A 144,179-nucleotide genomic window follows, 5' to 3' on the forward strand; every position below is an offset into this window, starting at 1 on the left:
CTGGCACGTATACACACCAACACAAACACACACCACTAGTGACACGTATACACACCAACAGAAAACACACACCACTACTGACACGTATACACACCAACAGAAAACACACCACTACTGACACGTATACACACCAACAGAAAACACACACCACTACTGACACATATACACACCAACAGAAAACACACACCACTACTGACACGTGTACACACCAACACAAACACACACCACTACTGACACGTATACACACCAACAGAAAACACACCACTACTGACACGTATACACACCAACAGAAAACACACACCACTACTGACACATATACACACCAACAGAAAACACACACCACTACTGACACATATACACACCAACAAAAAACACACACCACTACTGACACGTATACACACCAACACAAACACACACCACTACTGACACGTATACCCACCAACAGAAAACACACACCACTACTGACACGTATACACACCAACAGAAAACACACACCACTACTTACACGTATACACACCAACAGAAAACACACACCACTACTGACACGTATACACACCAACAGAAAACACACACCACTACTGACACGTATACACACCAACACAAACACACACCACTACTGACACGTATACCCACCAACAGAAAATACACACCACTACTGACACGTATACACACCAACAGAAAACACACACCACTACTGACACGTATACACATCAACAGAAAACACACACCACTACTGACACGTATACACACCAACAGAAAACACACACCACTACTGACACATATACACACCAACAGAAAACACACACCACTACTGACACGTATACACACCAACAGAAAACACACACCACTACTGACACGTATACACACCAACACAAACAAACACCACTACTGACACGTATACACACCAACACACACCACTACTGACACGTAAACACACCAACAGAAAACACACACCACTACTGACACGTATACACACCAACACAAACACACACCACTACTGACACGTATACACACCAACACAAACACACACCACTACTGACACGTATACACACCAACACAAACACACACCACTACTGACACGTATACACACCAACACAAACACACACCACTACTGACACGTATACACACCAACACAAACACACACCACTACTGACACGTATACACACCAACACACACCACTACTGACACGTATACACACCAACACAAACACACACCACTACTGACACGTATACACACCAACACAAACACACACCACTACTGACACGTATACACCCCAACACAAACACACACCACTACTGACACGTATACACACCAACACAAACACACACCACTACTGACACGTATACACACCACTACTGACACGTAAACACACCAACAGAAAACACACACCACTACTGACACGTATACACACCAACAGAAAACACACACCACTACTGACACGTATACACACCAACAGAAAACACACACCACTACTGGCACGTATACACACCAACACAAACACACACCACTACTGACACGTATACACACCAACAGAAAACACACACCACTACTGACACGTATACACACCAACAGAAAACACACCACTACTGACACGTATACACACCAACAGAAAACACAAACCACTACTGACACATATACACACCAACAGAAAACACACACCACTACTGACACGTGTACACACCAACACAAACACACACCACTACTGACACGTATACACACCAACAGAAAACACACCACTACTGACACGTATACACACCAACAGAAAACACACACCACTACTGACACATATACACACCAACAGAAAACACACACCACTACTGACACATATACACACCAACAGAAAACACACACCACTACTGACACGTATACACACCAACACAAACACACACCACTACTGACACGTATACCCACCAACAGAAAACACACACCACTACTGACACGTATACACACCAACAGAAAACACACACCACTACTTACACGTATACACACCAACAGAAAACACACACCACTACTGACACGTATACACACCAACAGAAAACACACACCACTACTGACACGTATACACACCAACACAAACACACACCACTACTGACACGTATACCCACCAACAGAAAATACACACCACTACTGACACGTATACACACCAACAGAAAACACACACCACTACTGACACGTATACACATCAACAGAAAACACACACCACTACTGACACGTATACACACCAACAGAAAACACACACCACTACTGACACATATACACACCAACAGAAAACACACACCACTACTGACACGTATACACACCAACAGAAAACACACACCACTACTGACACGTATACACACCAACACAAACAAACACCACTACTGACACGTATACACACCAACACACACCACTACTGACACGTAAACACACCAACAGAAAACACACACCACTACTGACACGTATACACACCAACACAAACACACACCACTACTGACACGTATACACACCAACACAAACACACACCACTACTGACACGTATACACACCAACACAAACACACACCACTACTGACACGTATACACACCAACACAAACACACACCACTACTGACACGTATACACACCAACACAAACACACACCACTACTGACACGTATACACACCAACACAAACACACACCACTACTGACACGTATACACACCAACACAAACACACACCACTACTGACACGTATACACACCAACAGAAAACACACACCACTACTGACACGTATACACACCAACAGAAAACACACACCACTACTGACACGTATACACACCAACACACACCACTACTGACACGAATACACACCAACACAAACACACACCATTACTGACACATATACACACCAACACAAACACACACCACTACTGACACGTATACACACCAACACAAACACACACCACTACAGACGCGTATACACACCAACACAAACACACACCACTACTGACACGTATACACACCAACACACACCACTACTGACACGTATACACACCAACACAAACACACACCACTACTGACACGTATACACACCAACACACACCACTACAGACACGTATACACACCAACACAAATACACACCACTACTGACACGTATACACACCAACACAAACACACACCACTACTAACACGTATACACACCAACAGAAAACACACACCACTACTGACACGTATACACACCAACACAAACACACACCACTACTGACTACGTATACACACCAACAGAAAACACACACCACTACTGACACGTATACACACCAACAGAAAACCCACACCACTACTGACACGTATACACACCAACAGAAAACCCACACCACTACTGACACGTATACACACCAACAGAAAACACACACCACTACTGACACGTATACACACCAACAGAAAACACACACACTCAAAATCAGGTCACACAGGATATGAAACCTTGGAGGTGAAGGAGATACGAGAAAATTTACTGCCCTTCATTTCATTATTTTTATTTGTTTCTCCCTTCCCTTCCTCCTCTTCTCCCTCCCTCCCTCTCACTTTATTTATTGAATTCAGCTGATTGCAACAGAGTAGACAGCAGACTCAATGCTAATTTATGACATCCTTAAACAAGACAGCTTCTTTATCCATTGGATGGCCAATCACTCTTCTCCTTCATTTCCTCTCATGACAGTTCCTGATTCTTCTGTCAATTTCCATAACTTCTCCCGCCCTCATCCATAACCTTCTCTGTCCCGTTCTCTCTCTCCTCCATCCCCTTCACCCTCCTTCTGTCTCTCTATCATTCTATATATCCCTAATCATCTCCGTTTCTAGTTTGCTCTGGCGGTGGTGTCCCAGCACAGTGTGTATGTGTGTGTGTGTGTGTGTGAGTGTATGTGTGGACTGGCCGTTAGCCAACCGATACTGAGAGGCTGTAGCGGCTAGGCTATGAGCTAGGGACAGTGGCTGTTATTTCTCAATAGGCTGATGGTAAATGGCTAAATCAGATTAGCGCCACTGTAGCTAAACTCAGACAGTATTAGAGCCTTAGGGCCAGGGTAGGCATGGTTACACAGATCATACACAATAACATTGGTGACAATACTGAAGCAAAAAGCACTAGATGTGGACACACACACTGTAAACCACAGTAAATATATAAAAAGCTAATTCAATTTGATTGATTGGCTCTCTCTCTCTCACACACACACACACACACACACACACACACACACACACACACACACACACACACACACACACACACACACACACACACACACACACACACACACACACACACACACACACACACACACACATTTTAGAGCCTCATCTCAGTCCTTCCTCCATCATTCTCTCTCTTAATGTTCTGAACACGAATCCTTCCCTTTCTGCAGGTCAGTGTAATTTCCTAATGGATGCTTGGCAGATGGAATTAGAGACAACATCCCTGCTGATAGAACCAGAGAGCCAGAAGCCCACAGTACAACGGCAACCTGCCAGAGCTCACAGAATCCAGCCGAGGTGGCCTATACCTCTACACTAACAGTCAACACACATAGACACACACAGAAATGAAACGCACACAGAGATTGTGGGAGTGTGGTTGTTTTTTCTTGGGTTTTCAGTTGTTATAAATTCTACACAGTTCAATAAGAAGACACAAGAACACAGTACAGAGCTCACAACAGAACAGCGTACCACCAAATATACAGTATAGCAGGAAGAGAAAAAAGCACTCACATATGTATAGCAAGACAAGAATCCTAATTCAAACCTTTCTCTCTTCTCTTAGAACCAGTGGACAAACCACAACACAAGTCACAACTCACAAGAATCACCCTTTTCTTTAAAGAAAAGAAAACACTTTTTTTTATATATATCACTTTATATTTTTTGGGACAAATAAAACCAAGCATTCCAAAGTTGAAGGTATGCACCTGTTGGTCTCCCCCTAACTTCACAGGAGTCAGAACAGTCATTAAGTTATGGAAATATAGATTTCTTAAATCACTAGACATATAAACATCATTGGAAAAAACAAATGATTCCCAGAAACAGCAATAGTGGTTATAGTGGCCTGTTCACAAGGCAATTTTTTCCAGTGTATACCAATGATAGAGGACACTGCAACCAGCTATCATATATCTTTGTGCTGCCAATACAGGTAGTATCAAAAAGCGTGTGAGGCAGAGAGAGACAGACACCAAATGCGCACCAAAACATTGGAACACCCCACTAAGACACTCAATTACTCAACTTATTTTGGTAAAAAAAATTAACATCACATATACCCTCTCCCCTCCTACCTCACCCCCACTCTACCCCCTCTTGCCTCCCACCTCACCCCTATACTCTATCCCCTCCCACCTCATCCCCACACTCTACACCCTCCCACCTCATCCCCACACTCTACACCCTCCCACCTCACCCCCACACTCTACACCTTCTCCCCTCCCACCTCACCCCCACACTCTACCCCCTCTCGCCTCCCCTGCTCCCCTCCTTCTCTCCCTTATCAAGCTGTGACTAACCTGTGTCTGTGACGTTCGTAGGTGAATCTGTGCTCACTGTGTTGCTAACCCATCCAGCCTGCAAAGCCAATCTGTGCTGAAGGAAATGGTAGTGCAGCTGGCAGAGATTTCAGATTGTCAACGGAGGACAAAAACGTTCCCCATTTTGCCAGATTACTCCAATTTTCCAGAGCTAGGGGATGATAATTGGGTGAGCTGAGCGTAACAGGGAGTGTTGTGTTTCTGAAAATGGCTTTGCTCAGAGAAGGACAGTAGGCTATGAAATACGGCGAGAGCTGTAGCAGGGTCAGGACTCTAACGACACAGTAAACACACATAGATTCATTCAGATTCACCTCACGTATACAGTAAGCCTCCATTTGATTGACAGGTTATACAGTATTCCGTTTGCAGAGACAGAGCAACAAAAAGAAGAAAACAAATGACCAGATACATAATATACATTTCGTCAACATTTTGGAACTAATTTGTACACCGAATAGCTTGTCATTTTTGTTGCTTTTTGGTTTGAGAAAAAATACATTTACACAGGAAGGGATCAGGAAGTTAGAAATTGTCTCGGCTGTTGCTAAGGTAACAGCTGAAAGGAATTTGAATAAATGAATAAACATTCTAGATTTGAAATGAAAAACTAAACAATGAATTGATACACAGGGACTAGAGTCTTCTATTTCCTGTCATCCTGTAAAGAGAGGACTCTGGCCAGGACCAAAGCAAACAGGGAGATAGGGGTATGTTCCCCCAGCTTAGAACAGTCTAGAATTATATACAGTACTATAGGCTCTTATCAGAAGGCCGGAGTGGATTTAGGCTGGAATGACTTTTGACTTGTATAAGTGGGCCTGGCTTGCCTTGTTTGACTGAAAAGGTTTGTCAGAAAGTACATCTGCAGTATCGTGCCTAATATGCTGCTGGTCATCGTCTTGGGCAAAGAATATGATCATTAAGTTTGATGTAACAGTAGGCACGGTCAATCTCTATGTTACGGGATAGAATTCAGAGTGACACAATAATCAGCGTAGGGATAAATAGAGTAGGATGACAGTTTGTGTTATCCCATGTCCACCAGAATGGGCTAGATGCAGACTCCACACAGAACAGACACATCCACTACACTGACTGAACAAAGAACAACCCACAGCTCAGATACACAATGCAATACAGCACACACAAACACACACTCACACGCACACACACTCCTGCAACACACAGTGACTTAATGGCATTTTGTGTTTGGATTGGGGTAGAAAAGAGTTACTGTGGCTAGAGTCATGTTGGACACGTTTACTGTGCAGCTCTATTCTACACGGTCAACCAAGAGTTGTAATTGGTGGACAGGGATTACGCTCTGATAATGTCATGATGAAGTCAGTTGATGTCCAGTGATGTATTAGGTCTCATGTTTAAATACCCCCCCCCCATGGTTACCCCACATCCCTACAAAAACACCCTCCCATTACACCGTCTTTTCTCCCTCAGTCCGATTCCTCCCTCTATCAAAAATAAAACAAGCCCTGCTGTCGTTTTTTATCCATCCCTTCATCCCTCTCTTTCTGTCTTCTTGCGTCAAATTCTCCTCTGTTCCTCACTGTGGAAGACAACACAAAGCACTAGTAAATCCTTTGAGTCAATACAACATCATGAGATATTATATAAGTCAGGGATCATCAACTAGATTCAACCAACTGGCTGATTTTTTATTGAGCGGATGGTCGGGGGGCCGGAACGTAATTACAAATCATTTGTAGACTGCATATTGACCTCCAGAAGCCCAAACAGATATAATGTTTGACTAAAACATAATTATTTCAAACCTTCCATACATTTGTATACGATCACGTGTCTCTCTATTATGCATGGGAATATTTGGGAAGACTTCTTCAATAAAAATTACTTGGAGCTGATTTCCTGGTGTTTTTCCAGTCTTTTTATATATAATATAATATTTAAATATATATATACAGTTGAAGTCAGAAGTTTACATACACCTCAGCCAAATACATTTAAACTCAGTTTTTCACAATTCCTGAGATTTAATCCTAGTAAAAATTCCCTGTCTTAGGTCAGTTAGGATCACCACTTTATTTTAAGGATGTGAAATGTCAGAATAATAGTAGAGAGAATGATTTATTTCAGCTTTTATTTCTTTCATCACATTCCCAGTGGGTCAGAAGTTTACATACACTCAATTAGTATTTGGTAGCATTGCCTTTAAAATTGTTTAACTTGGGTCAAACGTTTCAGGTAGCCTTCCACAAGCTTCCCACAATAAGTTGGGTGAATTTTGGCCCATTCCTCCTGACAGAGCTGGTGTAACTGAGTCAGGTTTGTAGGCCTCCTTGCTCGCACACGCTTTTTCAGTTCTGCTCACAAATTTTCTATAGGACTGAGGTCAGGGCTTTGTGATGGCCACTCTAATACCTTGACTTTGTTGTCCTTAAGCCATTTTGCCACAACTTTGGAAGTATGCTTGGGGTCATTGTCCATTTGGAAGACCCATTTGCAACCAAGCTTTAACTTCCTGACTGATGCCTTGAGATGTTGCTTCAATATATCCACATAGTTTTCCATCTTCATGATGCCATATATTTTGTGAAGTGGACCAGTCCCTCCTGCAGCAAAGCACCCCCACAACATGATGCTGCCACCCCCGTGCTTCACGGTTGGGATGGTGTGCTTCACGGTTGGGATGGTGTTCTTCGGCTTGCAAGCCTCCCCCTTTTTCCTCCAAACATAACAATGGTCATTATGGCCAAACAGTTCTATTTTTGTTTCATCAGACCAGAGGACATTTCTCCAAAAAGTACGATCTTTGTCCCCATGTGCAGTTGCAAACCGTAGTCTGGCTTTTTTTATGGCAGTTTTGGAGCAATGGCTTCCTCCTTGCTGAGCGTCCTTTCAGGTTATGTCGATATAGGACTAGTTTTACTGTGGATATAGATACTTTTGTACCGGTTTCCTCCAGCGTCTTCACAAGGTCCTTTGCTGTTGTTCTGGGATTGATTTGCACTTTTCGCACCAAAGTACGTTCATCTCTAGGAAACAGAACACGTCTCCTTCCTGAGCGGTATGACGGCTGCGTGGTCCCATGGTGTTTATACTTGCGTACTATTGTTTGTACAGATGAACGTGGTACCTTCAGGCGTTTGGAAATTGCTCCCAAGGATGAACCACACTTGTGGAGGTCTACAATTGTTTTCTGAGGTCTGGCTGAGTTCTTTTGATTTTCCCATGATGTCAAGCAAAGAGGCACTGAGTTTGAAGGTAGGCCTTGAAGTACATCCACAGGTACACCTCCAAATGACTCAAATTATGTCAAATAGCCTATCAGAAGCTTCTAAAGCCATGACATCATTTTCTGGAATTTTCCAAGCTGTTTATAGGCACAGTCAACATAGTGTATGTAAACGTCTGACCCACTGGAATTGTGATACAGTAAATTATAAGTTAAATAATCTGTCTGTAAACAATTGTTGGAAAAATTACTTGTGTCATGTCCAAAGTAGATGTCCTAACCGACTTGCCAAAACTATAGTTTGTTGACAAGAAATTTGTGGAGTGGTTGAAAAACAAGTTTTAATGACTCCAACCTAAGTGTATGTAAACTTCCGACTTCAACAGTATATACACACACACATATATATATATATATATATGTGTGTGTATATACAGTTATATATATATAGTTATATATATATATATATATATAACTATATATATATAACTGTATATACACACACATATATATATATATATGTGTGTATATACAGTGGGGAGAACAAGTATTTGATACACTGCCAATTTTGCAGGTTTTCCTACTTACAAAGCATGTAGAGGTCTGTAATTTTTATCATAGGTACACTTCAACTGTGAGAGACGGAATCTAAAACAAAAATCCAGAAAATCACATTGTATGATTTTTAAGTAATTAATTTGCATTTTATTGCATGACATAAGTATTTGATCACCTACCAACCAGTAAGAATTCCGGCTCTCACAGACCTGTTAGTTTTTCTTTAAGAAGCCCTCCTGTTCTCCACTCATTACCTGTATTAACTGCACCTGTTTGAACTCGTTACCTGTATAAAAGACACCTGTCCACACACTCAATCAAACAGACTCCAACCTCTCCACAATGGCCAAGACCAGAGAGCTGTGTAAGGACATCAGGGATAAAATTGTAGACCTGCACAAGGCTGGGATGGGCTACAGGACAATAGGCAAGCAGCTTGGTGAGAAGGCAACAACTGTTGGCGCAATTATTAGAAAATAGAAGAAAATAGAAGAAGTTCAAGATGATGGTCAATCACCCTCGGTCTGGGGCTCCATGCAAGATCTCACCTCGTGGGGCATCAATGATCATGAGGAAGGTGAGGGATCAGCCCAGAACTACACGGCAGGACCTGGTCAATGACCTGAAGAGAGCTGGGACCACAGTCTCAAAGAAAACCATTAGTAACACACTACGCCGTCATGGATTAAAATCCTGCAGCGCACACAAGGTCCCCCTGCTCAAGCAGGCGCATGTCCAGGCCCGTCTGAAGTTTGCCAATGACCATCTGGATGATCCAGAGGAGGAATGGGAGAAGGTCATGTGGTCTGATGATTCAAAAATAGAGCTTTTTGGTCTAAACTCCACTCGCCGTGTTTGGAGGAAGAAGAAGGATGAGTACAACCCCAAGAACACCATCCCAACCGTGAAGCGTGGAGGTGGAAACATCATTCTTTGGGGATGCTTTTCTGCAAAGGGGACAGGACGACTGCACCGTATTGAGGGGAGGATGGATGGGGCCATGTATTGCGAGATCTTAGCCAACAACCTCCTTCCCTCAGTAAGAGCATTGATGATGGGTCGTGGCTGGGTCTTCCAGCATGACAACGACCCGAAACACACAGCCAGGGCAACTAAGGAGTGGCTCCGTAAGAAGTATCTCAAGGTCCTGGAGTGGCCTAGCCAGTCTCCAGACCTGAACCCAATAGAAAATCTTTGGAGGAAGCTGAAAGTCCGTATTGCCCAGCGACAGCCCCGAAACCTGAAGGATCTGGAGAAGGTCTGTATGGAGGAGTGGGCCAAAATCCCTGCTGCAGTGTGTGCAAACCTGGTCAAGAACTACAGGAAACGTATGATCTCTGTAATTGCAAACAAAGAATTCTGTACCAAATATTAAGTTCTGCTTTTCTGATGTATCAAATACTTATGTCATGCAATAAAATGCTAATTAATTACTTAAAAATCATACAATGTGATTTTCGGGATTTTTGTTTTAGATTCCGTCTCTCACAGTTGAAGTGTACCTATGATAAAAATTACAGACCTCTACATGCTTTGTAAGTAGGAAAATCTGCAAAATCGGCAGTGTATCAAATACTTGTTCTCCCCACTGTATATACTGTTGAAGTCGGAAGTTTACATACACTTAGGTTGGAGTCATTAAAACTTGTTTTTCAACCACTCCACAAATTTCTTGTCAACAAACTATAGTTTTGGCAAGTCGGTTAGGATAGAGAGAGAGAGGTTATAGAGAGAGAGAGAGAGAGAGAGAGAGAGAGAGAGAGAGAGAGAGAGAGAGAGAGAGAGAGAGAGAGAGAGAGAGAGAGAGAGAGAGAGAGAGAGAGAGGGAGAGAGAGAGAGAGAGAGAGAGAGAGAGAGAGAGAGAGAGAGAGAGAGAGAGAGAGAGAGAGAGAGAGAGAGAGAGAGAGAGTACCAGTCAAAAGTTTGGACACAACTACTCATTCAAGGGTTTTTCTTTATTTGTACTATTTTCTACATTGTAGGTCATATTCATGATGACACTGTAGCTGTAACGATTCCAGCCAAACCCAGATGTTATTCTAGGCCAATGCTTTCGTTTCCTGATCTTCTCTCCTCATGAATAGCTATTGGGTGATTACTCATGAAACTAGAACTAAACAAAACTTTTCACAACATTTAATCCATAGAAAGGTCATTTGGAAGAATGATTGTTGACATATATTTGACATTTGTATCTGAAAGTGTAACAGTACAGCTTCCGTCCCTCTCCTCTCCTACCTGTGCTCGAACCAGGGACCCTCTGCACACATCGACAACAGCCACCCTCAAAGCATCGTTACCCATTGCGCCACAAAAGCCGCGGCCCTTGCTGAGCAAGGGGAACAATTACTTCAAGGTCTCAGGGCGAGTGACGTCACCGATTGAAATGCTATTAGCGCGCACCACCGCTAGCCATTTCACATCAGTTACAAAAGCATAATTGAGAAATAACTCATTAATGTATAATATTTGCAACATTTTGACCTCACCCAGGCCTCCTTTAAGACTCCATGATGTTTCATCTGTAGGATCTACAAATCTAAAGTTGGTGTTATATAAAGCTTTACTACTTGCCCTGTATTATGAGTAGTATTTTGATTTTAATAACACATTTCTTACATAAGTGTATGAATATTGAAAAATACAAACATGACTATGGAAAATATATACATTGCTCAAAAAAATAAAGGGAACACTTAAACAGCACAATGTAACTCCAAGTCAATCACACTTCTGTGAAATCAAACTGTCCACTTAGGAAGCAACACTGATTGACAATAAATTTCACATGCTGTTGGGCAAATGGAATAGACAAAAGGTGGAAATTATTGGCAATTAGCAAGACACCCCTAATAAAGAAGTGGTTCTGCAGGTGGTGACCACAGACCACTTCTCAGTTCCTATGCTTCCTGGCTGATGTTTTGGTCACTTTTGAATGCTGGCGGTGCTTTCACTCTAGTGGTAGCATGAGACGGAGTCTACAACCCACACAATTGGCTCAGGTAGTGCAGCTCATCCAGGATGGCACATCAATGCGAGCTGTGGCAAGAAGGTTTGCTGTGTCTGTCAGCGTAGTGTCCAGAGCATGGAGGCGCTACCAGGAGACAGGCCAGTACATCAGGAGACGTGGAGGAGGCCGTAGGAGGGCAATAACCCAGCAGCAGAACCGCTACCTCCGCCTTTGTGCAAGGAGGAGCACTGCCAGAGCCCTGCAAAATGACCTCCAGCAGGCCACAAATGTGCATGTGTCTGCTCAAACGGTCAGAAACAGACTCCATGAGGGTGCTATGAGGGCCCGATGTCCACAGGTGGGGGTTGTGCTTACAGCCCAACACCGTGCAGGACGTTTGGCATTTGCCAGAGAACACCAAGATTGGCAAATTCGCCACTGGCGCCCTGTGCTCTTCACAGATGAAAGCAGGTTCACACGCACATGTGACAGACGTGACAGAGTCTGGAGACGCCGTGGAGAACGTTCTGCTGCCTACAACATCCTCCAGCATGACCGGTTTGGCGGTGGGTCAGTCATGGTGTGGGGTGGCATTTCTTTGGGGGGCCGCACAGCCCTCCATGTGCTCGCCAGAGGTAGCCTGACTGCCATTAGGTACCGAGATGAGATCCTCAGACCCCTTGTGAGACCATATGCTGGTGCGGTTGGCCCTGGGTTCCTCCTAATGCAAGACAATGCTAGACCTCATGTGGCTGGAGTGTGTCAGCAGTTCCTGCAAGAGGAAGGCATTGATGCTATGGACTGGCCCGCCCGTTCCTCAGACCTGAATCCAATTGAGCACATCTGGGACATCATGTCTCGCTCCATCCACCAATGCCACGTTGCACCACAGACTGTCCAGGAGTTGGCGGATGCTTTAGTCCAGGTCTGGGAGGAGATCCCTCAGGAGACCATCCGCCACCTCATCAGGAGCATGCCCAGGCATTATAGGGAGGTCATACAGGCACGTGGAGGCCACACACACTACTGAGCCTCATTTTGACTTGTTCTAAGGACATTACATCAAAGTTGGATCAGCCTGTAGTGTGGTTTTCCACTTTCATTTTGAGTGTGACTCCAAATCCAGACCTCCATGGGTTGATAAATTTGATTTCCATTGATCATTTCTGTGTGATTTTGTTGTCATCACATTCAACTATGTAAATAAAAAAGTATTTAATAAGAATATTTCATTCATTCAGATCTAGGATGGGTTATTTTAGTGTTCCCTTTATTTTTTTGAGCAGTGTATATTAGATTTGGCACATTGTTCAATATATCGTTGAACATAATATAATCTACGGCATATCAAAGTTCTAGAGTGGGATCTCTGTTACTTTTAGAGTTGTGATATTTCCATATTTCTACATTCATGTTTATATTTTTGTATATGAATAAATTAATGTAAGAAAATTGTTATTGAAATCAAAATACTACTCATATTACAGAGCAAGCGGTAAAACTTTATATAACACCAACTTTAGATTTGTAGATCCTACAGATGAAACATCATGGAGTCTTAAATGAGGCCTGTGTGAGGTCAAAATGTCACAAGTATTCCAACTTCAATTAATTATGTCTCAATTATGCATTAACTTCTTATGGCTGGGTGGCAGTATTGAGTAGCTTGGATGAAAAGGTGCCCAGAGTAAACTGCCTGCTACTCAGGCTTAGAGGCTAAGATATGCATATTATTAGTGGATTTGGATAGAAAACACTCTGAAGTTTCTAAAACTGTTTGAATGATGTCTGTGAGTATAACAGAACTCATATGGCAGGCAAAAATCTGATAAAAAATCCAACCAGGAAGTGGGAAATCTGAGGTTTGTAGGTTTGGCTATCCAATATACAGTGGGATATTGGTCATTTTGCACTTCCTAAGGCTTCCATTAGATGTCAACTGTCTTTAAAACCTTGTTTGATGCTTCTACTGTGAGGAATGAGGGAAGGAGAGCTCTTTGAGTCAGGTGTCTGGCACGAGCTGAACATGCGCGGTCACGTGAGAGCGACCTGCTTTCCATCGCATTTCTGAAGACAAAGGAATTCTCCGGTTGAAACATTATTGAAGATTTATGTTAAAAACATCCTAAAGATTGATTCTATACATCGTTTGACATGTTTCTACGGACTGTAACAGGACTTTTTGGACTTTTCGTCCGTACTTTCCGCTGGACTTGCACGCGCGTCGTGAGTTTAGATTGTGTACTGAACGCGCGAACAACAAGGAGGAATTTGGACATAAATGATGGACATGATCGAACAAAACAAACATTTATTGTGGAACTGGGATTCCTGGGAGTGCATTCTGATGAAGATCATCAAAGGTAAGTGAATATTTATAATACTATTTCTGACTTCTGTTGACTCCAAAAAATGGCGGATATCTTTATGGCTTTTTGGGCTCTGAGCGCTGTACTCAGATTATAGCATGGTGTGCTTTTTCCGTAAAGTTTTTTTGAAATCTGACACAGCGGTTGCATTAAGGAAAGGTTTATCTAAAGTTCCATGTTTAATACTTATATATCGATATCGATCCCGTTAACGGGATCTCAGCCGTAAGAAGTTTTAAGATACAAATGTCAAATATACAGTATGACAGCAATCCTTCCTCCAAAGGACACTTCTATGGATTTCATTCCGTGAAAATTGTTTTGTTCTAGTTTAGTAGTTTAGTGAGGAATCACCCTATTCTGATGTAAGAACTGTGCATATAAACATATAAACCAATCCCCCCTTCTCCTACCACTACTGTCCCGCCAGTGACCCCTGCCCTCTGACCTCTGCTGTGCTGCTGGCTTGTTCAAGAGGCCAGCTTCTTCATTGGCCTTTTCTGTCTTCATCTCCACCACAATGTCATTATTCACATCCCCACTTGCCCTGCAGGAGAGACACATAGAGGAGGCAGAGAGAGAGAGGGATAACATAGAGAGAGAGAGGGAGAGGTAGCATAGCGAGAGAGAGAGATAGGTTGATAGAAGGAGAGAACATGAACAGACAGACGGCGAGAGAAAAGGTAGAAGGTTAGCAGAGGGAGGTAAAATACAGTAAAGAGAACAGGGAGTCTGTACTCCAATGATCACAATGCCTTTCTTTAGAAACAGTTTCAAAACCCCTCCTCCTATCCCCTCAGCTCTCCCCCTCCCTCCCTCCCTCCCTCCTGTTACTCACACTTCCTTATTGTCCTTCTTGCTGCAGGGCAGCTTGCCCTTCTTGTTGAGGAAGTAGAGGAGTGCCACCAGCAGCAGCAGCATTAGGACACACACCACCACGGCTATCACCACGCCACTGGAGCCACCCTGCTGCTTATCAGCTAGGGGCATGGAGAGATGGAGGGAGAGATGAAGGCATGGGGGGAGAGGTGGAGAAGGGAGAGGTTGGATGGAAAGTGAAGTTAGAGGGGATGGATGGGGTGAGGTGAGAGGAGAGGAGAAAGAGGTAGGGAGGAGGGATGGGAGAAGGAGTTGGTGGGAGGTGAGGAGGGATAAGGGGGAGAAGGGTTGAAGAAGGAGGGACAGCGATGGAGGCAAGAGAGGGGATGGAGTGGAGGGGTAGGGGTGGGTAATGGAAGAGGGGAGGTGAGGGGGTGTAGGGGCGGAAATGGGATGGGTGAGGTTGGGAGGAGAACAATGGATGGGTGGAGGGGAGAGGAGGAGAGGAGAGGGGGAAACGGGGAAAGGGGGGGAGGTTTGTTCAGCTTTGATTGAGATGACAATAGTGTGGTGGGGCTAAGAGGGGGGCCTACACACACACACACACACACACACACACACACACACACACACACACACACACACACACACACACACACACACACACACACACACACACAGGCAGACACAGACATACACACACCACACTACAGTCTCCTACATACACACATTTTCACAAACACACCTTTTCTCTCTGTATCACATACACATAGTGTAACACACATACACACAGAGGTATTTGTACAGACCTGTTTTAAGCACATGGTTCCCTTTGAGCAGCATTTTGAAAGAAAGACAGTTCCTCAGACCCACTGCATAGCAAAGCAACACACACCGCACCACTATGTGCACCCACTAACAACCAACAACACACATACTAGTGTACAAACACAGCCACCACAACATACACGCACACACACTAGTGTAGAAACACACACACATTCTAGAGTTACAACTACTCACAAGCCCACAGCAACTGAAAAGCACAGCACAGGGAGGAAAAAGAGTGAAAGAGAAGAACGCAGTGGGAAAAAGAAGTGACAAAGACACGCCGAGAAAAGAAAAGAGTGGAAGAGGATAGAATAGAATATCATCCTTTATTACCCCCCAAGGGGAGAGAAAAGTCGCAGCATCCACAAAATATAGGAGAGACATCATACAAAGATGACAAACAAAACACAATATACAATATCCACAGTGTTCAGTAGTAGTTCAGTAGAGAAATATACAATGTACAGTACAGTAGAGTGCTGGGAGGAAGGGTGAAGTACTACAGGCTATATACAACACAGAGTCCTGACAGCAGGGCGGAAAGGAGGAGGGAGAAGACGGATAAGTGTCTACCTCTGCCTGCATCATTGGCTGCGTTGGGATCGACGGCTGCAGGGAGAGGAGAGGAACCGGGTTAGACTACAGTTTACTGTTACACCACAATGGAGGAGAGAGAGAGAGAGAGAGAGAGAGAGAGAGAGAGAGAGAGAGAGAGAGAGAGAGAGAGAGAGAGAGAGAGAGAGAGAGAGAGAGAGAGAGAGAGAGAGAGAGAGAGAGAGAGAGAGAGAGAGAGAGAGAGAGAGAGAGAAACTGAGTGATAAGAAAGTTAAGAGAAGTGGAGGGCCATACTGACCTTGTTTGATGGTGACTTTGAAGGCCTGAGAGGCTTCTCCGTGGTCGTTACTGGCCTCGCAGGTGACCCCGTCCTTCACGACCGCAGCACTGGCCTTCAGCATGACCATACTGACCACCTTGTTACCTTTCACCGACACCGACTGGGAGAGGAGGGGTGAGAGAGGGGGGGAGGGAGGGGGGGAGAGAGAGAGATGGGTTTAAATTAGAGGAGTTGTTCTGAGAGCTCATAACATAACTCCACGAAACTTTGTCAACGCACACAATGCACACGTGCACACACACACACACACACACACACACTTGTGCACACACACACACACCCGCGCGCACACACACACACACACAAGCACACTCACCTCCTTTCCTGAGGGTGTCCAGGTGAACTGTGGGGCAGGATGTCCGTGAGCAGAGCAGGACAGAGTCACCATGTCTCCCTCCTTCTCCACCATTCCATCAACAGCTGCATCTATCTCAGGTTTACCTAGAGAGAGGGAGGGAGAGAGGAGAGAGAGGGGGGAGAGGTAAAGAGACAGGGACGGAGAGTGGTAGAGGAAGAGGGGGAGGAGAGAGGGAGAAGGGAGAGAGGTAGAGAGAGAGGGAGGGGGTGGGAGAAAGGTAGAGGTAAAGGGAGAGAAGAGAGAGGGAGGAGGGCAAGAGGTGGAGAGAAAGGGAGGGAGAGAGAGGGGGAGGGGGAGGGTGAAAGAGGTAAAGAGACAGGGAGGGAGAGTGGTAGAGGTAGAGGGGGAGGAGAGAGGGAGGAGGGAGAGGGGTAGAGAGAGAGGGAGGGGGTGGGAGAAAGGTAGAGGTAACGGGAGAGAAGAGAGAGGGAGGAGGGAGAGAGGTAGAGAGAAGGGGGTGGAGGAGGGTAGGGAGGTGCAGAGAGATATAGATTGGGAAGAAAGTGGGAGAGAGGAAAAAGAGAGGGATGGATACAGAGAGAAAGAGGAGGGAGAGAATGGCAGGAAATAAAATAACAATTAAAGTCCACCACAGGAAGAGATATACTGTTCCATCACCACTTCCTTTACTCCATCTGAGTCTTATGATATACTGTTCCATCACCACTTCCTTTACGCCATCTGAGTCTTATGATATACTGTTCCATCACCACTTCCTTTACTCCATCTGAGTCTTATGATATACTGTTCCATCACCACTTCCTTTACTCCATCTGAGTCTTATGATATACTGTTCCATCACCACTTCCTTTACGCCATCTGAGTCTTATGATATACTGTTCCATCACCACTTCCTTTACTCCATCTGAGTCTTATGATATACTGTTCCATCACCACTTCCTTTACTCCATCTGAGTCTTATGAAATACTGTTCCATCACCACTTCCTTTACTCCATCTGAGTCTTATGATATACTGTTCCATCACCACTTCCTTTACGCCATCTGAGTCTTATGATATACTGTTCCATCACCACTTCCTTTACGCCATCTGAGTCTTATGATATACTGTTCCATCACCACTTCCTTTACTCCATCTGAGTCTTATGATATACTGTTCCATCACCACTTCCTTTACTCCATCTGAGTCTTATGATATACTGTTCCATCACCACTTCCTTTACTCCATCTGAGTCTTAAGATATACTGTTCCATCACCACTTCCTTTACGCCATCTGAGTCTTATGATATACTGTTCCATCACCACTTCCTTTACGCCATCTGAGTCTTATGATATACTGTTCCATCACCACTTCCTTTACGCCATCTGAGTCTTATGATATACTGTTCCATCACCACTTCCTTTACGCCATCTGAGTCTTATGATATACTGTTCCATCACCACTTCCTTTACGCCATCTGAGTCTTATGATATACTGTTCCATCACCACTTCCTTTACGCCATCTGAGTCTTATGATATACTGTTCCATCACCACTTCCTTTACGCCATCTGAGTCTTATGATATACTGTTCCATCACCACTTCCTTTACGCCATCTGAGTCTTATGATATACTGTTCCATCACCACTTCCTTTACGCCATCTGAGTCTAATGATATACTGTTCCATCACCACTTCCTTTACTCCATCTGAGTCTTATGATATACTGTACCATCACCACTTCCTTTACTCCATCTGAGTCTTATGATATACTGTTCCATCACCACTTCCTTTACTCCATCTGAGTCTTATGATATACTGTTCCATCACCACTTCCTTTACTCCATCTGAGTCTTATGATATACTGTTCCATCACCACTTCCTTTACTCCATCTGAGTCTTATGAAATACTGTTCCATCACCACTTCCTTTACTCCATCTGAGTCTTATGAAATACTGTTCCATCACCACTTCCTTTACTCCATCTGAGTCTTATGATATACTGTTCCATCACCACTTCCTTTACTCCATCTGAGTCTTATGAAATACTGTTCCATCACCACTTCCTTTACGCCATCTGAGTCTTATGATATACTGTTCCATCACCACTTCCTTTACTCCATCTGAGTCTTATGATATACTGTTCCATCACCACTTCCTTTACTCCATCTGAGTCTTATGATATACTGTTCCATCACCACTTCCTTTACTCCATCTGAGTCTTATGATATACTGTTCCATCACCACTTCCTTTACTCCATCTGAGTCTTATGATATACTGTTCCATCACCACTTCCTTTACTCCATCTGAGTCTTATCTATCTATACATTAAGAAGCCCTGTAGTCCTGTCTGAACAATCTCAGAACCACCACAGGGTCACTAACTCACAGTCATGTGTGTAGGTGTGTGTGTGTGTTTGTGTGTGGCTGTGCTTCTGTGTACCTGAGACGGTGAGATTGACGCTGGCCTTGGAGGTGAGCCCAAGCACAGAGGGCACTGCGCCCACACAGGAGTACTCGCCAGCTTCAGCGAATGTCACTGACTTCAGAGACAAGACACCAGTCTGAGACAGCACCGTGGAGCCCTGTTGAACACACACAGGTATGAGGTTAGGGGACAGTTGGACACACACTCAATTTCTTTATCTCTTGTTCTTCCACGCCCTCTCCGGTTTCTCACAAAAACTCAGTCCTGCTCAGTACAACCACATTCCTTACCCAGTAACACGTTCACAACAAACAACAGCCAGATCAGAGGTGGACTGGTAGTAACACAGGGAGGAAGCAGGGAGAGGTGGACTGGTAGTAACACAGGGAGGAAGCAGAGAGAGGTGGACTGGTAGTAACACAGGGGGGAAGCAGGGAGAGGTGGACTAGTAGTAACACAGGGGGGAAGCAGGGAGAGGTGGACTGGTAGTAACACGTTCACAACAGGGAGAGGTGGACTGGTAGTAACACAGGGGGGAAGCAGGGAGAGGTGGACTGGTAGTAACACGTTCACAACAGGGAGAGGTGGACTGGTAGTAACACAGGGGGGAAGCAGGGAGAGGTGGACTGGTAGTAACACGTTCACAACAGGGAGAGGTGGACTGGTAGTAACACAGGGAGGAAGCAGGGAGTGGTGGACTGGTAGTAACACAGGGGGGAAGCAGGGAGTGGTGGACTGGTAGTAACACAGGGGGGAAGCAGGGAGTGATGGACTGGTAGTAACACGGGGAGGAAGCAGAGAGAGGTGGACTGGTAGTAACACAGGGGGGAAGCAGGGAGAGGTGGACTGGTAGTAACACGTTCACAACAGGGAGAGGTGGACTGGTAGTAACACAGGGAGGAAGCAGGGAGTGGTGGACTGGTAGTAACACAGGGGGGAAGCAGGGAGTGGTGGACTGGTAGTAACACAGGGGGGAAGCAGGGAGTGATGAACTGGTAGTAACACAGGGAGGAAGCAGGGAGTGGTGGACTGGTAGTAACACAGGGGGGAAGCAGGGAGAGGTGGACTGGTAGTAACACAGGGAGGAAGCAGGGAGAGGTGGACTGGTAGTAACACAGGGAGGAAGCAGAGAGAGGTGGACTGGTAGTAACACAGGGAGGAAGCAGGGAGAGGTGGACTGGTAGTAACACAGGGAGGAAGCAGAGAGAGGTGGACTGGTAGTAACACAGGGAGGAAGCAGGGAGAGGTGGACTGGTAGTAACACAGGGAGGAAGCAGAGAGAGGTGGACTGGTAGTAACACAGGGAGGAAGCAGAGAGAGGTGGACTGGTAGTAACACAGGGAGGAAGCAGGGAGAGGTGGACTGGTAGTAACACAGGGAGGAAGCAGGGAGCGGTGGACTGGTAGTAACACAGGGAGGAAGCAGGGAGAGGTGGACTGGTAGTAACACAGGGAGGAAGCAGGGAGAGGTGGACTGGTAGTAACACAGGGAGGAAGCAGAGAGAGGTGGACTGGTAGTAAAACAGGGAGGAAGCAGGGAGAGGTGGACTGGTAGTAACACAGGGAGGAAGCAGAGAGAGGTGGACTGGTAGTAACACAGGGAGGAAGCAGGGAGCAGTGGACTAGTAGTAACACAGGGAGGAAGCAGAGAGAGATGAACTGGTAGTAACACAGGGAGGAAGCAGAGAGAGGTGGACTGGTAGTAACACAGAGGGGAAGCAGAGAGTGATGAACTGGTAGTAACACAGGGAGGAAGCAGGGAGAGGTGGACTGGTAGTAACACAGGGAGGAAGCAGGGAGAGGTGGACTGGTAGTAACACAGGGAGGAAGCAGAGAGAGGTGGACTGGTAGTAACACAGGGAGGAAGCAGGGAGCGGTGGACTGGTAGTAACACAGGGAGGAAGCAGGGAGAGGTGGACTGGTAGTAACACAGGGAGGAAGCAGAGAGAGGTGGACTGGTAGTAACACAGGGAGGAAGCAGAGAGAGGTGGACTGGTAGTAACACAGGGAGGAAGCAGAGAGAGGTGGACTGGTAGTAACACAGGGAGGAAGCAGGGAGAGGTGGACTGGTAGTAACACAGGGAGGAAGCAGGGAGAGGTGGACTGGTAGTAACACAGGGAGGAAGCAGAGAGAGGTGGACTGGTAGTAACACAGGGAGGAAGCAGAGCGAGGTGGACTGGTAGTAACACAGGGAGGAAGCAGGGAGAGGTGGACTGGTAGTAACACAGGGAGGAAGCAGAGAGAGGTGGACTGGTAGTAACACAGGGAGGAAGCAGAGAGAGGTGGACTGGTAGTAACACAGGGAGGAAGCAGGGAGAGGTGGACTGGTAGTAACACAGAGAGGAGGCAGAGAGAGGTGGACTGGTAGTAACAAAAGGAGGAAGCAGGGAGAGGTGGACTGGTAGTAACACAGGGAGGAAGCAGGGAGAGGTGGACTGGTAGTAACACAGGGAGGAAGCAGGGAGAGATGGACTGGTAGTAACACAGGGAGGAAGCAGGGAGAGGTGGACTGGTAGTAACACAGGGAGGAAGCAGAGAGAGGTGGACTGGTAGTAACACAGGGAGGAAGCAGGGAGAGGTGGACTGGTAGTAACACAGGGAGGAAGCAGAGAGAGGTGGACTGGTAGTAACACAGGGAGGAAGCAGGGAGAGGTGGACTGGTAGTAACACAGGGAGGAAGCAGGGAGCGGTGGACTGGTAGTAACACAGGGAGGAAGCAGGGAGAGGTGGACTGGTAGTAACACAGGGAGGAAGCAGGGAGCGGTGGACTGGTAGTAACACAGGGAGGAAGCAGGGAGAGGTGGACTGGTAGTAACACAGGGAGGAAGCAGGGAGAGATGGACTGGTAGTAACACAGGAAGGAAGCAGGGAGAGGTGGACTGGTAGTAACACAGGGAGGAAGCAGAGAGAGGTGGACTGGTAGTAACACAGAGGGGAAGCAGAGAGTGATGAACTGGTAGTCACACAGGGAGGAAGCAGGGAGGGATGGACTGGTAGTAACACAGCGAGGAAGCAGGGAGTGATGGACTGGTAGTAACACAGGGAGGAAGCAGAGAGAGGTGGACTGGTAGTAACACAGGGAGGAAGCAGGGAGAGGTGGACTGGTAGTAACACAGGGTGGAAGCAGGGAGAGGTGGACTGGTAGTAACACAGGGAGGAAGCAGGGAGAGGTGGACTGCTTGTAAAACAGGGAGGAAGCAGGGAGAGGTGGACTGGTAGTTACACAGGGAGGAAGCAGGGAGAGGTAGACTGGTAGTAACACAGGGAGGAAGCAGGGAGAGGTGGACTGGTAGTTACACAGGGAGGAAGCAGGGAGAGGTGGACTGGTAGTTACACAGGGAGGAAGCAGGGAGAGGTGGACTGGACTTGCCTTCTTCCACTGGACGGTGTGTGTGTCTGAGGCCTTGGTCTTACACTGCAGCTCCACCATGTCTCCCGTCATTGTCGACAATGGACCAGCAGGCCTCACATTCATTGGGTCAATGTCTGAGAGGCAGAGAAAAGAGGGATACAAAGAAAGAGGGGGAGGAGGGAGAGAGAAAGAGGGTGGTGAAGAGAGAGAGGATCTTTTAAAATGGATTATGTTCTAGGATCAAAAGTGTACCACCTCAGGGGAGACAGGAGGATGGATAGATACTCACAGTGGACAGAGAGAGTGACTTCTCCATTAAGATCAGCATCCAGGTTATCAAAGTCGATGGCCGTACACTTGTACACCCCAGCATCCGAACGCTTGACGGACTTCAGAGTCAAAAGTCCCCCTGCAACTCCTTCCTTAATGTTTATCCCCTGAGCATGAGAGAGAGCAAGAAAGAGGGAGCGAGAGAGGGGTGGAGAGAGGGGGGATTGAAAGAGAGAGAGATTATTCAATGATTTATGAGATGAACAGGGTGGACTATGGCAGTACTGTAGGGTTTGTGTATAGCTGCACTGCTGTATAGTCTGAAATGCAGTAAATGTGTGCTGGTCCTTACATCCTTCAAGAACTCAATCTCAGGCTGAGGGTTTCCGTCTGTCTCACACATCATCTTCACCTCGTCACCCTCTCTGATTGGCTCAGTGTTCACCAGGACAAAGGTCGCTGTCTCAGAGGGATCTGGATAAGAGAGGGGGAGAGGGAGGGAGAGAGAGAGAGAGAGGGGGAGGCAGAGGGAGAGAGAGAGAGAGAGAGAGAGAGAGAGAGAGAGAGAGAGAGAGAGAGAGAGAGAGAGAGAGAGAAAGAAAGAGAGGGAGGCAGAGGGAGAGGGAGGGAGAGAGAGAGAGAGAAAGAGAGGGCGGGAGGCAGAGGGAGAGAGAGAGCGAGCGGGAGGGAGGGAGGGAGGCAGAGGGAGAGAGAGAGAGAGGGAGGAAGGCAGAGGGAGAGGGCGAGTTCAAAAGGGTGATGAATGACAGGCTGGTCTCAGGACGGCAGTTTCTGACAACAATAATAGGATGATGGACAGAGAGCACAGGGAGAAAAACAAAGAGTAGGGCAGACAGACAGAGAGACAGAAAACGAGAGAGTAGGAGGGAGAAAGAATGAGAGAGAGTGAGGAGACAGATACAGACAGACAGACAGCCACTCACAGTTGAGGGTGAGGGAGAAGGTGTCAGAGTCGATCTGTTTGATCATGTCGTTGGGCATGCTGTACTCCACGGTGCAGTGGTACACGCTGTCCTTGTCAGCCTTCTGGGGCTGCATCATCAGGGTGCTGGTGATGGTGAACAGACCTGATGCTTCCTTTACCACTGACGGCACCATGTACACCTCTGGAGGGGGAGAGAGAGAGGTAGAACAGAAGGGGTTGACTGGAATGAGACAGAATTAATTCCCGGGATATGCAGTTGTCAGGAATTGACTTGATTTTATGCTTGATGCTTCTGACTGTACAATGTAGTAGTAAATCAAATCAGAAATCTAATCAGATGTTATTGGTCAGATAAACGTGTTTAGCAGATGTTTTCGCGGGTGTAGCGAGATGCTTGTGTTCCTAGCTCCAACAGCGCAGTAGTATCTAACAATACACACAAATGTAAAAAGTAGAAGAATAGAATATACGACGGTATGTATAGACATTATGGACAGTATATGGACAGAATATGTAATATGTCTGTAGAATACTAGAATAAAGTACATACACATGAAGTGGGTAAAATAGTATGTAAACATTATTATGAAGTGGGTAAAATAGTATGTAAACATTACTATGAAGTGGGTAAAATAGTATGTAAACATTATTATGAAGTAGGTAAAATAGTATGTAAACATTATTATGAAGTGGGTAAAATAGTATGTAAACATTATTATGAAGTAGGTAAAATAGTATGTAAACATTACTATGAAGTGGGTAAAATAGTATGTAAACATTATTATGAAGTAGGTAAAATAGTATGTAAACATTACTATGAAGTGGGTAAAATAGTATGTAAACATTATGAAGTGGGTAAAATAGTATGTTAACATTATTTTGAAGTAGGTAAAATAGTATGTAAACATTATTATGAAGTGGGTAAAATAGTATGTAAACATTATTATGAAGTGGGTAAAATAGTATGTAAACATTACTATGAAGTGGGTAAAATAGTATGTAAACATTATTATGAAGTGGGTAAAATAGTATGTAAACATTATTATGAAGTGGGTAAAATAGTATGTAAACATTATTATGAAGTGGGTAAAATAGTATGTAAATATTACTATGAAGTGGGTAAAATAGTATGTAAACATTATTATGAAGTGGGTAAAATAGTATGTAAACATTATTATGAAGTGGGTAAAATAGTATGTAAACATTATTATGAAGTGGGTAAAATAGTATGTAAACATTATTATGAAGTGGGAAAAATAGTATGTAAACATTATTATGAAGTGGGAAAAATAGTATGTAAACATTATTATGAAGTGGGTAAAATAGTATGTAAACATTATTATGAAGTGGGTAAAATAGTATGTAAACATTATTATGAAGTGGGTAAAATAGTATGTAAACATTATTATGAAGTGGGTAAAATAGTATGTAAACATTATTATGAAGTGGGAAAAATAGTATGTAAACATTATTATGAAGTGGGAAAAATAGTATGTAAACATTATTATGAAGTGGGTAAAATAGTATGTAAACATTATTATGAAGTGGGAAAATAGTATGTAAACATTATTATGAAGTGGGTAAAATAGCATGTAAACATTATTATGAAGTGGGTAAAATAGTATGTTAACATTATTATAGTGACCAGTGTTCCATTATTAAAAGGACCAGTGGTTCCATGTCTATGTACATAGCGCAGCAGCCTCTAAGGTGCAGGGTAGAGTAACCAGGAGGTAGCCGGCTAGTGACAGTAACTATGTACATAGCGCAGCAGCCTCTAAGGTGCAGGGTAGAGTAACCAGGAGGTAGCCAGCTAGTGACAGTAACTATGTACATAGCGCAGCAGCCTCTAAGGTGCAGGGTAGAGTAACCAGGAGGTAGCCAGCTAGTGACAGTAACTATGTACATAGCGCAGCAGCCTCTAAGGTGCAGGGTAGAGTAACCAGGAGGTAGCCAGCTAGTGACAGTAACTAAAGTTCAGCCCAGGGTGCTGGGCGGAGGCCGACTGTAGTAATACTGTAGTGGCAGGTGGTTGTAGGACACTGTAAAAAAAAATCTAGCTGTTTCAACTAATTATTAATAAGTAACAGGTCCCATAGCTGGGTTTTGTTTTACATGGTGGCGCAGCAGGAAGATCGGAATGCCCTGAACCAAGAGGTTGTGAGGTCAAATCCCAGGTAAGGAAATTGAATAATAATTACTGTATACATGAACATGCATAATGTAATCATGTCAACATGTGTCACATATGTAAATTGAAAACATGTTAAAAGCACGGTGTGTGTAACTGGTACTTTTTAGGTAAGATGAACAGAGAACCAGTTCTAGTTGAATCAACACACCAGACAAGTTGAGAAAACACATCATTTTAAGTTGACAAAGTTTTTGTCTACGTTTTCTCACATTGGTGCTAAGTTTGGGTCAACAATTATATTTTAGACTGAAAAGTTGAGTAAACAAAAAAAAAGTCTGTGGAATCAGTTACTTAATAATAATTAGTTGAAACAACTAGCATATTTTTGTTTACAGTGTAGTAGTAGTAGTAGTAGTAGTAGTAGTAGTAAGTAGAGGTAGTGTATACTCACTCTCTTTGTTGTCCTTGACCTCAGGCAGAGGCTTGGAGTCCTGGAACCAGATGATCCTGGGCTGGGGGTGACCGTTATGGCTCACACACTGGCCCACCTGACACACACACACACACACACACACACACACACACACACACACACACACACACACACACACACACACACACACACACACACACACACACACACACACACACACAGACAGACAGACAGAGGGGAAAGATACTCAGCAACTGGAGGACAATGGGAGAACATTAGAGGACAATGGAAGAACATTAGAGGACAATGGAAGAACATTAGAGGACAATGGCAGAACATTAGAGGACAATGGAAGAACATTAGAGGACAACGGAAGAACATTGGAGGACAATGGCAGAACATTAGAGGACAATGGAAGAACATTAGAGGACAACGGAAGAACATTGGAGGACAATGGAAGAACATTGGAGGACAACGGAAGAACATTGGAGGACAACGGAAGAACATTAGAGGACAACGGAAGAACATTGGAGGACAATGGAAGAACATTGGAGGACAACGGAAGAACATTGGAGGACAACGGAAGAACATTGGAGGACAATGGAAGAACATTGGAGGACAACGGAAGAACATTGGAGGACAACGGAAGAACATTGGAGGACAACGGAAGAACATTAGAGGACAACGGAAGAACATTGGAGGACAACGGAAGTTTACAGGACAAATAGTTGAAACCAACCTGTGTGGAGGAGTCACCAACAGATAGGGCCTGGTTGGATCCAGTGACCTCTGGCATCTCTGGAGCGACTGAGGAAGAGGGAGTTATATTCTCAGATCAGAGCTTTACAAAATGCAAGTCCACTATTTTCACATTTTCTGATACAGTATATTACGGTATCTGAATTCAAATAAGCATAGCTGTTCCCATGAATATATGCACAGTATATATACAGTATATATATAGTTCCAGTGCAGTCAGACAGGCATTTCTAGGAATACACATGTATTTGGTTGACTGGAAATACTTTGCTATCCCCTTCCTGAACCAATCACAGGACGGAAACACGCAGGGCCTTGACACAGACAGGGTGAGCTCGAGGTGCCAAGCTCACGTCACCCTGAGAGAGACAAGTGCCATTTATTTACTGTAACAGACACACACACATATGCAGTGCATGCACATAAATGCACGTACACACACACACACACACACACACACACACACACACACACACACACACACACACACACACACACACACACACACACACACACACACACACACACACACACACACACACACACAACCACACACACCTCCGATTAGGGCAATGGTAAACATCCCTGTGTGTATTATTCCACTGTGACCTCGGTTGCTGTGGGCTGATACAGGTCACAGACAAGAGACACACTCCTCATTCTCTCTCTCACACAGTGCTGTGTGTTCCCTCTGTTTCTATCTCTCTGTCATCTATGTATCTCTCACTCCCTCGCTCATTCACATGCAAGGTCATGGTATCGCAGCGAGACCACAGCTGCCGTCTGACTATAAAAATAAACAGCAGACATTTAATAACATTGGTGTGATCTTCCTATCTCTATCTCACCTCCCTTTATCTTTCTCTCTATATTTCTCTCTCTCTTCTCCCTCTTTCTCTCTCTCTCTCCTCCCTCTATATTTCTCTCTCTCACCTCCCTTTATCTTTCTCTCTATATTTCTCTCTCTCTTATCCCTCTATCTCTCTCTATCGCTCTCTCTCCCCTCCCTCTATCTATCTCTCTCTCTCCTCCCTCTATCTATCTCTCTCTCTCTATCTCTCTCTCTCCTCCCTCTATCTCTCTCTCTCTATCTCTCTCTCTCTCCTCCCTCTATCTTTCTCTCTCTCTCTATCTCTATCTCTCTCACTCTCCTCCCTCTATCTTTCTCTCTCTCTCATCCGTCTATCTTTCTCTCTATATTTCTCTCTCTCTTCTCCTTCTATCTCTATCTCTCTCTCTCTCCTCCCTCTATCTTTCTCTCTCTCTCCTCCCTCTATATATTTATATCTCTTCTCCCTCTCTCTCTCTCCTCCCTCTATCTCTCTCTCTCTCCTCCCTCTATCTTTCTCTCTCTCTCCTCCCTCTATCCTTCTCTCTATATTTCTATCTCTTCTCCCTCTCTCTCTCACCTCCCTCTATATTTCTCTCTCTCTCTCCTCCCTCTATCTTTCTCTCTCTCTCCTCCCTCTATCTTTCTCTCCCTCATCTCCCTCTATCTCACCTCCCTCTATTTTTCTCACCTCCCTCTATATTTCTTTCTCTTTCTCTCTCATCCCTCTCGCCCTCCTCCCTCTATCTTTCTCTCTCCTCCCTCTATCTTTCTCTCTCTCTCCTCCCTCTATCTTTCTCTCCCTCATCTCCCTCTATCTCACCTCCCTCTATTTTTCTCACCTCCCTCTATATTTCTTTCTCTCTCTCTCTCATCCCTCTCGCCCTCCTCCCTCTATCTTTCTCTCTCTCTCCTCCCTCTATCTTTCTCTCCCTCATCTCCCTCTCTCACCTCCCTGTATTTTTCTCACCTCCCTCTATATTTCTTTCTCTCTCTCTCTCATCCATCTCGCTCTCCTCCCTCTATCTTTCTCTCTCTCACCTCCCTTCATATTTCTCTCTCTTCTCCCTCTCTCTCTCCTCCCTCTTTCTCTCTCTCTCCTCCCTCTATCGTTCTCTCTCTCTTTCCTCCCTCCATCTTTCTCTCTCTCACCTCCCTAACTCTCCCTAATTCCTCTCCCTTCACTCCTCTCTTTCTATATTACTCTCTCTACTCTGTCTTGCTCCTCATTGTTCTTCCAGGTGTCTGTTTGCTGACTAGAACTGGCAGAAATGTAACACATTGTTTAACATGGGTGTCAGTTTCCACATGGAAATGAAAGACGCCATAGAGAGGGAAGTAGCATGCATGGATGCACGTACAGACACATACACACATGTGCACACACACACACACACACACACACACAGCTGAGGGAAATGGAGGCAGGATGTATGGTGTCAGTGAGTGTATCACTGTTTCCCTTTCTGCTCAGACCATTATACCTGCTACTGTAGTGTAAACCTCCCCTGGGAAGCCCATTGTTTCAGAACACTCAGGCTATCCCTCAGCCCTTGTAGGGAGTCATTAAAAACTGCTCCTATTCAGTTGGGAGAGGAAGGCAGACAAATAGGAGATACAGTACTTTAGGGAGCAGTCCTGAGTGGCCTGTTAAAGTCTATAGTCAGGTATTTGACTTGTCTTAATTAATTGTATCAGTGCTCCATTAAGGTACTCTTTATAATCCAGGCTGTATCACAACCGGCCGTGATTGGGAGTCCCATAGGGCGGCACACAACTGGCCCAGCGTCGTCCAGGTTTGGCCGGTGGTAGGCCGTCATTGTAAATAAGAATTTGTTCTTAACTGACTTGCCTAGTTAAATAAAGGTTAAAAAATAATAATAATAATAATGGCACATATGACATCTACTTTACAATGTGTGAACTAATAGCCATTTACATCCTAAGTAATTCCTTCAGACTTGAATGTCTATAGGGCACATGCATGTTAATGAATGACTTACAGAGCCTTTTAAACAGCACTTAAATGGTTATTGAAGTGTCACTCAATTCTCTAACCAACACCATTCACCCTCTACCCCCATTGGCCCAACCCAAAATAATGATATTTATTGATATTGGGCCAACCCCAAACATTTTACTTCCTGGTGTATTTTAACACTAGGAATAGGATTGCTAATATGTTGGGGTTGCAGAGGGTGACAAGGACACAACGACCTGGTCTGGGGTCAGCTCTCATCGCCATGGTGATAAATCAGGAGAATTCTGGACGGTCATTAAGATGACATCTATTAGACATGACAGATGCAATTGAACTATTAACAAATTGTGTCAAGTGTGATGTTCATAGGACTAATTGACCTCTGGGCAGCTTATTAGACATAGCTTTCTTACAAAGATGATGTTAAGGTGCAAGAAAGAGTCTTACTTTCACTACCATTTATTATCTCAATCATTTTACGTTGTTCTACTCACTATTTAGTTCATGTATAATGCTTATTATTGACTACACTCTGCAATGCAAAAATAATATTGTTCATTAACTAAGTTTGTACGTTAATCGTTGATTTAGATGCTCACACTCACAATCACACACACACTCTCCTCCAGCACACACAACACACACACTCTCATCCCGACAGTCAAAATCCAGCCGGCATCCCATACAGCGAAGACCGCATCAGTTACTAAAGGTCACAGTAGGATCACTCTAAAGGTCACAGTAGGGTCACTCTAAAGGTCAGTGGTCAGTAACTCACAGAAGACTTTGAGCTGTGTGATGGCCTCTCCGACTCCAGCAGGGCCAGCAGTGACCTGGCAGTAGAAGGGCAGCTGGTCCTCCACCGCCACGGGGGAGATGGTCAGAGAAAAGTCCCTTCCCATGGTCACTCTGTCGGACAGACGTGTCCCCTCATCAGTCTTCCCCTCGCCGCCCGACACGGAGCGGAACGCAACACGCTTCCTGGTGCCACCCTCCTCCTGGTGAGGGGAAGAGGAGAGAGGGGGAGAGGGGGAGAGGAAGGAGAGGGAAAGAGAGAGGGGAGGGATAGAGAGGAGGGAGATTAGAGAGAGAGTGAAGTAGAGAAATAAGATGAAAGACAATCAGGGTGGAGAGAGGGGAAGAGGAGAGAGGGGAAGAGGAGAGAGGGGAAGAGGAGAGAGGGGGAAGAGGAGAGAGGGGGAAGAGGAGAGAGGGGAAGAGGAGAGAGGGGAAGAGGAGAGAGGGGAAGAGGAGAGAGGGGAAGAGGAGAGAGGGGAAGAGGAGAGAGGGGAAGTGGAGAGAGGGGAAGTGGAGAGAGGGGAAGAGGAGAGAGGGGAAGTGGAGAGAGGGGAAGAGGAGAGAGGGGAAGAGGAGAGAGGGGAAGTGGTAGATGGCCAGAGAGGAAATGTTTTTCACAAGTTCAATAAACAACAGAGACACTTCACAGAGATATGTACAGCGCCTTCAGAAAGTATTCAGACCACTTGACCCTTTTCCGCATTTTGTTACATGACAGCCTTATTCTAAAATTGATTTAATAGTTTTCCCCCAACATCAATCTACACACAATAACCCATGACGAAAAAGCAAAAACAGATTTTTTGAATTTTTTGCAAATGTATTAACAAAAAAAACTGAAATATCACATTTACAAGTATTCAGACCGTTTACTCAGTACTTTGTTGAAGCACCTTTGGCAGCGATTACATGGGGAGTTTCTCCCATTCTTCTCTGCAGATCCTCTCAAGTTCTGTCAGGTTGGATGGGGAGCGTCGCTGCACAGCTATATTCAGGTCTCTCCAGAGATGTTTGATCGGGTTCAAGTCCGGGCTCTGGCTGGGCCACTCAAAGACATTCAGAGACTTGACTCGAAATGTCAGAAGGTGAGTGTAGCTGGTGCATAAAGTCAGGCGCAGGAGAGCAGAATGAGTGAGCAACGTACTTTACTCAACAAGGCACAAGGTAACAATTACACTTGACCAAAACAAGACGGTAAAGATAACGCACGGGTGAACACAGCACCCGCCAAAAAACCAGCCATCAAAATAAACCTAACTGAACATGTAATAATCCCGCACAACACCATGGGGGAAACAGAGGGTTTAAATACAGGAACAAATAATTGTGAAATGGAAAACAGGTGTGTGAAAACAAAGACAAAACCAAAGGAAAAAGAAAAGCGGATCGGCGATGGCTAGTAGACCGGCAACGCCGACCGCCGCCCGAACAAGGAGAGGCACCGACTTCGGCGGAAGTTGTGACACGAAACCACTCCTGCAATGTCTTGACTGTGGGCTTAGGGTCATTGTCCTGTTGGAAGGTGAACCTTCGCCCCAGTCTGAGGTTTTAATCAAGGATATCTTTGTACTTTGCTCCGTTCGTCTTTCCCTTGATCCTGACTAGTCTCTCAGTCCCAAAAGCATGATGCTGCCACCACCACACTTCACCTACAGACGTGACGCTTGGCATTCAGGCCAAAGAGTTCAGTCTTGGTTTCATCAGACCAGAGAATCTTGTTTCTCATGGTCTGAGAGTTCTTTAGGTGCCCTTTGGCAAACTCAAAGCAGAGTGGCTTCCATCTGGCCACTCTACCATAAAGTCCTGATTGGTGGAGTGCTGCAGAGATGGTTGTTCTTCTGGAAGGTTCACCCATCTCCACAGAGAAACGCTGGAGCTCTGTCAGAGTGATCATCGGGTTCTTCGTCACCTCCCTGACCAAGGCCCTTCTCCCCCGATTGCTCAGTTTGGCTGGGCGGCCAGCTGTAGGAAGAGTCTTGGTGGTTCCAAAATTCTTCCATTTAAGAATGATGGAGGCCACTGTGTTCTTGGGGACCTTCAATGCTGCAGAACATTTTTGGTACCCTTCCCCAGGTCTATGACTTTACAAAATCCTGCCTCGGAGCTCTACGGATAATTCCTTCGACCTCATGGCTTGGTTTTTGCTCTGATATGCACTGTCAACTGTGGAACCTTATATAGACAGGTGTGTGTCTTTCCAAATCATGTCCAATCACTTGAATTTACCACACGTGGACTCCAATCAAGTTGTAGAAACATCTCAAGGATTATCAATGGAAACAGAATGCACCTGAGCAAAATTTGGAGTCTCATAGCAAAGAGTCTGAATACTTAGGTAAATAAGTTATTTTCGTTTTTTAGCAAATTAGCAAAAATGTCTAAAAAACAGTTTTCGCTTTGTCATTATGGGTTATTGTGTGTAGATTGATGAGGGAAACGTTTTTCAGTGGTTCTGCTGAATACAGGGAGTCAAAAGATATTAGCCCGAAGTGCACCAACACCACATGAAAAAATACAACAAAAAATACTGTATAAATACTATAGTATTCACTGCAGTGTTTTTGCGGTATTTACTGTAGCATTCCCTACAGTATAGTGTTTTTGCTATAGTATAAATACTGTAGTAAAATAAAACTGTAGTATATACTATAGTAATTAATGTAGTGTTTTGCAGATTGTAGTATACTGTAGTATTTACTGTAGTGTTTTTACGGACATTACTGTGGTGTTTATTATAGCGTTTTAGTTTTATTATCTTTGACATAGAAGTGGAGGCTTTCTCTTTGCATGGAACACAAAACTACGGTCCATACTTGGCATGTAGGTTTCTCAATTAAGGGTGGCACAAATTGGGATATGTGGAGGGGAATGGGCAGGGTATATGGAAATTAAATACTGTAGTATTTACTGTAGTGTTTTTGTGGATATTACTGTAGTATTTACTACAGTGTTTCTTTTGCAGATAATACTGTAGTATTTACTATAGTATTCTACAGTATAGTACAACATCTATAGTAAGTACTATAAATTATCGAGGGATACTACAGTGTATCACATTACCCCTACCTACATGTACAAATGACCTCGACTAACCTGTACTAACCCTGCACATTGACTCGGTACAGGTACCCCCTGTATATAGCCTCGTTATTGTTATGTAATTTTATTGTGTTACTTTTTATTTTATTTTATTTGTTACTTTAGTTTATTTAGTCAATATTTTCTTAACTTTATTTATTGAACTGCATATAACTACCTGTTGGCGCATGTGACAAATACAATTTGATTTGATTTGGGTATTTAGTATTCTACAGTATACTACAGTTTACTACTGAATTCTATAGTAAGCACTGTAGTATTATCTGGTAAACTGTAGTGTTTTTTAAATGTGGGAAGCCAGGAGTAAATAGTAGGAGACTTACAATGAACCACTCTACGATGTTGTTCGGGGAGCGAGGGATTTTGAAGGTGCAGGGCAGACTGGCTGACTCTCCCTTGATCACCTCCACCTTGGGAGTCACTGTCACTGTCACGACGGCCCAGCACACTGCAGAGAGAGAGATAGAGAGAGAGAGAAGGAGAGAGCGGGAGGGAGGGAGAGGGAGAGGGAAAGAGAGGGGGAGAGGGAGGTGATGATTAGTTATTGAGCCACTTTCACATTATTATGTTGAGTTTAAATACACACGTTTTTATGTCAAACACCTATTATTATATAAAAACGAGTCTAAAACAAAATTGGAAAGTTCAAATAACAGCATAAGTTAAGATCAGAGAATGTTTGCTGATGGAAAAGGCAAGGGTGTAACGTTACACACACATGCCACACACTGTTCAACGCTCCATACCAAAGATGTGTGTGTGGCATGTTACGTAATAAACATAAACACACACACACACACACACACACACACACACACACACACACACACACACACACACACACACACACACACACACACACACACACACACACACACACACACACACACACACACACACACACACACACACACACACACACACACACACACACACACAAACACAAGGATGGAGGGAGGTAAATAGATGGGTGTGGATTCCAGCTGTGGAGTTGAGTCCAGATTGTCCATCCTTTAACTGAACCTACCAGCTCCTGTAATTAAATGAAGCCTACAGATGTGTGTGTATGCGTGTGTGTGTACATGTGTCTGTGTTTGCATAAAGCCCCGAGCTTCTGATTGTTTCAAAAGAAAGGTAAAAAAACTAAGACAGCTGAGTGGCGCCTAGGCAGGTCTTTATCAGTGCTGGAGCACACCTTTTCCTGTGATGCCCCAGACAGATAACACACACAGATAAACAAATAGACAGACAACAGCAAGAGGCAGCAGTCTGTGACTAACCCCAAACACACTTTATACTCACTGAGACACAAAATCACTCACTGAGAGACACAAAATCACTCACTGAGACACAAAATCACACACTGAGAGAAAATGTATGAAAACCACTGTACTGTCGTGTATGAAATGAAGATTGGCCATTTTCATAGTAATGAACAAACAGCCTGACAGACGGTTTATTGAGGACAGAGTAGAACACAATGGGTAGAATATAGAAGGACACTCGGTCAGAAAGAACAGAGTGTCCTTTCTGGCAGGCAGCTCAGTGGAGACTACATTCAACTGGAACATTAGGATGCACACAGTGTCTTAGATATCAATGAGAGGAGAGAGAGAGAGAGAGAGAGAGAGAGAGAGAGAGAGAGAGAGAGAGAGAGAGAGAGAGAGAGAGAGAGAGAGAGAGAGAGAGAGAGAGAGAGAGAGAGAGAGAGAGAGAGAGAGAGAGAGAGAGAGAGAGAGAGAGAGAGAGAGAGAGAGAGAGAGAGAGAGAGAGAGAGAGAGAGAGGTGGACAGAGAATGGTTCCTGGGGGGATAGTGACAGTGGGGAGGTCTCACCCCTTTCCCTGCTACCATTCTCCACTCTGCTCCCCAGCAGGCAGTAACAGTGGGGTGGTCTCTCACTGCTACCATTCTCCACTCTGCTCCACAGCAGGCAGTAACAGTGGGGAGATCTCTCACTGCTACCATTCTCCACTCTGCTCCACAGCAGGCAGTAACAGTGGGGAGGTCTCTCCCTGCTACCATTCTCCACTCTGCTCCACAGCAGGCAGTAACAGTGGGGAGGTCTCTCCCTGCTACCATTCTCCACTCTGCTCCCCAGCAGGCAGTAACAGTGGGGAGGTCTCTCCCTGCTACCATTCTCCACTCTGCTCCCCAGCAGGCAGTAACAGTGGGGAGATCTCTCACTGCTACCATTCTCCACTCTGCTCCCCAGCAGGCAGTAACAGTAGTGTGGGAGATCAGGCTACAATAGAAGAGGCTACATTCATATCCATTTTGCAATTCATTCAGTGCCGTTTGTGTCTAATAAAAATCTCCATATACAATTAGGCCTTGGCCTTCATAGCTGTGTATGATGTTGTGGTCACTAGCTAAAGTGGCAAGTATCACTACAATGAATCTGCTACTATTTCTAATGACATGTAGACTGTGTGTTAACAGGATCAGGCCTGTTCAGTATGGTACAGTTGACCCTACGCTGTAGTATTCCATACTATGTAGAAGACATACACACACTGACAGCCTTACATAATAGGCCAGGGGAGATCTTTACTGGATACACTTACACACATGACTGCAAAATATCACGTCATCAAATCAAATCAAATTGTATTTGTCACATGCGCCGAATACAACAGACAACAGACCTTACAGTAAAATGCTTACTTACAAGCCCTTAACCAACAATGCATTTTTAAGAAAAGTAAGTGTTAAAGTATTTACTAAATAAACCGGTACAGAGTCAACGTGCGGGGTTACAGGTTAGTCAAGGTAATTGAGGTAATATGTACATGTACACACTTAGATGAGGTACGATCACGAATATCCTACCAACAGGACATCAAAAACTGTTATATCCTATGTTTCACGGAATCGTGATTGAATGACGACATGGATATTCAGCTAGCGGGATATACGCTGCACCGGCAAGATAGAACAGCACACTCCGGTAAGACGAGGGGGGGCGGTCTGTGCATATTTGTAAACAACAGCTGGTGCACGAAATCTAAGGAAGTCTCTAGATTTTGCTAACCTGAAGTAGAGTATATTGTGATAAATTGCAGGCCACACTACTTGCCTAGAGAGTTTTCAGCTATACTTTTCGTGGCTGTTTATTTACCACCACAGACAGATGCTGGCACTAAGACCGCACTCAGTCAACTGTATAAGGAAATAAGCAAACAGGAAACCACTCACCCAGAGGCGGCGCTCCTAGTGGCCGGAGACTTTAATGCAGGGAAACTTAAATCAGTTCTACCAAATTTCTATCAACATGTTACATGTGCAACCAGAGGGGGAAAAATTATCCGATTTACAGAAAACAAAGAGAAAGTGTGTGTGTGGTGTGTGTGTGGGGGGGTGGACAGATGGGAACTAGACGCTCCGACTGTGGCCCACAGACACACTGACTGACATGGAGCACACACACACACACACACACACACACACACACACACACACACACACACACACACACACACACACACACACACACACAAAGCATGCAGTATTGATGAGCAACATAAGCTACACGAGTGGCGCTAGAACAACTAGAGTAGAGCTTCCACAAAGACATAGGCCCATACTGGAAGTCACATTGATAACACAAATCCCCTAGTTAAATACTGCACAATGGTACAGGAGCTCAATTGAGCTTAGTGTTTTAAGCTTTCCATGGTACAGTCCCTCATACATACTGTGTTAAACAGTTAATGGGAGTACATCTGACTAAATCCTTCTAACATAGCACTGGCTTACGCACACACATGCACACACACACGCACACACACACCAACACACACGCACAAACACCGCACACACACAGCAGGAGCGGGAGCCCCTCATTATGAAAGGAACCAGCAGGATCCCCTCCTCAACCCTTTCTTTTCTTCTCTTGTTTCTTTTTATTTCTCTCTCTCTCTTTCCCTTGTTGTCTCCATACCTACTGTCGTATTCTGGACATCAAACTGAGTTTTTCATTCCTCTGCCTGCCTACTGCTCGGACTTTCCTGCTTTCATCCCTCTCTCTCAAACAGCATGTGAACACCCACAGGGCATCCTGTCTCTACTATCTCTCCCTATGTGTGAACGTGTGTATGAGTGTGCCTGCATGTGTTTCTCAGTCACTATTCATAAGGCCTCTCTCTCTCATTGGCTCTAAAATGGACCTACTCACTGATAACTGTTAATGTGGCATTACTGTCTGTCCCACTTCATCCAAACAGTGTCTTCACTTTACTTTTTTGCAATTTTGTTGTGTTACATCCTGAATTTAAAATTCATTCAATTGAGATTTTGTGTCACTGATCTACACACAATAACTCATAATGGCAAAATATAATTTTGTTTCGAGAACATTTCAGAAACCAATAAAAAAATTGGAGCTGAAATGTCTTGAGTCAATAAGTACTCAACCCCTTTGTTATGGCAAACCTAAATAAGTTCAGAGGTAAACGTGTGCTTAACAAATCGCATAATAAGTTGCATGTACTCATTCCTCGTTCAATAATAGTGGATAATAAGATTTTTGAATGACTACCCCATATCTGTAACCCACATATACAATTATCTGTAAGGTCCTTCAATCGAGTAATGCATTTCAAACACAGATTCAACCACAAAGACCAGGGAGGTTTTCAATGCCTCGCAAAGAAGGGCACCGATTGGTAGACGTGTACAAATAATAAAAGCAGATGCTGAATATCCCTTTGAGCATGGTGAAGTTATTAATTACACTTCGGAAGGTGAATCAATGCAACCCGTCACTCAGTTGCCAGAGAGGAAGGAAACTGCTCAGGGATTTCACCATGAGGCCAATGTGGATTTTAAAACAGTTACAGAGATATGATAAAACTGAGGATGGATCAACGACATTGTAGTTAATCCACAATACTAACCTAAATGACAGAGTGAGAAGAAGGAAGCCTGTACAGAATAAAAATATTCTAAAACATGCATCCTGTTTGTAATACTGCAAAACATGTGGCAAAGAAATTAACTTTTTGTCCTGAATACAAAGCACTATGTTTGGGGCAAATCCAACACAACACATCACTGAGTACCACTCTTCATATTTTCAAGTGTGGTGTAGGCTGCATCATATTATGGGTATGCTTGTCATCAGCAAGGACCAGGGAGTTTTTTAAGATAAAAAGAAACAGAATAGAGCTAAGCACAGGCAAAATCCTAGAGGAAAATCTGGTTCAGTCTGCTTTCCACCAGACACGGGAAGACAAATTCACCTTTCAGCAGGACAATAACCTAAAACACAAGGCCAAATCTACACTGGAGTTGCTTACCAAGACAACAGCGAATGTTCCTGAGTGACCTAGTTATGTTTTGACTTGAATCGGCTTGAAGATCTACGGCAAGACTTGAAAATGGCTGTCTAGCAATGATCAACAACCAACTTGACAGCGTGTGAATAATTCTAAAAAGTATAATGTACAAATATTGTACATTCCAGGTGTGCAAAGCTCTTAGAGACTTACCTCAAAAGACACAGCTGTAATCGCTGCCAAAGGTTCTTCTACAAAGTATTGACTCAGGGGTGTGAATACTTATGGAAACTAGATATTTCTGTATTTCATTTTCAATGAGTTTTTACTGTCATTATGGGGTATTGTGTGTAGATGGTGAGATTTTGTTTTATTGAATCCATTTTTTAATTCAGGCTGTAACAACAAAATGTGGAATAAGCCAAGGGGCACTGTAGCATATACGATACAGCAGGATGATTAATGATGTGTGTAACAATTATTTGTGGCTATCTGGCTAGCTAACAATAGTAGCATTTATTTATTAACATATCAAGAAAAAATATTGTAGTCAGGCAACATATGAGATGTAAAAAGGGAACATTTCATTCCGAGTGTATTTTCTCTCGATTCAGTTGAAATAATGGCCACCATTGATTGCACACATTTTTTAATGGTTGCGTCATATTTCATTGCATACTTTCCATTGAAGCTTGCATCGATGCATGCTTCAAAATTTGTACAAACGGAATACGCATTAGAGAAGTGCCCTCTGTGCGCCGTTTCGCATACTTTGATTTGAACTCATACTCCGACCCTCCCTTGCTCCAATTTGCGTGCTCAGAGCACAGTAGTATGCATTTTGAGAAACACACATAGAATCACGTTATAGCAACATTCTGACTGGCTGTGTATGAAAACCCCTGATAAAGTGGACACAGGTAGACAACCAAAGAGCAATGCGAAATGGAGAAGAGAGGAAGGTCAATGTGTGTGTGTGAGTGTGTGTGTGTTTGTGGTGTATGTGTGTGTGTGTTTGTGGTGTATGTGTGTGTGTGTTTGTGGTGTATGTGTGTGTGTGTGTGTGTACGTGTGTACATGTGTACGTGTGTGTACGTGTGTGTGTGTGTGTGTGTGTGTGTGTGTGTGTGTGTGTGTGTGTGTGTGTGTGTGTGTGTGTGTGTGTGTGTGTGTGTGTGTGTGTGTGTGTGTGTGTGTGTGTGTTTGTGTGTGTGCGTGTCAGTCAATCCTTGACACTAACAGGATTAGTTGTGTTGTGCTTTGCCGTTGGGTAGGCAAAACAAACACTGTCTCAGAGCCTCAATGACACACACACACACATCATTGAGACACACACTCACACACACACACACTTGCGCACACACACATCATTGAGACACACGCACACACACACACACACACACACACACATAATTGAGACACACACTCACACACGTGTACACACACACATGCACACACACAAATCACATTGAAATGTCAGCACCTCAACCTCAGGCAGTATATATTCTAGTGCAGGAGAAATGATTTCACAAGGCAGCAGGACCATTACTGCAATGATCGCCACGCTCTGTTGTTGTGATGGAAACTATCGCCATGGTGATGGTGTTACTGACCCATGGGGGTCATCATTATGGGATGTCTATGACAGGGGTGTGGCAGTGTTCCCCGTGACATTTACACTGACACAGTAAACAGTCAAACCTCCATAGAGACCAGAGAGATACTCACTGTGATGGGGATTCACTCTGAAAAGAACTCAACTATTTATCTATCATTATTCTACTATTTGCAGAAAATGTACCACAACAATGCCTGTGGAACAATATTAGTAGCACTAGTGTCAACTGTAGTATCCTGTACTGCATATCAACCAGCCGGCTCTTTTCACTGGGCACGCTCATATTTGGAATAGCTGAGTGCATAAGAAGCCTGGTGGGCTATGTGGGCTCCCAGTGTGTGTGTGTGTGTGTGTGTGTGTGTGTGTGTGTGTGTGTGTGTGTGTGTGTGTGTGTGTGTGTGTGTGTGTGTGTGTGTGTGTGTGTGTGTGTGTGTGTGTGTGTGTGTGTGTGTGTGTGTGGTGGAGTGGGTCAGGCTGCCAGTGTCAGGGTGGGTCTTTGTAAGATCTGGCGTCCGTCAACACTACCGTGATGAGACAAGAACAGGTGCAGCTCAGGAACAACAGCTGTTGGCACACACACACAAACACACACGCAGACACACACAAACACGCTAGCTTACAAAGAGAGCCACAGACAGACAGACAGACAGAGAGAGAGATAGAATAGAGGAAAGAGGGGGATGTGGAAAAAGAAGTGAAACTACATGGTTACAAGCTTAATATAACAGAGACAGGAAACTAGCCACTGATACAGGCAGAGACGAACAAAGAACAACATGGAAAAGTGGAAATATGTTCGTTGGGCAGACTACATTCTCATTCAAAGATCCTGAATATTGAGCAGATATCAGCCTCAGGGACTTTATTGCTGTGATGTCAAGCTAAGTGGGGACCTTTGGGGGAACACATTGATATGTATCAGATGCTAATGAAGAGATCTGACATTTACCCATGAACTAAGATGAAAGAGAGGAGAGCCAAAGAGATGGAGGGATGAGATGTGATGGATGGAGAGGGGGAGAGAGATGGAGGGTTTTAGGGAGGGAGAAAGAGGGAGAGAGGGGTGGGTAGGAGGGTGGGGGATAAAGCCGCCCAACATTGGGGTCCAGTGGGAGGGAAGAGGTAGATGGGATATGGGAGGGAGGTGGGATATGGGAGGGAGGTGGGATATGGGAGGGAGGTGGGATATGGGAGGGAGGTGGGATATGGGAGGGAGGTGGGATATGCTGTCTAAATTTGAAGGAGCAGAGGAAGACGGATAAAAGGCAGATATACAGGCCAGGTCAGCTTTGGGAGTGAGGGTAGGAGGAGGAGTTGGGGAGGAGGAGGGGCTGGGGAGGAGGAGTTAGAGAGGAGGAGGGGCTGGGAGGGGTAAGCATATAGGATGATAAATCTCCTGTGCCATCAGGGAGGTCTGTGTTGTTTTAATGTCTCAATGGAGAGGGTGTCTGACCGACTGTCACTCCTAAACTATGTGGGACGTCTAAACACCAAAAGTATGTCTGTCTAGATTCTAGACCTCCTGGTGCTGAGCTGTGGTGAGAGATACAGGAACAGCACATAGTCAACTAGAAGTTCATCTTAAATCAACTGAGGCACTTCCATCCAGCATACTGTTGTCACAAGACACTTAACGCTAGTGGGAACAAATCAGTTTAAACTTAAACATAAGAGATTCTGTTTCTCACTGATTTCACTAGTAGTCATTACTGTCCTCAGTGTATTCTAAACTAGGCTCTTTAATGGACATAATAACAGAAGACTATTCCCTCGCAAGAGACAATGATACTGGCAGGAACCAATTAAAGTAACCTTAGAACAGGCCAGCAGACTAAAAGAGGCTTCTGTCTCCAGTCTCTATCATAAGTACCTTCAGTCATGACTTGTGGTTGATTCTGATGATCTATTGTTGAAAGAGATGATATCTAGCAGCCATCCATTTTGATTCAAACATCCTCTGACCTTATCAAGGGTCACATTACAGCTGTTGTTGTAATGGTGTGTGTGTGTGTGTGTGTGTGTGTGTGTGTGTGTGTGTGTGTGTGTGTGTGTGTGTGTGTGTGTGTGTGTGTGTGTGTGTGTGTGTGTGTGTGTGTGTGTGCGTGCGTGGGTGGGTGTGTGTGTGGCCTGTCCCGGATGGAGATGCCACAGGGCACCCCTACACACCCCTACACCACAGCTTCCGGAGGTGGTACAGACTGGCTGTCTGGTACAATAGAACCTGAAGAGTGGCAGAATACCAGCTCACACCTGTGCCACCTCACCCTCACACATACTGTCTTTGTGCAAACTGGAAACCGCATATCCTGAGGCTGCATTTACTGGAAATCTTAGGAAAACGCTACCGAAGTTTTATCAACACATCTCCTGTGCTACTCATTCATCAAGCACTCTGACCATCGCTACTCCCCCTTCCGGGATGGCTACAAGGCCCTCCCCCGCCATCCCTTCGGCAAATCAGATCACGCCTCCATTCTGCTCCTTCCCTCCTATAAGCAGAAACTTAAACAGGAAGCACCCGTGATAAGGACTGTTCAACATTGGTCTGACCAATGGGAATCTACGCTTCAAGATTGTTTTCATCACGCAGACTAGGATATGTATTGAAGTATACACTGACTCGGTGACTGAGTTCATCAGGAAGTGCAATTGTTCCCACTGTGACAATTACAACTTATCCAAACCAAAAACCATGGATAGATGGCAGAATTCGCACAAAACATCCTAAGCCGCGTGCGTCTTCAGAGCATGTGCAGACCAGCTGGCTGGAGTGTTTACAGGCATATTCAATCTCTCCCTATCCCAGTCTGTTGTCCCCACTTGCTTCAAGATGACCACCATTGTTCCTGTACCCAAGAAAGTGAGGGTTTCTGAACTAAATTACTATCACCCCGTAGCACTGACTTCTGTCATAATGAAGTGTTTTGAGAGGCTTGTTAAGGATCATATCACCTCTACCTTACCCAACACCCACAAAAATTGGCATACCGCCCTAACAGATCCGCAGATGATGCAATCGCCATCGCACTGCACACTGCCCTATCCCATCTGGACAAGAGTAATACCTATGTAAGAATGCTGTTCATCGACGACAGCTCAGCATTCAACACCATAGTGCCCTCCAAGCCCATCACTAAGCTTGGGGTCCTGGGTCTGAACCCCGCCTTGTGCAACTGGGTCCTAGACTTCCTGACAGGCCAACCCCAGGCTAAGAAGGTAGGCAACAACAACTCCACTGATCCTCAACACGGGGGCCCCACATGGTTGCATGCTCAGCCCTCTCCTGTACTCCCTGTTCACCATGATTACGAGGCCATGTACGTCTCCAAATCAATCATCAAATTTGCAGACGACACAACAGCCACTAGAGCCACGGCCTGTTCACTCTGCTACCATCTAAAATCAATCAAATCAAATGTTATTTGTCACATGCGCCGAACACAACTTTACCGTGAAATGCTTACTTACGAGCCCTTTCCAACAATGCAGTTAAAAAGTAAGAAAATTAACAAATAGATAAAAGAAAATAGTAACACAATAAAATAACAATAACAAGGCTATATACAGGCTATATATAAGATACAGAGTCCGTATACTGGGGTACGAGGTCGTTGGGGAGATTGATTGAGTTAATATGTGCATGCAGGTTTGGTTAGGTGATTGATTGATTTAGTTAATATGTACATGCAGGTTTGGTTAGGTGATTGATTGATTGATTGAGTTAATATGTACATGTAGGTTTGGTTAGGTGATTGATTGATTGAGGTAATATGTACATGAGATACGGGATGAAAAGCAGAAAGTCCGGGTAGCCGTTTAATTAACTCTAGAAGGTGGAGACAGTACAGACTGAAAAGCAGCTTCTATCTCCAGGCCATCCAACTGTTAAATAGTCACCACTAGCCGGCCTCTGCCCAGTATCCTGCCCTGAACTTAGTCACTGTTACTAGCCGGCTACCACCCGGTACTCTACCCTGCACCTTAGAGGCTGCTGCCCCATGTACATAGTCACTGTTACTAGCCGGCTACCACCCGGTACTCTACCCTGCACCTTAGAGGCTGCTGCCCCATGTACATAGTCACTGTTACTAGCCGGCTACCACCCGGTACTCTACCCTGCACCTTAGAGGCTGCTGCCCTATGTACATAGTCACTGTTACTAGCCGGCTACCACCCGGTACTCTACCCTGCACCTTAGAGGCTGCTGCCCTATGTACATAGTCACTGTTACTAGCCGGCTACCACCCGGTACTCTACCCTGCACCTTAGAGGCTGCTGCCCTATGTACATAGTCACTGTTACTAGCCGGCTACCACCCGGTACTCTACCCTGCACCTTAGAGGCTGCTGCCCCATGTACATAGTCACTGTTACTAGCCGGCTACCACCCGGTACTCTACCCTGCACCTTAGAGGCTGCTGCCCCATGTACATAGTCACTGTTACTAGCCGGCTACCACCCGGTACTCTACCCTGCACCTTATAGGCTGCTGTCCCATGGACATAGTCACTGTTACTAGCCGGCTACCACCCGGTACTCTACCCTGCACCTTAGAGGCTGCTGCCCCATGTACATAGTCACTGTTACTAGCCGGCTACCACCCGGTACTCTACCCTGCACCTTAGAGGCTGCTGCCCTATGTACATAGTCACTGTTACTAGCCGGCTACCACCCGGTACTCTACCCTGCACCTTAGAGGCTGCTGCCCTATGTACATAGTCACTGTTACTAGCCGGCTACCACCCGGTACTCTACCCTGCACCTTAGAGGCTGCTGCCCTATGTACATAGTCACTGTTACTAGCCGGCTACCACCCGGTACTCTACCCTGCACCTTAGAGGCTGCTGCCCCATGTACATAGTCACTGTTACTAGCCGGCTACCACCCGGTACTCTACCCTGCACCTTAGAGGCTGCTGCCCCATGTACATAGTCACTGTTACTAGCCGGCTACCACCCGGTACTCTACCCTGCACCTTAGAGGCTGCTGCCCCATGTACATAGTCACTGTTACTAGCCGGCTACCACCCGGTACTCTACCCTGCACCTTAGAGGCTGCTGCCCCATGTACATAGTCACTGTTACTAGCCGGCTACCACCCGGTACTCTACCCTGCACCTTAGAGGCTGCTGCCCCATGTACATAGTCACTGTTACTAGCCGGCTACCACCCGGTACTCTACCCTGCACCTTAGAGGCTGCTGCCCTATGTACATAGTCACTGTTACTAGCTGGCTACCACCCGGTACTCTACCCTGCACCTTAGAGGCTGCTGCCCTATGTACATAGTCACTGTTACTAGCCGGCTACCACCCGGTACTCTACCCTGCACCTTAGAGGCTGCTGCCCCATGTACATAGTCACTGTTACTAGCTGGCTACCACCCGGTACTCTACCCTGCACCTTAGAGGCTGCTGCCCTATGTACATAGTCACTGTTACTAGCCGGCTACCACCCGGTACTCTACCCTGCACCTTAGAGGCTGCTGCCCCATGTACATAGTCACTGTTACTAGCCGGCTACCACCCGGTACTCTACCCTGCACCTTAGAGGCTGCTGCCCTATGTACATAGTCACTGTTACTAGCCGGCTACCACCCGGTACTCTACCCTGCACCTTAGAGGCTGCTGCCCCATGTACATAGTCACTGTTACTAGCTGGCTACCACCCGGTACTCTACCCTGCACCTTAGAGGCTGCTGCCCCATGTACATAGTCACTGTTACTAGCTGGCTACCACCCGGTACTCTACCCTGCACCTTAGAGGCTGCTGCCCTATGTACATAGTCACTGTTACTAGCCGGCTACCACCCGGTACTCTACCCTGCACCTTAGAGGCTGCTGCCCCATGTACATAGTCATGGAACACTGGTCACGTTAATCATGTTTACATTCTGTTTCAGCCACTTCATATGTATATTCTGTATTCTAGTCAAGGCTCATCCTATATAACTACTGCTGTACACACCTTTTCTATTCATATACTGTCCATACTGCCTATACACACCATCATATATATTTATATTCCGGACTCTGACATTGCTCGTTCTGTTATTTCTTAATTCCTTTCGTTTTATTTGGGGGATTTGTGTGTATTGTTTTGTATTGTTAGATATTACTGCACTGTTGGAGCTAGAAACATAAGCATTTCGCTGCACCTGCGATAACATTTGATTTGACTTGACCCACACACTCTCTGTCATGTAGTCAGATTTCATGTTCTAGTTTCAGTCTAAGCAGTCCTCCTAAGAGAGGGGATCGTAGCTCACTGGTATAAACAAGGTTGTGAAAGGCTGAGTTTCTACACTACATGTTGGCCACAGCTGCTGAAGGTCAGGTGGGTTTAACAGACTTGTGTCTAAGAGGAACCAGAAGCCCGGTGTTTTATTTGACCATTCAGCTTATTTACCGTCAAGGGCTTGTTCACCTAGCACGCACGCACGCACACACCCACGCACACACACAACTTCTGTTTGAGCACATGTCTGGATGGTCAGGGAATTGAGTGTGTGTGTGATGATTCAGAGGATGTGAGCTGACGTTCTCCACTGAATCAAACAGGACAGGTTGTTAAGCGTATGGACGCATCCACAATCTACTGGGCTATAAATGCACTACTTATCCTACTCCTCAATGACACAGATATCAGTATGAGAATCCATATATCCTCCTCTGTTATGCCATAAAACACTACTCTCAGAGTCCCCCTCCAAAGCTCAATGACTCGGCAACAATTTCTGTATGTTTATCTGTGTCAAGGGGTCTGCTTTGAGGGTACTTTACCCTGTGTGTACAGCCTTAGATACATCACAGCCTATGGTGTGTGTGTACATTCTCTGTCTCTCTCTCTAGGGTTCTGGGTCAAAGTTTAGGGCCCTTGGACAAACAGTGTGAAGTGGGATACAATGTCAGCTCAGCTCGGCACTTTTGTCTCACAAGACATTCCGCCTCGCCACTCCAGTTGTCTTGGCGACGGGGTCAGGAGTCAAACCCATTCAGTGGGAGGCTTGGTTAGGCCTGTCTGGCTGTACTTTGGAACAGGGGTAGGAGAGGGGGAGACAGGGAGGGAGCAGAGAGGGAGGAAACTTGAGATGGAGGGGGAGATTATGAGGATATTGGGACAGAGTTAACTTCTACTTACTAAATAAACTAACTTTTAAATCTAAGAGTCAAGAGTTGCCCCTGCTTCCCCACAGTGGCAAGAAAAAAAATGTATAGAATAAAGTTTTAGAGAGAGGAAGTGTTCTCTCTAACCAGATTAAGGGGTAAAGAAATAAGGCAATAGGCTTAGCTGCAGTAGGAAAACGGGTTTGAAATGTCTGGGATTTACTACCAATGTATTTAGCTGGTACTCTCATCTATTAAGCGTTACAGTGTAAAATGTAACACATCTTTCAGAGAGAATATCAGGAAGGTCATTAATAAAGCTAAATTATTTGACAGACTCTGGATCCAGTATATATCAGTCTATTAAAAGAGGGTTATTGAGGAAATGGCCATCCATCGCCCAGCCTGGATATGAGACCTTGAATGTCTGTGCTGCTGTATATAACAAAGGAAAACTGTGAGTGAGACAGTCTAAACAGTAAATTACATTTGGAATTGGCTGAAAATATAAAGTAGAATTTCATTACTGTCCCCATTAAAGAGATACAAAGCAGAGGAGAGACAACCAATTACTGGAAGCTCTCTGTCTCCTAGCGCCCAGCACACATTTTCAGAGAAACTCAATTTGAGCCTGCTTGTGTGTGTATGCCTAAAAAATGTCATTAAAAAATGAAAGAGTGAGAGGGGAACCCAATCACTGGGTGTCACTAAAGAGACAGAGACGAGAAAAGGTGTTAATATTTAATGTTTGGGGCCCAAATCTGCCCCTCTCTCCCTCCTCCTCCCATCCCTCTCTCCCCCCTCCTCCCATCCCTCTCTCCCTCCTCCTCCCATCCCTCTCTCCCCCCTCCTCCCATCCCTTTCTCCCCCTCCTCCCATCCCTCTCTCCCCCCAGGCACTCCAATTATGAATCCTGTCTTCTTTCCCCCGACTTTACCAATTTCTCTTTCCCCATGAAAGGCAGCCCAGGGCCAAAATAAAATTTGGAAGAGAGGGACCAAGAGAGGAGAGGGGTGGGGAGGAGGGGGTTTCATTTGAAAGCTAAATAAGGGAAGGAGCTCTATAGGAGTAGCAGTAGGTGGTACAGTACAGAGAAAGGGACAAGAAGAAGATGAACACGCTAGAGTGCAAAGTGAGTAGGGAGGGGTGAAAGAGAGGGGGGTGAGGACGGACAGATGAGTTCATGAACGAGAGGAGGGGGAGAGAGGAAAGACCCTCACAGAGGGGGAGGTGAAGAGAGGGAGAGAGGAAAGACCCTCACAGAGGGGGAGGTAACGAGAGGGAGAGAGGAAAGACCCTCACAGAGGGGGAGGTGAAGAGAGGGAGAGAGGGGGAGAGAGGAAAGACGCTCACAAAGGGGGAGGTGAAGAGACGGAGAGAGGAAAGACCCTCACAGAGGGGGAGGTAAAGAGAGGGAGAGAGGAAAGACCCTCACAGAGGGGGAGGTAAAGAGAGGGAGAGAGGAAAGACCCTCACAGAGGGGGAGGTGAAGAGAGGGAGAGAGGAAAGACCCTCACAGAGGGGGAGGTGAAGAGAGGGAGAGAGAGGGAGAGAGGAAAGACCCTCACAAAGGGGGAGGTAAAGAGAGGGAGAAAGGGGGAGAGAGGAAAGACCCTCACAGAGGGGGAGGTGAAGAGAGGGAGAGAGAGGGAGAGAGGAAAGACCCTCACAGAGGGGGAGGTGAAGAGAGGGAGAAAGGGGGAGAGAGGAAAGACCCTCACAGAGGGGGAGGTGAAGAGAGGGAGAGAGGGGGAGAGAGGAAAGACCCTCACAGAGGGGGAAGTAAAGAGAGGGAGAGAGAGGGAGAGAGGAAAGACCCTCACAGAGGGGGAGGTAAAGAGAGGGAGAGAGAGGGAGAGAGGAAAGACCCTCACAGAGGGGGAGGTAAAGAGAGGGAGAGAGGAAAGACCCTCACAGAGGGGGAGGTAAAGAGAGGGAGAGAGAGGGAGAGAGGAAAGACCCTCACAGAGGGGGAGGTAAAGAGAGGGAGAGAGGAAAGACCCTCACAGAGGGGGAGGTAAAGACAGGGAGAGAGGGGGAGCCTCAGTGCTCCTATTGAATTCCCCTCCATTTCTCTCTATTTACTCTGGTAAATGAGTTGCCAATGACATGCATTTTTTGCCAATGATATGCACTGTTTGCAATCTGCCTGCGTATGCTGCTGCTAATGTCGTTCACACCGGTAATGGACGCTCAAAATGAACTGAATTAATTAGAGAGAGAGACAACCTCAGACAGAGATGGAGGGATTGATGAAAGATGAAGAGGGGGAAGGGGGGATGTGGTATGAGGGGAAAGGAGAGAAGAGGATGAGGTCCTCTGTATAAATCAAGCCAGGACAGCTCCCGTGGCTAGCTGCTTGGGATGTTTGGCAACACAGTGCAGGGGCACCTCTGTCATGTCATTGGAGATAATTTACAGCAGAGGAAGGATGTAAGAGAGAGAGAGGGATGAGAAGAAGGGAGAGAGAAAGGGGGATGAGAGAAGGGCTGAGTCAGAAGTTTAATATCGGAGCTTTAAGCGAGACATTAGGACTGCAGCTAATCTCACTAAAAGGGTTACGACAGAGTACTGCTCTCTCTCTCTACATCTCTACCTCTCTACCTCTCTCACACACTCTTTCATTTGCTCTCTGTCGCTCTCTCTCCCCTACCCCATTCTCTCTCCCTCTCTGTCTGTCTCCCCTTTCCTTTTCTCTCACTCTCTCTACCCTCTCTGACTCAATTGCCTTCACTTACCTCTCTCCTTCCCTTTTTCTGTGCCTTAATCTCCGTTGACTGAATTCTGTTGTCACTGTGTTTTCTCTTTATCTCCCTTATTTAGCTTTAATAGAAGGCCCCATGTGGCTCAATGGACTGATCTTTCTAGAAACACTACTGTGTCTGTAGTGTACTGTAGTGTAGTATACTGTAGTGGTCTGTAGTGTAGTGTACTGTAGTGTAGTATACTGTAGTGTAGTATACTGTAGTGGTATGTAGTGTAGTGTATTGTAGTGTAGTGTACTGTAGTATAATGTAGTGTAGTATACTATAGAGTATTGTACTGTAGTGTACTGTAGTGTACTATAGTGTCCTGTAGTGTAGTATACTGTAGAGTAGTGTACTGTAGTGTACTGTACTATAGTGTACTGTAGTGTTCTGTAGTGTAGTGTACTGTAGTATACTGTAGTGTAGTGTACTGTAGTATACTGTAGTGTAGTGTACTGTAGTGTATCGTAGTGTACTGTACTATAGAGTACTGTAGTGTAGTATACTGTAGTGTAGTGTACTGTAGTGTTCTGTAGTGTACTGTAGTGTACTGTAGTGTAGTGTACTGTAGTGTAGTATACTGTAGTGTTCTGTAGTGTACTGTAGTGTACTGTAGTGTACTGTAGTGTAGTATACTGTAGTGTTCTGTAGTGTACTGTACTATAGTGTACTGTAGTGTAGTGTACTGTAGTGTACTTTATTGTAGTGTAGTGGCCAGGGGAAACTAGGATACAGTAGCTGGCTCTACTTTGATTCAGATAAAAGGTATCAGCTATTATTGTCAGTCTGGAAATGATTTTTCACTGGACAGAAGATCCAGTAACATTATTTACAGTGCAGTGGTATAGTGGATCACAGGTCTATAATGCTGTATTACTTGTTATAAGCATTCATTAACCTTTATGATGCACAATGCATTGCAACCGTATCATAATCCATTATACCTGAACCTGTTGGCTTTAAGTAGTGTTACAGAAACATCACAGTGTCCCTTCATTTTGTCATCAGTCTCTCCTGCAGTAAGACCCCAGTCCTGCCGGAAAGCCTCTCTATGTGTACCCCCACAGTCCTGCCAGGAAGCCTCTCTATGTGTACCCCCACAGTCCTGCCAGAAAGCCTCTCTATGTGTACCCCCACAGTCCTGCCAGAAAGCCTCTCTATGTGTACCCCCACAGTCCTGCCAGAAAGCCTCTCTATGTGTACCCCCACAGTCCTGCCAGAAAGCCTCTCTATGTGTACCCCCACAGTCCTGCCAGAAAGCCTCTCTATGTGTACCCCCACAGTCCTGCCAGAAAGCCTCTCTATGTGTACCCCCACAGTCCTGCCAGAAAGCCTCTCTATGTGTACCCCCACAGTCCTGCCAGAAAGCCTCTCTATGTGTACCCCCACAGTCCTGCCAACCCACATGTACTTCATAGTACGCACACACGCGCTCCTTTTCCATGTTTCAGAGTTGTCCTCTCAACCACCACTTATGCCTCCTAGAAATATATTTCCTCCTATTTATTATTCCTTTATCTCTCCACCTCCTTTCTCCAGTTTCCACATTCTCACACTCAAGTGTTTTGTTTGTGGAACAAAGGCAGTCCCGTTGGCAACTTGGTTACCCATACTGTCAGTAGGCAGCAGGGGTAAACAAGGAAAGGGTATTGTAGTTTACTAGGGTAAACAAGGAAAGGGTATTGTAGTTTACTAGGGTAAACAGCATGGTGCTGCGACCCAGCTCTCACTTCCCGGCTCTAACAGTCACACACACTTCCTACTGTATTGTACTACTGTTGAGACCAGACAAGGGTCAGATACAGAAACAAATACTTTCAAATACTGGAAGTGCGCTTGAGTATACCTTTCTCTGTACAATGGAAAAGTCCCAATCCCCCCCCCCTCTCTCTCTCTCCCTCTACAGTGGTTGTGAGTGACACTCAGACAGTCTCATTTAGACAGGAATCCCTTCAGTTCTAATGAGGCTCTGCTTTGGCAGCAGATACAGAAAGAGAGACAAAGAGAGGAGAGAGAGAGAGCGAGAGAGAGAGACAAAGAGAGAGAGGGGGGAAGAGAGAAAGGGAGAGAGAGAGAGAGAGAGAGAAAGAAAGAAAGAAAGAAAGAAAGAAAGAAAGAAAGAAAGAAAGAAAGAAAGAAAGAAAGAAAGAAAGAAAGAAAGAAAGAAAGAAAGAAAGAAAGAAAGAAAGAAAGAGACAGAGAGAGAGATAGAGAGAGTGCTGTACTGGTTGCTGGTTCACTCTACATTACAGGTCCCTTCTACAAGTCACCTGGGACATGGTTTGGTAAAGAGGGGGAGAATAAAATGAGAGATGTAGAGAAAATGGATATTCTCTTTATTAGTCACTATTATTCACTGACATCAATTCATAATGGCCTGTTAACAAGACTGCTGCAGTATGTCAGGTGCACACAAAAGTCTGAGTCTGCAACCAGCAGAGAGACATGAATCTGGTGAGGACAGGTCTAAACGATGCTGAACTGTCCCACTTTGTCCTCTATGTGAAATATGAGTGGCCTCTCTGAATAAAGGGGTCTTAGAATAGGGTGAGTGTACTCCTTAGGGGGCCAAGTCACAGTGCATGACAAGTCAGCGTGACAATAATGAGATAACAGTTCCAACGGAGAACTCCCCCCTTTTTTATCTACATATCCCTCCTTTTAACAGGCCATGCTCAGCAGGCCGGTAAAGCCTATGGGTCTGAGAGGGAGAGATAGAGGAATAGAGAGAGAAACACAGTGGAGGAGAGATAGAGACTAACAATGAGGAGGGGAGGAGCAGCAGAAGTGTGTACGGTGGTGTATGTGCGTGATAGGGGAGAAAAACACAGAGGAAGTCAGCCAGGGCTGCTGTAGAGCACTTAGGAGATGGAGGAGAGAAAGAGAAGGGGGAGGGGAGAGAAGGAGAGGGGGAGGGGGTGCAGAGTATGGGTCAGTGCACTGCTGCCTACTCTGCTCTGTTCCACCATCACAATCACCCTCGCACCTGCCACCTCCCCCTGCCTCCCTCTCTCTCCTTCACTCCCTCTTCTCTCTCCCTCCTTTCTTTCTCTCCTTCCTTTCCCTCAGAGTTAACTCCTCCCCCCTCTTAGTCAAACAGGCTTTAACCGTGTTGACATTGCCAACAGGACGTTTGGAGAAGGAGGCCAGAGAGATACGGGACCTCCAGCCACAGGGAGATCACATTGTACTGTGTGTGTACCACCTAGCGTGTCACCAGCTAAGTGTGTATATGTATTTATTACGGCAGCAGCTACGCTTCCTGGGGTTCAAAATCATTAAGGTACAAAAAGTAAACAAAAACACTAGCTAATGTAACACACTTCCATCCACCAGATCTCACACTTCTCATTTGGTTGTTCAAACTCCTCTCTGGGTTAAAAAAAGATTGATTGATTGATTGGTCTTATCTTTCCTTATCAATCCTCATGTGAATGTGTCTTACAGATTTACCAATCCTCACTTAAACTCTCCTCTCTCTGAGACAGGTTTGTGAATCACTCATTGTTTTGGGATGTAGTTTCGTCTCTCTGCCCTTCGTCCTTAATCCATCGTTCTTATCTTATTTAGTGTAGATTTATGACTGGGACTGAGGGTGGTCAGAGACAGGACTTCACCCAAACAACATGAACTGTCTGCTGGGGTTATCAACACCCGCTGTCCCAAAACACAGAATAATCCTCCTCGGATTTAAAACTCCGTCTCTCCTTAAAGGTCCAATGCAGCCGTTTTTATCTCAAAATCAAATCATTTCTGGGTAACAATTAAGTACCTTACTGTGATTGTTTTCAATTAAAATGCTCAAAAATAATCAGCTTCTTATCAAAGAGCAATTTCTCAAGCAAGAATGTTTCTAGGTCTGTAGTCTGAGTGGGGAGGAGAAAACTGAAAATGTGCTGTTATTGACAGAGAGGTTTGGAACTCTCTTTCTTATTGGTCTATTATCTAATTTACCACCTGGTGATGTCATCAGGCAGGCCAAAACTCCATGCCATCAAAACAGGCTGAAACGTCAAGAGTTCTTACACTAAAAGGGCATTATCATACATTTCACTATTTCACAGTATTATTCCAACTTCATAGTGTGGAAATACATTAAAAAACACAGGAAAACACCTTTTTGGACTGCACTAGGCCTTTAAGTGCATTTCCTTCACCCCACCCCAAAAACGAATGCACACATGTACTCACGCTCACTCACAGCACCATTAAACTCCCCCACCTACTCCCTCCCTTCCTCTCTCCCTCCCCCACCTTCTCCCTCCCTCTCTCCCTCACCTACTCCCTCCCTCCCTCTCTCCCTCCCCCACCTTCTCCCTCCCTCCCTCCCTCCCTCTCTCCCTCCCCCACCTTCTCCCTCCCTCCCTCCAGCTCCCCTTATTGTTCCCTATTATGGCAGATTAACTTATAATGCTTGGATGAACTTCAGTAGGTGGGGGGTAAAGAGTCACACATCGATACACACAATCACTTGCAGACACACACACACACACTCACGCAGAGACACCACGCAGAGCCACCAGACAGAGACACACAGACACACTCACACACACTCACACAGACACACACACACTCACATGGACATAGATGTACACAGACACACAGTCAGTGAGACACACACAGATGTACAGATACAGTATTCTCTGTCTGGGGTACTCCGAGACAGCCTGTTAGGACTGTAAACAGGTCAGGTCCCAGGCTGAAAGACAGAGAGAGAAAGGGAGAGGTGTAGATCCCTGGAAAAGCTCTATTAATCCACCTGATCCCTGAGAGAATGGAGGAATAATACTGTTCATTATTCCCCTACATTCCTCTCTCTCCTCTCACACTCTCTCGTTCTGTTTATCTCTCTCTTTCTACCTTTCTTATTCTCGCTGATTCTCTTTCTCTCTCTAAATATCAGTCTACCACTCACTTACCCACCAAATGTAAATGATCTGTCTATCACTCAAATACACTCTCCTGTCTTCTCCCTCTTTCTCTCTCTCTTTCTCTCTCTCTCTGCCTCTGTCTCTTGCTTCCACTGTCTTCCACAATATGATTTGACTGAATATAAAAGGATATGAAATTGAAGCTGTTTTTTCTGCCTGAGTAGAGAGGGAACCACACTGACTTTAATTAGACAGTACAACACTGACCACATGGCAGTCTGACAGCGGTTACACACTCACTAGTCTGACAGTGGTTACACACTCACTAGTCTGACATTGGTTACACACTCACTAGTCTGACATTGGTTACACACTCACTAGTCTGACATTGGTTACACACTGACTAGTCTGACATTGGTTACACACTCACTAGTCTAACAGTGTTTACACACTCACTAGTCTGACAGCGGTTACACACTCACTAATCTGACATTGGTTACACACTCACTAGTCTGACAGCGGTTACACACTCACTAGTCTGACATTGGTTACACACTCACTAATCTGACAGTGGTTACATACTCACAATTCTGACAGTGGTTACACACTCACTAGTCTGACAGCGGTTACACACTCACTAATCTGACATTGGTTACACACTCACTAGTCTGACATTGGTTACACACTCACTAGTCTGACAGCGGTTACACACTCACTAGTCTGACATTGGTTACACACTCACTAGTCTGACAGCGGTTACACACTCACTAATCTGACAGTGGTTACATACTCACAATTCTGACAGTGGTTACACACTCACTAGTCTGACAGCGGTTACACACTCACTAATCTGACATTGGTTACACACTCACTAGTCTGACATTGGTTACACACTCACTAGTCTGACAGCGGTTACACACTCACTAGTCTGACATTGGTTACACACTCACTAGTCTGACATTGGTTACACACTCACTAGTCTGACATTGGTTACACACTCACTAGTCTGACAGCGGTTACACACTCACTAGTCTGACATTGGTTACACACTCACTAGTCTGACATTGGTTACACACTCACTAGTCTGACAGCGGTTACACACTCACTAGTCTGACATTGGTTACACACTCACTAATCTGACAGTGGTTACATACTCACAATTCTGACAGTGGTTACACACTCACTAGTCTGACAGCGGTTACACACTCACTAATCTGACATTGGTTACACACTCACTAGTCTGACAGCGGTTACACACTCACTAGTCTGACATTGGTTACACACTCACTAGTCTGACATTGGTTACATACTCACTAGTCTGACATTGGTTACACACTCACTAGTCTGACAGCGGTTACACACTCACTAGTCTGACATTGGTTACACACTCACTAGTCTGACAGTGGTTACATACTCACTAGTCTGACATTGGTTACACACTCACTAGTCTGACAGTGGTTACACACTCACTAGTCTGACAGTGGTTACATACTCACTGGCACTGCTAGACTGGGGACTGGGAAACCCCTCTGACAACCGCACACACTAAACTGTTACAAATAACACACACACACACACACACATACTTGTGATATACTATGTTATACAATCAAATTTCTTATCCACATCCTGTTCTCTCTGTGGCGTCACGATGTTGCTGTTGCATAGACGGTATGTCTTAACATGTCTCAATACACATACAGAAATGCCTACAGTAACACCACACTACACATTGTTACAGTAACACTACACATTGTTACAGTAACACTACATTACACATTGTTAGAGTAACACTACACTACACATTGTTACAGTAACACTACACTACACATTGTTACAGTAGCACTACATTACACATTGTTACAGTAACACTATACTACACATTGTTACAGTAGCACTACACTACAGATTGTTACAGTAGCACTACACTACACATTGTTACAGTAGCACTACACTACATATTGTTACAGTAACACTACATTACACATTGTTACAGTAGCACTACACTACACATTGTTACAGTAGCACTACACTACACATTGTTACAGTAACACTACACTACACATTGTTACAGTAGCACTACACTACACATTGTTACAGTAACACTACACTACACATTGTTACAGTAACACTACATTACACATTGTTACAGTAGCACTACACTACATATTGTTACAGTAACACTACATTACACATTGTTACAGTAGCACTACACTACACATTGTTACAGTAGCACTACACTACACATTGTTACAGTAGCACTACACTACACATTGTTACAGTAACACTACACTACACATTGTTACAGTAACACAACACATTGTTACAGTAGCACTACACTACACATTGTTACAGTAACACTACATTACACATTGTTACAGTAGCACTACACTACACATTGTTACAGTAACACTACACTACACATTGTTACAGTAGCACTACACTACACATTGTTACAGTAACACTACACTACACATTGTTACAGTAGCACTACACTACATATTGTTACAGTAACACTACACTACACATTGTTACAGTAACACTACACATTGTTACAGTAGCACTACACTACACATTGTTACAGTAACACTACACTACACATTGTTACAGTAGCACTACACATTGTTACAGTAGCACTACACTACACATTGTTACAGTAACACTACACTACACATTGTTACAGTAGCACTACACTACACATTGTTACAGTAACACTACACTACACATTGTTACAGTAACACTACACATTGTTACAGTAGCACTACACTACACATTGTTACAGTAACACTACATTACACATTGTTACAGTAGCACTACACTATACATTGTTACAGTAACACTACACTACACATTGTTACAGTAGCACTACACCACACATTGTTACAGTAACACTACACTACACATTGTTACAGTAGCACTACACTACATATTGTTACAGTAACACTACACTACACATTGTTACAGTAACACTACACATTGTTACAGTAACACTACACTACACATTGTTACAGTAACACCACACTACACATTGTTACAGTAGCACTACACTACACATTGTTACAGTAGCACTACACTACATATTGTTACAGTAACACTACACTACACATTGTTACAGTAACACTACACATTGTTACAGTAACACTACACTACACATTGTTACAGTAACACTACACATTGTTACAGTAACACTACACTACACATTGTTACAGTAACACCACACTACACATTGTTACAGTAACACTACACTACACATTGTTAGAGTAACACTACACTACACATTGTTACAGTAGCACTACACTACACATTGTTACAGTAACACTACACTACACATTGTTACAGTAGCACCACACTACACATTGTTACAGTAGCACTGCACTACACATTGTTACAGTAACACCACACTACACATTGTTACAGTAACACTATACTACATATTGTTACAGTAGCACTACACTACATATTGTTACAGTAACACTACACTACACATTGTTACAGTAACACTACACTACATAGTGTTACAGTAGCACTACACTACATATTGTTACAGTAACACTACACTACACAATGTTACAGTAACACTACACTACACATTGTCACAATAACACTACACTACACATTATTAGAGTAACACTACACTACACATTGTTAGAGTAACACTACACTACACATTGTTACAGTAACACTACACTACACATTGTTACAGTAACACTACACTACACATTGTTACAGTAACACTACACTACACATTGTCACAGTAGCACTACACTACACATTGTTACAGTAGCACTACACTACACATTGTTAGAGTAACACTACACTACACATTGTCACAGTAGCACTACACTACACATTGTTAGAGTAACACTACACTACACATTGTTACAGTAACACTACACTACACATTGTCACAGTAGCACTACACTACACATTGTTACAGTAGCACTACACTACACATTGTTAGAGTAACACTACACTACACATTGTTACAGTAGCACTACACTACACATTGTTAGAGTAACACTACACTACACATTGTTACAGTAGCACTACACTACACATTGTTAGAGAAACACTACACTACACATTGTTACAGTAACACTACACATTGTTACAGTAGCACTACACATTGTTACAGTAACACTACACTACACATTGTTACAGTAACACTACACTACACATTGTTACAGTAGCACTACACTACACATTGTTACAGTAACACTACACTACACATTGTTACAGTAACACTACACATTGTTACAGTAGCACTACACATTGTTACAGTAACACTACACTACACATTGTTACAGTAACACTACACTACACATTGTTACAGTAGCACTACACTACACATTGTTACAGTAGCACTACACTACACATTGTTACAGTAACACTACACTACACATTGTTACAGTAGCACTACACTACACATTGTTAGAGTAACACTACACTACACATTGTTACAGTAGCACTACATTACAAATTGTTGCAGTAACACTACACATTGTTACAGTAACACTACACTACACATTGTTACAGTAGCACTACACTACACATTGTTAGAGTAACACTACACTACACATTGTTACAGTAGCACTACATTACACATTGTTGCAGTAACACTACACATTGTTGCAGTAACACTACACATTGTTACAGTAACACTACACTACACATTGTTAGAGTAACACTACACTACACATTGTTAGAGTAACACTACACATTGTTACAGTAACACCACACTACACATTGTTACAGTAACACTACACTACACATTGTTACAGTAACACTATACTACATATTGTTACAGTAACACTACCTATTGTTATAGTAACACCACAATACACATTGTTGCAGTAACACTATACATTGTTACAGTAACACTACCTATTGTTACAGTAACACTACACTACACATTGTTACAGTAACACTACACTACACATTGTTACAGTAACACTACACTATACATTGTTACAGTAGCACTACACTAGACATCGTTACAGTAACACTACACTACACATTGTTACAGTAACACTACATTACACATTGTTACAGTAACACTACACTACACATTGTTATAGTAACACTACACTACACATTGTTACAGTAACACTACACATTGTTACAGTAACACCACACTACACATTGTTACAGTAACACGACACTACACATTGTTACAGTAGCACTACACTACACATTGTTACAGTAACACTACATTACACATTGTTACAGTAACACTACACATTGTTACAGTAACACCACACTACACATTGTTACAGTAACACCACACTACACATTGTTACAGTAGCACTACACTACACATTGTTACAGTAACACTACACATCGTTACAGTAACACTACACATCGTTACAGTAGCACTACACGTTGTTACAGTAACACTACATTACAATTACAGTAACACTACACTACACATGGTTACAGTAGCACTACACTACACATTGTTACAGTAACACTACACGTTGTTACAGTAACACTACATTACAATTACAATTACAGTAACACTACACTACACATTGTTACAGTAGCACTACACTACACATTGTTACAGTAACACTACATTACACGTTGTTAGAGTAACACTACATTACAATTACAGTAACACTACACTACACTACACATGGTTACAGTAACACTACACTACACATTGTTACAGTAACACTACACGTTGTTACAGTAACACTACATTACAATTACAATTACAGTAACACTACACTACACATTGTTACAGTAGCACTACACTACACATTGTTACAGTAACACTACATTACACGTTGTTACAGTAACACTACATTACAATTACAGTAACACTACACTACACATTGTTACAGTAGCACTACACATTGTTACAGTAACACTACATTACAATTACAGTAGCACTACACTACACATTGTTACAGTAGCACTACACTACACATTGTTACAGTAACACTTCACTACACATTGTTACAGTAACACTACACATTGTTACAGTAACACTACATTACACATTGTTACAGTAACACTACACTACACATTGTTACAGTAACACTACATTACACATTGTTACAGTAGCACTACACTACACATTGTTACAGTAGCACTACACATTGTTACAGTAACACTACACTACACATTGTTACAGTAACACTACACTACACATTGTTACAGTAACACTTCACTACACATTGTTACAGTAACACTACACATTGTTACAGTAGCACTACACTACACATTGTTACAGTAACACTACACTACACATTGTTACAGTAACACTACACTACACATTGTTACAGTAACACTACATTACACATTGTTACAGTAACACTACACTGCACATTGTTACAGTAACACTACATTACACATTGTTACAGTAACACTACACTACACATTGTTACAGTAACACAACATTACACGTTGTTACAGTAACACTACATTACAATTACAGTAACACTACACTACACATTGTTACAGTAGCACTATACTACACATTGTTACAGTAACACTACACATTGTTACAGTAACACTACATTACAATTACAGTAGCACTACACTACACATTGTTACAGTAGCACTACACATTGTTACAGTAACACTACATTACACATTGTTACAGTAACACTACACTACACATTGTTACAGTAGCACTACACATTGTTACAGTAACACTACACTACACATTGTTACAGTAGCACTACACATTGTTACAGTAACACTACACTACACATTGTTACAGTAACACTACATTACACGTTGTTACAGTAACACTACATTACAATTACAGTAACACTACACTACACATTGTTACAGTAGCACTACACTACACATTGTTACAGTAACACTACACATTGTTACAGTAACACTACATTACAATTACAGTAAAACTACACTACACATTGTTACAGTAGCACTACACTACACATTGTTACAGTAGCACTACACATTGTTACAGTAACACTACACTACACATTGTTACAGTAACACTACATTACACATTGTTACAGTAGCACTACACTACACATTGTTACAGTAACACTACACATTGTTACAGTAGCACTACACTACACATTGTTACAGTAACACTACACATTGTTACAGTAGCACTACACTACACATTGTTACAGTAACACTACACTACACATTGTTACAGTAACACCTCACTACACACTGTTACAGTAACACTACACTACACATTGTTACAGTAACACCTCACTACACACTGTTACAGTAACACTACACTACACATTGTTACAGTAACACTACATTACACATTGTTACAGTAACACTACACTGCACATTGTTACAGTAACACTACATTACACATTGTTACAGTAACACTACACTACACATTGTTAGAGTAACACTACACTACACATTGTTACAGTAACACTACATTACACATTGTTACAGTAACACTTCACTACACATTGTTACAGTAACACTACCTATTGTTACAGTAACACTACACTACACATTGTTACAGTACAGATAGCCCCTATTATCTCCCAGCCTAATAAAGAGAAGGCAACTATACAGTGAGGAAGTTCTGTTAAGGCCATAAATGGATAGGTCCAGTGGATATAGAAGAAAGTTCTGTTAAGGCTATAAATGGATAGGTCCAGTGGATATTGGCCATGGTATGTATGATATGTGTATCAGTAAATGGTATGTATGATATGTGTATCAGTAAATGGTATGTATAACACACATATTTCTTATATCAATCTGCATATATGGAGAGAACGGTACGCTGATAATGTATGCACAAGTGTACACACACGAACACACTTTCCACTCCCCGCTGTGTTGACCTCCCTAGCATTCCTGTCTAATCTGCCCCATAATGACACACCTGTCCTCTCTCATTCTGTACCTCCGACTGGCATTCAGGGCACAGCAACAGGGGCCTGAGGGGGGAAATCAGCTGACCCAACCCCTCCCTCACTCCCTCTGTCCCTTAGTGCGTTTCCATGGAGAATGGTTGTGGGTTACAGAAGGGGCGGGGGGGTGGGTGGAATGTTACCACGGTGACAGACTGGGAGGTAATTGTCATGGCTGGATAGAAAGATTATTGGGAAAGAGGGGAGAGAGAGGGGAGAGAGGGGAGAGAGGGGGGAGAGAGAGAGGGGAGAGAGCGAGGGGGTGAGGTCTAGGGTGAAGTCAGGTCAGTCAGTCAGGCGCAGATTGGAATACCACAGAGGCCACAGCAGCCACATTATTATTGATTGCAAGGCATTATGGGGGCTGGGGATGGACTGTGGGGAGGCTGGGGGATCCCACTGGAGACTGAGGACTTAATGGAGCCGTGACATTAAAGTCAACGTGGTGACATTGACCCTGCAGGGGACAGACACTAGAGGGTTCACACAGAACGTCCAAAACACCACAGGACAAACCCTTTTATTTTTTTTAAACAGCTGTTTTTCTTTGCCTGTACAAATACAGGCAAAGAAAGGAAAAAATGTCCACTGACTGTTTGCTTCGACCACAGGTCTTTGCCACGTTATAGAAAGCAGCAAATAGAGATGGGACATTTGCATAGTTAGACTCAACTACAATCACTGGACGGGCCTACTTCAGCCTTTTAACTAACTGGGCCTTCATAAAAAATAAGACCTTCATTACATTATTATACAGAACTGTGATTAGTATACATCTGAGATAATAGGAGGAAAATGTCTGTTAGTTTTTGTTACAGTTTTAATGTCACGTGAACACAAGTACAGTGAAATGCCTTTCTCGCAAGCTCAATATGTGTATCTAATACAAATTCATTTCAGTACGCTCCTTGTCTCTCTCTGTGTCTCCCTCTTCAAAAATGTAAAGGTGATCAAACATAATGTATAACTAAAACTAAACTAAAAAGATTGAGAGACCTTTTAATGGTGTGAATGAAATCTACCTGTAACTGCGTAGGTGGGTAAGCCTGTCATCCCTGACCCAGGCCTCAGCAGTAGGATGTCGGGGGGCGTCATCAGTCACTGTCTGTGCCGACTGACTATAAACATGTCTGTCTGTCTGCTGAACTAACCCCAGTCGACCGATGCCATCTGGAATGTGTAAAATCCCTCCAAGACAAAACAACACACGTCTCAACCTGTCCAGACCAGGCCTTTAGTAGATGGGAGATAGAAGAGGGAAGGAGGAGGGGAGAGGGGGAGGAGAGGGTGGAGAGTAGGTAAGGGCAGGGAGGACGTGATAAGCAGTGTGGTGGAAAAGATCACTAATCAAACAAAACAGATGGAGGCTGATATGCAGAATGGGTGAAAGAGGGATTGGGACAGAGGGAGGGAGTGAAAATGAAGGGGAGAGAAAGATCACACACATAGAAATAAAAAATGGGGAATGTCTACAAGGGGTTTTACACTACTCCAGCCACACCCACATTGAACCCCAGTCACTCCCTGAGACCACCAAACATTTACATGTTTGGCGACTATCCACCAAGTAAAAAAGGTGTTTTCCTATGTTTAACCCTTCCTCACCCTACTGTACCCTTCCTCACCCTATTGCAAACCATAACTAACCCCTTAGACTCCAGAGCTTCCTGAGGCTTTAAAACACAGTGCCCACTTCCTGCTTCTCACAGGACGCAGCAGAGACACCCTCCAACATGCTTCCTCCTCCTACACACTCCCACATTATATTAAAGTGTGTGTATATAGTGTAACTTAACACTATATGTTTCCTTCTGGCATGTTTCCTCTGTCTCACACACATCATTTCCTAACATAAATCCACTCAATCTCCTACTCTATAAGGTCTGTTCTGATACAGTGCCAGTACCAGAACCTCAGAGACACATCACCAATACAGCTGGGCTGAATTAGCTCTCCTCACACCCACCTCTTCCACTGACCCACCTCACACAAGGACAGAGCTAGAAAACATGGCCATGTGTGTTTAACTAGACAACCATTGTCCTCTATCAAAGGGTCAAGGAGACTGGGCTATCAGTGGCTAGAGGTGAACTGCAGTGTGAGGACCATGAGGTGTTTGATATTCTTACTGACCACACACACACACACTCGCACGCACACACACGCTCGCTCGCACGCACACCCACCCACCCACACTCACTGATAAAACCGCACAAATATGCACTCATTCTTATGCAAACACACGATGTGCTCATGGCTGCAGACTGGAGATATGGGCTGAAGGAGGACAATGGTGACTAAAAAGAGAGAATGAGAGAGAGAAGGAAATAGAACAAGAAAGAAGTGAAGGAGGTCACAGATTGACAGATTGACAAATTGACAGATTGGCAGACAGAGATTTCTAGTCTGATGTGACAGAGACACTGATAAAAAAAGGTAGGAAGACTGGCATAGGAAAACAATACAGACTGCCAGCATACTGCAATCAAAGGAGAGAGAGAGAGAGAGAGAGAGAGAGAGAGAGAGAGAGAGAGAGAGAGAGAGAGAGAGAGAGAGAGAGAGAGAGAGAGAGAGAGAGAGACAGCGAGAGAGACAGAGACAGAGAGAGAGAGAGACAGACAGAGAGACAGACAGAGAGAGTGAGAGAGAGACAGAGAGAGAGAGAGAGAGATAGAGAGAGAGAGAGAGAGAGAGAGAGAGAGAGAGAGAGAGAGAGAGAGAGAGAGAGAGAGAGAGAGAGAGAGAGAGAGAGAGCACTGTGTCAAAGTCCCCTTGTATCCCTTTAATCGTGGTTAGCACATACCAGGGAGGCAGACTGTATGAAGAGGAAGAGAGAGGGGGAGGAAGAGGGGGAGGTGGATGGAGGGAGGAGGGGAGGTAGAAGGGAGGGGGGTTTAACTTGAATGTTTTGTTTTAATTAAGGGAATGTTAAAACTATGACAGCATGGCTGGGTGGATGGATGGATCTGAACGAAGGAGACTGTTGGTGCTGGGAGTAGGAGGGGGGTTCAAGATGATGGGGTGTGTGTGTTGGGGGGGTGGACAGGGGATTTCAACGTGTGTGTGTGTGGGAGGGATGGCAAGATGTGTTTTAGAAGGTTAGATTGATGTTGTGAGGGGTGGGGCAAGATGGTGTGTGTCAGGGGTTAGGACACGGTGTTGAGTCTTAACTATCAGCAACTCTACCATCCTGGCACCGAAACACTGCTCCTCCTCAACCCTTCTGGCAGGGTGGGGAGAACCCTGTGCAAGTACAGATAGAGGGAGGGAGGGAGGGTTTGAGAGATGTCTGGAGGATGGCATGCATGGCTACCGTCCCTCTACCTCCCTCGCTCATTTCTGGAATGGAGAAGAAGGGAGAGGGGGAGAAAGGTACAAATCGGACAATAAAGAATAGCCAACAAATACCAAATAGCTGCAACAGTTAAGACGATAATGGAGAGCTGTAACAACGCTTACAGCTGCAAATGAGGAGATACGAAAGAGAACCCTTTGACATGTCAGATATCTAACTATACAAGGGACCAGAAGAGAATCTGTGTCTGTAATCTGATGATTTGACTATCAGAGTGGAGAGAGAGATGAAACGAGACGTGACACCATTGGACTTGTTTCAATTAGGCAAGTCGAAGGCAGACGGACAGGCCTCCCGCCCATTCAGAACATGTATTATTCATGACGCTGTCAGACGCAGAGACCCCATTCATAAAACAACCCTGCTTAGAGAGAACCTTTAAACCTCAGTTATTATCACACTTATTTCAAAATGATAGGATTTTCTTCTTAAACGAAAATAACACATAATCAGGTTCAAAGTTTTAATGTCACATGCACAAGTACAGTGAAATGCCTTTCTTGCAAACACAAAACCCAACAATGCAATAATCAATGTATTACTAGAAGAAAACAAACGAGAAATAAGAAGAAATATGAAGAACACAATAAGTAAGTAAATAAGCATACTGTATACAGGGTCAGTTCCAATACCATGTTAACAATGTGCAGGTATTTCTCTTAAAACGGTGTTGTTGGTTAAGGGCTTGTAAGTAAGCATTTCACTGTAAGGTCTACACCTGTTGTATTCAGCGCATGTTACAAATAACATTTGATTTGATTTGATGTATATGGGTAAGGTGACTAGGCAACAGGATTTAAGATAGAGAGAGTAGCAGCAGCCTGTATGTGAGTGGGTGTGTGTGTGTCTAGAGTCAGTATAAATGTATGTACATATTATGTGTGAGTTAGCAGATGATGGTGTGTGTGTGTGTGTGTGTGTGTGTGTGTGTGTGTGTGTGTGTGTGTGTGTGTGTGTGTGTGTGTGTGTGTGTGTGTGTGTGTGTGTGTGTGTGTGTGTGTGTGTGTGTGTGTGTGTGTGTGTGTGTGTGTGTGTGTGTGTGTGTGTATCACGTCAATGTGAGGGGGATCTCGTGGGATGGGGGTAGTTTTAGGTGCAGGCAAACACTTGTCCATACAGGTACGAGGCTGAAGAGAGGGATGAGGGGGAGGGAGGGATGATGCAGGGGAAGGAGGCCATATGTCAGATTCAAGGAGGGAAGGAAGGAGAGAGAGAGAGAGAGAGAGAGAGAGAGAGAGAGAGAGAGAGAGAGAGAGAGAGAGAGAGAGAGAGAGAGAGAGAGAGAGAGAGAGAGAGAGGTACAGCCTACTATGTTCAGGGGAGAGGCCGAAGCTGTCAGTCCATCTCGGAGGCTAAGAATCTTTCCATGACTAAACTGTGCCATTCCTAAGAATCTAGTGTTGTACCTCCGGATGATGAACACTCAGTGATGGAGGCGTGAGGGAGGTGGCAAGACCCCCTTCACCACAGTTACACTATAGCTTAGATTACAGCATTGCTCAAGCAATGGTGGCAACGGAAGAAACAGCATCTGAAGTATTTTAAGATTATTTGAATGAAGTTCTGGCTTAAGTTACGGTTGCAATGCTCTTCAACTTACACTGTTACTAAAGTTGGACTGTTGTTTACAGAACATTGTTGTCTGTGCCAGTGTTGCTAACGGAGCTCTGTACAGAGCTGTAGAATGACAAGGCTGCAGCTGAGAGACCAGACAGACAGACAGACAGACAGACAGACAGACAGACAGACAGACAGACAGACAGACAGACAGACAGACAGACAGACAGACAGACAGACAGACAGAGAGACAGAGAGACAGAGAGACAGAGAGACAGAGAGAGACAGAGAGACAGAGAGAGAGAGAGAGAGAGACAGACAGACAGACAATCATCAGGTTATTGTTTCATGTTTACAGTGTGGCTTTGGCTGCCCTCGACGAGTCAACTGACTTTTAATCCACTGCTGCTCTGTCGGCAACAACACTGAAATGTGAGAGAGAGAGGGGAGGGAGAGCAGAGAGTGAGAGCAGTGAGAGAGGGCAGAAGGAGAGCGACGAGGGGATAGAGGGAGAGAAAGAGGTATAGCCAGAAGGAAGACGAATGAGAGAGAAAGAGAGAATACCAGAGAGGTAGAGGGGGGTAAGGGAGTAGCTATGAGTAAAGAGAGACAGAGAGACAGACAGACAGACAGACAGACAGACAGAGAGACAGACAGAGAGACAGACAGACAGAGAGACAGACAGACAGACAGACAGACAGACAGACAGACAGACAGACAGACAGACAGACAGACAGACAGACAGACAGACAGACAGACAGACAGACAGACAGACAGACAGACAGACAGACAGACAGACATAGGGAAAGCGACGGGAGGGAGAGAGAAACAGACGGTCTTGTCACTGAATGTGTGTAATCTGATCTACAGCTTTCGTCAGTCCAGCTGTCACCCTCACTCTCCCTATCCCTGTCACCCTCACCCTGTCCTCCCTCTATCCCAACTGTTTCTGCAGTCACTGTCCGACCCAGAAAGAGAACGAGAGAGAAAAAGAAATGGAGATAGCGAATGGGAGAGGAGAGGAAGAGAGATGAATGAAGAGAGAGTAGAGGAAGGGAGAAAGAGAGAAAGCCAGGACCAGAGAGATGAACGGATGTGTAGCCACAGGTAGAGTGAGCCATGTGGGGTTAGGTGGTTAGTTTTGGCTGCAGCCATGTAGCCATAAGGCCGAGATCATTTCTGTTGAAAACACACAGACTCATATGACATCTCTCCTGTTGCCTTTTCTGTATGCTACAGTTGCTATGGGTTGGGGATTTGCTTCATGCTACTGATTGTTAGTTGGCTACCGGTTGCTGTGGCACACAGTATTTGGCTGGCTTGGTGTGGCCTGTCATGCCGATGTAGTGGATGGGTTTGATGCTCTCCTGAACCGTTGGACCAACTGCCCCCGTATTCACCCAGCGCCAAGCGAGAATGAATACCAGACGGAAGAAGCTGGGAGGGGTTGGGGGTGGGAGTGGCCGAGGGAACGAAAGGAAGGGGGGTAGTTTCTGGCTCCACCTATGTCCTCTACTTGCCAAAAGCAGCAGGGTTTGACTTTGACAGGGATCATACCACCAGCTGGGTGGAGGAGAGGAAATATAAACCATGGATTCATATGGTCAACAGTATGACAGGATGGATGGAGTCAGAAATCAGGAAGAGAGCTACAGGGATTGGAGAGACAGAAGGAGAAGGATGGGTACATAGATGGATATATGTAGAGATGGAATCACCATGGTTTATTTCAATCTGAAATCTACAATTATTACTGACTTTGACCTAAAATGTTGAATTTCCTGAATACCCAGTTGGGTGGAATATGGTTCACAGTCTCTTGAGCGGGGGAGAGAGAAAGAGAGAATGAGAGAGAAATAGAAAGAGAGAAAAAGTGAGTGAGAGAGCGAGAGAGAGAGAGCGAGAGAGCAAGAGAGAGAGAGAGAGAGAGAGAGATGAATGGAGGGATAGTTGTAGTTGTATCCATGGAGGCACCATCTAGCGTCTTTGGTTGGTTTACACTGATTCCCCCCTCAGGCCCCATCTCCAGCTGGTACTGCTATCACTGTGGGACCCACCCGACACCCCAGCACATACACACTCACACACACATCCGACACCCCAGCACATACACACTCACACACACACCCGACCCCCCAGCACACAAAAACTCACACACACATCCGACACCCCAGCACACACAAACTCACACACACATCCGACCCCCCAGCACACACAAACTCACACACACACCCGACACCCAGCACACACAAACTCACACACACACCCGACACCCAGCACACACAAACTCACACATACACCCGACACCCAGCACACACAAACTCACACACACATCCAACCCCCCAGCACACACAAACTCACTCACACACACTCACACACACACCCGACCTCCCAGCACACACAAACTCACACACACACCCGACCCCCAGCACACACACACTCACACACACACCCGACCTCCCAGCACACACACACTCACACACACACCCGACCTCCCAGCACACACACACAAACTCACACACACACAGCCTCCTATTTATAACCCCCATTAAATCCAGATTCCAGACCAGGTTGAACTGAAGTCATGTTCACATGCTCCCCAGGCCACTGGCTGATAGTGACAAATACCCACACACACACTGAGGGTCCACAGTACCTCCACCTCCCACACACACACACTGAGGGTCCACAGTACCTCCACCTCCCACACACACTGAGGGTCCACAGTACCTCCACCTCCCACACACACACACTGAGGGTCCACAGTACCTCCACCTCCCACACACACACACACACACTGAGGGTCCACAGTACCCCCCCCCCCCACCCCACCCCCCCACACACACACTGAGGGTCCACAGTACCTCCACCCCCCCCCCACACACACACACACACACACACACACACACACACACACACACACACACACACACACACACACACACACACACACACACACACACACACAACATTATCTCAGTTAATGAAGAATACATTCCAAGCACACACTGTTAACACACTCAGAGCCATAAACCTGGGAAATCAACAAGGACCCTCCCCTTCTCTCTCACTCACACACACATACACTCTCTCTCTCTCTCACTCACACACACATACACTCTCTCTCTCACTCACACACACATACACTCTCTCTCTCACACACACACACACACGCATACGACCCATCACATCCTGGTTAGAAATCAACAACTCCTTTTGTTCTTGAGTCTCTCCCTTTTCTGTGCCTCAGTCTACCTCCCTACACCACTCCCCTCAATCCACACTTACCTTCCATTCCATACCTTCCTTCCCTCTCTCTCTTCCTTCCCCTGTTCTCTCCTCTCCTGGCTGTGTGTTTAATCAGCCTACATTAAAACCTGCATTCCAACAGCCCGAGGAATGTCTTAACAATGTAGTCCTGTTCCCCTTTCTACAACCACAGCTACTGAGAGAGGGGGAGGGGGAGGAGGGAGGAGGGGAGGGAAAGAGTTGGAGAGGGAGACAGGGAGAGAGGTTGATAAAGAGGTGGGGAGAGAGCGTGGGTGAGAAAGGGGGAGAGATGTGGGGTAGTGCTGCAGTATACTGCCCTTCGGCAGAAAACACTTTAAATTCAGACACACAGTATTGAATAGAATACTCCTACCTCTCTCAGACAGACACTCGTGCACCATTAGATACACACTAAAACAACCAGGAGTATCCCTCACATAGTGTCACTCACTGCAGTAACACAGTCACCCACATCAGCTATGCCAGCTGTATCAGTCAGGGCAGAGGTAGTGAGAACCAGTAGCACCAACAATGGCCTGATCTACCTCCCTCCCTCCTCGTGTCCTCCTTTGTGAGAGGCCTTATTAATGAACATGTGTCCTTCTCTGGCCCTCTGATTAACCAGCCTCACCCAGACACACTGTTCAGTATGTGCAGGCACGGACACACCCACACACACCGCCCATTAACACACACACACAGCCCAACTCCCCCTGCACGCGCTCACTGATGCCTGATTGACAAGGAGGTCTGCATCGTTCATTACCATCGCTACGGAGACACCCAGTGGGGTGGGGCTTTAGGGAGGGTTATGGGGGTAATAGGATGCTGATTTAGTGGTACCTGGTGTTCTCTCTCTCTCAATCTGGGCCCTAAACCTTCCATGTCCTTTTCCTGTACCATTCCCCCTTAATTAACTTTAACATTATCACCGTGATCCATCCGCCCAGGGAGAAAGCAAGATGGACGCCCATAATGGGCATGTCAATTACTTTAGTCCTTCATAACAACAGGCATGAATCAATTAGGAGTCTCTTAAGTCCAACATCACGGGTGGTATTACCATCCATCACATAGATCAGACGGACAAGTCATTTTGAATAATTTAGCATTACGGAGTCATAACCGAAATTGGATCCTATCGATTCAATATTAAATATGATTTTGGACAACGCAAGATAGTTCTTCCTAGTGCTGGGTTGGCTCAGATTAAATCAACTATGAAATGATATGATACTCTACTTATGTAGCATCCCAGTAATATAAACTAATAAAAGAGAAATCTAGGTATTAAATTCAGTTGTGTGCTTTGAAAACCATTCACTCAGAAAGACAATAAGAGCCTAATCTGGCACAGACATGTCCAATGAAGAAGACCCCTTAGGGCTGAAACAGATCTGTACAATAACAACAAGTCCAAGGCTTTCCTCTGTGGGTGAGATGACATAGAGAGAGAGAGAGAGAGAGAGAGAGAGAGAGAGAGAGAGAGAGAGAGAGAGAGAGAGAGAGAGAGAGAGAGAGAGAGAGAGAGAGAGAGAGAGAGAGAGAGAGAGAGAGAGAGAGAGAGAGAGAGAGAGAGAGAGAGAGACAGACAGTGTGAGAGAGTGTGAGAGAGTGTGAGAGAGTCTGAGAGAGGGTGAGAGAGGTTGAGAGAGGTTGAGAGAGAGAGAGGGTGAGAGTGAGAGAGTGACCGAAAGAGAGTGAGTGAGAGAGAGAGGGTGAGAGAGAGAGTGACCGAAAGAGAGAGAGAGAGAGAGAGAGAGAGAGAGAGAGAGAGAGAGAGAGAGAGAGAGAGAGAGAGAGAGAGAAAGAGAGAAAGAGAGAGAGAGAATGCCATAGAGTGAAAGCTCAGACTGTCTGCCAACTCTTATTGAGAAATGACATGTCAGTTCACTGTGTTATCTGTGGGAATCACCGGCACCTCAAACCCTTCCGGCCTGATTACCGTTATTAGTGGGAATGTCAATCAAACTAGGAATGAAATCCCGATCTGAGACCTCCCGCAGTCACCCGGCTGCTGATCCTATTGTGATGGTGATTAGCAACAGACGGTCCAGGCACTCATCTCTGATCTGTCTCTGGCATAGAGAAGAGATGGAGAGGGACAGAGGAGGACAGGAAAGATGGAGGAGAGGATAGTGATAGACAGGGGTAAAGGAGTGTAAGAGGGACAGAGGGGTAGAGTGGTGAAAGAGAGAGAAAGAGAGGGAGGAGTGTGAGAGGTAAATGGGTGGAGATAAGGTAGGAAAGACATATAACTGAACTGGTAAATGAAGAGAAAGACAGGTAGAAGAGAGAGAAAGACAGAGGTCAGTGAGCATATGAGAGAGATGGGAATACGACTGTGAAAGAGTAGATGAAAGTAGATGAAAGTATTCATACCCCTTGACTTAGTCCACATTTTGGTGTGTTACAGCCTGAATTCAAAGTGTATTAAATATATGTTTGTCTCATCCATGTACACACAATACCCCAGAATGACAAAGTCAAAACATGTTTTTAGAAATGTGTGCACATTTATTGAAAATGAAATACAGAAATATCTCAATTACATGAGTATTCACACCCCTTAGATATGACACTCCAAACTGAGCTCAGGTGCATCCAATTTCTTTTGATCATCCTTGAACTGTCGCTACAACTTGATTGGAGTCCACCTATGGCCAAGGCAACTGTTTGGACATGATTTAGAAAGAAACACACCTGTCTATATAAGGTCCCACAGTTGATAGTGCATCTCAGAGCAGAAACTATACCATGAAGTCCAGGGAACTGTCTCCGAGATAGAATAGTGATGAGGCATACAGTGGGGAGAACAAGTATTTGATACACTGTCGATTTTGCAGGTTTTCCTACTTACAAAGCATGTAGAGGTCTGTCATTTTTATCATAGGTACACTTCAACTGTGAGAGACGGAATCTAAAACAAAAATCCAGAAAATCACATTGTATGATTTTTAAGTAATTAATTTGCATTTTATTGCATGACATAAGTATTTGATCACCTACCAACCAGTAAGAATTCCGGCTCTCACAGACCTGTTAGTTTTTCTTTAAGAAGCCCTCCTGTTCTCCACTCATTACCTGTATTAACTGCACATGTTTGAACTCGTTACCTGTATAAAAGACACCTGTCCACACACTCAATCAAACAGACTCCAACCTCTCCACAATGGCCAAGACCAGAGAGCTGTGTAAGGACATCAGGGATGAAATTGTAGACCTGCACAAGGCTGGGATGGGCTACAGGATAATAGGCAAGCAGCTTGGTGAGAAGGCAACAGCTGTTGGTGCAATTATAAAAAAAAATGGAAGAAGTTCAAGATGATGGTCAATCACCCTCGGTCTGGGGCTCCATGCAAGATCTCACCTCGTGGGGAATCAATGATCATGAGGAAGGTGAGGGATCAGCCCAGAACTACACGGCAGGACCTGGTCAATGACCTGAAGAGAGCTGGGACCACAGTCTCAAAGAAAACCATTAGTAACACACTACGCCGCCATGGATTAAAATCCTGCAGCGCACGCAAGGTCCCCCTGCTCAAGCCAGCGCATGTCCAGGTTCGTCTGAAGTTTGCCAATGACCATCTGGATGATCCAGAGGAGGAATGGGAGAAGGTCATGTGGTTTGATGTGACAAAAATAGAGCTTTTTGGTCTAAACTCCACTCGCCGTGTTTGGAGGAAGAAGAAGGATGAGTACAACCCCAAGAACACCATCCCAACCGTGAGGCATGGAGGTGGAAACATCATTCTTTGGGGATGCTTTTCTGCAAAGGGCACAGGGCGGCTGCACTGTATTGAGGGGAGGATGGATGGGGCCATGTATCGCGAGATCTTGGCCAACAACCTCCTTCCCTCAGTAAGAGCATTGAGATGGGTCGTGGCTGGGTCTTCCAGCATGACAACGACCCGAAACACACAGCCAGGGCAACTAAGGAGTGGCTCCGTAAGAAGCATCTCAAGGTCCTGGAGTGGCCTACCCAGTCTCCAGACCTGAACCCAATAGAAAATCTTTGGAGGGAGCTGAAAGTCCGTATTGCCCAGCGACAGCCCCGAAACCTGAAGGATCTGGAGAACGTCTGTATGGAGGAGTGGGCCAAAATCCCTGCTGCAGTGTGTACAAACCTGGTCAAGAACTACAGGAAACGTATGATCTCTGTAATTGCAAACAAAGGTTTCTGTACCCAATATTAAGTTCTGCTTTTCTGATGTATCAAATACTTATGTCATGCAATAAAATGCAAATGAATTACTTAAAAATCATACAATGTGATTTTCTGGATTTTTGTTTTAGATTCTGTCTCTCACAGTTGAAGTGTATCTATGATAAAAATTACAGACCTCTACATGCTTTGTAAGTAGGAAAACCTGCAAAATTGGCAGTGTATCAAATACTTGTTCTCCCCACTGTATATCTGGGGAAGGGTATAAAACAATTTCTAGTGTTGATAGTTTCCAAGAGTACACTGGTCTCCAAAAAATAGGGAACTACCCAGACTGCCTAGAGCTGGCCGTCCGACCAAACGGAGAAACCGGGGAAGAAGGACCCTGGTCAGGGAGGTGACCAAAAACCAATTGACCACTCTGACAGAACTACAGAGTTCCTTGGCTGAGATGGGAGAACCTACCAGAAGGACAACAGTCTCTACAGCACTTTACCAATCTGGGCTTTATGGGAGAGTGGCGAGACAGAAGCCACTCCTGAGAAAAAGGCACATTTCAGCACGCCCGGAGTTTGCAAAAAGGCACATGAAAGTCTCTGAGAGCGTAAGGCAAAATATTCTGTGGTCTGATGAGACAACCAGCTCATCACCCATCTAACACTATACCTCCCGTGAAACATGGTGGTGGTAGCATCATGCTATGGGTATGCTTTTCAGTGGCAGGGACTGGGAGACTGGAAGGTGTCACAGGAATGCCAAAAAGATCATCAAGGACAACAATCACCCGAGCCACTGCCTGTTCACACCACTACCATTCAGCAGGCGAGGTCAGTACAGGTGCATCAAAGCTGGGACCGAGACTGAAAAACAGCTTCTATATCAAGGCCTTCAGACTGCTAAACAGCAATCACTAACTCAGTGAGGCTGCTGCCTACATTGAGACCCAATAACTGGACACTTTAATAAATGGATCACTAGTCACTTTAAACAATGCCACTTTTTAAATAATGCCACTTTAATAATGTTTACAAATCTTACATTACTCATATCACATGTATATACTGTATTTTATTCCATCAATTGCACCTTGCCTATGCCGCTCGGCCATCGCTCATCCATAATATGTGCATATTCTCATTCACCCCTTTAGATGTGTGTATAAGGTAGTTGTTGTGTAATTGTTAGATTACTTGTTAGATATTACTGCACTGTTGGATCTAGAAGCACACGCATTTCACTACACTCACATTAACATCTGTTAACCATGTGTATCTGACCAATAAAATTGTATTTTATTTTATTTTGATTTGACAAAGTATTGACTCACGGGTGTGAATACTTATGTAAATTAGATATTTCTGTTCTTCATTTTCAATAAATTTGCAAAAATTTCTAAAAACATGTTTTCACTTTGTCATTATGGGATATTGTGTGTAGATGGAAGAGAAAAAAATCAGGCTGTAACACAACAATATGTGTAATTGGACAAGGGGTATGAATACTTTCTGAAGGTACTGTATGTAAGACAGAGAAAGGGGTTGAGGAGGTGAGAGAGGTAGAGAGGTGAGAGAGGTAGAGAGGTAGAGAGGTAGAGAGGTAGAGAGGTGAGAGAGGTAGAGAGGTAGAGAGGTAGAGAGGTAGAGAGGTGAGAGAGGTAGAGAGGTGAGAGAGGTAGAGAGGTAGAGAGGTAGAGAGGTGAGAGAGGTAGAGAGGTAGAGAGGTAGAGAGGTAGAGAGGTGAGAGAGGTAGAGAGGTAGAGAGGTAGAGAGGTAGAGAGGTAGAGAGGTGAGAGAGGTAGAGAGGTGAGAGAGGTAGAGAGGTAGAGAGGTAGAGAGGTAGAGAGGTAGAGAGGTAGAGAGGTAGAGAGGTAGAGAGGTAGAGAGGTGAGAGAGGTAGAGAGGTAGAGAGGTAGAGAGGTAGAGAGGTAGAGAGGTAGAGAGGTGAGAGAGGTAGAGAGGTAGAGAGGTAGAGAGGTAGAGAGGTAGAGAGGTGAGAACACGCTGTGACTTGAGGAGGATATTAACTGTGTTTCCTCTGTAACTTCTGTAACTCTATCCCACCACTGTCTGTCTCTGTTAAAGTCAAGTTCACACAGGCTTTATTGGCCATGGTGGAGAGAGAAGGGGGCTATGGAGCTGTGGTACTCCTGGGAGAGGAGCGGAGGTAAGCTACACCTCCAACAAAGACAGTGGGTTTCCTGCGGGCAGTCACATGACGAGCCTGGCCCTGTAGTGGACATACGATCTGTTTCCCGATGTTACACTACTGTACCTTCACTGTAGTGTACATACGATCTGTTTCCCGATGTTACACTACTGTACCTTCACTGTAATGGACATACGATCTGTTTCCCGATGTTACACTACTGTACCTTCACTGTAGTGTACATACGATCTGTTTCACGATGTTACACTACTGTACCTTCACTGTAGTGTACATACGATCTGTTTCACGATGTTACACTACTGTACCTTCACTGTAGTGTACATACGATCTGTTTCCCGATGTTACACTACTGTACCTTCACTGTAATGGACATACGATCTGTTTCCCGATGTTACACTACTGTACCTTCACTGTAGTGGACATACGATCTGTTTCCCGATGTTACACTACTGTACCTTCACTGGAGTGTACAGACGATCTGTTTCCCGATGTTACACTACTGTACCTTCACTGTAGTGGACATACGATCTGTTTCCCGATGATACACTACTGTTCTTCACTGTAATGGACATACGATCTGTTTCCCGATGATACACTACTGTACCTTCACTGTAGTGGACATACGATCTGTTTCCCGATGATACACTACTGTACCTTCACTGTAGTGGACATACGATCTGTTTCCCGATGTTACACTACTGTACCTTCACTGTAGTGGACATACGATCTGTTTCCCGATGTTACACTACTGTACCTTCACTGTAGTGGACATACGATCTGTTTCCCGATGTTACACTACTGTACCTTCACTGTAGTGGACATACGATCTGTTTCCCGATGTTACACTACTGTACCTTCACTGTAGTGGACATACGATCTGTTTCCCGATGTTACACTACTGTACCTTCACTGTAGTGGACATACGATCTGTTTCCCGATGTTACACTACTGTACCTTCACTGTAGTGGACATACGATCTGTTTCCCGATGTTACACTACTGTACCTTCACTGTAGTGGACATACGATCTGTTTCACGATGTTACACTACTGTACCTTCACTGTAGTGGACATACGATCTGTTTCCCGATGATACACTACTGTACCTTCACTGTAGTGGACATACGATCTGTTTCCCGATGTTACACTACTGTACCTTCACTGTAATGGACATACGATCTGTTTCCCGATGTTACACTACTGTACCTTCACTGTAGTGGACATACGATCTGTTTCCCGATGTTACACTACTGTACCTTCACTGTAGTGGACATATGATCTGTTTCCCGATGTTACACTACTGTACCTTCACTGTAATGGACATACGATCTGTTTCACGATGTTACACTACTGTACCTTCACTGTAATGGACATACGATCTGTTTCACGATGTTACACTACTGTACCTTCACTGTAGTGGACATACGATCTGTTTCACGATGTTACACTACTGTATCTTCACTGTAGTGGACATACGATCTGTTTCACGATGTTACACTACTGTACCTTCACTGTAGTGGACATACGATCTGTTTCACGATGTTACACTACTGTACCTTCACTGTAGTGGACATACGATCTGTTTCACGATGTTACACTACTGTACCTTCACTGTAGTGGACATACGATCTGTTTCCCGATGTTACACTACTGTACCTTCACTGTAGTGTACATACAATCTGTTTCACGATGTTACACTACTGTACCTTCACTGTAGTGGACATACGATCTGTTTCCCGATGTTACACTACTGTACCTTCACTGTAGTGTACATACGATCTGTTTCCCGATGTTACACTACTGTACCTTCACTGTAGTGGACATACGATCTGTTTCACGATGTTACACTACTGTACCTTCACTGTAGTGGACATACCATCTGTTTCCCGATGTTACACTACTGTACCTTCACTGTAGTGGACATACGATCTGTTTCACGATGTTACACTACTGTATCTTCACTGTAGTGGACATATCTGTTTCACGATGTTACACTACTGTACCTTCACTGTAGTGGACATACGATCTGTTTCATGATGTTACACTACTGTACCTTCACTGTAATGGACATACGATCTGTTTCCCGATGTTACACTACTGTACCTTCACTGTAGTGGACATACGATCTGTTTCCCGATGTTACACTACTGTACCTTCACTGTAATGGACATACGATCTGTTTCACGATGTTACACTACTGTACCTTCACTGTAATGGACATACGATCTGTTTCCCGATGTTACACTACTGTACCTTCACTGTAGTGGACATACGATCTGTTTCCCGATGTTACACTACTGTACCTTCACTGTAGTGGACATACGATCTGTTTCCCGATGTTACACTACTGTACCTTCACTGTAGTGTACATACGATCTGTTTCCCGATGTTACACTACTGTACCTTCACTGTAGTGGACATACGATCTGTTTCACGATGTTACACTACTGTACCTTCACTGTAATGTACATACGATCTGTTTCACGATGTTACACTACTGTTCTTCACTGTAATGGACATACGATCTGTTTCCCGATGTTACACTACTGTACCTTCACTGTAGTGGACATACGATCTGTTTCCCGATGATACACTACTGTACCTTCACTGTAGTGGACATACGATCTGTTTCCCGATGTTACACTACTGTACATTCACTGTAGTGGACATACGATCTGTTTCCCGATGTTACACTACTGTACCTTCACTGTAGTGTACATACGATCTGTTTCCCGATGTTACACTACTGTACCATCACTGTAGTGGACATACGATCTGTTTCACGATGTTACACTACTGTACCTTCACTGTAATGGACATACGATCTGTTTCCCGATGTTACACTACTGTACCTTCACTGTAATGGACATACGATCTGTTTCCCGATGTTACATTACTGTACCTTCACTGTAATGGACATACGATCTGTTTCACGATGTTACACTACTGTACCTTCACTGTAGTGTACATACGATCTGTTTCCCGATGTTACACTACTGTACCTTCACTGTAATGGACATACGATCTGTTTCCCGATGTTACACTACTGTACCTTCACTGTAGTGGACATACGATCTGTTTCCCGATGTTACACTACTGTATCTTCACTGTAATGGACATACGATCTGTTTCCCGATGTTACACTACTGTACCTTCACTGTAATGGACATACTATCTGTTTCACGATGTTACACTACTGTACCTTCACTGTAATGGACATACGATCTGTTTCCCGATGTTACACTACTGTACCTTCACTGTAATGGACATACGATCTGTTTCCCGATGTTATACTACTGTACCTTCACTGTAGTGGACATACGATCTGTTTCCCGATGTTACACTACTGTACCTTCACTGTAGTGTACATACGATCTGTTTCCCGATGTTACACTACTGTACCTTCACTGTAATGGACATACGATCTGTTTCCCGATGTTACACTACTGTACCTTCACTGTAGTGTACATACGATCTGTTTCACGATGTTACACTACTGTACCTTCACTGTAGTGGACATACGATCTGTTTCACGATGTTACACTACTGTACCTTCACTGTAGTGGACATACGATCTGTTTCCCGATGTTACACTACTGTACCTTCACTGTAATGGACATACGATCTGTTTCCCGATGTTACACTACTGTACCTTCACTCTCAGCTAACGCACCGGGAAGCCCCATTTCTCACAGAGAGCGACCTTAACACAGACTTAGGAAATATGGATACTAGAGGCCGACCGATTATGATTTTTCAACGCCGATACCGATACCGATTATTGGAGGACCAAAAAAGCCGATACTGATTAATCGGCTGATTTTTATATATATATTTGTAATAATGACAATTACAACAATAGTGAATGAACAATGAACACTTTTATTTTAACTTAATATAATACATCAATAAAATCTATTTAGTCTCAAATAAATAGTGAAACATGTTCAAATTGGTTTAAATAATCCAAAAACAAAGTGTTGGAGAAGAAAGTAAAAGTGCAATATGTGCCATGTAAGAAAGCTAACGTTTAAGTTCCTTGCTCAGAACATGAGAACATATGAAAGCTGGTGGTTCCTTTTAACATGAGTCTTCAATATTCCCAGGTAAGAAGTTTTAGGTTGTAGCTATTATAGGACTATTTCTCTCTATACCATTTGTATTTCATATACCTTTGACTATTGGATGTTCTAATAGGTACTATAGTATTGCCAGCCTAATCTCTGGAGTTGGTAGGCTTGAAGTCATAAACAGCGCAATGCTTGAAGCACAGCGAAGAGCTGCTGGCAAATGCAGGAAAGTGATGTTTGAATGAATGCTTACGAGCATGCTGCTGCCTACCACCACTCAGTCAGACTGCTCTATCAAATCATAGACTTAATTATAATATAATAACACACAGAAATACGAGCCTTATGTCATTAATATGGTCAAATCCGGAAACTATAATTTCGAAGAAAAAAATATGTTTATTCTTTCAGTGAGATACGGAACCGTTCCGTATTTTATTTAACGGGTGGCATCCATAAGTCTAAATATTGCTGTTACATTGCACAACCTTCAATTTTTTGTCATAATTATGTAAAATTCTGGCAAATTCGTTCGCAACAAGCCAGGCGGCCCCAAACTGTTACATATACCCTGACTCTGCGTGCAATGAACGCAAGAGAAGTGACATAATTTCCCTAGTTTAATATTGCCTGCTAACATGAATTTCTTTTAACTAAATATGCAGGTTTATACTTCTGTGTATTGATTTTAAGAAAGGCATTTATGTTTATGGTTAGGTACATTCGTGCAACGATTGTGCTTTTTTCGAAAATGCTCTTTTGTAAAATCATCGCCCGTTTGGCGAAGTTGGCTGTCTTTGTTAGGAAGAAATGGTCTTCACACAGTTTGCAACAAGCCAGGAGGCGCAAACTGCTGCATATACCCTGACTATGTTGCACAGAACGCAAGAGAAGTGACACAATTTCTCTAGTTAAAAGAAATTCATGTTAGCAGGCAATATTAACTAAATATGCAGGTTTAAAAATATCTACTTGTGTATTGACTTTAAGAAAGGCATTTATGTTTATGGTTAGGTACACATTGGTGCAACGACAGTCCTTTTATCGCGAATGCGCTTGTTAAATCACCCGTTTGGCGAAGTAGCCTGTGATTCAATGATAAATTAACAGGCACCGCATCGATTATATGCAACGCAGGACAAGCTAGATAAACTAGTAATATCATCAACCATGTGTAGTTAACTAGTGATTATGTTAAGATTGATTGTTTTTTAAAAGATAAGTTTAATACTAGCTAGCAGCTTACCTTGGCTCCTTGCTGCACTCACGTAACAGGTGGTCAGCCTGCCACGCAGTCTCCTCGTGGAATGCAATGTAATCGGCCATAATCGGTGTCCAAAAATGCAGATTACCAATTGTTATGAAAACTTGAAATCGGCCCTAATTAATCGCCCATTCCGATTAATCAGTCGACCTCTACTGGATACAAACACGCACACGCACACACACACACACACACACACACACACACACACACAGTGACTAAAATATATGTATACAGTACAGTACACTTTCATACACACACAAGCTGAAATTGGCGTGAACACACACATGATCACACACACACATTCCCTCCTGTACCATGCTTCGAGTCTGTCTCTCTCTTCCACCTCTCCTTCTGCTCCACCTCTCCTCCTGTTCCACCTCTCCTCCTGTTCCACCTCTCCTCCTGTTCCACTTGTCCTCCTGCTCAACCTGTCCTCCTGCGACCTGTCCTCATGCTCCACCTGTCCTCCTGCGACCTGTCCTCCTGCTCCACCTGTCCTCCTGTTCCACCTGTCCTCCTGTTCCACCTGTCCTCCTGTTCCACCTGTCCTCCTGCGACCTGTCCTCCTGCTCCACCTGTCCTCCTGCGACCTGTCCTCCTGCTCCATCTCTACTCCTGCTCCTCCTCTCCGTGAATAATTTATATAGCAGGGTTTGTCAAACAGTGAGGTTAACCATGTCCAGAAAACCATGAACTACATTGTAAACCAGGAGAAATGTCTCACAGTGAGGAATGTATATGTTCTCCTTTAACAGAATGAGACAACATTGAACTGGAGATGAAAGAAGAAAAAATAATAGTGATAAATCCCTGCCTCACACACACACACACACACACACACACACACACACACACACACACACACACACACACACACACACACACACACACACACACACACACACACACACACACACACACACACACACACACACACACAGGTCTTTAGCCTGGTGAACTCTCTGTCACATTCCATGGGATGGCGATAAAATTGAAAAGAACCCCTGTTACACAACAGCCATTTGTGTACCACTCCTTAAGCTTAACACGACTGCCACTGACTGACTGACTGACTGACTGACTGACTGACTGACGAGGGGGCAAACAACTCACTCAGCAAGGGGTGCGTTCAAACACAAAACATCCACTCACACTCTCTCCAAAACCTTAGTCTACCATTTAAAGACTCTAATGCGAGTCCTGAAACAACCACGTTAGTCAGGGGGGAAACACACAAGGTCCACTAACACTGTCTATGCAGCCTTCCTCTAGTTCCGTCCTCAGCCTGTAGCATGCTGCATGGTGTGAAGGGACACAGGGCGGGAGAGGAGAAGGGTTCTACAACTGCTGTTGAGGCAACTGTTGACGTCTGAGAAGCAACAGCTTGAGAAGCTCCCACAGGACCCAAGACCCAGCTCAGAACAGGCAGACAGACAGGGGAGTCAGGGGACATCCAGAGGGGTTAGGGTTTGGGTTTCTTGGCTGCCGGTAAACTGATCAGCCGCGCAGATCATGGGGTTTTCCACAGACTTCCTAATTGGTATTCCTAATTCTGACTTTTCACGTGTGTGTGTGTGTGTGTGTGTGTGTGTGTGTGTGTGTGTGTGTGTGTGTGTGTGTGTGTGTGTGTGTGTGTGTGTGTGTGTGAGCATGTGTGCATCTCCCTCTTTCAGTCTGGACAAACCAGGAACAACTGCTGACCAAGAAACACGAGTGGAGGTTGCCATGTTGTAGCATGCAATAGATGGAATATGTAGGCCATGATCCTTCCTCTCTCTCTCCCTCCGCCTGACACAGACTTATATGTAGCTCTAATAGCCAAACCCTCCTCTCTGTGTGTGCTGAATGCCTAAAAAGCACCATGGATCCTGAATGAAGGCTCTTTGGCGCAGCATGTTTCTACTGCACTCCCACTAAATGCATCGGCAGCACTTAACCTTGTCTCCCCGAATAGCTTTTGAATTTTAAATGTTCCTTGCAATACAGCCCCCCAACCCCCATTCCTTCTCCTTTCAAGGCTGCACTTGAAATGACCTACGACCCCCCCGGCCACCTCTCTTCACTATCATCATCATCTTTATCATCTTCCTCCCTTGAGACGACAAAACAATGGGGAACTGCAGTAACACAATAGTCAGCTGTAATCACACCTCTTCCCATCCCTTGATCTCATCCTCTCTCCCTCTCTGTTTGCTTCCTCCCCTCGAAACCCCATGAAGCCACTAATGACAAGACAGCCTTGAAGCAGCAACCATGGAGAAATCAAAGGCACTAGTAGTCAGCTTCCTCTCTCCGTATCTCTCCCTCCCTCCCCAATCTCTCTCTCTCCCTCCCTCCCCAATCTCTCCCTCCCTCCCCAATCTCTCTCTCTCCCTTCCTCCCCAATCTCTCTCTGTCCCTCCCTCCCCAATCTCTCTCTGTCTCTCTCCTTCTCTTTGAACCCTGTAGTGTGTTTACTGTTTAAGACTGTTGTGTTGGATGGAATAGAACACACACACACAGAGAGAGAGAGAAAGAGAGAGAGAGAGAGAGAGAGAGAGAGAGAGAGAGAGAGAGAGAGAGAGAGAGAGAGAGAGAGAGAGAGAGAGAGAGAGAGAGAGAGAGAGAGAGAGAGAGAGAGAGAGAGAGAGAGAGCGAGAGAGAGAGAGAGAGAGAGAGAGAGAGAGAGCGAGAGAGAGAGAGAGAGAGAGAGAGAGAGAGAGAGAGAGCGAGAGAGAGCGAGAGAGAGCGAGAGAGAGCGAGAGAGAGAGAGAGAGAGAGAGCGAGAGAGAGAGAGAGAGAGAGAGAGAGAGAGAGCGAGAGAGAGAGAGCGAGAGAGAGAGAGCGAGAGAGAGAGAGCGAGAGAGAGAGAGCGAGAGAGAGAGAGAGAGAGAGAGAGAGAGAGAGAGAGAGAGAGAGAGAGAGAGAGAGAGAGAGAGAGAGAGAGAGAGCGAGAGAGAGAGAGAGCGAGAGAGAGAGAGAGAGAGAGAGCGAGAGAGAGAGAGAGAGAGAGAGAGAGAGAGAGAGAGAGAGAGAGAGAGAGAGAGAGAGAGAGAGAGAGAGAGAGAGAGAAAGAAAGAAAGAAAGAAAGAGGTGAACAAACACTGGGATGTTTGCTGAGGAAACAGAGAGGGAAGGGGTGTGACTTATTTTTAAGTAATGAAAAAATAAGTCCTAAATCTGGGGTCAAACATCTCCCAGGTTGGATTTAAAAACATCCCAGGCCAGCACCCTATACAACGCACACATCACAGCAGGACCTTCCTCCCAGTATCCTCTCTGGGCTGTGCACAAAAGCAGTAGCTCCAAACAGAGTAAACACAACACAGTAAATCACCACAAACATCAATGACTCCCTCCAGTGAGCCACCATTACCCAAAACAAAAAGGTCTAGAGCGAGGGAGGAGAAGAAGGGAGGATGGAGACAGAGGGAGAGAGACAGAGACAGACAGGATATAGGGTAAGAGACAAATTAGAACAGTGACCAAGTTAATCCAAACTATTAAAGCGTGTGTTTATGGATGAGTACCTGTGTGTGCGTACCTGTGTGTGCGCGTGTGTGTGTGTGTGTGTGTGTGTGTGTGTGTGTGTGTGTGTGTGTGTGTGTGTGTGTGTGTGTGTGTGTGTGTGTGTGTGTGTGTGTGTGTGTGTGTGTGTGTGTGTGTGTGTGTGTGTGTGTGTGTATCTCAGCATTCTAACCATGGCTTTAGCTGCTCTTTTTGAAGACCTTTGATGATATTAGGATGAAAAGCTCTGAGGAGTGTTTCTGTGAACCACATCCTCCGCTAACTGACTTCAAACTAGGATTAACCACGTGAAACCTGTCATTTCATACCCAGATGCCCACCGTTGCCTGCCTGCCTGCTGCCAATTCACCAACTGGGCTGTTAGAATTTCTCCCACCATGGGGTTCCACAGAGAACAAACCACAGAGAGATAAGAAAGAGCACTAGTTTGGATTTGAAAAGGTTAGGACGACTTAAACCCCGTCCACAGTAACGCTCATCCACTATCATGAGGATTTATGCAGGAAGCTTAATTATTCCAATGTGGTCTACATGAACCCAGCAGAGAGTAACCACTACAGTGGCATATATCACATGAAAGGAAAGCTGCCCAACCACTGAAATGCGGTGGATGTATGAATGGACCACAGCTCAACCGGTGTAGTACGGTGTCTTGGTGGTGAATAGGGCCCAATAATGTAAAGACTTGTGTGTTTTTGGATTAGCACCAGTGTGTTGTGATGATGCAGCCCCTCTCTGCCAGAGAAACAATGTTTGAATGCACAGACACTCAGGACAGGGCGAGCCCCAACCTGTCCATAGGAATACCACTCATTACTATAGGACCTCAGAGTTCAGCTCCATCTATCTCCCTCTAACCCAAACCCAGTGGAGCAGCATGAATCACCCAAACTAATAGCAGTCCCAGTGCTCCTACACCTACAAAGGTAGGACCTTAATTTGAGCCAGTTTGCTACAGCAGGGAAACAATCCTGCAGCAACAGGAAATGGGAATTCTTAAGTGAATTATAATTATTGGAAATTTTTGTAGGGGTTGATACATTTTTTGTTAGGGCAAATTAAGTCTGACATTTCAGAGTAGAAATTACACACTTTAGAAGCCTTTTAAAACTCAAATACACTACAAGTTTACATTTCCTGAAAATTCTCAGCAACAAAAGAGTGATCAAATTAAGATCCTACATCTATCTGTACACCCCCAGGTTAAACGACAGAGGGGGCAAACACCAGCTCGCTCCCTCAAAACAGCCCTTATCGACCTGTCACTCAGTGTGGTGTTAGTTATCATTGTTTAGAGCTGTTGCACAGTAAGCAGTAAGAGGAATCTATATGGATCTGGTGTGTGTGTGTGCTAACTTAGAATAACATCAGTGTCCCTAACCCCTTTAAAAAGATCTTGAAGAAGCCCCCTGGCTTTTAGCTCCACTGGCTAAATGGCAGGCTTTTAATTTCTCTGCCCTAATACTATAATAATTACACATGGCTGCCGGGGGGGGGGGGGGGTTTGATGTCGATGGGGAAATGACTGGGGGAATTAAGGAGTTGATAGACAAAGGGTGGAAGCTCAGAGTTTCCTACAGCACCTTGAACTCAGCTGACGGCCTGTCTCCCCACCTCCCCCTTCCTCACCCTTCTCAGTTACCCCTCACACCCTTCCTAACTCGACCCCACCCTTCTCAGTGACCCACCTCCCCACCTCCCCCTTCCTCACCTGACCCCACCCTTCTCAGTTACCCCTCACACCCTTCCTAACTCGACCCCACCCTTCTCAGTGAGCCCCCCCTCACCCTTCCTCACCCAACCCCACCCCCTCTCACCACAAGAGAGCAAGGCAGAGACAGTACAGCCAGCGAACACGTTTAGGACGTGAAAGCAGCAAATGCACTTTTCTACCAACAAAAGCCACCAACGTTTATCTAAACCCACACAATAAATTACAATAGACAACTGCTATTTCCCCCTATGGCAAGCTTATGGAACTTCCAACACATCAAACGCCTCATTGCAAAGAACAGGTGTGATATAGTCATTTACTAGTTAAAAAGTAACTTTCCTAATCAGAAATAATCCTCAATCTGACTAATCTTTCTGATCCCTCTCTGGCATGACTTGGTTCTAGAAGTTTGGCTGTTGATGATTCTAACTCTGGGTGACATTGTATGGTATGCCGAGGGAGACATTTCCAACCTGTACAGTTCAACCGATCACAGGTCAATTGCGTTGCCGTCAGTACAGGCATGCAAAACACACTGGGATGGTCTTGATGTCATCACCGCATATTTGTGTCACACACACTATGTGTGCGGTGTTATGTGTCCTGTGGTCCTTTTTGGTGCACCGTGTTATAGTTGTGTGGTGAGTCAGGATGTGTGTGTGTGTGTGTGTGTGTGTGTGTGTGTGTGTGTGTGTGTGTGTGTGTGTGTGTGTGTGTGTGTGTGTGTGTGTGTGTGTGTGTGTGTGTGTGTGTGTGTGTGTGTGTGTGTGTGTGTGTGTGTGTGTGTGACAGTATCCCACAGGGAAACCTGCTATTATTAGACAAACGAGCCAGGGGGAGGGAAGGAGAGGGACGGGTTGGAGGTGAGAAGAAGGGAAGATAGAAGAGGTAGGAGAGGGAGCGTTCTTGTCCCCTTTTACAGTGAGAGAGAGGCGTACTGCATTAAAGTTTAGGGGAGTGCTGCAGGGGTGTCCTGGACCTGGACTGGTTGCCGTGGAGGCGGGCACTACAGTGTTTCATACTGTCCTATGTACAGACTAAAGGGCCAGGGGTGGGGACTGGATGAGCTAAGAACAGGAGCTCATTTAGCTACAATCAAGGCACCACCCACTGCTGTATCCAGCCTCCTACGTGAGGTACCAGGCCTTCCATTAGCTGGCTTTGGCTTTTAGTAGAGACACCTGTTTAGTCTCAGACACACAATCTACACAGTGGCATCATGAAAGACTGGGCTCATATACACACAGCCCGGAAAACAACTGTCTCAAAGACAAGGTGAAGAGTGGATGGAGGGAGGAGGAGCAGGGGTGGAGAGGACAGGGTAGTGGAATTGGAGATCTGAGAACGGTGTGGTAGAGGTTTAAGGGGAAAAGGGAGGGTCGCTGGAAAGAGGGAGGGATGGAGCTGGAGAGAGTGAAGCATGGTGCAGAGCGAGGGATGAATGGAGCCGGCGAGAGGGAGGGATGCAGAGAAAAGGAGGGATGGGTGTAGAGAGAGGGAGGGGTGTTGCTGAACACCAGCCAGTTAAACTCAGATAGGCAGAGATCCAGATTGGGGAGATAAAGAGGGGGAGTTTTGATGGAGAAAAAAAAGAGAAAGACAGAAAGTTGCAGATAGAGATAAAAAAAAGATGAGTGAGAGGCAGTGGTGAGGGAGAGCAATAGATAAGCAGAGAGAGAGGGGGAGAGAGAGCAATAGAGAGAGAGATGCAGTGCCTTGGCCAAATGGGCACACCCCACCCTAAAAGACCAAACAGCCTATAGAAACGCACTCGTTATTTATATAACTCAACATGTATGTAGCCTAGTAACCTTTTTATCCATACGAGACAAGAGAACAGTGGAGTGGAAAAACTCAATGATAGCGTTTGAAAGCATGAAACGTTGCTCAAATGTGGGGCAGATAAAGCAAACTATAAATAAATCATAAGTGTTATTGTTAGTGTTATCTACCGGTAAGGTTGTGAGTAGGCCGACCCTTAATTCATAAAGGCCCACATATCAATCAATGTAATAACACTCGGTATAGTCCGAGGCACATCACACCCCATCCGACGCATTCTGAACAGCTACCTCATTGATCATAGATCAAATACATAGTGGCCATTCCGGCCGAGACTACTGCAGTCCGTTGTGCGCTCAGAAGTGCACTCTACTGCAAAGCAAGGGGTTCCCACACGACTACAAAGGAAAAGTGCAGTCTGGGTTAACCCCTAAAACATCTCACGAATTTAACATGATCCGTCACTTCGTTCAAAATGTGCTGCGCATCAAAGAGTTGGCCTACATGTAAGTATTTTTTCTCTAATAATTTAAAAATAGTTCACTGACAAGTCCAGCATTTCTCCAGACAAAAATGCCGAGATTTTCAAAGTCTCGATTTACACCTGTTATTTTGGCACGGTCTGGCACTCAATAACAGGTTGTTTTCACATAAAGCGGGTGACAAGAACAAATTGCCAAAGGAAACAAAATATGCACAAGGTACAATAAAGTTGTATAACCCACTAACGCATTTAAAACACTTTCGTAATGTGATACGCAGTCCATATCCTACTATGATATAACGCACTGCGATAGTTGAAGAAGAAACAACCGTACAGGCAATGAAGAGATTCATAGCCTCCAGCCAAGAGGAACGGGCAGCAGCGGGCTGAAACAACATTTACTTTCTAATATAAACTAGACGGGGACGCGTGAAATTGAAGTCTTACCTTGCAATGAAAAGCAAAGCAGCAAGGTGCACAAGAGCGAAGTGCGTCCAAATGCGACCATCCCGTCCATGGCTCGATCTGTAACTTTTACAGATGTATTTAGCTGTTTTTCTTTAGCTGTTTCTGTCGTTATGTATTTGTGGCAGCAGCAAGTCTTCTGTCGTCCAGTGTTGTTTCTCCCTCGCCCTCTCTCTCTCTCTCTCTCTCTCTCCGTCTCTCTCAATAAAGCGAGCGCTATCTCTCTCAGCGAGAAATCTGATGCCGGTGGCAGTCTTGGTTGATGTATTTCCACAAAAGGTGACCCACGCCCCTCCCTCCCTCTCTCTCTCCCGCTACAACTCAGTTGCCCTGAAAAGACTTGCTTTACTATTCCCATATGCCTATATCGATGGCGGCGGTTTTTGAAAAGTTAAAATAGATTTTAAAAAACAACATTAACACCGAAGTGGATAAAAAACTCTTGCCCACTCCAACCACTATTTCTTGTTCCTTAGCCTTCAACATCTATTATTAGGTTATTACAGATAATACATTAACAATATAGGCTAATGACATATATTTTTTATTTTCATTCATAACCAACAATAAGAACAATAATACACAGCCTACTAACTTGTTAGTTAATATCAGCTGTGGATAAAATCAGATTCAGAATCATATAGTTGAAAATATCCAGTCCGTTCATATTCTGCATTTTTTATAGCCTACACACAATAGTCTCCCTAGCCCAGCATAGTCTACACACAATAGTCTCCCTAGCCCAGCATAGTCTACACACAATAGTCTCCCTAGCCCAGCATAGTCTACACACAATAGCCTCCCTAGCCCAGCATAGTCTACACACAATAGTCTCCCTAGCCCAGCATAGTCTACACACAATAGTCTCCCTAGCCCAGCATAGTCTACACACAAAAGCCTCCCTAGCCCAGCATAGCCTACACACAATAGTCTCCCTAGCCCAGCATAGCCTACACACAATAGTCTCCCTAGCCTAGCATAGCCTACACACAATAGTCTCCCTAGCCCAGCATAGCCTACACACAATAGTCTCCCTAGCCCAGCATAGCCTACACACAATAGTCTCCCTAGCCCAGCATAGTCTACACACAATAGTCTCCCTAGCCCAGCATAGCCTACACACAATAGTCTCCCTAGCCCAGCATAGTCTACACACAATAGTCTCCCTAGCCCAGCATAGCCTACACACAATAGTCTCCCTAGCCCAGCATAGCCTACACACAAGTCTCCCTAGCCCAGCATAGCCTACACACAATAGTCTCCCTAGCCCAGCATAGCCTACACACAATAGCCTCCCTAGCCCAGCATAGTCTACACACAATAGTCTCCCTAGCCCAGCATAGCCTACACACAATAGTCTCCCTAGCCCAGCATAGCCTACACACAATAGCCTCCCTAGCCCAGCATAGCCTACACACAATAGTCTCCCTAGCCCAGCATAGCCTACACACAATAGCCTCCCTAGCCCAGCATTTTCTTACACACAATAGCCTCCCTAGCCCAGCATAGTCTACACACAATAGCCTCCCTAGCCCAGCATAGCCTACACACAATAGTATCCCTAGCCCAGCATAGCCTACACACAATAGTCTCCCTAGCCCAGCATAGTCTACACACAATAGCCTCCCTAGCCCAGCATAGCCTACACACAATAGTCTCCCTAGCCCAGCATAGCCTACACACAATAGTCTCCCTAGCCCAGCATAGCCTACACACAATAGTCTCCCTAGCCCAGCATAGTCTACACACAATAGTCTCCCTAGCCCAGCATAGCCTACTGTGGGTAGAATCATCTCTGACCCTGCTAATAGACAATAACAACACAGCAGACTAGTTTAGTATACTCATATCATTCATTCCTAGACATGTAATCCATTCTCCTTCAGGCATTTTGCTTACTAACCCCTATAGGCAATTCATGGATATGGGAGGGATAAGTGGCTTATAACAATATAATTCCAACTTGAATTCTTTGAGTGTGTATATTGTGACCGGGAGTTGGTTTTGGTTCAATCTGCTATACACTGGGAGGTTAGGAAGTATATACAAAGTCGGTGAACTATGAGACAGAGTGATCTGTGTAGGATGTAGGCTACTGTGGAGACTTAAAAAACAGGAGTTTCTACTGGTAATACTTGTTCCATGCAGAGCAGTTGTCTTTTAACACACATTGCTGGGATGGTTGGGCCAAAACAGCTGTCTGATATTTTTTTGCCTCTGTGTAAGTGGAGATGGGATACGCCTCACTCACACACATCACTCACACGACAACAGGGAGGGGTCTGCAATCTGATGTGCACAGTAGGCTACACACACACACACACACACACATCACTCACACGACAACAGGGAGGGGTCTGCAATCTGATGTGCATAGTAGGCTCCACACACACACACAAATGCACAAACACACACAAACAAACACTAGTGTAGTTACACCAGTGATCCACTGAGAGACACTAGCAGCGGTTTATACTTACAGCATGATGGGTGATGGGACAGCTATGTCATTACCATGGTGATAAACACACATGCTATTCCCGGCCATGTCTCCAGAAGGAAAGCACCTTTCCCACACTCTGCACTCAGTAATATCAATAACACTAGTCATCTCATATATTGACCGCTCTGAGTTATCTGTGGTGTGTTGGAGAGTAGTCAGAGAGACAGAGAGACAGAGACACAGCGACACAGAGATAGGCTCAGCCTAAACCTAGAGGCTCTGATGTAAGGACTGTAGTTTCAAATCAAATCAAATGTTATTGGTCACATACACATGGTTAGCAGATGTTAATACGAGTGTAGCGAAATGCTTGTGCTGAGCTGAGCTTATGTCAGGGTGAAGGGGAGTAGTAGGTAACCTAGTGATTTACTATGTCATTACCTAATGGACTCCTGCAGGACGGGAGAGAAGAGGATAGCATTCTGGTCCACAGCCTCTCTCTGACCCCTTTCTAAGCCCCTCACTATGCAAAGATGGTCAGCTTGGGTATTTATTTTTGTATTTATATATTTATTTTATATGTATTTGTATTTATTTATTATGGATCCCCATTAGCTGCTGCCAAAGCAGCAGCTACTCTTCCTGCGGTCCAGCAAAATTGAGGCAGTTTATACAATTTTAAAAACATTACAATACATTCACAACACACTGTGTGCCCTCAGGCCCCTACTCCACCACTACTACATATCTACAGTACTAAATCCATGTGTATGTATAGTGCGTATGTTATCGTGTGTGTGTATGTATGTGTCTGTGCCAATGTTTGTGTTGCTTCACAGTCCCCACTGTTCCATAAGTTGACTGCCATACTCACTGGTGTGGTTCACCTTTGGTTTGAACTTGAGTAACACTACAGTCTATGTTGCGTCTGCTATACACCCTGTACACCCATGGGACCTGACACCTTTTATGTACAGCTTTCTATTCCGCGGGGAACTGGGAATACCAGAATACTAGGACACAGAGAGAATATTAGGTGATGGTGAAACTTCACAGTAAAGCTGGGGGATAAAGACAGGGGTATAGAGGGGGTAGTACAAAGGAAAGAAGGGATAAAAATGAAAGAATAATGAAGAGAGGATATAAGAGGTGGGGGGTTCTTTAATTCCAGAGGATAGTTAACATATAGCCTCGGGGAAAGACAGGAATATGTAGGCTAAGAGAAATGAGGAAATGAGAGAGCAGACTATGAGCTCAGGTGAATCCTTATGTCTTCCTTTAGTATTATAGGATAGATGACATCTGACAAAATCATCTCCCTTCTTATTCACTCTTTCATCTCTGGTCTTGGCACAGACCTAAGGGAGGATCACTCAGCTCCTTTCCAGGCAGTGATACTGTCTACTATGACTCACATTAACCAGAAGCCCTCTAATACTGTTAATGTGCTCAGAATTGAAACAAGAGCACTACGTGATCAGCTGTACCAACCTGTACCAACTCCCTGTCAGGTACTCTCAGAAGAAAAGAGTGCTATGTAGAACCACTTGTCCCTGTAGGAGAACCCTCTGAAAAAAGGTTCCAGATAAAAACCATTTTTGGTTACAAATAACACCCTTTCAAAGATTATATTTGGAACGAGAGGTTCTTTGTGGAACCAAAAAGTGTTCAATATGATCCAAAAAGAGTTCTATCTGGTACCTTTTTTCAGATGGTTCTCCAACAGGGACAAATGGTTCTATAGGGCACTCTGTTTTATCTGAAAGTATACATGAACGCACTTTAACCTCTACAGGATTTGGGTATGTCATTTTAGGTGAAAATTGGGGGGGGAAATGGTCCGATCCTTAAGAGGTTTTAAATCTCCAAAATATTCATTTTAATGTTATATTTACATTATTTAGTCGTTAAACAGATACTCTTATCCAAAGAGACATGGTTAGGGTTAGGCTTATGTTTAGGCTTACAATAAGTGCATTCCACTAAGGTCGGTGAGACAACCACATATCATATAGCATTGAAATCATTGAATCATTTTTCTCCCATTTATATAGAGTCAATTCTATCTCCTGAGTGCCAGTTTAAACAGTCAACCCATAGGAAGAGTGGTATGGAATGTGAAAGTTGGGAGTTGATGATGCTGGTTAACCATTGATGGCCCGGGGTCACAGTTTCAGTCTGACTATCAAATCAAATGTGTATATATAGCCCTTCTTACATCAGCTGATATCTCAAAGTGCTGTACAGAAACCCAGCCTAAAACCCCAAACAGCAAGCAATGCAGGTGTAGAAGCACAGTGGCTAGGAAAAACATCCCTAGAAAGGCCAAAACCTAGGAAGAAACCTAGAGAGGAACCAGGCTATGAGGGGTGGCCAGTCCTCTTCTGGCTGTGCCGGGTGGAGATTATAACAGAACATGGCCAAGATGTTCAAATGTTCATAAATGACCAGCATGGTCAAATAATAATAATCACAGTAGTTGTCGAGGGTGCAACAAGTCAGCACCTCAGGAGTAAATGTCAGTTGGCTTTTCATAGCAGATCATTGAGAGTATCTCTACCGCTCCTGGTGTCTCTAGAGAGTTGAAAACAGCAGGTCTGGGACAGGTAGCACGTTCGGTGAACAGGTCAGGGTTCCATAGCCGCAGGCAGAACAGTTGAAACTGGAGCAGCAGCACGGCCAGGTGGACTGGGGACAGCAAGGAGTCACCATGCCGGGTAGTCCTGAGGCATGGTCCTAGGGCTCAGGTCCTCCGAGAGAGAGAAAGAAAGAAAGAAAGAAAGAAAGAGAGAAAGAGAGAATTAGAGAGAGCATACTTAAATTCACACAGGACACCGGATAAGACAGGAGAAGTACTCCAGATATAACAGACTGACCCTAGCCCCCCGACACAAACTACTGCAGCATAAATACTGGAGGCTGAGACAGGAGGGGTCAGGAGACACTGTGGCCCCATCCGATGATATCCCCGGACAGGGCCAAACAGGCAGGATATAACCCCACCCACTTTGCCAAAGCACAGCCCCCACACCACTAGAGGGATATCTTCAACCACCAACTTACCATCCTGAGACAAGGCCGAGTATAGCCCACAAAGATCTCCGCCACGGCACAACCCAAGGGGGGGCGCCAACCCAGACAGGAAGATCACGTCAGTGACTCAACCCACTCAAGTGACGCACCCCTCCTAGTCTATCTATATGTGAGATGCCCAGCACAATGCTGCCTACTCTGACAGTAGATCCGTGGGAGGGAATCTGACATTTCCACAGCAGCTTACTGGGCTGCCAAGTAAGATGTGTTACAAGACAATAGGGCTACTTACTAGTCACAGGCTGTGGGTCTACAGTCAGACCGTGGTCCAATGGGGGTGTCATACAGTAGGTCATCTTGTATGGTCATGTTGTGGTTATACCTGTAACAGTAAAGAAAAACATGGGATCAGTAAACAGTGAGTGTGCATGACTACAGAATTCTATAGCAGGCCTACTGTTCCCACAGGGATCTAGGAACCTGGTGGTCATAAGCTTAGGTGTTTTTAGGCTGAACACTATAGGCTTTAGGTGTGTTTAGGCTGAACACTATAGGCTCTAGGTCATATGGCTCAGGTCATAATCCTTAACCTAGGATTCTGCTTTACACGGCCACCAATCAGTGCAGATTAAACCTATGAAGGCAGATCAGTTGAGATGGTGTCCATTTAATTCAGCATGCACATTGCACACTAACAATAGGCTCTGCTTTTGATGTACTGTACTAACGGTAATCTGAGCTGTGATTGGGACTGTTGAGGTATAAGATCATTTACTACAGCTCGTTATTCAGGGCGATAAAAAGATACGAAAGTTTAAAAGGGTAAAGTTCAACATCACAGTTTGAAATGTACATTTGACATCTTTCTCCCCATGATGATTCAGTCATAACGATAGCTCTGTTGTGCCCTCAAACCAGCAAAGTGAATAACTTGGCGTTAGTCCAGCTATTTTAACACTCCTTCTCCTATAAAAATGTATATTTTTTTGTGGGAAATTAATTAGAATGTATTCTCGCCTCCAAACCTTACTTTCTCTCTACATGTGTTTGACTTTCTGCCTACGTACAGTATCTTACACGCCTCTGGGACAGTTTGGACCTTTATCACGACTGCACCAATCAAATCCTGCTTCGCTTCTGCACTCTACCCTCAGGCTAAGAATATGAAATACATAAATCATGTTAAAGAATAATAACAGGCAAACTCTACAAGAATCACAGAAATAAAATGTTGGACTTACATTGGCCAGTTTCATGTCTCTCCAGGGAAAACATGAATATGTCTAAATTAAATCAGACAGGTACTGTATACATATTATTGGCAAGATAGTTATTATTAATAATGTTTACTAGTTCATGTTTACTGTAACCTGATATGACCTTAGGCAAATATTCACATTCCACTGAACAGCCATCAAACAAAGATCATGTTATTAGTTACCAGTATATAAATCTCATAGATAACAAGAATAATGTTAATAGTTGTTGATGCAAACCAGATCCTCTGGCAACGATCAGAATATTCCCTGGAATGAATGGCTAACTGTCAGCTCTGCCTGTGCAGTGTATTCCTGACTAGCTAAGTGCTGCGCTGTAGGTCTACTATGGTATCTGCCTCGTGCTCAGAGTGCCTCAACTCTATCTGATCATGTGCATTCTTTAGCTGCCTCCTTGTTTCCCTAATGTTCAGTCTGTCTAGTGTTTGTGCACCTGTGTGTGCGCGTGCATACTGTATCTTGAGTGGGGCCCATCTGTGTGTGTCTAGTGAAGCCTGCTCCGTCACATCTCTATTGAAGTAACTCCCATGAGATGGGCCCAGGCTGGGCCTCCCCTGAGACAGACTGGTGCGTGCACACACACACACACACACACACACACACACACACACACACACACACACACACACACACACACACACACACACACACACACACACACACACACACACACACACACACACACACACACACACACACACACACACACACACACACACACACACACACACACACACACACACACACACACACACACCCAACTTCTGCCTCCTAGCCCGTGCCTAAACATACCATCTGCTGTCAATTGATTATAATTGTTCGTTTTTTTTATTTAACTAGGCAAGCCAGTTAAGAACAAATTCTTATTTACAATGACAGCCTACCGGGGAACAGTGGGTTGTTCAGGGGCCAAACGACAGATTTTTACCATGTCAGCTTGGGGATTCAATCCAGCAACCTTTCGGTTACTGACCTAACGCTCTAACCACTAGGCTACCTGCCGCCCCAAATAACATGTATTGATTTGGACTGTCAACACCAGAAGTGTACGTTACCCTGTCCTGAAGAGGGGGTGACCCTGTCCTAAAGAGGGAGTGACCCTGTCCTGAAGAGGGGTGACCCTGTACTAAAGAGGGGGTGACCCTGTACTAAAGAGGGGGTGACCCTGTCCTAAAGAGGGCGTGACCATGCATCACCCTGACCAGCAAATTCTTTTCATGTCTTTTATTTTTTCATTTACATTATCTCTCTGCCCTTTTGATCCCCCTCTCTCTTTTTCCCTCTGTCATTCTCTCTCTCAAATGATGGTATTATGGCCGCAGTGACTCGGCAGTGAGGGAAGAAGAACTGTAACTCACGCACAATGACAGGAGTGTTGGAGAGTTGGCATAATACAACTCTTTGTGTTCCGGGAGGGAGGGAGGGAGGGAGGGAGGGAGGGAGGGAGGGAGGGAGGGAGGGAGGGAGGGAGGGAGGGAGGGAGGGAGGGAGGGAGGGGCGTGCGTGCGTGCGTGCGTGCGTGTGTCTGTGGCTCTCAGCTATAAGTGAAAGCCCAGCTCTAACATTGTGGGGCAGTCCGGCAGTGGGCACCCCAGTCAGTCAAGGTTAATGAGGCCGCTGGCTGGCTAGCTGACTCATTGACTGGCTGGCTGGTGTGTGCTAGGCTGCCAAGGAAAGCCAGGCGGGTAGCTAACATGCCCGTTTATCGCACCGCTGTGGCAGACCACGGGCGCCGGCCATGTTGAGAGAGCAGCTCTTAATCACATTCTCCCGGGTGGCGCAGTGGTCTAGGGCACTGCATCGCAGTGCTAGCTGCGCCACCAGAGTCTCTGGGTTCGCGCCCAGGCTCTGTCGCAGCCGGCCGCAACCGGGAGATCCGTGGGGCGACGCACAATTGGCATAGCGTCGTCCGGGTTAGGGAGGGTTTGGCCGGTAGGGAGGGTTTGGCCGGTAGGGATATCCTTGTCTCAGTATGTAAAAATGTAATAAAAAAATAAAAAATAAAAAATGTATGCACTCTACTGTAAGTCGCTTTGGATAAGAGCGTCTGCTCTTGGCCGGTAGGGATATCCTTGTCTCAGTATGTAAAAATGTAATAAAATGTATGCACTCTACTGTAAGTCGCTCTGGATAAGAGCGTCTGCTAAATGACTAAAATGTAAAAAATGTAAATGTAGCTAATTCACCCAGTTTTGTAGATTCTGTATACTAAATGTCTGCACTGTTCCTTTTCATTTAGAAACAAGAACTGTAATAGGGTAGGGTTTGGCTAAACTTTTCATTTTGAAACAAAAAGTGGGAAATAACTGTATTTTAGGAGAAGCAAAAAGTGGCAATTAGACTTTTGTGATGTATAGTCACCTCCTCTTTAGGACAGGGTCACCCCCTCTTTAGGACAGGGTCACGTACACTTCTGGTGTTAAAAGTCCAAATCAATACATGTTATTATAATCAACTGACAGCAGATGGTATGTCTAGGCACAGGCTACAACTGAAACCCGTGTGTCTGCTGTGCCGTGTGTGTGTCTGCTGTGCTGTGTGTGTGTCTGCTGTGCTGTGTGTGTGTCTGCTGTGCTGTGTGTGTGTCTGCTGTGCTGTGTGTGTGTCTGCTGTGCTGTGTGTGTGTGTGTCTGCTGTGCTGTGTGTGTGTGTGTGTCTGCTGTGCTGTGTGTGTGTCTGCTGTGCCGTGTGTGTGTCTGCTGTGCTGTGTGTGTCTGCTGTGCTGTGTGTGTGTCTGCTGTGCTGTGCCGTGCGTGTGTCTGCTGTGCTGTGCCGTGCGTGTGCGTGTGCGCGTGTGCGTGTGTGTGAATAAGTGAAGCTATAGTCTGTGGTTGGCTGTGTGTACCCTATAGATTCAGATAATAGATCCAGTAACAGTCCAACTCTCTGTGCTCCAAGTCACCTCAAACCACCCCATTCACCCCAAACACCCCTCATGTCTCACTCACTTCCTCACTGTCAGCAACAGTGGCCTGGCTGTTATGTCATGCCCTGACACATGAACCCGTGGTCATTAATCATCACTGGCAGTATCTGTGATGACGAAGCACTGATGACTGCAGCCACACTGTATAGACCTTACAGTACATCTCAATCTGTGTGGCGGGAACCATGGAACCAAATCCTCTTTGTAGAGGGAAAATACTGTAATCAATGAGCAATAATCTTCCTGTCTTTCATTGGCCCTGCCACTCACCCTCTCCTCCTCGTCTTTCTCTTCATCCTCCTCTTCATCTCGTGCACCTCCTTGTGTCTGCTTCTGCTTTCCAAGAGAGTCATCTCCTCGGCTCATCTGCATGCAAAGCGCCCTGGTTCCAGCTGTGAACGAGGGATTGAAATGGAAATGGAGGGGAGAAAGAACAGATTATGCTCTTCTAACGCACGCCATGCCTCCTGGCTGGCCCACCAGCTGAGTATAGAGAAAGAGGGAGAGAAAGAAAGAGAGAGTGGGGGCCGGTTTAGAAGAAAGAGAGAGAGGGGTCAGATTTAGTCGAGAGAGAAGGTAAAAAGTAAGTGGAGGGACAAAGACATGTCAGAATGGAGGTAGTCTTTATATACGGGCTAGAAATGAAGTGGGCCAGTCTAACAAGGGTCCTGTTAGCACAGGGGTGGGCCATTCCAGTCCTCCAGGGCCTGATTCGTGTCACAGTTTTGCTCCAGGCCCAGCTAACACACCTGACTCCAATAATCACCTAATCATGATCTTCGGTTTAGAATGCAATTTGATTAATCAGCCGTGTTTGCTAGGGATGGAGAAGAAGAGTGACACCAATCAGGCCCTGGAGGACTGGAGTTGCCCCCCCCCCCTGTGTTAGCAGCATACTGTGTCATCAATGCAAGGTGCTTAATATGTATAGAGATCGCAACTTTGCATCTGTCCTATTATGGCGTCTGTGCAGCAGGTAGCCTAGCGGTTAGAGCGTTGGGCCAGTAACTGAAAGGTCGCTGGTTCGAATCCCCAAGCCAACTAGGTGAAAAATCTATCCATGTGCTCTTGAGCAAGGCACTTAACCCTAATTGCTCCTGTAAGTCGCTCCAGATAAGAATGTCTGCTAAATGGCTAAAATGTCAAATATAGTCAAACGTTGGAAATGAACCCTGTTAGATATCTTATAGTGCCTTCGGAAAGTATTCAGACCCCTTGACAGCCTTATTCTAAAATTGATTGAATAAAAAACTCCCTCATCCATCTACACACAACACCCCATAATGACAAAGTGAAAACAGACTTTTAGATTTTTTTGCAAATGAATAAATAAAATAAAAATGAAATACCTTATTTACATAGGTATTCAGACCCTTTACTATGACACTCAAAATTGAGCTCAGGTGCATCCTGTTTCCATTGATAATCCTTGAGATGTTTCTACAACTTGGAGTCCACCTGTGGTAAATTCAATTGATTGGACATGATTTGGAAAGGCAAAAACTTGCCTATATAAGGTCCCACAGTTGACAGTGCATGTCAGAGCAAAAACCAGGCCATGAGGTCGAAGGAATTGTACATAGAGATCAGAGACAGGACTGTGTTGAGGCATAGATCTGGGGAACAAGATTCTCTGGTCTGATGAAACCAAGATTGAACTCTTTGGTCTGAATGCCAAGCGTCACGTTTGGAGGAAACCTGGCACCATCTCTACAGTGAAGCATGGTGGTGGCAGCATCATGCTGTGGGGATGTTTTTCAGCGAGACCAGTCAGGATCGAGGAAAAGATGAACGGAGAAAAGTACAGAGAGATCCTTGATGAAAACCTGCTCCAGAGCGCTCAGGAGCTTAGACTGGGGCTAAGTTTCACCTTCCAACAGGACAACGACCCTAAGCACACAGCCAAACCAACACAGGAGACACTTCTCTTTCCATCTTAAAATGGCAGTTTAATCTATTCCACAAGACCCCTCAGATCCATGGTAATGGCCTTGTATTGGGTGACATATGGGAATCATAGGAATCGTCACTGCAGGGCAGTTTTGCGCTCTTGACACCAATCATAAGCCCCTCACTGTTCCCCACATTACCAGCAAGCCAAACGACAGGCATCCATCTTAGATCTTACAGTGGAGCTTTTGGAATGGTCTGACTCTCCCAGTGGTTGGTATACCAACATTACGCTAACATTATGCGTATGCCTGCAGGCCCTGGGCCAGTGCAGTAATGAAGAGAGGGTCATGGTTGCCTGCCTCATGATGTATAAATTGTTCATGTGCCCAGCGTCTCTCTCCCCTCCATCAGACTATTACAGCTGAGACCAGTGTTCCCTGCTACTGTACTGCTACTGCTCTGCTCTGTTCTTACCAGCCTCGCTAGGACACTGGAATCTCATGAATACAAATGCTGTTAAATGGCAGCCCCCTAGACATTACCTGTGTGTGTGTGTGTGTGTGTGTGTGTGTGTGTGTGTGTGTGTGTGTGTGTGTGTGTGTGTGTGTGTGTGTGTGTGTGTGTGTGTGTGTGTGTGTGTGTGTGTGTGTGTGTGTGTGTGTGTAATCCCTCACCACTGCAAGCAGACACTTCTCTTTTCATTCTAACAATAGAAAGAAACACATTGCCAAAGTGCATAATATAATAATCATGTATAATTTCACAATAGTTTGGACAGACATGTAGGACTAGATGCAGAAATATCTGCTTATCCTTGTGATTCCATTTCTCTACATTGTCTTGTGTCAGCATCCTTTCTGGCCCTGTGAGTGTCAGTCACTTCTCCATCTATGTGTCAGTCAATGTCTGCCTCCAGTCCTGTCGCTCTCTGTGGTTCAAGGCCAACGGCTGGGGAACGGCTGGGGAACGGCTGGGGTTTAATCAGGTAAAACGTGTAAGGGCAATTAGGAGCACACTGTGTCAATGTCTGCTTCTGTGTGTTGCAGGGAGTGTGTGTGTGTGTGTGTGTGTGTGTGTGTGTGTGTGTGTGTGTGTGTGTGTGTGTGTGTGTGTGTGTGTGTGTGTGTGTGTGTGTGTGTGTGTGTGTGTTTGGGATATCCTACCACAGACAACAGATAAACATGTTCTGCATCATTGCAACCACACACTTCTCCTTTAATCATAACAATAATATCAAATAGAACCAGATGCAGCTCATTCCACCTCTCCCTTTAAATCATCTAGCAGTGTCAGACTGTATCTGCCTATATGTGTGTGTGTGTGTGTGTGTGTGTGTGTGTGTGTGTGTGTGTGTGTGTGCTTTACAATATCACAACATAAATATAAATGAAATAAATAAATATTCACACTCCTGCTCTGCTTTTGCCCCATGGGTAAGGCCTATCTATATACAGTGCATTCGGAAAGTATTCAGACCCCTTGACTTTTTCCACATTTTGTTACGTTACAGCCTTATTCTAAAATTGATTAAATCGTCGTCGTCCCCCCCCCTCATCAATCCACACACAATACCCCATAATGACAAAGCAAAAAACTGTTTTTTAGAAATGTTTGCAAATTTAAAAAAAATTAAAGAAGGAAATATTACATTTACATAAGTATTCAGACCCTGTTAAAGCACCTTTGTCAGCGATTACAGCCTTGAGTCTTCTTGGGTATGACGCTACAAGCTTGGCACACATGTATTTGGAGAGTTTCTCCCATTATTCTCTGCAGATCCTCTCACGCTCTGTTAGGTTGGATGGGGAGCGTTGCTGCACAGCTATTTTCAAGTCTCTCCAGAGATGTTTGATCTCCAAGCTCTGGCTGGGCCACTCAAGGACATTTAGAGACTTGTCCCGAAGCCACTCCTATGTTGTCTTGGCTGTGTCCTTAGGCTCATTGTTCTGTTTGAAGGTGTACCTTTGCCCTAGTCTGAGGTCCTGAGCGCTCTGGAGCAGGTTTTCATCAAGGATCTCTCTGTACTTTGCTCCGTTCATCTTTCTCTCGATCCTGACTAGTCTCCCAGTCCCTGCCACTGAAAAACAACCCCACAGCATGATGCTGTCACCACCATGCTTCACTATAGGGGTGGTGCCAGGTTTCCTCCAGACGTGACACTTGGCATTCAGGCCAAAGTGTTCAATCTTGGTTTCACCAGACCAGAGAATCTTGTTTCTCATGATCTGAGTCCTTTAGGTACCTTTTGACAAAGTCAAAGCGTGCTGTCATGTGCATTTTACTGAGGATTGGTTTCTGTCTGGCCACTCTACCATAAAGGCCTGATTGGTGGAGTGCTGCAGAGATGGTTGTTCTTCTGGAAGGTTCTCCCATCTCCACAGAGGAACTCTGGAGCTCTGTCAGAGTGACCATCGGGTTCTTGGTCACCTCCCTGACCAAAGCCCTTCTCCCCCGATTACTCAGTTTGGCTGGGCGGCCAGCTCTAGGAAGAGTCTTGGTGGTTTCAAACTTCTCCATTTAAGAATGATGGAGGCCACTGTGTTCTTGTGTTGGAGCTCTATGGACAATTCCTTCAGCCTCGTGGTTTGGTTTTTGCTCTGACATGCACTGCTAACTGTGGGACCTTATATAGACAGGTGTGTGCCTTTCCAAATCATGTCCAATCAATTGAATCTACCACAGGTGGACTCCAATCAAGTTGTAGAAACATCTCAAGGACGATCAATGGAAACAGGATGCACCAGAGCTCAATTTGGAGTCTCATAGTAAAGGATCTGAATACTTATTTTAAATAAATTTGCAAACATTTAAAAAGATATATGTTTTCGCATTGTCATTATGGGGTATTGTGTGTAGATTGATAAGGAAAACATTTATTTAATCCATTTTAGAATAATGCGGTAACGTAACAAAATGTGGAAAAGGTCAAGGGGTCTGAATACTTTCTGAATGCACTGTTTATGGCCTCTACTGATGCTATGTACATACACAGTGATTTGAATGATGGGAAATGCATTAGAATGGCTTAGGAAATGAATGGCTGCATTACCATTTGCAGAGATTGTGCAGAGTAGAATACTAATAAGGTGGTCTTAGTGAGTTCTAGTATATTAGAGGCAGAGATAAAAATGGGAAAGAAAGGATTTGAAAGCAGACGAAGTTTGGACTGAATTCAAGCTCTTCCTCGACCTTCTTCACCTGACAGACAGGCGCGCGTGCTCGCACACACACACACACACACACACACACACACACACACACACACACACACACACACACACACACACACACACACACACACACACACACACACACACACACACACACACACACACACACACACACACACACACACACACACACACACACACACACACAGGAACAGTGGGGCAATGACTTCGAAGGACAGACATGTTTATCTAGCCATTCAGGGGATAAGATACACTAACAGTGGTTCCTGGTTACAAGGACAAAGACAGAACCCCTTTCTGTAAGACGGAACGAGAGAGTGAAAGGGAGGCTGTAGAAAGACAGACGGAGGAAAGGAGAGAAAGAGAGACAGATACATACTGTATATATATTTTTATAGGTATAGGGAGGGAGAGAGGGAGATATATGGAGGGAGAGAGAGGAGGAAACAGGGTGGGTCAAGTAGGGATCTAGGCTAAAGAGGGGGCATTGGAATTTGCCTGGGGGGAGGGGAGAGAGGAGAGAGGCTGGGGTCAGAGGTCACTGTGTAGAAGAGAGAAGTGAGGGACCAGGGGACAAACACACAATCGCCTCACAGGGACCCTAAATGAGCTCTCTAACCTTATAAACCCCCACCACACACACATACACACACACACACACACACACGCACGCGCAAACACACACGCGAACAGCATATCAGAGCAAAGGGTCATCTAAAAAGGGGGGCTGCAGAGTGTGTGTTTAAGCCCAAAGGGACACTCACAGAACTCAGCACAAAGACATCTCACTAAGGCTGGCCATTCAATTGGCTTATCAAAGTTTCACACCCTCTCGGTCATAAATACTAATTCTCTATGATAAGCCATCTTTATCTTTAATTTTCTAGTTGTCAGAGATTATACTAATTAATTCAGGCCATTGTAATCATAATGACTTTTATAGTCATTTGGCCATTGTGTTTCTCAACCTCCTGAATATGTACATAAATCTGCATGTCTAAAAATGTGATTAAAAATGATTTCTATAATGGATAATGAATGTATCAAGGGAATTAACTTTGGAGAGTAGCAGAAAGCCAAGACGGAATATGGTGGCAAGGATTTTCAGAAGACAGGGCCGGACAGGAGAGGAATGGCAAGGGTAGAAGGCAGACAGTTCAGAGAGAGGGTGGGTGGGTGGGGGGGGGGGGGGGGGGTTAAGGGGGTAATAATGGGAGAGATAGGAGAGGGGAGAATGGGGAAGTAGCCAAGAGGGTGAAGTGGAAGAAGGATCGACAGAGATATATATATATACATAATGTGACATTTGAAATGTCTCTATTCTTTTGGAACTTCTGTGAGTGTAATGTTTACTGTTAATTTGTGTTGTTTATTTCACATTTGTTTATTATCTACTTCACATGCTTTAGCAATGTTAACATATGTTTCCCATGCCAATAAAGCCCTTGAATTTAATTGAAATGAGAGACCTGAGGAGAAAAAGGAGGGGATGTTTATGTTAGAGGAAGAACAGAGTGAGAGAGGAGGGGATGTTTATGTTAGAGGAAGGACAGAGTGAGAGAGGAGGGGGTGTTTATGTTAGAGGAAGGACAGAGTGAGAGAGGAGGGGGTGTTTATGTTAGAGGAAGGACAGAGTGAGAGAGGAGGGGGTGTTTATGTTAGAGGAAGGACAGAGTGAGAGAGGAGGGGGTGTTTATGTTAGAGGAAGGACAGAGTGAGAGAGGAGGGGGTGTTTATGTTAGAGGAAGGACAGAGTGAGAGAGGAGGGGGTGTTTATGTTAGAGGAAGGACAGAGTGAGAGAGGAGGGGGTGTTTATGTTAGAGGAAGGACAGAGTGAGAGAGGAGGGGATGTTTATGTTAGAGGAAGGACAGAGTGAGAGAGGAGGGGGTGTTTATGTTAGAGGAAGGACAGAGTGAGAGAGGAGGGGGTGTTTATGTTAGAGGAAGGACAGAGTGAGAGAGGAGGGGGTGTTTATGTTAGAGGAAGGACAGAGTGAGAGAGGAGGGGGTGTTTATGTTAGAGGAAGGACAGAGTGAGAGAGGAGGGGGTGTTTATGTTAGAGGAAGGACAGAGTGAGAGAGGAGGGGGTGTTTATGTTAGAGGAAGGACAGAGTGAGAGAGGAGGGGGTGTTTATGTTAGAGGAAGGACAGAGTGAGAGAGGAGGGGGTGTTTATGTTAGAGGAAGGACAGAATGAGAGAGGAGGGGGTGTTTATGTTAGAGGAAGGACAGAGTGAGAGAGGAGGGGGTGTTTATGTTAGAGGAAGGACAGAATGAGAGAGGAGGGGTGGAGGGATGAGGATATTTTTATTTATTTACCTAGGCAAGTCAGTTAAGAACAAATTCTTATTTACAATGACGGCCTACCAAAAGGCAAAAGGCCTCCTGCAGGGACGGAGGCCTGGGATTAAAATAAATAAATACAATATAAATATAGGACAAAACACACATCACAACAAGAGAGACAACACAACAATGCATAAAGAGAGACCTAAGACAACAACATAGCAAGGCAGCAACACATTTGAAGACAAGCTAAAGGTGGGAAGGAAGGTAGGGGGTTAGAATAGCCCAGTAGCCAGTATTTAGATTTCTAGATAGGTAGGGAAGTGTTTTCTGTCAGCAAACAGGCACACAGCTTAATCACCTTTGACAAGTTTGTTGTTTTACCCCCACTCTTATTCTACTACCACCCTCTCTCTCTCCAGAGTCCCTCTCTCTCTCCAGGGTCCCCCCTCTCTCTCTCTCCAGGGTCCCCTCTCTCTCTCCAGAGTCCCTCTCTCTCTCCAGGGTCCCTCTCTCTCTCCAGGGTCCCCTCTCTCTCTCCAGGGTCCCCTCTCTCTCTCCAGGGTCCCTCTCTCTCTCCAGAGTCCCTCTCTCTCTCCAGGGTCCCCTCTCTCTCTCTAGGGTCCCTCTCTCTCTCCAGGGTCCCCTCTCTCTCTCCAGGGTCCCCTCTCTCTCTCCAGAGTCCCTCTCTCTCTCCAGGGTCCCCTCTCTCTCTCCAGGGTCCCCTCTCTCTCTCCAGGGTCCCCTCTCTCTCTCCAGGGTCCCCTCTCTCTCTCCAGGGTCCCCTCTCTCTCTCTCCAGGGTCCCCTCTCTCTCTCTCCAGGGTCCCCTCTCTCTCTCTCCAGGGTCCCTCTCTCTCTCCAGGGTCCCCTCTCTCTCTCCAGGGTCCCCTCTCTCTCTCCAGGGTCCCGTCTCTCTCTCCAGGGTCCCGTCTCTCTCTCCAGGGTCCCCTCTCTCTCTCCAGGGTCCCGCTCTCTCTCCAGGGTCCCCGCTCTCTCTCCAGGGTCCCCGCTCTCTCTCCAGGGTCCCTCTCTCTCTCCCCATATATTCTTTGAGAAAGAGAGAGAGAGACTCATTGTCCCAGTGCCAAGTCATCGCCTGTGTTTGTCTGTGTAAAAAGCATCTGCTCTGTGCCTTCCCTCTCAGCCAACCCCCACCCCACCAACCCCACCCTCTGTGACAGGTGGGGGGGGTTGGGGCAGCAATCTACCAATCGAGCAAAGGAAAGACACACACACACCGGCTGGGAGCAGTACCACACACACACACGGTGCCGGGCTGGCTGGGCGGTACACTGCCAGTTAACACCACCTGCCCCAAACACAAGATGACAGATCAGTTGTGCCTGCATACAGAAACCAAGTAGCAAGACACACACACACACACACACACACACACACACACACACACACACACACACACACACACACACACACACACACACACACACACACACACGCACCCAGACCCAGTTTTGTGCCGCTCACCAAAGTCTACAGACAGACAAGGGGCTAACCTCAAACTTGTGCCACACACACACCAATTTGTCACTTAACTACTACAGACCTACTGAGGCACACAAGGGACCAACTACAACTGAAGGCACTCCTGTGGATTAACTCTAAGTACTTACAGTATACATACTACAATGAAGGCACTGAGAATTGGGTGGTTGGGACTGGGGGGTTGCTACCCAAGCTGTTTAGAGACTTACTCCAGCTCATAGAAGAGTTTAACCTCAGCCCTTTTCCCTAGGACTAAAACTATAAACACACACATGCAGCAAGCCCAGAGCCCAACCCTTCTACCAGCCCTTCAGCTCTCTCTGTTCGTTTAGCTAATGAGCTTTACTATGGGTTTCCCTCAGTGGGGTCTGCTGAAGGGAGGACGGCTCATAATAATGACTGGAATGGAGTGAATGGAATGGTATCAAACATATGAAAACCATGTTTTTATACCATTCCATTTACTCCATTCCAGCCATTATTATGAGCCGTCCTCCCCTCACCAGACTCCACTGGTTTCCCTCTGTACGTTGACTTCACTCCTCTCATGGCATCAACTCACACGATAACAATGTGTTGTTGGGAATTGAGTAGACCGCCAGTATTTAGATCATTTACTAGACTGACATTGTGTTGGGTCCCTGGGATGTTGGTGTGGACAGGAAACACAGCGGATTCATCTGGTGAAAGAGGAGATAATATCATCCACCATAACACAACAGTGTTTCTAAAAACCCATTGGGATGTGGAACAGGAGAAACAGTAAGCTGCTCAGTGGCAATGGACTCGGAGGAAAGTCTCAGCCTTGATCTGGCCACATTATGAATTGTGGGTAGTCTTCGTCTTTCCTCTGAAGGAGGCACTGCCAGGGGGGATAAGGAGGGGGGCAGGGGTGGGTGTGAGGGAGAGAGAGACAGGTTGGGAGTTGGAAGAACCTCATGATAGTGGTGCTATTTGTACTGTTTTTGAGAGTAGTACCGCAGAGAGATGTTCCAGTTATCAGCTGGTAGCAGCCTGAGGATGTAGGATCCTAGACTACATCCATTTTGTCAGCGTATTCTAGTCAGGCTAAGAGTAGGTGCAGCTGCCTCCAATCTACACTATGATGTGCATTAAGTTCATTTGATAATTGTTTCACAGTGGTAATTGCTGTTGTTGGGGACCACACCGGTAATTATCTCTCTGCCCCCCCACACACTCCCCCCCCACCGCCTCACACACACATATACACAAATAAAAGGCCAGAATAAAAGGCTAACATTAAAAGCAAGCTCTTTCTCCCTCCATACTGAGAACAATGGGAGTTGGGAGTAAAGCCTAGCAGAGCAGCTTGGTGATAGACCGAGCCTCTGTCTAACAGTAGCAAGTGAACAAACAACACTCATCTCCTCTGGTGCATTCCACACATTTCTCCCTATCACTCAAGGACATGTTTATCCTTCTCCTATCTCCTCAAAATTACAGAGTAGAGAAAGAGAGGGAGCCAAGGGAGGGAGTGAGGAGGGGTTCAGGTGTTCCAGAACAGCTGTTATTCAAAAACAGGGAGGGAGAGAAAGAAACAGAGAGAGAGGGGGGATGAGACAGAGGTATAAAAAGTCTACTGATTAATATGTCCTGAGAGACGGGGGAAAACTTGATGGAGCGGCGTTATGATAATTGACGAAAAATAGATGAGACAGTCTTGTATACATTTGACAAGGGAATACACCGGCACCGAGCTGGCCAGTGTACCTACACAGATGCACGCACACCAGAGGTGGAAAAAGTATTCAGTAATCATACTTGAGTAAAAGTAAATGCAATACATCAAAATCCTTAGGTTAAGCAAACTAGATGGCACGATCAACTTATTATAATTATATGATTTATTTTTTGACAGCCAGGGGCACACTCCAACACTCAGACATCATTTACAAACTAACTGAGTCTGCCAGATCAAAGGCAGTAGGGATGACCAGGGATGTTCTCTTGATAAGTGAGTGAATTGGACCATTTTCCTGTTCTGTTAAGCATTCAAATTGTAACAAGTACTTTTGGGTGCCAGGGAAAATGTATGGAGGATAAAGTACATTATTTTCTTTAGGAATGTAGTGAAGTAAATGTTGTCAGAAATATAAATAGTAACGTAAAGTACAGATACCCCAAAAAACTACTTAAGTAGTACTTTAAAGTATTTTTACTTAAGAACTTTACACCACTGACACACACACACACACAAAGCCCCAGTAGTCAGTGGATGAGAGATTGGCAAACACAGCAGGCTTAGTGTTCAGAAATCAACACTACACACATGGTATCACGCAAACACAGAAACAACACACACTGTCTATCTGACACCCAAACACAAACACACAAGCCAGTACAAACAGCCACACTTGTTAGTAACAGTCTCAGAGCAAATATGGCAATCTGTTTCATTTCAGCTTTGCTGTGTGTGGCCATGCAATAGATGAGTACAACTGAAAGGTTTGAGTAGGCCAGTGGTGGCTGGTGGCACTTTTAATGGGGAGGACGGGCTCATAGTAATGGCTGAAATGGAATAAATGGAATGGTATCAAACACATCAAACACCTGGTTTCCATGTGTTTGAGACCGTTACATTCACTCCATTCATTATTATGAGCCTTCCTCCCCTCACCAGCCTCCTCTGGAGTAGGCCTATGACACATCTCTAAATCCTAAAAAGGGAATTCATTAAACAGAATGAAATGATCATATGGCTGTTTTAACTTTTACATCATGGTGGTAGCCTAATCATTTGAACTCACCACTGACCGTTTGTATTGAAAACAAGCATTGCCACGCCACAAAACGCTGAACCTAGATTCAATCTGGACCACGGAAGATCCGCGTTATAGCACGATTGACATTTAAAAGATTGCGCCGACATATTCAACATTTACCATTAATGTGTTCTCCGCGAACGTGGGAACGTTGCCTTTAAAACGTGCATCGCCATCTGATTGAATCTGGCCCCTTTCTCACTAATCTGGAAAACCCAGCACTAAAATTTGGCGTAATTGCACCAGAGATTATAGTCTCATAAATGTCCAAAAACAAAAATTCCTAGTTACATGACTGTGAAAATGCGCTGAAAACCATTGGTCTCAGTGCATCCAGGCTGCATCACATCCGGCTGTGATTGGGAGTGTCATAGGGTGGCGCACAATTGGCCCAGCATCGTCCGGGTTTGGCCGGGGTAGGCCGTCATTGTAAATAAGAATTTGTTCTTAACTGACTTGCCTAGTTAAATAAAAGTTAAATAAATAAAAATAAATGATGTCTTGTTCCACCTCTAGCATGAGAGACCATAAAGACTAGTCATCTCTTTGGATGGCAACCCAATAGGTGAAAACATTCCCTGTACTATGTCGTTCTCTGGTGGATGTCTGAGGTACAACAGCAGCAGTCTCATCATAAAGCATTAGGTTAAGTATTTCTTTGTTGTAGTAACAGTAAATACACCAAAAAAATCTACACTTAAGAAAAATATAAACGCAATATGCCACAATTTCCAAGATTTTACTGAGTTACAGTTCATATAAGGATATCAGTCAATTTAAATAAATTCATTAGGCCCTAATCTATGGATTTCACATTACTGGAAATACGAAAGCATCTGTTGGTCACATATACCATAAAAAAAAGGTAGTGGCGTGGATCAGAAAACCAGCCAGTATCTGGTGTGACCACCATTTGCCTTATGCATCTCCTTCGCATGTGGGTTGATCAGTCTGTTGATTGTGGAATGTGGAATGTTGTCCCCCTCTTCTTCAATAATGGCTGTGCAAAGTTGCTGGATATTGGCGTGAACAGGAACACGCTGTCCTACACTTCGATCCAAAGCATCACAAACAAGCTCAATGGGTGACCTGTCTGGTGAGTATGCAGGCCATGGAAGAACTGTGACATTTTCAGCTTCCAGGAATTGTGTACAGATCCTCGTAGCATGGGGCCATGCATTATCATGCTAAAACATGAGGTGATGGCGGCGGATGAATGGTGCAACAATGGGCCTCAGGATCTCGTCACAGTATCTCTGTGCATTCAAATTACCATCAATAAAATGCAATTGTGTTCATTGTCTGTAGCTTATGCCTGCTCATACCATAACCCCACCATGGGGCACTCTGTTCACAACGTTGACATCAGCAAACCGCTCACCCACATGATGCCATACACGCTGTCTGCCATCTGCCCGGTACAGTAGAAACCGGCTTCATCCATGAAGAGCACACTTCTCCAGTGGTCATCGGTGAGCATTTGCCCACTGAAGTCAGTTACGACGCCGAACAGCAGTCAGGTCAAGACCCTGGAGAGGACGAGCATGCAGATGAGCTTCTCTGAGACAGTTTCTGACAGTGCAGAAATTATTCAGTTGTGCAAACCCAGTTTTATCAGCTGTCCAGGTGGCTGGTCTCAGACAATCCAGCAGGTGAAGAAACCGGATGTGGAAGTCCTAGGTTGGCGTGGTTACACGTGATCTGCGGTTGTGAGGCCGGTTGGACGTACTGCCTAATTCTATAAAATGGCATTGGAAGTGGCTTATGGTAGAGAAATTAACATTCAATTCTCTGGCAACAGCTCTGGTTCACATTACTGCAGTCAGCATGCCAATTGCACACTCCCTCAAAAATATCTTACATGTTGCGTTTATATTGGTTCAGTATACTTTAAGAAACTTTTGTATTAAGGCATCTAACTGATTTTTATTTTTACGTGATCAGAGAGTGAACAAACAAAAATCTTTGTTGGAAGCAGTAGTCACAGCTCTGTATAATTAAGAGATGCTCATGTCTCTGCCCTAATGGCAGAAAGACAGGCGACAAGCTTAGGTCCAAAATAAGCCCATAGGAACATATTCTTCCATTCCTCTCAAAAAAAATTGGAAAAGCTGTTGCGCAGCAACTCACTGCCTTCCTGAAGACAAACAATGTATACGAAATGCTTCAATCTGGTTTTGGTTTTAGACCCCATCATAGCACTGAGACTGCACTTGTGAAGGTGGTAAATTACCTTTTAATGGCGTCAGACCGAGGCTCTGCATCTGTCCTCGTGCTCCTAGACCTTAGTGCTGCTTTTGATACCATCGATCACCACATTCTTTTGGAGAGATTGGAAACCCAAATTGGTCTACACGGACAAGTTCTGGCCTGGTTTAGGTCTTATCTGTCGGAAAGATATCAGTTTGTCTCTGTGAATAGTTTGTCCTCTGACAAATCAACTGTAAATTTTGGTGTTCCTCAAGGTTCCGTTTTAGGACCACTATTGTTTTCACTATATATTTTACCTCTTGGGGATGTCATTCGAAAACATAATGTTAACTTTCACTGCTATGCGGATGACACACAGCTGTACATTTCAATGAAACATGGTGAAGCCCCAAAATTGCCCTCGCTAGAAGCCTGTGTTTCAGACATAAGGAAGTGGATGGCTGAAAACGTTCTACTTTTAAATTTGGACAAAACAGAGATGCTTGTTCTAGGTCCCAAGAAACAAAGATATCTTCTGTTGAATCTGACAATTAATCTTGATGGTTGTACAGTCGTCTCAAATAAATCTGTGAAGGACCTCAGCGTTACTCTGGACCCTGATCTCTCTTTTGATGAACATATCAAGACTGTTTCAAGGACAGCTTTTTTCCATCTATGTAACATTGCAAAAATCAGAAACATTCTGTCCAAAAATGATGCAGAAAAATGTATCCATGCTTTTGTTACTTCTAGGTTAGACTACTGCAATGCTCTATTTTCCGGCTACCCAGATAAAGCACTAAATAAACTTCAGTTAGTGCTAAATACGGCTGCTAGAATCAAAAGAAAATATCATATTACTCTAGTGCTAGCCTCCCTACACTGGCTTCTTGTTAAGGCAAGGGCTGATTTCAAGGTTTTACTGTTAACCTACAAAGCATTACATGGGCTTGCTCCTACCTATCTTTCCAATTTGGTCCTGCCGTACATACCTACACGTACGCTACGGTCACAAGACGCAGGCCTCCTAATTGTCCCTAGAATTTCTAAGCAAACAGCTGGAGTCAGGGCTTTCTCCTATAGAGCTCCATTTTATGGAATGGTCTGCCTACCCATGTGAGAGACGCAGACTCGGTCTCAACATTTAAGTCTTTACTGAAGACTCATCTCTTCAGTACGTCATATGATTGAGTGGTCTGGCCCAAAAGTGTGAAGGTGAACGGAAAGGCTCTGGAGCAACGAACCGCTGTCTCTGCCCGGCCGGTTCCCCTCCACTGGGATTCTCTGCCTCTAACCCTATTACAGGGGCTGAGTCACTGGCTTACTGGTGCTCCTCCATGCCGTCCCTAGGAGGGGTGCGTCACTTGAGTGGGTTGAGTCACTGACGTGATCTTCCTGTCTGGGTTGGCACCCCCCCTTGGGTTGTGCTCTGGCGGAGATCTTTGTGGGCTATACTCGGCCTTGTCTCAGGATGGTAAGTTGAAGATATCCCTCTAGTGGTGTGGGGACTGTGCTTTGGCAAAGTGGGTGGGGTTATATCCTGCCTGTTTGGCCCTGTCTGGGGGTATCATCGGATGGGGCCAGTGTCTCCTGACCCCTCCTGTCTCAGCCTCCAGTATTTATGTTGCAGTAGTTTATGTGTCGGGGGGCTAGGGTCAGTCTGTTATATTTGGAGTACTTCTCCTGTCTTATCTGGTGTCCTGTGTGAATTTAAGTATGCTCTCTCTAATTCTCTCTTTCTTTCTCTCTCTCGGAGGACCTGAGCCCTAGGACCATGCCTCAGGACTACCTGGCATGACTTCTTGCTGTTCCCAGTCCACCTGGCCGTGCTGCTGCTCCAGTTTCAACTGTTCTGCCTGCGGCTATGGAACCCTGACCTGTTCACCGGACGTGCTACCTGTCCCAGACCTGCTGTTTTCAACTCTCTAGAGACCGCAGGAGCGGTAGAGATACTCTGAATGATCAGCTATGAAAAGCCAACTGACATTTACTCCTGAGGTGCTGACTTGCTGCACCCTCGACAACTACTGTGATTACTATTATTTGACCATGCTGGTCATTTATGAACATTTGAACATCTTGGCCATGTTCTGTTATAATCTCCACCCGGCACAACCAGAAGAGGACTGGCCACCCCTCATAGCCTGGTTCCTCTCTAGGTTTCAGCCTTTCTAGGGAGTTTTTCCTAGCCACCGTGCTTCTACACCTGCATTGCTTGCTGTTTGGGGTTTTAGGCTGGGTTTCTGTACAGCACTTTGAGATATCAGCTGATGTAAGGGCTATATAACTACATTTGATTTTGGGCTTATTTGACAGATTTTGGAGCTCGAAACAGCCCACGTCACCTCTTCCTCTGGTAGAGTTGGAGAACATCACTGTGCATTTGAGGACGTGCACATTTAACTTGACAGGTAACACCAAAGACTTCCAGCTGCACTGAACCCCCTCCTTGTGAGACATTTCTGCTGGGTGAGCTGTAGTCGAGATCCGTCTCTAGATGGCACTGTCGCATCAAGCCATATTTCTCATACGCGTAAGAATCTTCCCATGGCCGGTATCAAGACAACTAGCAGCCCAAAGATCAATATGATGGTTTAACATTTTGAAGCTATGCATAGCTAAGACTCAAATGACCAATAGTTTGTGTTACTGGTATGACAGGGTAAGAATTTAACTAAGCTCATGAGGTGAATAATATTTTGGAAGTTTATTGGAATTCAACAAAAACCACATCGTGTAGACTAAACAGACCACCATACCCAAAACTCCTACACTTCATCAATCCAGTCCCCCAATGACATCAAGACCAGAGGTTACATATCTAACATTGGTATGCAAAACCATAAACCCATGGAAGCAACCAGAGTTTCCATCTATTGTTGGTAAATTCCAACTTGCTCAGGTTAGAAAAAAGAAGACAAGATTTCACCTTCTCCAAAAAATATTTATTAAACTGTGGGGGCAGCCTTCGGGGGCAACTTTGCAGCTGCAACCTGGGGAAACATCAAAACAAGACATTAAGTGCTGCAGATTTGTTCAGAGGTAATTCCAGTGAGGAAGTGGGCTCTCGATCTAACAAAGTAATGAGGCCCACATCACACTGGAATAAAACAGCTTGAGGACAATGACTTCACTAGAACCCCTCAGAAATGCCAGTCATGTCATGACAGCACATACCTAGCTCCTTGGGATAGAAACCATTTCTAAGCCATCAAAAACACCACAGGGGGAAGCGAAGCGAGCCGATCGATGACGCCACCATGTAGCAGCCAGGGAGGGCCAGGTTAGCGCATCTAAATTCAGCTCATTACAAAGGATCAAGAGGGAGAAGCTGTACCATACGATGGATTCAGTCAGCATGAAATTCCCACTGCTTGTTTACCCTTGGATTGTCACTGCTGTTCCTCTTAGGCAGACAGATTGCTGCCGACAGTGGCTGAGCTGCTGTTTCTTTTTTACCACAGTAAAAAAATAAGCCTGACATTCATTATGCAGGCTGTGAGGCTCAGGAGCAAAGTTAGAAAATAAATCTAGACAAGGACAGCTGGCTGAATTCAAAAGGCAGGCTGAATGCTTGGGCAACACTGTGCTAATGCTCTCATTACATGCACTGTGGGATGTTCTATCATCAAAGTGCAGGGTGACATGTTTCAGTGATGAAACAAACTTATTTCTGCAACAAAACATTTTAGACAAGGGCCCACCGGCCTGATATGGTGAGGTACAAGGAGGCAGTACCCTGGTCCTGGTGAGCCTTGGGGCTATAAAGCCTTTATTTCAGCCAAGCAAGGCAGCAGATGGCCCAGCGCTCTAACCGTTAGGCTAATAACTGAAAGGTTACTGGTTTCGATTCCCCAAGCAGACTAAATGAAAAATCTGCCAATGTGCCCTTGAGCAAGGCACTTAACCCCATCTGCTCCAGGGTCTCCGTCAATAACAGCTGATGCCTGGCCGTGACCACACTGAGGGCGTCTCAGTGGAAGTGGGATATGCAAAAAAACACATTACCATTTAACACCAAACAGGTTCCACTTGAGCGTGTGAAAGGACAAATAAGCCCCCCCCCACATTTGACCAAATTATCTCACGGTCCCGATTTAACTTATTAGTTCAACTTTTTAGTTTTGCCGTTTGTCTGGAACAGGCCTGCACAACCCAATGACTCCCCAGAAGGTAGGTAACCAAAAACTGCAGGTGGGGTAAAGAGAAGGGCTTCACCTGGCCAGCAATCCTGTCCAGATCTCTGGTTCCCTGGGCGGTTAGTCTGCGACCACTGTGAGAGAAGAGGTTCAGTCAGCAACAGAACAAATTAATCAAACCGTGTCACATGCGCAGAATACAACAGGTAGACTTTACAGTGAAATGTTTACTAGCCCTTAATGTGTGAAAGTTACATATTTCAAAAAAAATTCCCACGCTGCCTTTTCAGCGGAATGTTGTCAAGGGGTTCCACTAGCGGAACGCCTGCGCTAGAAAGGTGAACCAACAATGCAGTTAAGAAAAATAAGTGTTAGGTAAAAAACAAATAATTAGAGCAGCAGTAAAATAACAGTAGCGAGGTTATATACAGGGGGTACCAGTACAGAGTCAATGTGCCGGGGCACCGGTTAGTCGAGGTAATATGTACATGTGGGTAGAGTTATTAAAGTGGCTATGCAGACAGAGTAGCAGCAGCATAAGGGGGGAGGAAATGCAAATAGCCTGGGTAGCCATTTGATTAGCTGTTCAGGAGTCTTGTGGCTTGGGGGTAGAAGCTGTTAAGAAGTCTTTTGGACCTAGACTTGGCACTCCGGTACCCCTTGCCGTGCGGTAACAGAAAACAGTCTATGACGAGGGTGGCCGGAGTCTGAATTTTTAGGGCCTTCCTCCGACTCCTCCTTACTAACGGATCAACTCCATTCTGTACAGTAACACAGCAAAGACTACATCAACATCCCTTACACAGGTCGACTGACAACACCAGAGAAGGCAGTGACACCCCTACACAACCGCCATAGGATAAAATGTGCCCAACCATTTGCAGAAATTGCTACAAAACTACTAAATCAATTAAATCTGAACGAGCCTGGTAAGATGACAATAGTACATTTATCCAGATTTCATGCAAATAATATAATCAACACTATTGAAGTTGCTTTGTCTGTATACGGTTTTGTTCAGTGGGCACAAAATGTTTTGGGGGGTTCTCACTCTTTCTTAAGCGTTGCATCAAAAGTGAATTTAAAATGTCAACCCGGTGGTGCTCTGGGACCTGGACTAGGTGACGTAACAGTTCATATCCGGTGTTTCCCTCTGTTCTCAGTAGAGATGTAGGATCTGCTTGCTTTCCTTAAACCTAACCATAAGGACCAATGAGAACGCCGACATTGGCTTAAGTGTCTAGGGACAACGTTCTAACCAGCATGGTTCTACTCACCCGTTGGGGTTCTTCTCCACCATCTTGAGAAGCTCGAGGGCCTGCAGCACCTTGCGGGCCACGTTTTTGGAGCCGACACTGAAGTGGGCAGGGCACACACCGTTCCTCTGGCGACCACCATAGATCTTGGTCATGGAGCCCACACCCGCACCCCCACGCAGGTACAGGTGGCGCACTGTGGAAGCTGGGAGGGAGAAAAGGGGTTAACACCACTGATGGCCAGAGTCACAATAATCTTATTCCATACTTCTGCACTAACAGTCAGGAAAATCATTTGTGGCCAATTTTGGTCTAAACCAATGCCAATAACAGATTGTATCTACCATACTAGACTAACGGCCTGAGCAGACAGGTAGTCCTGAAGGGAAGAATGTCAATGAACAAAATCATACCAGCTCTGGTGTAGAACCAGTTCTCATCGCTGGGGGCCAGCTCCTTGTGTTTGGCCAGCTTGACAATGTCCACCCAATCTGGGACCTTCAGCTTTCCTGACCTGGAACAGGAAAAGCACATAGTTGAAGTCGGAAGTTTACATACACCTTAGCCAAATACATTTAAACTCAGTTTCAAAATTCCTGACATTTAATCCCAGTAAAAATTCCCTGTCTTAGGTCGGTTAGGATCACCACTTTATTTTAAGAAAGTGAAATGTCAGAATAATAGTAGAGAGAATGATTTATTTCAGCTTTTATTTCTTTCATCACATTCCCAGTGGGTCATTAGTTTACATACACTAAATTAGTATTTGGTAGCATTGCCTTTAAATTGATTAACTTGGGTCAAACGTTTCAGGTAGCCTTCCACAAGCTTCCCCCAATAAGCTGGGTGAATTTTGGCCCATTCCTCCCGACAGCTGGTGTAACTGAGTCAGGTTTGTAGGCCTCCTCGCTCGCACGTGCTTTTTCAGTTCTTCCCACAAAAGTTCTATAAGATTTGGGGTTAGGGCTTTGTGATGGCCACTCCAATACCTTGACTGTTGTCCTTAAGCCATTTTGCCACAACTTAGGAAGTATGCTTGGGGTCATTGTCCAATTGGAAGACCCATTTGCGACCAAGCTTTAACTTCCTGACTGATGTCTTGAGATGTTGCTTCAATATATCCACATCATTTTCCATCCTCATGATGCCATCTATTTTGTGAAGTGCGCCAGTCCCTCCTGCAGCAAAGCACCCCCACAACATGATGCTTACATCACCGTGGATAACGGTTGGGATGGTGTTCTTCGGCTTGCAAGCCTGTCCCGTTGTCCTCCAAACATAGCGAGGGTCATTATGGCCAAAGAGTTCTATTTTTGTTTCATCAGACCAGAGGACATTTCTCCAAAAAGTACGATCTTTGTCCCCATGTGCAGTTGCAAACCGTAGTCTGGCTTTTTTTTAATGGGTGGTTTTGGAGCAGTGGCTTCTTCCTTGCTGAGCGGCCTTTCAGGTTATGTTGATATAGGACTCGTTTTACTGTGGATATAGATACTATTGTACCCATTTCCTCCAGAATCTTCACACGGTCCTTTGCTGTTGTTCTGGGATTGATTTGCACTTTTCACACCAAAGTACGTTCATCTCTAGGAGACAGAAGGCGTCTCCTTCCTGAGCGGTATGACGGCTACGTGGTTCCATGGCGTTTATACTTGTATACTATTGTTTGTACAGATGAACGTGGTACCTTCAGGCGTTTGGAAATTGCTCCCAAGGATGAACCAGACTTGTGGAAGTCAACAACAAAAAAATCTGAGGTCTTGGCTGATTTCTTTTGATTTTCCCATGTCAAGCAAAGAGGCACTGATTTTGAAGGTAGACCTTGAAATACATCCACAGGTTCACCTCCAATTGACTCAAATTATATCAATTAGCCTATCAGAAACTTCTAAAGCCATGACAACTATTTCTGGAATTTTCCAAGCTATTTAAAGGCACTGTCAACTTAGTGTATGTAAACTTCTGATCCACTGGAATTGTGATACAGTGAATTCTAAGTGAAATAATCTGTAAACAATTGTTGGAAAAATCATGTTATGCACAAAGTAGATGTCCTAACCGACTTGCCAAAACTATAGTTTGTAGTAACAAGACATTTGTGGAGTGGTTGAAAAACGAGTTAATGACTCCAACCTAAGTCTATGTAAACTGACTTCAACTTCATTCACAAAAGCTCAATGCATTACAAAGTAAGAATTGAACAAGGCTTCACGTGTATGCGACTACATATACTTATATTAAATAACTGATAGGAAAACTCACTTCTTCAGGAAAGCCGATAGGGCACGGACAAACTCCTGCTGGTTGACGTCTTTCACTGTGACACCAGGCATCTGCCAGAGAGGTAGATAACTTCAGTATGAGGTACAATGTATGAATGATGCTATGTAGACTGCAACGAATGTCCTAGGTAGATTGAGGTCCTGAGCACATTCAATATGTAGCCTAGCTACTCATGTAACTAAGGTTAGTTATAAAGTTATGTGCAGACGATAGGATGACTCGACTGGCCCAATACTCAAACAGTTAATCTGATGATTACACGTCTAAACACTACTGATAACTTTTCTGCAAACCACACTATCTAGCTAACTAGTTAGTTAACTAACCAGATGGGTGATAAACAGCTTGCTTAAGCAGGCAACTAACGTTAGTTGGCTAGTTAATTCTATAGGCTACTTTCCTTCCTGTCAAACAGTGGCGATGGAAAACATGCACATCTCGTGATAATATAGATCCCTCATATTGTGCAAAGTCCTGAATGATCTGAAGTCCAATTTAAGCAAATAACTGATATCAGGGCAAACCATCTCACCAACAAACCGGGCACCGTTAAATAAAATTATGGTAGCTAACTAACTGGAGTTAGCCACAATGCTAGCAATGAACCTATAAACCGAGACATGTAACCACATCAGAAATTCGAGGCAGAAATCCAGACAGTATAAGGATCACAGTTCAACAGCCGACGAGCGTAACACATTCAAATGGAAGACACTGTTAGCGCAGATAACATAATTGTCATATCTAAAATGTACAAACAAAACGCGAAATGTTTAGGCCCAATGCAGAGGCATGGGGGCAGCCATCACTGGAACGTACGTGCGAGTGCTGCATGCACATCTATTTTATTCTAAATAATCTACAGGACTCTGTAGACTTTCCGGAAAACCTGGTATTTGTTAATTGATTGTTTAATGTCTACGCGGTCAGTTATGGGAGAATAATTATCACGAAAATGTCATTACAGTTGGTCAAATAAGGCCGGAGACCAGACATCCTTTACCTTGCTTGTGGACAGCGAGAGGAAGAGAGTAAGATGGGGTTTCCAGCCCGTGTTAGAACGGGCGGATCGCGTTCGTTCTCGCGAGATATGACCTCACCCTGTACGTTCGTGTTTTCATTACAAGATGCCCTGTTGTTGAATTTCTACTCCAATCAGAGTAAAACCTAATGCATTTCAAAGCAGTTTGCAGTGCCCAAGGTTAAGGCCACATCACAATCAAAAGCATTGAATTATGAAATTGTCTGCAAAAGAAGAGGCACGTGCCCTGGAGCAGCAATAGGAATTAATTAGCATTTTTTTTGTGGTATACGGAAGCACTTTTTTATTGCAGCAATAGGATACTAATGTCTAATGTTACTATAATCTGCACAGTGAATGCAATAACCAGGATTCTGTAATTCAAAATGATGTTTTTATTATAATAATCTTGTGACATATCCCGTCAGTATTTAAAGATCTGTGAAATGCATTGTAATATCTTATCGTATGGTAAATATATAGATAAAATACATATATTTAAAAATATATACATTTTCCTTTATTATTTTCCCCTAACCCTACCATCCCTCCCCTAATTGGAGTAAACCAATGGACATTAACACTTAGGCTTCTACTTCCAGTTTATACATACTATATAAAACCATATCTTATTCTTAAGGGATTTCTACAAATAGCCTGCTGACAGAGATCATGATCAAATTCCTTTGAATTCTGCATGCAACAATTATTCTTTATTTCCCATGGTACATTTCCTCCATGGAAAAAAACAACAATGCCACTTCATTTGTTCTTTGTTATCCTAGAAATAGCCGTTGAAAAATAAATATACTGCTGCCTGAAACACGGCACGTGTAAATGTACTGCTGCCTGAAACACGGCACGTAAATGTACTGCTGCCTGAAACACGGCACGTGTAAATGTACTGCTGCCTGAAACACGGCACGTGTAAATGTACTGCTGCCTGAATCACGGCACGTGTAAATGTACTGCTGCCTGAAACACGGCACGTGTAAATGTACTGCTGCCTGAATCACGGCACGTAAATGTACTGCTGCCTGAAACACGGCACGTGTAAATGTACTGCTGCCTGAATCACGGCACGTAAATGTACTGCTGCCTGAATCACGGCACGTAAATGTACTGCTGCCTGAATCACGGCACGTGTAAATGTACTGCTGCCTGAAACACGGCACGTGTAAATGTACTGCTGCCTGAAACACGGCACGTGTAAATGTACTGCTGCCTGAATCACGGCACGTGTAAATGTACTGCTGCCTGAAACACGGCACGTGTAAATGTACTGCTGCCTGAAACACGGCACGTGTAAATGTACTGCTGCCTGAATCACGGCACGTAAATGTACTGCTGCCTGAATCACGGCACGTAAATGTACTGCTGCCTGAATCACGGCACGTGTAAATGTAATGCTGCCTGAAACACGGCACGTGTAAATGTACTGCTGCCTGAATCACGGCACGTGTAAATGTACTGCTGCCTGAAACACGGCACGTGTAAATGTACTGCTGCCTGAAACACGGCACGTGTAAATGTACTGCTGCCTGAAACACGGCACGTGTAAATGTACTGCTGCCTGAATCACGGCACGTGTAAATGTACTGCTGCCTGAAACACGGCACGTGTAAATGTACTGCTGCCTGAAACACGGCACGTGTAAATGTACTGCTGCCTGAAACACGGCACGTGTAAATGTACTGCTGCCACAGAACAATGCCCAAACCCTTCAGTGGATAAGAGATTGCGTTCTCTGTCCCTCTCTGATTTCTCTCCGTTGTTTTTCTCTGTTCATCACCTCTTCCATCTGTGCCATTATGTTTACACACAAACTTTTTGTGTGTGTGTGTGTGTGTGTGTGTGTGTGTGTGTGTGTGTGTGTGTGTGTGTGTGTGTGTGTGTGTGTGTGTGTGTGTGTGTGTGTGTGTGTGTGTGTGTGTGTGTGTGTATTTGTACATGTTCGATTGACTTGAGTGTGTGTGTCTGCGAGTATATGTGTTAACTATAACCTTGGTCTTTTATATTTACAATGCTTGTGGTGACCTTTGCACAGCTCAGGTGGAAAGGTTAGCACTGCTTCAACATTGACACAATTGATATGTTTGTATAGACAAGACCAGGAGATAGGTGGGCAGAGAGGGTAATGACGGTTTATGAATGTGAGTTTGTTCTGTCAGTCAGCGCAGAAGAATAGAGTGAGAGGAAGAGATAAGGAGGTAAAGAGCGAGGGAAGGTTTACAGAGGACAGATTAGAACTGTCACAGACTTATATTTACATTTTACATTTACATTTTAGTCATTTAGCAGACGCTCTTATCCAGATCTATACATCCACAACATATCAGGTAATTTGGTATTTTCTCATTTATTCTACTGTTCTAGACAGCTATATTTTGGGATTTGGTATTTTATTAGGATCCCCATTAGCTGTTGCGATATAGCAGCAGCTTCTCTTCCTGGGGTCCACAAAATCACCTTCTGTTCTCTATCCATTCTCCTTCCATTATATTCTCTATCATATTTTCTGTCATCCATTGAGCTTCCTACTATCTGATCTAAAGCTCTGACTGTGTAGGTTGGCTGTGAGTCTGTATGCTTGTGTTGTCTCTCAATGCTTAATTGATTAGCAAAAGTAAATTAATCACATTGAAAGCGACCAGTCACGGATTCAAACCGAAGACAACCACATAAGGTGTAATGAACTCCAATAATTATTTCAAGGCCCTTCAAGGAGCAGGACAGGAGACAACTGTATCAACTGATTATGCAGCTGTATAAAACAATTATTCCAGTCAGTCATAATTATTATGAAAACGGACAACTTGTCGTCTGGATGTCCTGAAAAGGTCAAACTAATTATTCTGAGGAGACAGGTGGCATATTACAGCGCTAAATCTGCTATTTCAATATCCAGACGCTTTGCTTTATTTGAGACCATTGTTTGAAAATGTTCTGAAATTACCTGTCAATCACACTCGAGCAAGTTCACACCAATGTCTCCTGCTCTGTCTGTCTGCTGCAGTGTGTGATGTTAATGGTCTGTTTCACAGAGCCTACCCTCTCTACACTGTGTTTGCATGGTGCTCACATCCTCAGTGTGAGTGCGCTGTCAGGTCCAGTCTACGCTGACCTTTTCACTCTCCAAGTACCCGTACAGGTCTCCAATACCTAGAACAAATATCTAACAATCTCTCCCCCTCAACTTCCTGCCTCTGCTTCTCCCTTTTCATTTATTTTTCCTTTACTCTGTCCTCCCACCACTCGCTTTTCTCAATCAATCTTTCTCTTTTAGACCTCCCACTCACTCACTCTCTACATTCTTACCCCCTTTCTTCTCAAACTATTGCCATTGTCTTTTTTTATGTCCCAAGTAAATTGACTGAGAATGCTTCCTCATGTGCCCAATAATGTGTATACCATATTTTGTGCTGGTACCATGTTGTGCTGCTGCATTGTTGTGTTGCTACCATGTCATGTTGCTAATATGCTGTGTTGTCATGTGTTGCTGCCATGCTAAATCACTCTCAATCACATTTATTTATAAAGCCCTTTTAACATCAGCCGATGTCACAAAGTGCTATACAGAAACCCAGCCTAAAACCCCAAACAGCAAGCAATGCAGATGTAGAAGCACGGTGGCTAGGAAAAACTCCCTACAAAGGCAGGAACCTAGGAAGAACCCTAGAGAGGCTCTGAGGGGTGGCCAGTCCTCTTCTGGCTGTACTGGGTGGAGATTATAACAGTACATGGCCAAGATGTTCAAATGTTCATACATGACCAGCAGGGTCAAATAATAATAATCACAGTGGTTGTCGAGGGTGCAACAGGTCAGCACCTCAGGAGTAAATGTCAGTTGGCTTTTCATAGCCGGGCATTCTGAGTTTGAGACAGCAGGTGCAGTAGAGAAAGAGAGTCGAAAAAAGCACGTCCGGGACAAGGTAGCACATCCGGTGAACAGGTCAGGGTTCCATAGCCACAGGCAGAACAGTTGAAACTGGAGCAGCAGCACGACCAGGTGGACTTGGGACAGCAAGGAGTCATCAGGCCAGATAGTCCTGAGGCATGGTCCCAGGGCTCAGGTCCTCCGGGAGGGGAGGGAGAGGGAGAGAGAGAGAATTAGAGGGAGCACACTTAACTTCACACAGGACACCGGATAAGACAGGAGAATTTCACCAGATATAACAGACTGACCCTAGCCCCCAGACACATAAACTATTGCAGCATAGATACTTGAGGCTGAGACAGGAGGGGTCGGGAGACACTGTGGCCCCGTCCGACGATACCTCCGGACAGGGCCAACAAGGCAGGATATAACCCCACCCACTTTGTCTTAGGTTTCTCTTAATGTAGTGTTGTGGTGTTTCTCTTGTTGTGATGTTTGTTTTGTCCTATATATTGTATTATGTTTAATTTTTAATCCCAGCCCCCATCCCCGCAGGAGGCCTATTGCCTTTTGGTAGGCCATCATTGTAAATAAGAATTTGTTCTTAACTGACTTGCCTAGTTAAATAAAGGTACAAAAATATAAATAATCATTAGCAACCTCACCTGGAAGCCAGTTTCACGGGAGAGGAGGGGATGAAAGAGCCAATTGGGCAATGTTAATAATTAGCTAGGGAGCCGTGATAGGACATCCACCGTTGGGAGAAGTGCAGAAGGAACTTTGAATGATCTCTTAGAGTTACTCTAGGTTTGACACCTCAACCAGTTTCACTCTTGTCTTCTTCTCTCTCTTTCCTCTGCTACCTCCCCCACCCATTTGTCTCTGTCCCCCTCTTAGGTTCAGCTATGGAGCACATGTGGTTGAACTCGGTGAGTCAATGTGTGGTATCTGTGTCGGTGATCGTGGTGAGTGTGAGGATGTCTATGGGTGGTGGTGGGATCGAGGAGGATGGAGGAGGCCAGGGTGGAGGTGGTCATACCCGGAGCGGGAGTGTTTCTGCCTGCCTGAAGTTGTGTCTGGGCTGGGTGGGGGCAGTGGGGGGTGCGGCGGGGGTCCCTGTCTCTGTGCTGCTGAACCTGAGGAGTCCCCAGTGCCTGTACACCTGCATCACCCTGGTGTGCTGTCCTCTGCTGGTCAGGCAGTTCACTGTCTGCCTGCTGCTGCTCATGACCCTCAACTCCCACCTGAAGCACCGCATGGGGAGCAGGTGAGTCAGAGAGGGAGAGGGGGGGGGGTAAAAAGTACCAAAGCTAAATCAAGTGCACCTGAAAGAATTTGCCAAATATTCTCCGGACTGCACTCAGGGGTATTCAAACGGAGTTCCGACAAAAATATAAAAAGAAAAACAAACCAAAAAGTGGAAAAAATTATATTTTTATGAATAATGCTAGAAACAACAGAATAAACAATTGTATTATTACATACAGTAGAAAATGTGAGAAAATCTTCTTTCAAATGATGATGACTTTATTTCTCAACTCCTTATATTGAGCAAATTACACTCATTGGAGTTCATTACACTCAATGGAGCTCATTACACTCATTGGAGCTCATTACACTCATTGGGAGGGATGGGCAAAAATGACTAATTACACAATACAATTACAAAATACCTGTCACACCCTGATCTGTTTCACCTGTCTTTGTGATTGTCTCCACCCCACTCCAGGTGTTGCCCATCTTCCACATTATCCCCTGTGTATTCATACCTGTGTTCTCTGTTTGTTGCCAGTTCGTCTTGTTTGTCAAGTCAACCAGCGTTTTTGTGTCTCAGCTCCTGCTTTTCCCAGTCTCTCTTTTCTCACCCTCCTGGTTTTGACCCTTGCCTGTCCTGACTCTGAGCCCACCTGCCTGACCACTCTGCCTGCCCCTGACCCTGAGCCTGCCTGCCGTACGGTACCGTTGCCCCATCTCTGGTTTACTGACCCCTGCCTGCCTTGACCTGTTTATTGCCTAACCCTGTTGGATTTTTAAACCATTATTAATTCGACGTTGTCTGCATCTGGGTCTTACCATCACACCTGATAATACCATAAAGATCAATGTATCAAAGTAAACTACCAAATACGTTTGAAATGTATTTAATACAAATACATATATTTCATATTTTGAAATACAGAACTACATTTGTAACAGTTATAGAAAGTTTTACTTGTTATGACTGTGATATGTTGTTGTTTATCTACCTTAGTTGAATGCACTGACTGCAAGTCACTCTGGATAAGAGTGTCTGCTAAATGACCAAAATGGAAATGTACTGTATATGTGAAAATTTACCAAAATGAACAGCAAAGCACACTGTGTATTATTATTGGCCTTATTTTGACGTGGAGAATACTACTCAACATGCTTTGCAATTGTTCATTAAGCAGACTCTCTTATCACACCGTAGTGCCATTAGACTTTTGATACCAATGCAGGGGAAACCGCTATAGAAAATGGTATAGAAAATTTATTTTGTATTTTTAAAATGCTAATTACAGCTCTTGAAGGTATATTGTTACAAAATACATTGGAGTGTAGTTCAGCCCAGGGTAAAACAAATGACAGAATACTCAGAAGTAATTGAAAGACATATTTCAAATACATGTAACAGAAATACTGCCCATCTCTGCTCACTGGAGTATCTGACATTGGCGTTGAAAAGTACGGGTCACAGAAAGTGCCACTGGTTGCTGGTAAGCTTTCATTTCTTGGACATACATTTTTGACAACACATGTTTTTTCTTTTTTTAAACCAGCTGAACAGCTACTTTTAGCAAAAATGTGTTTGGAGTTACCTTTGTCTAGTTAATAGGCTATGTTAGTGTTTATACTTCCAATTATAATGTGGGGAGGTAAAAATAATGAAAAACTGTCTACCAAATCTATTTATTTTAAAATGTTGGTTAATGTTACTTCTCCTCGCCATTATCATTCACCTGATGATAAGACAAGACGTGAAAAATACATTTTTGGTTAACATATGATGGGGCTCCCTGGGTTGCCAGTTTGCCTCGGCAGGGGTCCCTGGGTAAACAAGGTTGAAGACCCCTGCTCTAGAACATCAGTGCATGCTGGCTTCATTTGACCCACTGGGTTCTCTCTCTGTTTCAGGTACAGTTTGCTGGTGACACGTCGGCGGGCCCTGTGTGTGGTCCTGCTGTGCTGGGTGGCCTCTGTCCTCTCCTCCTTTGCCCAATTCATCGGCTGGAACGTCCTGGACACCTGGGGAGGGGATGAGGGATGGCTGGATGGGCTGGGGCTGGACGGCATCCCCCCAGGCAACTGGACCTCCCCTCCTCCCCGTCCGATGCCTCCCAAGTACAACCAGGACCGCTCTGTGATCGGGAAGTACCTCCCTTACGGCGGCTTCCTGTCCAAGTTCTACGTGGAGGATCTCCATAACTTCACCTATGCAGAGATCCATGGGAGCCACTGGGGGGTGTGTGCCCCCGACACTGTCCTCAGCCCCCAGTTCCTGGTCTATGTCTATGGGGTGACCGTCTTCCTGCTCCCCCTAATGGGCCTGCTGGCCATTTACCTAGATCTGGTCTGTGTGATGCCCAGACAGGACCCTGATGGTCCGGGTTCTGGCCCCCCAAAACGCCGCTCTCCCCGTGCCCGCTCCCTTGGCCTCTCCCTCTGCCTCCTTGTCCTCCTGTGCCTACCCCTTCACATCACCCACTCCCTCCTGCTTTTCTCCCCAGGCACACTGCCCCCGACCTGGGCTTTCCCGCTGGTCTCGCTCCTGTCGCAGCTCTACGGTCTGGTGCCCCCTCTCCTCTTCACCATTCCCATACAACGGGTGGGGGCCGAACAGGTACCCCTGCCTCTGCCCCACCTGACCCCCACAGGGGGTAAGACGGTGGGCGGAGCCCTGTGTTCAGCTGTGCAGGCGGCATCCTGCTCACTCAAAGGGAGGCTGTGCCCAGATGTGTGTGTGTAACATGGAACGGGAAACAGGGAAGGTGTGTGTGTAACATGGAACGGGAAACAGGGAAGGTGTGTGTGTAACATGGAACGGGAAACAGGGAAGGTGTGTGTGTAACATGGAAGGGGAAACAGGGAAGGTGTGTGTGTAACATGGAACGGGAAACAGGGAAGGTGTGTGTGTAACATGGAACGGGAAACAGGGAAGGTGTGTGTGTAACATGGAACGGGAAACAGGGAAGGTGTGTGTGTAACATGGAAGGGGAAACAGGGAAGGTGTGTGTGTAACATGGAACGGGAAACAGGGAAGGTGTGTGTGTAACATGGAACGGGAAACAGGGAAGGTGTGTGTGTAACATGGAACGGGAAACAGGGAAGGTGTGTGTGTAACATGGAACGGGAAACAGGGAAGGTGTGTGTGTTAACACATAGTTACAACACCAGCATTCCCATCTCATATGTTCTAATTCACTCTCTTAGGCTCTGTTTACACACATGTCTAATATGGTAATACTTCAAAATTGCTGAACATCCAATTTCCCTGGAAGTTTGTCCACAAACATAAGTTCCAATCATTGTGTGTAAACAGCGCCATGTATCTTTGTGTGATTCACAAGGAGCTTCTTTGTGAATGTATCCCCATATATATTCATCAACCTGTCAGTAGCACATACTAGACTTAATTCGTTTTTCACACACTGTGCTGTTTAATTATTGAGTCTCATATCAAATAAGGTCACTAACCAGGCTTACATCCAACCTTTTTATGCTGTGTAAAGTACATTTCATAAAGTACATTTTTTATGCTGTGTAAAGTACGTAAAAAAGGTCAAGACAGGCCTGATGGAAACATCTAATTTGTCAGTAGACGTTCCAAATGTCAGCCAAACAAAATACGCTAGACAAGCTGGGATCTTTTTGTGTCGGTAAAATTCATAATGTGAGAAATAGCGAGGAAACGCCTTTACGCGCAAATATGTATTTAATAACCATCATACCGAAGTAAACTTGGAGTCACACGATGACATGGTGTGTGGTCCTTCCACTACGACTAGGGAAACCATGTAGTTTATTAGGCTACAGATTTAGTCAATTATGATCAACTTTACAGGGTGGTGAAAATGCAAGTGATGAACTTCATGCTCCTTTACAATAAATATCGTTCTCATTCTGCCATTTAAAAATTAAAATGATCTTGCTCTTTTATCCATAATAATCTCATCACCCACACTGTATCTGTCAGCTGTTGTCTTGAGCGCAAATGCTAAACCAGAGTGGGCATATTTGCTATATAACGCAAACATTTTTGTGACTAAACCATCAGTAGAGTTGAAAATGATATTCTATTTTTTATTCAGTACATGGTAATTTAACTGCAAAAGTAATTTTTATGTGTACTACATCATCGTGCACAGTTTTTTTTTATCAGCAACGAGAACATTTGTTGGAAGCACATCTCTGGACAGAAAATGCGCATATTGTTTTAATGAGGACTTCAGAATATTCACACGAAAATCTGTCGCCAATTGGATGGAAACCTAGCTACTGAGAGAGTAAATATCACGCAGCTGACTTCTTCTAATCTCACACTGATCCAGAACTAAGCCTGGGACTAGATCAGGATATGGCTGCATTGTAACATGCCTAATGCAGCTGCTGCTGCTGCGGATGCTATAGATCTAGCTTTGATCATGTTTAATTAAACACACAGTAATAACAGCATGGTTGGCGACGCCCTCATAATTATAGCAGAGAAACGTTCTTCATGGCTGTTTTGATTAACTGTGTAAATCTAACACTCCTTAAATAAAAGGCCTTGCTCTAACTAATTGGATTGTTCATCTTCTGGCCACGTTGGTGTGAAAAATGATGCACTTATCTACATGCTCTATCTCTCTCTTTCTTTTTCTTTCTCTCTCTCTTTCTTTCTCTTTCTCTCTCTCTCTCTCTTTCTTTCTCCCTCTCTCTCTTTCTTTCTCCCTCTCTCTCTCTTTCTTTCTCTCTCTCTCTATTTCTTTCTCTCTCTCTCTCTTTCTTTCTTTCTTTCTTTCTCCCTCTCTCTCTTTCTCTCTCTCTCTTTCTTTCTCTCTCTCTCTTTCTTTCTCTCTCTCTTTCTTTCTCTCTCTCTTTCTTTCTTTCTTTCTTTCTTTCTTTCTCTCTCTCTCTCTCTCTCTTTCTTTCTTTCTCTCTCTCTCTCAATTCAATGTTCAATTTGGGGGTTTACTGGCATGGGAAACATACTGTATGTATACATTGCTAAAGCAAGTGAAATAGATAATAAACTAAAGTGAAATAAACAATACAAAATAACAGTAAACATTAGACTCACAAAAGTTCCAAAATAATAAATACATTTCAAATGTCATATTATGTCTATATATAGTGTTGTAAAAATGTGCAAATAGTTCAAGTACAAAAGGGAAAATAAATAAACATACACTATGTTCAAAAGTTTGGGGTCACTTGTTTTTGATAGAAAAGCAAATATTCTTGTCCATTAAAATAACATAAAATTGATCAGAAATACAGTGTAGACATTGTTAATGTTGTAAATGACTATTGTAGCTGGAAATGGCAGATTTTTTATGGAATATCTACATAGGCTTTCAGAGGCCCATTACCAGCAACCATCACTCCTGTGTTTCAATGGCACGTTGTGTTAGCTAATCCAAGTTGATCATTTTAAAAGGCTAATTGATCATTAGAAAACCATTTTGCAACGTGCCATTGAAACACAGGAGTGATGGTTGCTGGTAATGGGCCTCTGTAGCCTATGTAGATATTCCATAAAGAATCTGCCATTTCCAGCTACAATAGTCATTTACAACATTAACAATGTCTACACTGTATTTCTGATCAATTTGATGTTATTTTAATGGACGAAAAATTTGCTTTTCTTTCGAAAACAAGGACATTTCTAAGTGATCCCAAACTTTTGAACGGTAGTGTAAATATAGGTTGTATTTACAATGGTGTTTGTTCTTCACTGGTTGCCCTTTTCTTGTGGCAACAGGTCACACATCTTGTTGCTGTGACGGCACACTGTGGTATTTCACCCAGTAGATATGGGAGTTTATCAAAATTGGATTTGTTTTCGATTTCTTTGTTGGTCTGTGTAATCTGAGGGAAATATGTGTCTCTAATATGGTCATACATTTGGCAGGAGGTTAGGAAGTGCAGCTCAGTTTCCACCTCATTTTGCGGGCAGTGTGCAGATAACCTGTCTTCTCTTGAGAGCCAGGTCTGCCTTCGGTGGCCTTTCTCAATTGCTAGGTTATGCTCACTGAGTCTGTACATAGTCAAAGATTTCCTTAAGTTTGGGTCAGTCACAGTTGTCAGGTATTCTGCCACGGTGTACTCTCTGTTTAGGGCCAAATAGCATTGTCACGCCCTGACCTTAGTTATCTTTGTTTTCTTTATTATTTTGGTTAGGTCAGGGTGTGACGAGGGTGGTATGTGTGTTTTTGTCTTGTCTAGGGATTTTTGTATATCTATGGGGTTTTGGTATTGTCTAGGTAAATGTAGGTCTATGGTGGCCTGAATTGGTTCCCAATCAAAGACAGCTGTTTATCGTTGTCTCTGATTGGGGATCCTATTTAAGTTGCCATTTTCCATTTTGTTTTTGTGGGTTATTGTCTATGTGTAGTTGCATGTCAGCATTCGTGTTTATAGCTTCACGTTAGTTTGTTTAGTGTCCTTTGTTTTAATAAAGAAGAATGTATACATCTCACGCTGCGTCTTGGTCTCCTCAATACGACGATCGTGACAAGCATTCTAGTTTGCTCTGTTTTTTGTCAATTCTTTCCAATGTGTCAAGTAATTATCTTTTTGTTTTGTCATGATTTGGTTGGGTCTAATTGTGTTGCTGTCCTGGGGCTCTGTTGGGTCTGTGTGTGAACAGAGCCTCAGGAACAGTTTGTTTAGGGGGCTATTCTCCAGGTTAATTTCTCTGTAGGTGATGGCTTTGTTATGGAAGGTTTTGGAATCGCTTCCTATTAGGTGGTTGGAGAATTGAACAGCTCTTTTCTGGATTTTAATAATTAGACGGTATCGGCCTAATTCTGCTATGCATGCCTTATTTGGTGTTTTATGTTGCACACAGAGGATATTTTTGCATATTTTTGTCCTCTGGTCTGATGAAACAAAAATAAAACTGTTTGGCCATAATGACCATCATTATGTTTGGAGGAAAAAGGGGGAGGCTTGCAAACTGAAGAACACCATCCCAACCGTGAAACACGGGGTTGGCAGCATCATGTTTTGGGGGTGCTTTGTTGCAGGAGGGACTGGTGCACTTCACAAAATAGATGGCATCATGATGCAAGGAAATTATGTGGATAATTTGAAGCAACATCTCAAGACCTCAGTCAGGAAGTTAATGCTTGGTTGCAAATGGGTCTTCCAAATGGACAATGACCCCAAGCATACTTCCAAAGTTGTGGCAAAATGGCTTTAGAACAACAAAGTCAATGTATTGGAGTGGCCATCACAAAGCCTTGACCTCAATCCTATAGAACATTTGTGGGCAGAACTGAAAAAGCGTGTGCGAGCAAGGAGGCCTTACAAACCTCATTCAGTTACACCAGCTCTGTCAGGAGGAATGGGCCAAAAGTCACCCAAATTATTGTGGGAATCTTGTGGAAGGCTACCCGAAACGTTTGACCCAAACAATTTAAAGGCAATGCTACCAAATACTAACTGAGTGTATGTAAACTTCTGACCCACTGGGAATGTGATGAAAGAAATAAAATCTGAAATAATCTCTATAATCTCTATCATTCTCTCTACTATTATTCTGATATTTCACATTCTTAAAATAAAGTGGTGATCCTAACTGACCTAAAACAGGGAATTTTTACTTGGATTAAATGTCAGGAATTGTGAAAAACTGAGTTTAAATGTATTTGGCTAAGGTGTATGTAAACTTCCGACTTAAACTGTATATATACATATATCTCTCTCTATATCTCTCTCTCTGGTCTTATTAAGTGGGTCTGTCTCGCTCCCTTTCCCTCTTGTCCCTCCCTCTAATTCTCTCTCTTTATGTTCATCTCTCTCTCTTTATGTTCATCTCTCTCTCTTTATGTTCATCTCTCTCTCTTTATGTTCATCTCTCTCTTTATGTTCATCTCTCTTTATGTTCATCTCTCTCTTTATGTTCATCTCTCTCTTTATGTTCATCGCTCTGTTTATGTTCATCTCTGTTTATGTTCATCTCTCTCTCTTTATGTTCATCTCTCTCTTTATGTTCATCTCTCTTTATGTTCATCTCTCTCTTTATGTTCATCTCTCTCTTTATGTTCATCGCTCTGTTTATGTTCATCGCTCTGTTTATGTTCATCTCTCTTTATGTTCATCGCTCTCTCTTTATGTTCATCTCTCTGTTTATGTTCATCTCTCTTTATGTTCATCTCTCTCTCTTTATGTTCATCTCTCTGTTTATGTTCATCTCTTTGTTTATGTTCATCTCTCTCTAACACATGCACACACACTCTGTTCTTCTCTCTCTTGTCTTCTCTACATACAGATAACTGCCAAAATAAAGGAAACACTTGAGTAAATGAGAGATACAAAGTATATTGAAAGCAGGTGCTTCCACACAGGTGTGGTTCCGTAGTTAATTAAGCATTAACATCCCATCATGCTTAGGGTCATGTATAAAAATGCCCAGTTTACCATTATTTTAGCTACCATGGCTAGAAGAAGAGATCTCAGTGACTTTGAACGAGGGGTCTCAAAGGAGCATAGGGGGTTTAAAGGGTGGTGTGTGTCTCAGTCACCAGATCTCAACCCAAATGAACACTTATGTGAGATTCTGGAGTGACTCCTGAGACAACACCATCAACAAAACACCAAATGATGGAATTTTTCATGGAAGAATGGTGTCGCGTCCCTCCAATAGAGTTCCAGACACTTGTAGAATCTCTGGCAAGTAGCATTGAAGCTGTTCTGGCTCGTGGTGGCCCAACGCCGTTTTAAGACACTTTCTGTTGGTGTTTCCCTAATTTTGACAGGTACCTGTACATCATTATACATCAATACGCCATTTCTATTTTTTTCTCTCTCTCTGTCTACCGGTTTCTCCTCAAACCCCACCCTTAGATCTTAACAAAAACAACATCTCTCTCTGCCTGGAATACATTATTGATGGAGAACAGTTCTGGCTTGGGTGTCCATTCAATCGTTCCGTCTGCCTGAGAGCACAGTCCTTCCTGATTAGGCTGTGCTTCTCTAACCGCTGCCCACCGACCGACACGCTCAACCACTTCAATCAATGGCTGGGACCACAATGGCACAGCACGGCCCGATGCACCTCAAAGGTCATTACCAGAGAATAGAGGCCACTCCGGTCACCTTACTACCATTAACAGAGGCTAACTGGGGCCAGCACTACTGCTGGCACTTCCTATTTCACAGTGCTGGTATTTACCTGGCTTTGGGGCTGTAATGTACTAATGGTATAGAATGCTTATGACGGTAGGCTATCATAGGAAGAGATATGCCTGTCATAACAGGCCATGACACGTCCTAAAACAGAAGAAATACTCGGAGGACCTGAGCCCTAGGACCATACGTCAGGACTACCGGGCATGATGACTCCTTGCTGTCCCCAGTCCACCTGGCCTTGCTGCTATTCCAGTTTCAACTGTTCTGCCTGCGGTTATGGAACCGCCACCTGTCCCAGACCTGCTATTTTCAACTCTTAATGATCGGCTATGAAAAGCCAACTGAAAATTATTCATGATTATTATTTGACCATGCTTGTCACTTATGAATATTTTGAACATCTTGGCATAGTTCTGTTATAATCTCCACCCGGCACAGCCAGAAGAGGACTGGCCACCCCTCATAGCCTGGTTCCTCTCTAGGTTTCTTCCTAGGTTTTGGCCTTTCTAGGGAGTTTTTCCTAGCCACCGTGCTTCTACACCTGCATTGCTTGCTGTTTGGGGTTTTAGGCTGGGTTTCTGTACAGCACTTCGAGATATTAGCTGATGTACGAAGGGCTATATAAAATAAACTTGATTTGATTTGATTTGATACTGATATAAACGTGTTACAGTACATGAATCAGCTAAATGTTCATGTTTTACGCGTCACATCAGGGTTTATGTGACAGGGTATCATCTTCTCTGATGATTGATTTAGATGGTAGTGTTTAATCCTTCTAGAACACTATCCATTATAGAACAAGCCATTCTAGCATTAGAGCACTGCTGGATGAAGTCAGACTCTGATGACTACTTCCAGAGATGTGTCACCCACCATTTGCTAAATCAGGTTTTAGGGTCATTATTTCAGCTAACCTGGGGATGTGTTCTGGACATGGTGTCTCCATTGTCCTACTGCCTACAGGGTTGGTTCACGTCAGCTGGTATAGGCTAGTATAGCCCTTGCTCCTGGTGAGTCCATTACTTTGATTGCCGTTTGACAATCTGTCTTTATGACAGCCTACTGTGGAGCCTTATCGTCGATAGAAGACAAACACATCGATCCATCACGCAGTGACCTCCAGCAGCTTTTAAATCCAGCCGCACACGCAGATGGACAGGTTGAGTGCTTCTTGACAGAATCGGGTATTGATTGCATGGAAATAGTGGGGGCGTCATATTTTTCTGTGCATCTGACTTGACTGTCCTTTTGTCTCCCTCTGTTCCTCTCTTTATCTGTTCCTCTCTCTCTCTCTCCCTCTCTCTACCTCTATCTCTCTCCCTCGCTCTACCTCCCTCTCTCTCCCTCTACATCTCTCTCCCTCTCTCTCTCTCTCTCTCATTCTCTTCCCATGATTCATTAGCAGTCATGGATCCTTATGTATGTTTTTTATTCTCTTTCAACCCCTCGTCTGTTCTAGGTCTTTCTCTCCTTCCTTCCTGCCTGCCTGGGTTTTCATCTTCCTACCTTAAGCTCTCTATTCCCTATTGATGTTGTCATCTGCTGTGTTTCTTCTCCTCTCACCGTGTCTCAGAACATTTCTAATTAAAGACGAACAGACTCGTCTCCTGTGTTATTTTTGAAGTATTTTTTTTATTTTGTCGTGCTTTGTATCTTTCCCCTATAAAGAAATAGTTAGCTATATCAACATGACTATAAAATAAACAGTAGTGAAAGACGAGAAGAAGAGACAAATAGACACAGGAGACAAAGATAGAAAGAACTAGAGAGAACTAGAGAGACAGAGTCAGAGAGAAGTGGAAAGACAGCAGTTTCTATAGAATAACCAAAAACAACAAACATGGGAGGTGTACAGTTATAACATTTACAATAATCATAACAGTAATAATAATAACAATCATAACAGTAATAATAATAACAAGAATTAATAAAAAAACAATAAGACCTCAGGTATTTCATAAAGACAAAATGAAACATTTTTTTTCTTCATATTTTCTTTTTTGATCACTGGACACTAATTTGTTTGTTTTTGTACCTCTAGGCTAATAATGTGTTAGTATAGTAGCTTCATAATGCTTTCAATAGTCAACTGTTTATTTTCAATTTCTTAAAAGATTCATTTAAGTTATTTAAACTTACTGTTTACATTTTTATACAAATAAAGAATTCAGAGATATGTATGTGTGTGTGTGTGTGTGTGTGTGTGTGTGTGTGTGTGTGTGTGTGTGTGTGTGTGTGTGTGTGTGTGTGTGTGTGCATGGCATTCAGAAAAATATCCATCATGTATTTTTCTTTATTCATTACTTTCCTTTCACTCGTTTTTTCCCCTCTATAAGACATTTTAAAAATGTTATCCCTTTAAGGGCATTTTAAAATAATTAGGATTTTCCTTAATGTGTCTCGTCGACTTATGTTCCCTTTCTTCTAACTCACGAAAGGAGACTGGCACTAATCCTTTCTTTATTGGCCAACAATAGAGGAGAGATAAAGACAGAGAGAGGGAGGGAGGGAACAAGGGAGAAGAAGAGGATGAGAAAGAGGTGAATAGAGAGGGAGGGAGAAAGAGAGAGAGAGAATTCAAAGAAGAGAAACAACAGTTCTGTTCTGCGAGGAAAGCAGTCATTCATAACAGGAAGGTTTCTAAATTACCCAGAAAACATTGGCAGACTCCCCAGCACGGACGGCAAATACAATACCTGGGTCGTCTGCAGAATTGACTGAATAGTTCAGAAATACTTTAAGAGACTTTCAGGGTAACACTCTGCAATGTTGTCAAATAATTATAGATGAGCTGCTCTCTGTGGGCTGATGTGCTTTGGCAATTTCAAGTAATCAAATTGAGCATTCAAACTCAATAGCTTCTGGAAACCATACCCACCCCACTTGTTTGTCTGTGCCAGTTATGGATTGAACATTTTGGAAATTGAAGTTTTTTTCTCTTTCCTCTCTCTCTCTCCCTCCCTCTCCAATTACCACAGGGAAGGAAAGTGCTGAGGCTTTCTTTCTTGTTATCTCTTCTCTCTATCAAAATAATGACCCTATTATCACTTTCCCCTATCTCTGCCATCCTCCCTCCCTCGCTCCCTCCCTCCCTCCCTCCCTCGCTCCTTCCTCCAGTACATCTACAGTATGGCACAGTTGTAATGTAAGGGCTGGACGGATCGTCTCTCTTTCAGTCTCTGTTGTGGTCTGTGTTGTGGTCTGTGTTGTGGTCTGTGTTGTGGTCTGTGTTGTGGTCTGTGTGCAGTAGTATTACAGTAGATTCAGAAGGCCACCCGTCATGGCATGTTGGGGGATGGGTGTGGGTTTTGGGGATGGAGGCTACAGTAGGTACTCCTTCTTGCCCTGACTGGCATCATTCCCGTTGAGGAAAGCCTCCTGGACCTCCCCGTGCTCGTCCAGCCCACTGGCCTCATGGGTAAGATATGAACCTGGGAGAGGGAGAATGAACAGAGAGAGAAAAAAGGAGAGAGGGAGAGAGAGAGAGGCAGAGAGAGATGCAAAGACAGAGGGGAGAGGCGGAAGAGAGAGAGAGTCATAGAGAGAGAGAGGAGGCAGAGAGAGAGAGAGAGCGAGTGAGCGATAGAGAGAGGAGGCATAAAGAGAGAGAAGGTTGTGCAGTAGAGAGAGGGAGACAGGTGAAGGGGTGTGGAGGTTAGTTGTGACAGAGTAATATAATCCTTGTGACATTCTGTGAACCCATCAAAGCAATCTTTACCATATTGTTGAAGTTTTACCTGTGATTAATTATTAGTTCAGTTAGAATTAGGTCAGTACCAATTAAGTATAGGCTCCTGGGTACGATATGAGCCTGACAGAGGGAGAGGGGGAAAGGAGAGAGAGGGCCAAGCATGGTGCAAATAGAGAAAAAGAGGGGCGGAGGCAGAGAGAGAAAGATAAGGGTAGAGTGAGGCACAGAGAGAGGGAGGGAGAGAGAGAGAAGGACGGTGGGGAAGTTAGCTACGGCAGAGTAATATAATAATAAGAGAAAGTCAAACTATCAAACTAAAATCTTTAATTTCTCTCTGATTTACATTATCAGTTCAGAATTTAAAGGGCCAGATACAGACACAGATTAAGCCTAGTCATGCTTTTTAGTCCAGGAGTAGGTTTCATTTGTATCCGGGAAACCTGCCCAACAAGCCCAATCATGTTCAAGCTGAGTATAACTGCAGGAGCCAATGGCAGTCTCTTTGTTGATAGTCTGTCTGGTCAAGGCTTTGATTGGCACACTGGCAGCCACAGCAGGACCGAGACAGGGCCCTAATAGTGCTGTCTCTGCTCACTGATTGGTTGTAATGGCTCTGTCTATTTGCTGATTGGCATTCTGGCTGTATGGCCCCTCCCCTGGTCTCAAAGGTTCTACTCCTGGATAACTTTATTGGCACTGAAGGAGGAAACAGTGGGCTGCCAGAGGCTGTTAAAGTTATGGGGGAGCGTGGGTAACTGTGTTTTTTAATTGATGTGCCCTGATACAGTAAACCATAGGGGTCATTAAACAACATGCACCCACTGTGCACCCAACATGCACCCACTGTTTATAGCATACATTTCCCATCAACCCCCCTGGCCAAGATACAAGGTCGTTTGTCATGTTCTGGGGAGAAAGAGGAAAGAGCGTTCCCTTTTCCTTCTCATCCCCCTATCTCATTCCATCCATTTGGGTCCATCTTTTATTTACTATTTTTCATTCACTGAGACAGATATTTTAAAGCGGGGTGAGGCGTGACCATTGAGAAATCATGGTGGCCTCACCTTTAATGGAATTCATATAACTTTTCAATAGTGTGAATGTCATGTGGGTGTGTGTGTTTGTGTGCGTGCTTGCGCGTGCATACATGCATGTGTTACCTTTCTGTCGGACAGAGCACCAGATGGTGACGATGAGAACACAGATGACGGTGAAGACCAGCAGAGCCAGGATGCCGCCTATCACAGCATACGGTACTGCACTGTGGGTCTCAATCACTGCCCCGGGGTCTGAGAGGGACGGAGAGAGAGAGAGAGGGACGGAGAGAGAGAGAGAGAGACGGAGAGAGAGAGAGAGAGACGGAGAGAGAGAGAGAGAGACGGAGAGAGAGAGAGAGAGAGAGAGAGAGAGAGAGAGAGAGAGAGAGAGAGAGAGAGAGAGAGAGAGAGAGAGAGAGAGAGAGAGAGAGAGAGAGAGAGAGAGAGAGAGAGATAGAGCGAGCGAGAGAGAGAGAGAGAGATAGAGAGAGATAGAGAGAGAGAGAGAGAGAGAGAGAGAGAGAGAGAGAGAGAGAGAGAGAGAGAGAGAGAGAGAGAGAGAGTAGGGGCAGAGATATATGTGGAGGAAAGAGAGAAGGAGTATTAAATCAAAGTCTGTACATCCCTGAACGGTGAGATAATCTACTGTATCTTTCACCATATCTGTATTATTACCCACAGAACACTGGAGATTGGAATTGTTCAGACCAACAGAGCACAGAGCTCCGGTATACAGACAGCACCTTGAGTCAGAGTCAAGTCTGTGTTTACACCACAGACACTCCCAGAATAAAGAAGATTCATACAGGCTGGAGTGAAAATGTGGAGTGACCACCTGTGTGTGAATACATAGTGCCAACCCTGCCCAGGAGACAAGGACACATAGGAATGGGCATGGTCCAAGAACTCTACCAGACTGGAATTAAAACAGGAATCATTTACACAATGCTAACAAAAGAACACAGCCACAGAGAGGTGGAGGATGGATGAAGAAAAAAGAGAGCAAAGACGACTGACAAATGAGCAAATGAGAAAGTGTGTGTGTCCGTCTATCTATCAGTGGCAGCACGGGCAAGACAGAAAAATAAAAGAGTGTAGAAGCGTCTGTTGAAGAGTCTGCCGGTGCAATATTTCCTGACGGATGAAAAATTAAGCGCTGCCTTCCCATGGTGCATTTCTCTCCCTCGCTGTGCC

The 144,179-nt window shown here is 44.6% G+C and overlaps 4 protein-coding genes and 1 long non-coding RNA gene across 12 annotated transcripts in view; 1 reads left to right on the plus strand and 4 right to left on the minus strand.

The window, feature by feature from the left end:
• Positions 1 to 6,953: 6,953 nt before the first annotated feature.
• On the minus strand, positions 6,954 to 92,043 carry LOC139572375 (basal cell adhesion molecule-like). Of its 3 annotated transcripts, XM_071395107.1 has the most exons (17): positions 91,777 to 92,043; positions 34,827 to 34,951; positions 31,385 to 31,604; positions 27,777 to 27,844; positions 27,056 to 27,152; positions 24,469 to 24,651; positions 23,877 to 23,998; positions 23,544 to 23,691; positions 23,273 to 23,388; positions 19,918 to 20,059; positions 17,494 to 17,618; positions 17,136 to 17,277; positions 16,856 to 16,891; positions 16,261 to 16,281; positions 15,471 to 15,612; positions 15,081 to 15,179; positions 6,954 to 7,108 (listed from the first exon to the last, which is right to left on the minus strand). In XM_071395107.1, the coding sequence occupies exons 1-17, from the start codon at positions 91,844 to 91,846 to the stop codon at positions 7,087 to 7,089; spliced, it is 1,878 nt and encodes a 625-aa protein (XP_071251208.1). In that variant the 5' UTR covers positions 91,847 to 92,043; the 3' UTR covers positions 6,954 to 7,086. The 3 variants fall into 3 exon arrangements, with proteins under 3 accessions (XP_071251208.1, XP_071251206.1, XP_071251207.1); XM_071395105.1 differs by lacking the exon at positions 16,261 to 16,281 and having other exon boundaries at positions 91,777 to 92,036; XM_071395106.1 differs by lacking the exons at positions 6,954 to 7,108; positions 15,081 to 15,179 and having other exon boundaries at positions 15,467 to 15,612; positions 91,777 to 92,036.
• A 2,793-nt stretch (positions 92,044 to 94,836) lies between these two features.
• Positions 94,837 to 102,132, minus strand: LOC139572472 (uncharacterized). Its single transcript, XR_011674422.1, has 3 exons — positions 101,744 to 102,132; positions 97,563 to 97,652; positions 94,837 to 96,987 (listed from the first exon to the last, which is right to left on the minus strand). It is a non-coding gene; the product is annotated as an uncharacterized lncRNA (long non-coding RNA).
• A 16,113-nt stretch (positions 102,133 to 118,245) lies between these two features.
• Positions 118,246 to 124,116, minus strand: LOC139573431 (small ribosomal subunit protein eS19). 3 transcript variants are annotated; one of them, XM_071396855.1, is made up of 6 exons: positions 124,001 to 124,116; positions 122,977 to 123,047; positions 121,131 to 121,231; positions 120,739 to 120,922; positions 119,541 to 119,595; positions 118,246 to 118,315 (listed from the first exon to the last, which is right to left on the minus strand). In XM_071396855.1, exons 2-6 carry the CDS (start codon positions 123,045 to 123,047, stop codon positions 118,271 to 118,273), a joined length of 456 nt encoding a protein of 151 aa, XP_071252956.1. In that variant the 5' UTR covers positions 124,001 to 124,116; the 3' UTR covers positions 118,246 to 118,270. The 3 variants fall into 3 exon arrangements, with proteins under 3 accessions (XP_071252956.1, XP_071252955.1, XP_071252957.1); XM_071396854.1 differs by having other exon boundaries at positions 123,817 to 124,007; XM_071396856.1 differs by having other exon boundaries at positions 123,963 to 124,002.
• A 4,684-nt stretch (positions 124,117 to 128,800) lies between these two features.
• On the plus strand, positions 128,801 to 131,960 carry LOC139572474 (adenosine receptor A1-like). The gene is made up of 2 exons (XM_071395216.1): positions 128,801 to 129,162; positions 131,052 to 131,960. Exons 1-2 carry the CDS (start codon positions 128,801 to 128,803, stop codon positions 131,881 to 131,883), a joined length of 1,194 nt encoding a protein of 397 aa, XP_071251317.1. The 3' UTR covers positions 131,884 to 131,960.
• A 7,904-nt stretch (positions 131,961 to 139,864) lies between these two features.
• The window catches only part of LOC139573432 (cell adhesion molecule 4-like), a 156,094-nt gene continuing 151,779 nt past the window's right edge, over positions 139,865 to 144,179 (minus strand). For 3 of the 4 annotated variants that reach the window (XM_071396858.1, XM_071396860.1, XM_071396857.1), the window contains 2 exons: positions 143,109 to 143,237; positions 139,865 to 141,688 (listed from right to left, as the gene is read on the minus strand). In XM_071396858.1, coding sequence (XP_071252959.1) covers positions 141,579 to 141,688; positions 143,109 to 143,237 — 239 coding nt within the window. In that variant the 3' untranslated portion in view covers positions 139,865 to 141,578. Of the gene's footprint in view, positions 141,689 to 141,994; positions 142,069 to 143,108; positions 143,238 to 144,179 lie in introns of all 4 variants that reach the window. The other variant, XM_071396859.1, reaches the window with a different exon arrangement.

Source organism: Salvelinus alpinus, chromosome 4 (assembly GCF_045679555.1).
Source record: "Salvelinus alpinus chromosome 4, SLU_Salpinus.1, whole genome shotgun sequence".
NCBI lineage: Eukaryota > Metazoa > Chordata > Actinopteri > Salmoniformes > Salmonidae > Salvelinus > Salvelinus alpinus.

Excerpts from the sequence above, each read along its gene's own strand:
- LOC139572474 (XM_071395216.1), top strand. The coding sequence starts at position 128,801 with ATGGAGCACATGTGGTTGAACTCGGTGAGTCAATGTGTGGTATCTGTG. Across the intron at positions 129,163-131,051 it reads AAGCACCGCATGGGGAGCAG|GTACAGTTTGCTGGTGACAC; the intron begins GTGAGTCAGAGA and ends TCTCTGTTTCAG.
- LOC139572375 (XM_071395107.1), bottom strand. The coding sequence starts at position 91,846 with ATGGACGGGATGGTCGCATTTGGACGCACTTCGCTCTTGTGCACCTTG. Across the intron at positions 34,952-91,776 it reads GCTTTGCTTTTCATTGCAAG|TGTGCTGGGCCGTCGTGACA; the intron begins GTAAGACTTCAA and ends CTCTCTCTGCAG. Across the intron at positions 20,060-23,272 it reads ACACCGTCCAGTGGAAGAAG|GGCTCCACGGTGCTGTCTCA; the intron begins GCAAGTCCAGTC and ends TGTGTTCAACAG.
- LOC139573431 (XM_071396854.1), bottom strand. The coding sequence starts at position 123,837 with ATGTGCATGCAGCACTCGCAC. Across the intron at positions 121,232-122,976 it reads CTATCGGCTTTCCTGAAGAA|GTCAGGAAAGCTGAAGGTCC; the intron begins GTGAGTTTTCCT and ends TTCCTGTTCCAG. Across the intron at positions 120,923-121,130 it reads CTGGTTCTACACCAGAGCTG|CTTCCACAGTGCGCCACCTG; the intron begins GTATGATTTTGT and ends TCTCCCTCCCAG.